This window comes from Papaver somniferum, chromosome 1 (assembly GCF_003573695.1).
Source record: "Papaver somniferum cultivar HN1 chromosome 1, ASM357369v1, whole genome shotgun sequence".
Taxonomy (NCBI): Eukaryota; Viridiplantae; Streptophyta; class Magnoliopsida; order Ranunculales; family Papaveraceae; genus Papaver; species Papaver somniferum.
In genome coordinates this window covers 234,757,719-234,883,344 of record NC_039358.1, presented here as the reverse complement: position 1 = coordinate 234,883,344, position 125,626 = coordinate 234,757,719, and the positions used below count along the sequence as shown (strand labels likewise).

The window sequence follows — 125,626 nt, the reverse complement described above, 5'->3', positions numbered from 1 at the left end:
TTCTGAGTGGCAGAATATTTTTTTGTTTCATGTTATAATGGTCATCCCAGTAAGAGAATTTGAGTAAAAAAAACAAGAGAAAATGTTGAACCAACCATTTTGTGTAAATGCGTATATATGATTGAAGAATTGTATAAACAAGAGAATTTGTTCTTCTTGGTCTCCAGAGGTGTATAAAATGGTAGTTGGCCCGCATGTTCTTTATATAGGCACCCATACGAGTGCTGGTAATTTTATATAATGGGCGTCTTCATATTAATGTTAAACTAGTCAATGGTAACGTGGTGTAGTTTATATCCCAAAAATTGGGTCAAACAGAAACCCTAACGCAGCCGGGTACCAACTGCTCGTCAGTAAAAGCGGCCATCATGATCGAACAAAAAGGATTACTTATTCTGGAAAAGAAGATCTTGGAGTTGGATGGAAGTGAGTACGAAGTTGTAAGAGAAAGAAAGATTGTCAGTCTTAACTGGGATGGTGCGTAAAGAAAAGTCAGGTGTTCAATGATATGCGTGGAGATCCGTGTACATGTATCACAGAAAGTGGGAATGGCTCTGCAGCAACAGTAAAACAAGCAGCACTCCCTAAGCATCGAGCGTTTTTTTCCTTAGCATTGGCAACAAAAACCAACCAGCAAGGTATGGTGTATACTTGGCTATCCGGCTAACCACTGCGCTAGTGCATTGGTGCGCATTGCGTTGCACAGGAGGAGGCTAACCTCTCTGGCCGGCCGGCCAAGACCAGGGAAGGGTACCCACCTTTGGCCGCCTGTGCTGGCATTGGTGCGCATTGCTTTGGGCATGGCCTGGCTCAGGCTTAGCCTTTCTCGAACCAACTCATACCACTGCCGGTTGGTTGATAAGATGGAATCGCCAATTGATTATGTAGTAGACCCTCAAATTTTTAATACCCGATGTGGGATTATCCTTTAATAACACGTGTAATAAACAATGGTATTATTGTATTATATATTGATGACGGGCCTGGATTTGGCCCAATACCGATTCCACCTAGTGTTTAAGGGAGGAGGAGGAGGAGGTTATGGCTGCGCCGCTTGGAGTGGTTGTACACTAATGTGAGATCTAGTCTAGATTAAAAGAAAAGGCAGTTTTATACTCAGATTAAATCTAGTGAACTAGGATTGTTGGACCTTATGTCCTGAGTGTCACTATAGCTTTTGCTAGACCGACTCCTGTCCGGAAACAGTATAATCTCATAGTTCTTGATGCAAGCATTGGGAGAGTTTGAAAGATAACGCATTAAGCGAACTCAAAGAGGCACTATTCATTTGTAATCCTAGTTAGAATTGGATGTTCTTTGCATTAATGGTTTTGTTGTATAAGAAGATATCAGTACGTAGACTCATAACAAAAGGTGAAGCAATCACAGCTGCACATAACATGTGATGCAAGCTATAAACTGTCTATACCGCGAAGCTCTGATATCTGTGTAGTTCTATCTCAAGCCTATGCTAGTGTCTCAACTCTCAATAATAACCATCTGCTGAAGCTTCCAACTGGCAGTCAATCAAACGTCTAGCTAATTCTACAGTATTCCTCGGGTTAAAAATAACAGTAGAAAACAAACCCCAGATTAGTCAATTTCCTCGATTTTGATCTCAACACCAGCTCCATCCTGCTTGTACATCTGCATACGGTTTATAACTGCTGCATCTTCTCGTTAATATCGTCTATGTCTCGTTAATAGCTAAATTGGAACAGATCATGCAAGGCAATATTAATCTTGTTGGATAAGTCAAAACTGCTTGCAAATATAAAGAACGATTTTTTAGGGACCATGGTTTTTTTTTGGGGACCATGGTCTTATTAGGCCAACCTCCCTATACTTATAAGGGGTGTCCCAAAGTTAGGTAAATACTCATTTATCCTTTACTTTAATTTAAATTAAAACTAACTTAATAATTATATAAATCTAATCATATACATCTAATCTAAATGAATTTATTAACCAAAATCAAAATCAAAATCAAAAGAGCAATCGAAAAATTTTTAGTTTTGAAAAAAAGTTTATTCTCTTCTTCTTCTCTCTTTCCTTGACGTTCCTCGTTCGATTGAAAAACCCATCAATCTTGTTAATTCGTTTTTGGATAGGAAAATTGAGTAGAAATCATCAAAATATGGTTTAAATGGATGTTAAAGTGACATGTTCGGTTAAGAATAGTTTTGAAAAAACTAGTTTTGTAACCGAACATTCTGAAACCAAGAACACGAAGAACACTTCGGTTATCACGAATTTAATTTTTCATAACCGAACTCCGAGTTCGGTTGGTTCGCAAAAAATTCTAAAACTAGTTAGTAACCGAACTCTACCCATAATACCAAAAAAAAAAAAAAAAAAACAATGTAACCGAACTGTGTTATTTTTCCTATTATGTTGAGTTATGATATAACCGAACTTTACCTACCTTGTTCGGTTGGTTCGCAAAAATTTCTAAACTATCTAGTAACCGAACTCTACTTATATTCCAAAAAGATATTTTTTTTCCAATGTAACCGAACTGTGTTATTTTGCCTACTATATTGAGTTTCAATTTAACCGAACTTGTTCCAATATGTTTGGTTTGTTCGCAAAAATCTTGACAAACCGAACTCTTCACTAATTGCATACATGTGGAGTTCGGTTAGATATGTTGTTGGGTTAAAGTTTGAGAACCAACCGAACATTACTCTGTAAGTCCTATAAACAAAGTTTGGTAACCTGCGTGTATGGAAAAGGTAACCGAACAACTAAAAACCTCCATTAAAGAACGAGTTCGGTAACCTGCGTATATGGAAAAGGTAACCGAACTACACTTTCAGATGAGTTCGGTAACCTGTTCTTCACATAAGGTAACCGAACAAGCCCAAATCTACCTTAAAAATTTACATTTTTTGAAAATTTGGAGCAATTCAACCAACATTATCGAAATTTGAAACATACCTGGGTACCCAAATACTCTTCCTTCGGTTGTGGTTGGTAAAATCCTTTGTTTTTCATGTTTTCCTTCTTCATTTTCTCCAACTTTAATCTCTCAATAATTCTGCTTCTTTTTAAAAAAAAATCATCTGATTTTTTAATCTCATTAATTATCTTTAACTTAATCATTTTACTAATCACTACACTAACTATTGTTAACACTAACTAACACTAACTAATCATTACCAAAAAATTAATCAAGAGCGTAATTTAGGTATTAATATAAATATCTAGATAAGTGGTGACCTAGAATTACTTCTAATGTCTTTACCCAAAATAAAACCATGGTCCCCAAAATAACCATGGTCCCCAAAAAACAGTTCATATTAAACAAGTCAGGCCCAATACGGATTCTTCAATGAGGCCGACTTGTTGATTTGAAGAAGTAGAAAATGGCATTAAACAACGGCGGATTTTTTCAGCTTGAGCCTTGAAGTAATCTTGAGGTTAAGTTAAGTGTATTAATTAGTCCCACATTGGACGACGCAATTTAGAGTATGTTGTATCTGTTCTCCTATGATTGCGATATTGATCGCCAATTGATAATGGATTGGATGCTCATTCTAATAGTCCTACATGGGCTATCAGCCATTTGCTTTCAGCATTATGGTCACTGCTGTGTCAGTGGTAGCAACTTAAAAACAGATTGCATCCTCAAAATAATTACATGATTATGTCATTTCATGTAAAGCGCATCTTAATTAATACTAGGGTCATTTACACATATGTCCCAGTTTCTTAAGTTGTTTACAAAATAATCCCGTTTTTTTCAAAACTTACAAATTAATCCCGTTACAAAGATTTCCATCCAGTTACAAGTTAACTGGTGTTAACTGACATGTGGCAGATTTAGGATGACCTGAGATGCCCAATATACCCTTCAGTTAAACTTGTTTCCTCATTTCTTCAGGAGGATCTCATCGACAAACTTTGTCTTCTTCACCTGTTAAAATCCAGATAGAAAAACCATAAAATCGTAAAAATAGAGCAAGGCAAGCTAACGACACTAACACTACCATTTATTGATAACATTGAATCAAATATCCAATACTCAAAACATCCAAAAACAATATCTATGGAAGATAGCTAATATCCAAACAAAGTAAAAGCTAATCTAAAACATAACCAAATAAACAGAGCAAATGCATGAAGTTTTATAGGTCTCACTTGAAAGAAAACAAAAGACATCCTAGCCAAAACTAGTTTCAAGTAAATCTTCTTGGCTTCTTCGTTGCAGGCATAGAACCACCAGCACTTCCAGCTTGTGATGATGATTGGGATTGAAATGCCAGTCCGCCTTCTTCAGATGTAGACCCATTTCTCTTTGTATTAGAGCCAATTGCACCACCAGGACAAGTTGTCTTGTTGTGACCAGGCAGCTTGCATTTGCTGCAGCACCTGACTTTCTTCTCGAATAGGGTCTCATTATAGGCCTTCCTTCTGTTCTTCCTAGGCCGGCCCGGTTTCCTAATGAGCAATGGAGGAACAATAATTGTTCTTGGCTGTATAAGAGAATAACAAAGGAAGTTAATATTGCATAATACTAAAAATGATTACTTACCCGCCGCAAAAATTAAACATCCTAAATATCTACACTATATATGTTACTGCAGGGTCTGGAATCCGGCTTCCAAACACTAAAATCCATTAAGTAGCTAGGTACAGGGTTCATACAAGAACTGAGAAGAATTGAGTTCAGATATTTCACAGAGTACTTTGAATTCATGTATCACAATTGTACTTTTAAGTAGATACACACGGATATTTAAGGTAAACCTAATAATGTAATGTAAAAGGTTGTCTAAGTTCATAGTGCAAACATAAATCAGATCCAATTAAGGACAAGTAAACATGAATAGTTGAGAGTTAGGAAAAAACCTCATCCCAGTCCTCAGGCCCTTCCAATGGCACCATATCAGGGGAATAGGTGGTCCTATAGTTATCCACTGAGTAATATCTGGCACAATACCTATAAAAATGCACACAAGAAAAACAAACAGGTTTAACATTTCAGATATTGGTAATAAAGAAATAATCATAGATAAAATTACATGTGTTCTGCACACTTACTCAACCCAATTGGGCCTGATTTGCTGCAGAGCACAGACTGCGTGTTGACAGGGGAAACCCCTCAGCTGCCATTGGATGCAGCTGCAAGTATGTTTCTCAAGGTCAACAGTGAATATTGTATTATGTATGCTTGTGACTTCATAAAGCTTTCCAGCAACCGCTCCTTCTACCTTATATTCCCCTGTTTTCTTAAACATCTTCTTCAATAATTTTTTGGCAGTAGGAACCAAATCCCCAGAATCCCATCCAACACAAGCATTTCTTCTCTTGTAAAACAGCCCCATCACTAGCTGTCCATACATCAAAACTAGCTTGCAGATAGGTTTCTCCCTAATGTTGGTTATCATGTTATTGAAACTTTCAGAAAAGTTGTTACTCAAGTGTTCACAAGCGCTCTTGTGGTCAAAAAAGGCCCTGCACCAGCTTTTAGGATCCTCGCCCATCAAATACTGACAAGCACTAACATTCTCTGACATCATACTATCCATGTGTGCCTACAGTTGAAACATATTTAGTGTTACAAGAATTTTACTTTCTAAGAATAAAAAATGTCACTCATTTCATTTACGGACTAAAACAAACCTGAAAGTGTTTAGGCTTATAAGCTCTAGCAGCATTCCAAAATAGTGTGTGTACTTTAGATCCCTTGTAGTGCATTTTGAAGTTTGCATACATGTGCCTGCCATGAATATAGAACATACTTTATGTATTTTGTAACAATAAAATGATCAGGTTGGAGGTTAGTTTGTAACCTGAAGCAGAACCTATGTGGTGAAGTAGGGAACAACTTTTGGACAGCGTCTCTCAAACCCTTCTGTCTATCAGATATGAAGTTGATTGGCTCAACGGGATGATCAGCCAATCTATGCTTGAGATTATTCAAGAACAAGAACCAGTTCTCCGCACACTCGTTTCTACAAACCATGATACCCAAAGGAACCAATCCATTCTGCCCATCAAGAGCAGTGGCAGATAGTAGACAACCACCATACTTTCCCTTCAGGTGACAACCATCCAGCCCAACCACATTTCTACAACCATTTATAAAACCCCTCATTGGGGCATCAAAAGATATAGTCACAGATTCAAATCGATTGTCTCTGCACGAAGAAACAAGGAAAGTTTTAAAACTAGAACTCAAACTAATCAATTTTACGAACAATTAAAGAAATAATATTACCTTCCGTAAGTGAAAGTAGCAATTGATCCGGGATTAGTCCTTTTGATCATTTCACACAGACTTGGTATGAGTCTAAAACTCTCATCAAAGCTTCCGTTTATCCTCTCCAACACATTGTTTCTAGCCTTCCATGCAACGTGATACGGGATCAAGGTGTTGTGGCTTGTCCAAAACTCGGCAGCAATCTCAGAAGGTTTAGGTACATTCTTTACATGTGACTCCCTTAGCTTGTTAATCACATGTTGAGCTACAAATTCTGGATTTGCACATGAATTCCTCCCATAAGGATCCCCAATACAAGTGTGGTGCAAGTGAAAATCTCTTATGCTCCAAGTCGCCTCACCAGGGATCCTCCTTGCAGATATATACCACGGACATAGAATGGGCTCTCCAAAGCCTTTACACACACGCCTTGATTCTAATATTATCACTCTTACTAAACCTGCATTCTGTCCTAGTAGATACATATTTCTGAGATGTCTCTTAAAAGCGGTCTTGTCTGGAAATTCCATCCCCTCATCAATTCTGTCATCAACTACAACTTGTATTTCATTTTCTGGTTCAGGGAATAACTCATTATCCACTGAATCAGCAGCAACAAGGAAATCTTCAAAATCACTGTCATCAAACCAATGTTGCCCATTATCAACCACTCTAACTTCATGATTAGGTAATGGCCTACCAACCATTTCAGGACCATAATGATCTTCCGATCCATTAGCAATTTCCTTCCCTTTACCATTTTCAATCTCAAAATCAATCAGTGGTTCCTTAACTTCTTTGAAAACTTCAAGTCATGACAATCAACAAGGAAAAAGTAATTAACACATTGGGTATCATTATATATTTGTAAAACCAATTTTAAAAGAGAACCAACACTACCTTCAACTTCATCATCCGTCTCCAACAACCGGTCATAATGATCATCTACATGTTCAGAGGCATATACAAATACACATTAATATCAAATTGTAAACATAACATAATCGATGAATTCTAAAATTTCAAAATATGAACATTACCTTCATCGTCTTCCTCACTATCCTTACCAGCACTGCTTTTCATACTAAAATTGTGTAAAAACTCCTTCCAATCAGCATCATCTTCACCCTCACTGTATATGAGTGGTTGGCTCCATGGTTGGTCTTCCGGGTGACAATCATCTGCATTAAGATTCTGAAGGTGCAACACTGATTCCTTAGTCGCATTGACAGCTTCTTCAACAACATCTACTTTATTCGCGGCTGATTTCCAGAATTCAGTACCTAGTGAATCATCATCTAGATTCACAATTACCTGACTGCTAGCCTGTGTCGGCTCCTCAACATGGTTCTCAAAATCCAGAACCATCTTAGTTAAACTAACACCAACCGTCCTCTTAGCTTTTTCAATCAGCCTTGGGCTTTTCCTGGGAGATAAAGTTGCCGTTGGACCTTTATGAGGTGTTGAATCCCTGTTACAAATAGAAGATTATTATCACTAAAATATATTCATCATATGCTACAAAAAAAACCTAGTTTATGGCATGGTTTACACACAACAAATATGATCCCTTACACAATAGGGGCTAACTATCAACTAATAGAGAAAACATCATCTTTCACTAGCATAATAAGACAAATCACCTGTCATTTTCTTTGTCCTGTCTCCAAGTATTTGCAACCATATGTCCAGAATTAGGTCTCATGTAACTGCAAGAGAACAAAATAATAAGTCACTAGTATTCAAAATAAGTTATAACAGATTTGCACTAGAAAATTCACACACAAATGCCAAAGAACTCTCATAAACGGATACATACATGATCAGTAGACTTTCTAAAATCTCTGTGTGCATCAGCCAATTATTTCAAGACACACAACAAAAAGAAAGATTCGATTCAGGAACTCATTAATCAAGTGACAGATATCCCTTCCTCTATAAGCATACGAATCTCGGAATATAACTTCTCAATCAAAATCATTTCTTTGAACCTTTCCGAAAATAAGACGATTCTTTAAAGAGTATTTTGGACCAAACTACTAAAACCACAGTACACATACAACAAACAGGATATGCACATGGCACTCATAGAAGTGTAACCAGAATTCTCTTATATCAATGTAAGATTTCAACTCTTATGACTCTTATATACAAACATAATTGACTGTATGAAATTGAATTTCTTTTTTCTATGAAAAACCAATTCATTAAACGACAACCCTTGCAAGAGGATCATCTTATCTGTATACATGCTTTTTTGGAGAATGGAAAAATGGGTTATCACACCATTTACAAAAGAAGTAGATAATTTTTTTTTTATCAAGCACAACTTCTAGACATGATCACATTTCTGCATCCTCTGAATTTTAGTTTTAATTCAAAATCTCATACTAAGCCACAGAGGCATATTATCCATACAAAACCACCAAAGTACCATTAATAGACCAATTCAGTAACAAAATTCATGTAATGTTCATCAACAGAACACTTATCATTCCTAAACTACTGTAAAGATCTAATTGTGATTATCCCTAAATCGAAAACCCTAATTTGAAGTCGATTGAAAAGCCTTAAATTGAAAAAATTGAAAACCCTAATTTGAACCATAAGAAATCCCTAAATCGAAAACCAAAAATTCATAATAACAAAGATGAAAAGCATAGTTAGCTAATGAAAATATACCTTTAGTATATGCAGCAGAGTTCTTGTCAGTAACTCTTCATCAACCATTATCTCCTTCCCCATTTCTTCAAAATACAGAAATCACTCGCCTAAAATTACTTAGGTTTCTCAAAAACTTCACTCTTATCAACTGGTTTACAGATAGAAACAAACTTAGACCTTGATTCTTATATACCCATAGAGTAACAAAATACTGAGAAAAACCCTAACTAATTTCTGGTGTGAAATATCTTGATAAGGATACATTAGATGCAGTTGTTTGGGATATATCCTAAATTCATGCACGTAATCTTCCCAAACCATATCTTTCTCACCACTCTCCCGCCATCTTCTCTAACAACGAAATCTACATCTGATACTAACCTATTCGATGGAGTTGAAACGAAGAAGAAAGGCTATATGCGTCTTTTCCCATTACAAGATATTAACACTTGGACTAACACGTGGATTTTCAATTGACAGCTCAACTAGGTCCCACTTATCAAACAATTTTGGCTGTTTACTTTAAACGGCAGGATAGTTTTAATAGTGTAGAAAAAAACGGGGCAAGAATGTGTATCGGCCCATATCTTTGGGATAGAAATGACTAATTCCCTTAATACTACTAGTGTCTTTTCCGTGCGTTGCACGGGATCATATTAATATTTGTTAGACGGCAACCAACCAAAACAAATTTACAAACATGTTTAATGTAATCTTTTGAATAAACGAAGGGAACAAAAGAAATATTCATTCTTTCTCTGTTTGATACTAATCTTCATATAATGTGTTCATAAATTAACATGTTTTGGCACTAAATTGTTTTCTTTGACGTGTTCCAATCTGCTTCAGCATTAAGATCTACAAAAGCGAATGTTGCAGTCCTTCACCTTTAGATGGATTGGATGCCTAAAGAATAATTAGTTAAGTTTGGTAATATTTTTATTTTTGACTGGATACTTATTAAGTCTTCCACGCAAACTCATCAACTTCAGTTATTCCACCAAATAATTTCAAATAACGGACTTAACTTTGAATAGAAAGCAATGTCACCTGTTTGATGCGCAACATAAATTTAGCCTGCACCAGGCTAAACTTTGAAAAAAACTACAATAATGGGTACATATAACAGCATACAAAAGTATTTAACATATTTTGTTGTTACTGATATTTTTTTAATTTTAAAAAAACTTTCTCAATTTGCATCAACACTTTGGTACTCGTGTTTGGATCTCCCTATGAAACCATATTTTTCAACATCTATATGTTAATTGTGCATGTTGCTGCATTTCTAATAAGTCATTTTTCCAACTACATGGTCCTTATAAATTTTTTGCATCGGAGAATTTATAAGTTCATTTAGAAAATGACACTAATGTGTCTCAAGAAAACAATTTTTAATCATATTAGATTTTCCACCTTAGTATCCTAAACAAAGTTGCGACCCTTGTTTTAATAGAACAAACCTTTCATCACCAAGTCGGTGACCTAGTTCTGACTTTTCTGATGCTCACGTTGAATTATGGCCTTTTTTATCACGCCGAATCCTCTTTCTTCTCTCATGCTCTTGGTACTACTAATATATCAATCACAGTCCAATATTATCCACAGTGAATTCGATTCATAATGTTAGGAACTCTTTATATACATCCACAATAATGAATGGAACAAAGGATAATTAAATACATGCACATAGTATGGCATCCTCCACCATAACATTTACCTAATATCTAGAAGTCATAACTTGAAGAGATATCCTAGACAATGTAGAGCTAAGGATTGTCAAATATTGAATTCAATGAAATTACATAGCCAATAAAATACGACTTAGGTATTCCAACAAACAGGAGCTTGTTTTGAAATGTTCCTAGTTCTTTAAATTCTTCTCTTCCTTTCAAAAGTAACTTCCCTTGATCTTCCAAGAGACAGTTAGTTAGCAGCTTCTAAGAAATGTATTCGATACAAAAGAGATAATGTTGACAACGTAATCCAACAAGTTAATGAAGAGATCGTGGAAGAGATGAGCAGTCAAGAACATAATCAAGGTGGAGAAGATGAACTAGCTCAAGGAGGAGGAAATGAGGGTGGCGATGATGAGGGTGAAAAAGATGAGGAAGGCAGAGACAGGGATGGAGATAAGTATGATGATGAATCAGAGGAGGGCTCGGATGAAGAGGAAGAAGAAGAGGAACAAGCAGACATAGTGGTAAACAGACCTAGAAATACGCCTAAAAAGCCTTGTGCTAAATATTCGTACATTCCTCATAAGGATTTGTGTTTTCCGTCAAAGAATCCAACATATGGTACTCCAAGAGATGGCGGGGAGGTATTGATGGGCTACAAAAACTCATGGGCTGCCAAGATCTTTGCAACAAAGGTACGGTTCAATCTTAACCGTCAAGATTTAGATTTCTCAGTCATTTTATTATATTTTGACATATATTGTTCTTTTCTATATATTAGTATATAAGATATGATGTTGTTTTTTTGACATATATTGCGAACCAACCGAACATAACACTGCATCTCAGAACTTCCATTAATGTGGAGTTCGGTAACCTGCGTGTTGGATAAAGTAACCGGACTACATCTTCAAATGAGTTCGGTTACTTATTCATCTCACAAGGCAACCGAACTACACCTTCAGAACAGTTCGGTTACATGTTCTTCATATAAAGTAACCGAATTGTGCAAAATCCAGTTCAAAGATTTACATTTTTGGGGAAGTTTTTACCAATTCAACATACATTATCTAAGTTTGGAGCATACCTGTTCACCCAAATACTCTTCCTCCGACTGTGGTTGATAAAATCCATCATTTCATCTTGAGTTTCATTTTGGGGAAGAATACAATCACCATCTAAGAAATAAGCCAAATCCGGATCATTTTGAAGATTAACAAATATTCTAGGAGAGGATGGAGATGAAGAATCAGATGAGTTTTTCATCACTTGAATACTCAAAGGGGGTGAATTGGAATTTTTTTTTTATTTTCCATGTTTTTCTCCTTCATCTTCTCTAACTCTACTCTCACAATAATTCTACTCAACTAATAAACTCATCTTTTAATTTAATCTCACTAATTGTTTTTAACTAAATCATTTCACTAATCATAACCTAAATTAATTAAGAGGGTAAATTAGATATTAAATAAATAACTAGATATGGATGACCTAGAATTACTCCTAATGTCTTTACCCAAATAAAATCATGGTCCCCAAAAAAACCATGGTCCCCAAAAAAATCGTTCCTCAAACACGTTGTGATCTGATTTTTCATATGAATGTGTAACCCAAGCCCAAATGTCTACACCTTTTTATTTATGCATCTCTTGTTTGGTTGTTTGCCACTTCGCCTGCAATTTGTTATGCAAATGCGCAATCACAAAGAGTTGAGTCAGCCATTCCGTAACTTGGCTGACTCAGACCACCAAGGGTTTACCATCATGTTTTTTTGGGTCTAACTCATCATAATCTGATTTGTCTAATTGAGCTGAAATTACCGGTCTCATCTGAACTAACTCAATGTGTTTGTTTTTTTGAGTCAGATCTGATTCAATTGACTCAAGAATATAGTAAGTGATTTGGTTCCAAGAGTCGGAGAATTTTATTCCTGAATCAAATGGGTCCTAGTTAAAAATAATGTTCGAGTAAGCTCGTGAGTCAGATCTGACTCAAACTGAAAAACTAAGTGTCCGATATCTGACTCGTTTCGAGCCACGACCGAGTTGGCAAAAAAAACAAACACCTATCGAGAAAAATTATAAAACCGTTCGTGGCATGCAAACCCCTACGTTACGAACCAAACGAATACTTCAAACTTTAGGAACCAAACGTTGTGTCTCAAACTGAAGAAGCACAATTTTTAAACTTGAGAAATCAAACGTTGTGTCCTAAACTGAACAAGCACATATCTTTTGTTTTTTTCTTTTTTCTCACCGAGAGTCGCTCCTCTTGGCAAGAGACATATCCAAGAGTCACAATAGTGGTTATAAAATGAGCCAAACCCCACACAACACCAATTCCACACCCTTAGCCTTACATCACATCAGTCGACCCATTATCCATATTCCATACATCACTTCACTTCATCCATATCTCAATCCCATCTGCTAGCATAATGGCTGATAATGTCACCGCGGAGGATATAAAAAACTTCTATTCAGATGCAAGAGTGCTATATAGAAGGCTAGTTGTGGACAATGCTCGGGAACTTGTTGTATGCATGGAGGCTATAGCATTATGGATTTTTCTCGAAGGAATGGGGTTCGCGAATCTAGTCAAGAAGCTTCTGAGGACCCATGATAAGGTTGTTAACATGATCATGGATGAAGCTTCTCTCTGCTTTGGATGGCTTGAATCAATTACACCGCCTTTACCGTCAGCTAATGTGTCCGATATGCCATTAACCCAGGAATTAATGGGGGGCAAACCCATAAACTCTGCATTGGTATACAGGAACAGGATGGATGTCTTGAGCAAAGTGAATGCGACCGTGTCCGAATCATTTGCTATCGCATTTGATGACATCATCCGAGAGGTGTCTGGGATGAGCTTTGCGGAATTGAACGTTCAGCCTCTACTGCCGGATCAGCATGATGCCCGTTCGTTTCCATATCACTACCCACAACAAGCACCATGTGTTGTTGGAAAGCCGTTATATGGTTTGAAGAGTACCGATGGTGTCGACATCGCAGTGTATCCGGTCTTCACACCTTCATCGTTGATGTTTTATGGTGGTTCTGCATCTTCCGCACCAATGAATATTCCAAACCACACACCGCTCGCTAAGGAAGAATATATTCCAGAAATCAAACGCGGTATATCTTTACGTTTTACCGGGAAAATCGGTTCAACAAAGGGAACTGGAAAATTATCTAGAGAGGTAATCTTATTCAACAATTAACTACTGTTAAAATTTGTGTATATTATGTGTCATCTTAGTCACCAAATTAATTAATTCACTTCACATTGCAGATCGTTTGGAGACCGGTGTATCGAGAAAGTCACAATGCAGCAAGTTCCCGAAAATGAGAAGCCACTGTGGGCATCGGTTGTTTTCTGCTCTGAGATCCCAGTCCTCGCAATCATGCAAGGGAGAGAAACTGCTCCCATGAGCATAAATGGGAAGAAAGTTTGGGCTGGCAAAGAATGGATGTGATCCAAGAGAGGGATACAATGTTATTTGCTTAATATTTTGAAAATTTGAAACCATAAGAAACCATAAACTCATCCAAATATATGTTGATAGCTGATAGAGATTCAGCTACCTCCACAATAACAGAAAAAGAAAAAAAAAGAACTAAAGACTTTTTAGCTCATCTGCAGAGACAGTGTTTACCAAATAACAAATAATAGAATCACTTGGTGGAAAGTTTCTTGCTCGCATCTTGCGAAGAAATTGCAATGCCTTAACAGTCTCTTTTCCTCTGAGAAAACAATTGATGATGGTATCATATGTTCTAGAATTTGGAAAACAACCTTCCTCTTTCATTTCAATGATTAGTTTGTCAGCCTCCAAGAACATCTTATTAGAAAACAGCCCTCCGATCATTGTGTTATATGTTACACACAGATCTTTCTTTAGGAATCTCTTTTTCGAAATCTCATTGAACAGTTTCCTTGCATCTGCCAACCTGCCAGCCTGACACAAACCATGAATAAGAATGTTGTACATGTCAATATCAACTAAGATACCAGGTCTCTCCAAGGATTCAAATAATTTTATTGCCTCCTCCAATTCTCTATTCTTGACGAGAGCATTTAACATTACTCCCTCCGTTCTACTTTACTTTTTTGTTCCAAAATAGATGATAGTTTTAGTATTTTACCCAAATTCTCTCTAATTTATCATTGCTTTGGAATCAACACATAAATAATTACTCCAATTTTTAAATATTTTTCATAGAGGATATACATTCAAATCTCTAAGCATTTCAGAGAAAAGAACCAAAGCTTCGTCAACTAAACCTCCTTTGCAATATGCGTCTATAATCACAGAATACGAGACAACATCAGGTCTGCAGTTCCATTTCACCATCTTGTTTTTAAGCTGAAGAGCACCATTTGTTGGAAACAATATTAATTAATTGTTTTTTTAAGGTTTTTAACTAAATAAATTTAATTTTGTTTTCTTTGTGAATGAAACTTATTAGTCCCACATTGTAGAGTTTCCGTTTTGTTTAGTAGTTTTAAGAGACTATATAAACCTTTTAGTCCCACATCGGGAAGTTCCTCTTCTTAAGTTGTTTTTGTCAATTATATAAACAAATTCACTACTTTTGTAAATCTATGGGAAAGGGGTTGCTCTATATTTTAGAGGGATCTCTAAAAGGAAAATATTTTATAGCGTTTCTTAAGCGTTCGCAATTTTTCTTAACGGTTTTTTCGGAATTTCCAAGCTCAAGTTTGAGCATCTACTACAGAGTTGCCAAGCTCAAGTTTGAGCATCTACTACATATGCTAGTAGTAGGTGTAGTAGGGTGTTTTATCCTGGAGATATCCGTCCTGTGAGGGTTATAATATCACTCTTGAGTGTAGCCGGGCGCCAATGTCTTAAGGGCAACGTGTTGAACACGTGACACACTCTGTTTTTCAAAGTTTTGCCTTGTTGTTGTTGCGGGGATTTGGGGAGCTCGTATGTTTCATCAAATAGATCACTTCCACTATAAATGAGCTAAGTATCAGTAACTTTTGCTTATTTGATTTTTTCCTTGTTTTTGATTATTGCACCCAACAATCTTAAGACATTAGAGTTTGTAATAATCTTGGACGTTAGTTATGGAGTGAAAAACAAAAAACGATTTTTTGGTCAGCTATAGAGTTTCGAATTTATCTCTCAACCTAGAAGGAACTTCGTTGAACCCTTTCGACACAATGTAGTGGACATCCTGATAGTTACCCACGTAAAATATCAGATTTTTTGGAGTTGTAAAAGTATTTGTTTGATATTTTACAAAACAGAGAAACGTTCCTGAAAAATTTTGACGGGCAGAAATTTGTTGTTAACTAAAGTAGTTTTTATGAGTTAACCATGAGTTTTTTGATATGGTGGTTCAAACGAAGTTTGTAGATCTAGATGTTATCTTCAAAACTCATATTTTATTTTTCTATTCGGAACTAAGGTTTGTGAAATGTGGTGTATTAGGTGATTGGGAAATTACCGTGTCTGTGGTCAAAGTATAAACGAAGAAATTGGAAAGGGACATGGATACCAGGAGCCTGTGGATGAACACAAGTCTTCCAAAGCTGACAAAGGCGAGAACATCAAACAATTCTAAGCGTAGTCTTCAGAAGAAAGGTATGTTTCGTAAAACTGAATCTGGCATTACTTTAATTAAGGGTGATTGTTATGTTTGTAAAATTCCTGGCCACGCGGAAATAAATGTAGACAACATAGAAACCTTAATAAGAAGAAAGTTAAAGCTAATTTAGTTGAAACAAACTAGAACAAGTTTAGTGGCATGATGTCAGAAGTTATTTTAGTAACCAATGTGAGAGACCAGTTGGTGGACTCTGGAGCCACCGAGAATGTTTATTGAAACAGAGACTTGTTCACCTCCTATTAGAGGATAGGGGATGTCAAGAAACTCTTTTTGAGTAACCCATCTGCAACAGAGGTTGCATAAAAGGAAAAGGTCGAGTAGAAGTTCATATCTGTAATATTCTCACATTGAATGAAGTTTTCATGTTCCGAGCATATGAAAGAATCTTGTATCTTGTTCTGTTATAGATGGTTAAAGATTTAAAATTTTAATTGAATCTGGAAAACTTTTTGTAACTAGGCACTGATTTTTTAGGCAAGAGTTATAAGACTTTGGGTCTATATAAGCTTAACTGAAAAACTAATGATGTGAACATAGTTGATTCTTGTGCTTTCTTTGTGTGATTTATTGTTTTACGTGGTAGACTTGGAACCGTAAACTTATAAGTCAATACTGAACTGGCTATCATAGGCTGCGTACCCAAATTTAGTTTGGATTTTGAACACAAAAGTGAAATCTGTGAAGAATGAAAATATGCTATAAAACCTTCTAGCACAAATGTTCATAGTAATTCTAAGCCTTTAGAATTAATTCAGTTAGGCCTAGTTGACATGAGTTCAACCCAAAACCACTGTGGTAAAAGATGGTTTATAACTTTCGTAGATGATTCTACGAGGTACTATCTTGTATACTTTCTTAGGGATAAGGATGATGCCTTAGAAGCCTTAAGATGTATAAACTTGAAGTTGAAAACCGATTAGAGGCCTTGAACATAACAACTATATCCTTAAGAAGATGATAATTGTCATGTTGATTAGTTCAGGATTATCTGCGGCCTTGTGGGGGGAGGCAGTCCTCTTAGCTAGTATATCCTGAATAGGGTACCCTTTTAAGGATCAGATGAAACTCCATATGCTTTATGGAAAGATAGAAAACCTTCTTATGCATACGTCAAAGTGTGGGGGTGTTTGACTAAGATTGTCATTCCTCTTCCTAAAAGAACAAGATAGAAACCAAAAATGTCGATTGTGTCTTTATATAGAGTATGCTGAGTATACTTCTACATATAGATTTTTGGTTGCGTGTTCTTATTTTTTCTTACTTTGGTGTAAATTTTATTGCGGAATCTAGGGATGTTGAGTTCTTTGAACATGTTTATTCTTAATCATGTACCTCACTAGAGATGTGTTGTTGATCCCCTAGATTTATTTTCAAATAGTCAGAACTTATCTTAAAGGAAGATGAAGTTAAGGTTGAGCCTAAGAGAAGTAAAACAATTAGATTTGAGAATTCTTATGAAACCGACTTCATAACTTTCCTAGCTTAGTCTGAGCCCCATACTTGTAAAGAAATCTTGATATCTACTGAAACCCCATTCTGGTAAGAAGCTTTATTTAGTGAAATGGACTTAGTCCGTCGGAACCAGACTTGGGAGCTTGCTAGTTTTCCTCTAGGGAGTAAGACCATGAGATGTAAATGAGTCTTTAAGAGGAAACATTAGATATATGAAACTGTGGAAAAATATTAGGCTAAGTTGGTAGCTAAAGTCTATAAACTAAAAGAAGGCGTAAATTTCCTTGATTCTTATTCACTTGTGACGAGAATTACTTATGTTGAGATGCTAATTGATATTGCTGCCATAAGCAACTTGGAGATACATCTGATGGATGTTAAGACAGCTTTCCTAAAACCGTGAATTAGATAAAAAAAAAATTTACATAGACCAACCTGAGGACTTTGTAGTGAAAGGTTATGAAGACAAAGTTTGTAAGTTGAACAAATCTTTGTATGGTTTATAAAATAAGCACGTAAACAGTGACATGGAAAATTTTGATCATGTGATAATGTGTAGTGGATTTAAGTTAATGAATCTGACAAGTATATTTACAAGTAACTTGTTAAGGATGCCTGTGTGACTGTATGCTTGTATGTTGATGATATGCTTATACTTGATACAAACATAGATGTGATTAATTCCACTAAAAACATACAATGAATGAGAACGTTGACTTGAAAGACTTAGGCCCTTTTGATGTAATCTTAGAGATGAGGATTAGAAGATAATCAAACATTTATAGTCTTATTCATTCTCGTTATGTTGAATTTGTGCTTAAGAGATACAATCAATCTGATTGTAAGCCTGCTTTTACTCCATACGATTCTTCTTGTAGACTCAAGAAAAATAAGGGTAATGGAGTATCTTAACTTGAATACTCAAGAGTTATGGTATGCCTGATGAATTTAATGAACTGTAAGAGTCCAGACATTGCCTATATTGTGAGTAAGTTAAGTAGATATACTTGTAGTCCATAGCAAGAGCATTCAAATGCACTAAAGAGAGTATTATGGTACCTAAAATACTCTATTACCTTTTATTTGATTTATGAAAGGTATCTTGTTGTCCTTGAGGGACTTTGTGATGAAAAATGGATAGTTGACTCAGAGGAGTATAAGTCTACGAGTGGATATGTTTTCACTCTAGCATGAGGGTTTGTTTTTGGAAGATTTCCAAACAAACATATATTGATCAGTTCATTATGGAATCTGAGAGTATTGCGTTAGATAAATCACGAGAGGGGGCCGAGTGTCTAAGATGCTTTTTAGAAGACATTCCTCTCTGGCATAGGGTTGTGCCAGCTATATCTATACATTGTGTTGGCCAAGATATAATAGCTAAAGTTAAAAATAACTAATCTCAATCGGCGTTATTTCCATTGATTGGATAAAGTCCAAGGAGAATATCGCGCAACCTTTGACGAAAGGTTTATCCAAAGAGATGGTTAAAAATTCATCGAGGGTGATGGGACTTAAGCTCATAAATTAACTTGCCATGAAGGATACTCAACTTTGCTGACTGGAGATCTCAAGATCAAGTTTTCGAATGAGACAACTAATTGGTGGTGGGTAAAGGTAAACACTATCATAGAATTTCATTATCTGTCCCTTCCCTATGATGTAGACGTGATAGTGTGACTGCATGTGAAGGATGACTTTTAAAAAGTCTTAATGAGTTATATAGTTTCAATTTAAGATTGAAGTGGGGTGTAGCAGCAACACTCTTGATGGAAACTCACCTATCTGAATGAGGAAGTGGGGCCGCTTCCTATGAGAATATAAGCTTTGATTATCTAGAACATTCTGAGAAACATGATATGTCCAGGGCCAAATTGGACAAAACGGCACGAGCTTGGCAGCACCCTTGGAGATATCATCCGTGGTTGTTATCGCGAATTACATCAAACGCTAGCAGTTCAAGACATAGTTCACTGTCTCTAGCAAGTAATTCCGATAATATCTCACTAAGCAAAGGTTCAAGACCTCATGGACACCTATGCCTAAAATGGTATTTCCTGCGCTTTTTTATGTGATTTTCATTTTAATGGTTTTGGTATTACTGGAACTTAGGACCTAAGGATCACTAAGGGTTCACTAGTTCATGCTTTTTGACTTTGGTGAAAGGAACCTTTAGTCTCACATGTGAGGAACTAAAGATGAAAGCTCTCTATACTATATGATTTTTGCAATCCATAGTATGACCCTGGGGTCAACACACTGTTGTGTAAGGGAGAGGACGTAGAAAGGACTAGTATGTTTCAACACTTGCACGATCCGTATATCTGTTCAGTATGTTTGGGTCGTGAGATTGGGATGTTGATTTACCAAGATCTATCTGTACTTTCATGTTTTATTGAGGTTTTCATTCATGTGGGGGATTGTTGGAAACAATATTAATTAATTGTTGTTTTAAGGTTTTTAACTAAATAAATTTAATTTTGTTTTCTTTGTGAATGAAACTTATTAGTCCCACATTGTGTAGTTTCTGTTTTTTTAGTAGTTTTAAGAGACTATATAAACCTTTTAGTCCCACATCGGGCAGTTCCTCTTCTTAAGTTGTTTTTGTCAATTATATAAACAAATTCACTACTTTTGTAAAATCTATGGGAAAGGGGTTGCTCTATATTTTAGAGGGACCCCAAAGGAAAAATATTTTATAGCGTTTCTTAAGCGTTCGCGATTTTCCTTAACGGTTTTTACGGAGTTGCCAAGCTCAAGTTTGAGCATCTACTACATATGCTAGTAGTAGGTGTAGTAGGGTGTTTTATCCTGGAGATATCCGTCCTGTGAGGGTTATAGCATCACTCTTGAGTGTAGCCGGACGCTAATGTCTTAATGGCAACGTGTTTAACACGTGACTCACTCTGTTTTTCCAAAGTTTTGCCTTGTTGCTGTTGCGTGGATTTGGGGAGCTCGTCTGTTTCATCAAATAGATCACTTCCACTATAAAGGAGCTAAGTATCAATAATTTTTGCTTATTTGATTTTTTCCTTGTTTTTGATTATTGAACCCAACACCATCCACTTCACCAGTTGTGCAAATCCCATGTATTAGAATATTACATGTGAAAACATCAGGTTGAATACCTGTCTGAGTCATTTTACCAAAAACTTCAAAGGCTTGTTCAATCTTATCTTGAAGACACAACCCTTTAATCAGTGTATTGAAAGTGACTATATCAGGATTATAACCTCTCTTTAATATCTCTCCAAGCAAACAAAACCCATGATCAACTTTTCCCGATTGACAACAGCAATTAATCAAAATGTTGAATGTAAATATGTTAGGGTTTACTCCAACAAAAGTCATTTTCTTATACAACAAAATGATATCCGAATAACACTGGATCTTAGTTGCGGACACTTGCAAATATTCAGTAAAAAACAGTGGCTCTCCTATTATCATAAACAAACATAAAGAAATACTTGCTTCATTTAAAGATAAAAGTGTAAATGCTTTATATTATTCCTCATCTTATACCACAAGTTATATATTGTACGAATGTGCCTCAAATGCAACAATCAAGCAATGTATAACTCTTTTTGCTTTCAAGGCAAGATTGTATCCTTATTCCAGTACATTTTGATTGATTCAAGTATATTCAGACTACACAGAAGAAGAAAAGAATCACGTCATAATGTACTTTATTCCTTACCTGTCAATTAAATAATGTATATGCTGTTTACATTCCGCCTTCATAATCTTTCACATTTTCTTATGTACTTGTTGTCTTCTTTCTCAAAGATGTTGTTATTTCGCTAGACACCTCTTCAACTCTTCATACTCGCATAATCACTATATGTGTCATATATATCCTGTCAAAGTTGTTGTTCTTTAGCTGTCAATCTAGAGATAAAATTCCTCTCATTCATTTCTTTCAATTCTTTCTCAAGCTAGACAGCTAGTTCTAAACTTCTAATCGAAACTCTCGACCACAATCTATTTTTCTCATTCTCCTCTAGGTAGTAGGAACTATGTCTTGGTGGAAGGATCCTGAGTTGTTTTTGAGTTATGTTACAGGTGAGCCTCGTTTATATAGGCTTAAGAAAAAATTAGGCAGCCCTTTTCCATTTAAAGAGTTCACTTACGAAGGGAGTATAACAAATCAGAATTATCTCTCTTTGATTGACAACTCTTTTCCATGGAGTAAGAGCGATTTTGAAGCTTTGGGGGACTTTCTGTTCAGAAATGACATTAGAGTAAATTGTCAGGGTTTGGTGGTTACCATAACCTATCCTCGAGATAAAACTTTCAAGCCCAACCTGGTCGAGTGTGTTTATTTCTGGTCACATGATGTAGTAAACCTGACTAACTATGGTCTACCTCTTCGACCAGCTCCATTTCGGGATGTTCAGTACATGGGAGATCAAGGTTCTGCTCCAGTGGAATCCAGTCCTAAGGAAGACAAATTAGCGAAAGATTTGGCTGCATGTATCAAAGCACGAGATAAAGAGAAGTCGGAGAAACAAGCTTTGGAGAAAATCGTTTCTAGCCTAAAAGCCGCCAATGCCACTCTTAATGACGAAGTACAGCGAGAGAAGGATGACAAGATCTCACTTATCAATAGTCTGGATAAAGAAAAGATTGAAAAGCAAGCTCTATCAGAAAGCATTAATGTCCTAGAAGCAAATAATGCCGCTCTCATTGATGAAGTCAAAAGGGAAAAGGATGATAAGGTCGTCCTTATGAATGACTTGAATCGAGAAAATATAGAAAAACAAGCACTAGAGAAAAGAGTATGTGATTTAGAAGCCAAGAATACTACTCTGAATGATGATTTGCAAAGGCAAAACGATGATTTGGATCGGGAAAAAGCTGAGAAACAAGGTCTGGAAAAAAACAACTCCGACTTAGAAGCAACAATATCCAGACTCAAAGAAGAAGTCACAAATGAAAAAGATGACAAGAGCGCTCTAGTGAATGAACTGGGTCGGGAACAGGTTGAGAAGCAAGGTCTACAAAAAAGAGTTGAAGACTTAGAAGCTACAATTTCAACTCTAATAGATAAACTACAAAAAGAAAAGATTGCTAAAATTTGTCTCCTCAATGATTTGGAACGAGAAAAGGTTGAGAGACAAGCTCTGGTAAATAACACTTCCGGCTCGGAATCAAGAAAATGTGTTCGTGGAGCTGCAGTGAAGAAGAAGAACAACGGTAAGACGACATCTTTTATCAATGGTAGAGATCATCAGGACGAGGCCGACAACATTACCGACTTGAAGGCAAAGGATGAGGGGCATGATGCATTAGATAAAAACATTTCAGACTTATACTGGAAAATCTCCATACTCAAAGATAAAGTGAAAAAAGAGAAAGATGATAAGATATCTCTTATGAATGATCTAAACCGAGAAAAGATTGAGAAACAAGTTATGGAGAAGAGCATTTGTGATTTAGAAATGAGAAATTCTGCTCTCAAAGAAAAACTCAAAAAGGAAAAAGATGATAAAATCTCTCTTATCAATGATTTGGATCGAGAAAAGGTAACGAAACAAGTTTTGGAAAAAATGATTTCTGACTTGGAATCCAAAATCTCTTGCATCAAAGATAAAGTGAAAAAAGAGAAAAATGATAAGATTTCTGTTATCAATGAGTTAAATCGAGAGAAGGCTGAGAAGCAAGCTCTAGAGAAAAGCATTTCTGACTTGGAGTCGAGAAATTCCATCCTCAAAGATAAAGTAAAGCAGGAGAAAGGATATAGTATCGCTCTTATGAATGGGCTGGATCGAGAAAATGCTGTAAAACAAGCTTTAGAGAAAATTATTTCGGATTTAGAATCGAAAAACTCTACTAAAAGAAGTTCCGAGCAGTTTGATGAACGAGAAGAAGAAACCTTTGCATGACTTACGAGCTGTCTGCATCATTAATTTGGATATGCATGCTTGTATTAATTATGTTATGAATCACACTAATTAAGCCTTTCAATCAGAATCTAATAATAATCGACAGAAGAAATAAGAAGAGATTTGTAGAATTTGTTTACGTGGGACAACTCCCTTCATAAACTAATATTAATTATGTGATTTATTTTCTAGTGTTCCATGTCAAAGTTGATGATCTCAAGATTAACGTTAATGCTGAATTATGTCGTCAAATATATGTTGCCTTCCATGAACTGCTGCCACCGTTCCTTTACGTAGGAGGTTTTTTCAACTATGAATTATTTCATACAATACTGTCATGAACACAATAAACACATCCTTCCCCATTGCGGTCCATTCCTCAAGAAACCATTGCACGATAGGATTTTGTTTATTATGACCTTATTAGCAAGTAATTAATGTATAGAATCCTAATAGGAATAGGTTGAATGGACTAATTCTAACTCTTATCTAACTCGGATATGTTTATCCCTATAAATAAACCCCTAAGCCCATCCTCCGATCATATCATTCTTAATCACTTTGAATTTTCTTGTCTTTCGTCTCTAGCTAGCTATTCTTTTTATTGTTCTATAATAATCTCAGATAAAATTCTCTCAAGATAAAAAACATGTCGAAGTCATCATCGTCAGAGATTGTGTGTTTTGGTGAGATGTTAATTGATTTCGTGCCAAACGAATCCGGTGTATCACTAGCTGAATCAGCTGGTTTTCTCAAGGCTCCCGGTGGTGCTCCTGCCAATGTTGCTTGCGCTATTACTAAGCTTGGTGGTTCTTCTGCTTTCATTGGCAAGTTTGGAGAAGATGAATTTGGACATATGTTGGTTGATGTGTTGAAAGAGAATGGGGTGAACAGCGAAGGTGTTTGCTTTGATAAGGACGCGAGAACAGCACTTGCTTTTGTAACATTGAAAAAAGATGGTGAAAGGGAGTTCATGTTCTACAGAAACCCGAGCGCTGACATGATGCTGAAAGATTCTGATCTTAACATGGGTTTGATCAAACAAGCTAAAATCTTTCACTATGGTTCTATTAGCTTGATCACCGAACCATGTCGATCCGCACACATGGCTGCCATGAAAGCTGCGAGGGAGGCTGGTGCTTTACTTTCTTATGATCCTAATGTAAGGGAACCACTCTGGCCTTCTGCTGAAGCTTGTCGTGAGGGTATCAAGAGCATATGGTCTAGCGCTGATGTTATCAAGGTCAGCGACGACGAGGTAGAATTCCTAACCCAAGGAGATGCGGCAGATGAGAAGAACGTTTTGTCACTCTGGTACGAGGGTTTGAAATTGCTGTTAGTAACTGATGGGGAGAAAGGGTGCAGATACTTCACAAAGCACTTCAGGGGAGCCGTGGAAGGATTCTCGGTAAACACCGTGGATACCACAGGAGCTGGTGATGCTTTTGTTGGTTCATTACTTTGCTCTGCTGCAAAAGATTCTTCAATTCTGGAAGACGAAAGTAAACTGAGAGAAGCTCTAAGAATGGCTAATGCTTGTGGCGCAATCTGTACAACTAGGAAAGGAGCCATTCCAGCACTCCCAGACAATGCTGCTGCACAGAAGCTCATCTCGGGTTCCCCCTAGATGACGAATTCCCTTTTGTTTGACTTTTGATAACCTAGCTCATTCTTTATACGTTGTTTTTAACATTCAGTTTTTCCATACAATTAATTGTTATCTACTTATCTGGTTTACTTCGGGAGAATGTCTATTAACTCTGTTCTATGAGCGATAATTATGATATGTTACACCACTTTATGTTCCATTCTTTTTTCCAGTTTAAATTCTTTTTCCACTTTGTGTTACGTACATTAATCTTTACCTAGACCGACGGTCTTTTATCTGGAGCAAAAATTCCGAAAGAGAATCCAATGGGAATCGTATGTTATCCCCAACGTAGTTAGAAGAACGAGAAGAAGAAGCCTTTGCATGACTAATGACTTACGAGCTGACTGTATCATTAATTTGGATATGCATGTTTGTATTAATTATGTAATCTCCTTTTCGTTACTGTTGTGAAGTAAACTTGGGTTTATACATGAAAATCATAAGAGATATTCAAAACGAAGCACATTACACCTTTCGATCAGAGTTTAATAAATAATCGACAGAAAAAAGTCTGAACAGTTATGTGATTTATTTTCTAGTGTTCCAAGTCTAAGTAAAGTTGATGCGGAAGATTAGAACTGAATTATGTCGTCAAACGTTGCCTCCCATGAACTGCTGATACCTTTCCTTCACGTAGGAGGTTTTTTCAACTATGTCCCAACAAGACCCTTGTGGCGGGCATAAGCGATGAACAGTACGCAAAAGTTTGCACACACGTAAGGCGTGGATCGATGATGATGTTGTACGTACAGCATAATGGTTTTTGAACTTTGTGGTGAAATGAGGCTGATGAGCATAAAAAATGACTGCATAGATTCTGTCATATATGGAATGCGTATTGTTCTAGGTATTGAAATTATTCCTATTCAGTGAATCCCCCGCAAATACCATTATTTTTCCTCTCATTCGCTCTGAGAAATCACTTGCATTTAACCTGCAAAAATCAACAAGTTTTTAGATCGTTTTGCGCGCTCTAAAAAATTTGCAAGACTTAAAATAAAGTTACCTTAAGATATTGCAACCATTGGGTTTCCATTGCAATTTCAAGTAACCATCATCTGGTCTGTTATTTAGATGACAACCCAATAAATGGACAAGCACCAGGAGGATAATATGGTTCCCTAGCTTCTTCCTTTAGTACCCATTGACCATTAAATATATCGCATTCTTGCTCTTCATCCCTAGTACCATTGTAGTTCCCAAGCTTCAAATTAGTAGTACTAGTTGTTACGTTTTTCGGGTTCCCATCCAGTGAATCTTCTTCTCGAACCATTGATGATCTCCAACTTCATGAAGACTGAAGTCCTACAAAAAAACATCAACACTCTGTAAAAACAAAAATGCCTATCAAAAGCAATTTCTTGTTTATAATGTAGGCACCAAATGTGTGCTGGTATTATATTATTAGGGTGCCTTCATAAAGTTAAAGTACCAGAAAACTAAAGTTTGATGTTTCGATAGAAGAAGAAGGAAAGAAAGGATGAGAAAGTGTTGCTCTGGGCATAAGAAAGTGTTGCTGCTTACGAGTAGAGTCTTCTCAAATTATCGGCATGTCCATAATTATTATGGTACTAATAATAATAGAATATCACAACTTGAGCGTTTCGTGAGGGATGAGTGTAAATCAGGAAGGATCAAGAAGCTTGGTGATGGTTTGAAATACTTTGATCAATTGATTCTAGAAAGGCCTTTACCATCTACAAGTACATTTAATCATGTATTAGGATCATTATCCAAAATCAAGTGTCATTCAGATGTCATTTTGTTATATAAGAAGATGATTTTGGTTGGGATAAAACCTGATGTTTCTACAATCAACACTGTCATTAATTGCTGTTGTAAACTAGGCCAAATGAATCATGGGTTTTGTTTACTTGGAGAGATTACTAAGAGAGGTTATCATCCGGATACAATCACTTTCAATACACTGATTAAGGGGTTGTGCTCAGAAGAAAAGATTGATTTTGCTTTTGAAGTGTTTGGTAAAATGACTGACACAGGTATTCAACCTACTGCAGTTACATGTAACTATTATACATGGGCTGTGTAGAACTGGTGAAGTGGGTCTTGCTCTTCGGTTGAAAAACGACATGTCGAGATGGAAATGCAGACCAGATGTCGTGTCGTATATTGTGATTATAGATACTCTTTGCAAAGGAGATTTAGTTGATGAAGCTTTGGTTCTCTTCTCTGAAATGCTTGGAGATTTTTATGTTGTGCCGGATGTTGTTGTTTACAATTCTTTGATCAAAGGTCTTTGCAATTCAGGCCGCTTGACTGAAGCAAGGAGAATCTTTGATGAGATGGTTGGTAAAGGAATCTCAGGAAATATGGCAACCTATAAGGGTATGATTCACGGTTTTTGCCTACATGGTCGTTGGAAAGAAGCAACAAGATATTTTGATGAAATGATGGATCGAGAGATCTTACCTGATACAATAACCTTTAACATATTAATAGATTCTCATTGTAAAGATGGGATGACGGAGGATGCTTGGGGGTTATTTGAATTGATGGACAAGTTAAACATACAACCTAATCAGATTACTTATAGTTCAATGATGAATGGTCTGTGTTTGGCAGGTCGGTTGCAAGATGCAGTGAAGCTTTTTGACTCGATGGTCCACAGGGGCCTAGACCCAAATGAGTTCAACTACAATGTGTTAATTGATGGGTATTGCAAGACTCGAAAGCTGGATGAAGCTGTGCAGCTATTTAAGAAAATGAAACAAAATGGATTGCAAGTAACAACTGTTGTTTATACTACATTGTTGCGGGGACTATACCGTGATGGAAGATTTGAAACAGCGCAGAGTTTGTTTAATGAGATGCAATCTTGTGGTCAAAATCCAAATAAATTTACATATAGTACGGTGTTAAATGGACTATGCAAGAATGGAAAGATTGGGGAAGCAATAGTATTATTTGAGTCCATGAAAACTACTGGTATCTTACCTGATATTTACATGTATGCTATTCTTATACATGGTTTTTGTCAAGCTGGCAAGTTGGAAGATGCAAGAAAACTGTTTAATAAGATTCCAAAAGAAGGATTAGTTCCTAATGTAATAACATATAACACAATGATGGATAGCCTCTTTCATAACAGGATGTTCTTGGAGGCTGAAAGATTAATCAGTGAAATGGAAGAGAAAGGTTGTTTACCAAATTCGAGAACCTATGATATCCTCATTAAGGGTTTTCTTAAACGAAATGATACTCAGAAGGCTCTGCAATATCTATGCAAGATGCGTGAAAGAAAATTTATGCCAAGTGATTCTGTTGTTTCATTGTTAGTAAACACTTTCTCAACCGATAAAATTAAAAGTCTGGAGGTATTGCAGTGAGACATTGTAATTTACTAGGGTAACAATTTCCAGTAGAGTGTCAACATATTTGGATTAGTATACAGTTTCTCTTAAGTTTTCGTCAATCTTTCTCTGCTTTATCAAGCTCATTCTAACTCTTGACTATGTTCTTTAATAATGGTGTGACAAAAGAAAAACAGTGGTGGAGCGATCTATATTTGGCTTTTAAATTCTTGTTTAGAAAATTTTCGGGTGGCAGTGTAAAGTTCCAGGATTCTTCACTTGAAGGCTATATGGTCCAATATATGCAGCATGTTTGAAAGATAACGCATTAAGCATGTGCGCGGATTCCTAACTCAAACTCTAACTTACATTTCATTTGTAAGCCTAGTTAGAATCGGATGTTCTTTGCAGTTTGTGGTTTTGTTTGTCTGAAAAAGATCTATAGTACCATGAGTAGTTAATGGTTTTGGTAGTCTGATGGATGAGTCAAGTGATTATCTTGATTCAGAGCAACGTATTGTTGCCTCCATGTAAAGAAGACTGTTTCTATTGTTGAGCATGATTTTATAAAGACGAGTTCTTGCCTATCACTATACTACCAATATGCTTAGTCTTTGTTGACAGGGAGGGATGGACCAGTTCTAGCATGTAAGTTGCACTTCTAGCATGTGAAAGGATCATGCTATTCATGTTTCATACATTTTTTTCTGAGTGGCAGAATATTTTTTTGTTTCATGTTATAATGGTCATCCCAGTAAGAGAATTTGAGTAAAAAAAACAAGAGAAAAGTTGAACCAACCATTTTGTGTAAATGCGTATATATGATTGAAGAATTGTATAAACAAGAGAATTTGTTCTTCTTGGTCTCCAGAGGTGTATAAAATGGTAGTTGGCCCGCATGTTCTTTATATAGGCACCCATACGAGTGCTGGTAATTTTATATAATGGGCGTCTTCATATTAATGTTAAACTAGTCAATGGTAACGTGGTGTAGTTTATATCCCAAAAATTGGGTCAAACAGAAACCCTAACGCAGCCGGGTACCAACTGCTCGTCAGTAAAAGCGGCCATCATGATCGAACAAAAAGGATTACTTATTCTGGAAAAGAAGATCTTGGAGTTGGATGGAAGTGAGTACGAAGTTGTAAGAGAAAGAAAGATTGTCAGTCTTAACTGGGATGGTGCGTGAAGAAAAGTCAGGTGTTCAATGATATGCGTGGAGATCCGTGTACATGTATCACAGAAAGTGGGAATGGCTCTGCAGCAACAGTAAAACAAGCCACTCCTAAGCATCGAGCGTTTTTTTCCTTGCATTGGCAACAAAAACCAACCAGCAAGGTATGGTGTATACTTGGCTATCCGGCTAACCACTGCGCTAGTGCATTGGTGCGCATTGCGTTGCACAGGAGGAGGCTAACCTCTCTGGCCGGCCGGCCAAGACCAGGGGGAAGGGTACCCACCTTTGGCCGCCTGTGCTGGCATTGGTGCGGATTGCTTTGGGCATGGCCTAGCTCAGGCTTAGCCTTTCTCGAACCAACTCATACCACTGCCGGTTGGTTGATAAGATGGAATCGCCAATTGATTATGTAGTAGACCCTCAAATTTTTAATACCCGATGTGGGATTATCCTTTAATAAGACGTGTAATAAACAATGGTATTATTGTAATATATATTGATGACGGGCCTGGATTTGGCCCAATACCGATTCCACCTAGTGTTTAAGGGAGGAGGAGGTTATGGCTGCGCCGCTTGGAGTGGTTGTACACTAATGTGAGATCTAGTCTAGATGAAAAGAAAAGGCAGTTTTATACTCGGATTAAATCTAGTGAACTAGGATTGTTGGACCTTATGTCCTGAGTGTCACTATAGCTTTTGCTAGACCGACTCCTGTCCGGAAACAGTATAATCTCATAGTTCTTGATGCAAGCATTGGGAGAGTTTGAAAGATAACGCATTAAGCGAACTCAAAGAGGCACTATTCATTTGTAATCCTAGTTAGAATTGGATGTTCTTTGCATTAATGGTTTTGTTGTATAAGAAGATATCAGTACGTAGACTCATAACGAAAGGTGAAGCAATCACAGCTGCACATAACATGTGATCCAAGCTATAAACTGTCTATACCGCGAAGCTCTGATATCTGTGTAGTTCTATCTCAAGCCTATGCTAGTGTCTCAACTCTCAATAATAACCATCTGCTGAAGCTTCCAACTGGCAGTCAATCAAACGTCTAGCTAATTCTACAGTATTCCTCGGGTTAAAAATAACAGTAGAAAACAAACCCCAGATTAGTCAATTTCCTCGATTTTGATCTCAACACCAGCTCCATCCTGCTTGTACATCTGCATACGGTTTATAACTGCTGCATCTTCTCGTTAATATCGTCTATGTCTCGTTAATAGCTGAATTGGAACAGATCATGCAAGGCAATATTAATCTTGTTGGATAAGTCAAAACTGCTTGCAAATATTAAAGAACGATTTTTTAGGGATCATGGTTTTTTTTTGGGGACCATGGTCTTATTAGGCCAACCTCCCTATACTTATAAGGGGTGTCCCAAAGTTAGGTAAATACCCATTTATACTTTACTTTAATTTAAATTAAAACTAACTTAATAACTATATAAATCTAATCATATACATCTAATCTAAATGAATTTATTAACCAAAATCAAAATCAAAATCAAAAGAGCAATCGAAAAATTTTTAGTTTTGGAAAAAAGTTTATTCTCTTCTTCTTCTCTCTTTCCTTGACGTTCCTCGTTCGATTGAAAAACCCATCAATCTTTTTAATTCGTTCTTGGATAGGAAAATTGAGTAGAAATCATCAAAATATGGTTTAAATGGATGTTAAAGTGGCATGTTCGGTTAAGAATAGTTTTGAAAAAACTAGTTTTGTAACCGAACATTCTGAAACCAAGAACACGAAGAACACTTCGGTTATCACGAATTTAATTTTTCATAACCGAACTCCGAGTTCGGTTGGTTCGCAAAAAATTCTAAAACTAGTTAGTAACCGAACTCTACCCATAATACCAAAAAAAAAAAAAAAAAATGTAACCGAACTGTGTTATTTTTCCTACAATGTTGAGTTATGATATAACCGAACTTTACCTACCTTGTTCGGTTGGTTCGCAAAAATTTCTAAACTATCTACTAACCGAACTCTACTTATATTCCAAAAAGATATTTTTTTTTTTTCAATGTAACCGAACTGTGTTATTTTGCCTACTATGTTGAGTTTCAATTTAACCGAACTTGTTCCAATATGTTTGGTTTGTTCGCAAAAATCTTGACAAACCGAACTCTTCACTAATTGCATGCATGTGGAGTTCGGTTAGATATGTTGTTGGGTTAAAGTTTGAGAACCAACCGAACATTACTCTGTAAGTCCTATAAACAAAGTTTGGTAACCTGCGTGTATGGAAAAGGTAACCGAACAACTAAAAACCTCCATTAAAGAACGAGTTCGGTAACCTGTGTATATGGAAAAGGTAACCGAACTACACTTTCAGATGAGTTCGGTAACCTGTTCTTCACATAAGGTAACCGAACAAGCCCAAATCTACCTTAAAAATTTACATTTTTTTGAAAATTTGGAGCAATTCAACCAACATTATCGAAGTTTGAAACATACCTGGGTACCCAAATACTCTTCCTTCGGTTGTGGTTGGTAAAATCCTTTGTTTTTCATGTTTTCCTTCTTCATTTTCTCCAACTTTAATCTCTCAATAATTCTGCTTCTTTTTAAAAAAAAATCATCTGATTTTTTAATCTCATTAATTATCTTTAACTTAATCATTTTACTAATCACTACACTAACTATTGTTAACACTAACTAACACTAACTAATCATTATCAAAAAATTAATCAAGAACGTAATTTAGGTATTAATATAAATATCTAGATAAGGGATGACCTAGAATTACTTCTAATGTCTTTACCCAAAATAAAACCGTGGTCCCCAAAATAACCATGGTCCCCAAAAAACCGTTCATATTAAACAAGTCAGGCTCAATACGGATTCTTCAATGGCATTAAACAACGGCGGATTTTTCAGCTTGAGCCTTGAAGTAATCTTGAGGTTAAGTTAAGTGTATTAATTAGTCCCACATTGGACGACGCAATTTTGAGTATGTTGTATCTGTTCTCCTATGATTGCGATATTGATCGCCAATTGACAATGGATTGGATGCTCATTCTAATAGTCCTACATGGGCTATCAGCCATTTACTTTCAGCATTATGGTCACTGATGTGGCAGTGGTAGCAACTTAAAAACAGATTGCATCCTCAAAATAATTACATGATTATGTCATATTCATGTAAAGCGCATCTTAATTAATACTATTAGTGTCTTTTCCGTGCGTTGCACGGGATCATATTAACATTTGTTAGACGGCAACCAACCAAAACAAATTTACAAACCTGTTTAATGTAATCTTTTGAATAAACGATAAACGAAGGGAACAAAAGAAATATTCATTCTTTCTCTCTTTGATACTAATCTTCATATAATGTGTTCATAAATTAACATGTTTTGGCACTAAATTGTTTTCTTTGACGTGTTCCAATCTGCTTCAGCATTAAGACCTACAAAAGCGAATGTTGCAGTCCTTCACCTTCAGATGGATTGGATGCCTAAAGAAAAATTAGTTAAGTTTGGTAATATTTTTATTTTTGACTGGATACTTATTAAGTCTTCCACGCAAACTCATCAACTTCAGTTATTCCACCAAATAATTTCAAATAACGGACTTAACTTTGAATAGAAAGCAATGTCACCTGTTTGATGCGCAACATAAATTTAGCCTGCACCACGCTAAACTTAGAAAAAAAACTACGATAATGGGTACATATAACAGCATACAAAAGTATTTAACATATTTTGTTGTTACTGATATTTTTTTAATTTTAAGAAAACTTTCTCAATTTGCATCAACACTTTGGTACTCGTGTTTGGATCTCCCTATGAAACCATATTTTTCAACATCTATATGTTAATCGTGCATGTTGCTGCATTTCTAATAAGTCATTTTTCCAACTACATGGTCCTTATAAATTTTTGCATCGGAGAATCTTATAAGTTCATTTAGAAAATGACACTAATGTGTCTCAAGAAAACAATTTTTAATCATATTAGATTTTCCACCTTAGTATCCTAAACAAAGTTGCGACCCTTGTTTTAATAGAACAAACCTTTCTATCACCAAGTCCGGTGACCTAGTTCTGACTTTTCTGATGCTCGCGTTGAATTATGGCCTTTTTTTATCACGCCGAATCGTCTTTCTTCTCTCATGCTCTTGGTACTACTAATATATCAATCACAGTCCAATATTAACCACAGTGAATTCGATTCATAATGTTAGGAACTCTTTATATACATCCACAATAATGAATGGAACAAAGGATAATTAAATACATGCACATAGTATGGCATCCTCCACCATAACATTTACCTAATATCTAGAAGTCATAACTTGAAGAGATATCCTAGACAATGTAGAGCTAAGAATTGTCAAATATTGAATTCAATGAAATTACATAGCCAATAAAATACGACTTAGGTATTCTAACAAACAGGAGCTTGTGTTGAAATTTTCCTAGTTCTTTAAATTCTTCTCTTCCTTTCAAAAGTAACTTCCCTTGATCTTCCAAGAGACAGTTAGTTAGCAGCTTCTAAGAAATGTATTCGATACAAAAGAGGAAGTGATTCTTATAATTACTAACTATATGTCTAAATCAGATGGCATTGCTTACACCATAAAAACTTTATTCGATCTACTACCGAGACAGGCTATTCTCCGTCACTACTCGTACAAATTGCATGTATTTTTAGGTTACAACTTATTTTCCCTCAGTCGACACGGATCAAACTTTCATTTTTTTTTTAAATGTATGTTACTGGTATCTATTACCCATCAAACGAAATCATACCCAATTTTAATCTTTTTGGCAGCAACTATATAGAGCATATAATACTCATTCTCTAGTTTACTTTAAAAGATGCATTTGAAAGAAAATGCTATACCTACATTAGACCTCGTTCATCCAATATGACTTAAACTTTTTCCTTAATTTCAAATAACCTTCAACACAGCTAAGTAGTAATGAGTGTCGTATCTTATTAACAGAGCTCATCATCGTTGCTAAAGGATAGCTACTTCTACTTGACATAAGTAAAGCATAAGAAAGAACCAAAAATTCAAAATAGTCGGGAATGACTTCTATACACATGATAATAAGGGATCAAAAATAGAGTAAGAACTAAGAACACTAACACCAGTAAATGCGATAAAAGGCTGAGGTACTATTTCTTAGAAAATAACCTGATCAAGGATTTTTGGACCCTCTTTCTCCCGTCCAGACAATTTCAGCGTCTTTTTTCAAAACATATTTGTACCTTAAATACAAACTCGCCACAATAATATCAGTAAATAGATACTCCATGAGTAAGCAAAAAAAATCTAATTAGTGGTCGAAAGTTTAGCAGACCGGATCAAGAGAAATTGTTGTAAGTCCTACTCCTTTCAAGAGCCTTTGAGATACGTGTCTTTCAGTTCTTCTCATTGCCATGGTTTTGACTTATCTTATTTCTTATTTTTCTGCGTTCTTTGCAGAAGGAAAAAAAATATCTGAGCCAGAAAATATGGAGTAACATTCATTAAGTGATGAATAATATGAAGAAACACAAAATCCCAAATCAAAATAGAAGGGAACGGAAGGAAAGAGAATTAGGGCTTGTATATTGCAGGAAAGGGTAGGTTGTATATCTTACCTTTTAACAAAGTGGCTTCCAAATCTGCCATTTAGAATCAAGGAACGGTTAATCTTGATAAAACAATCCAAATCTTCCATTTAGATAACAATCCAAAAAAAATCACAATCCATCAAGTACAGGGAACTTTAAAAAAAATAACAAAGCATATGAGAAAACGTGCTCAAGTTATGAACATTAAATCTACCATACCATTTCAAAAAACGTGATCAAGTAACTACAAATCCTGTAAGAACACGTAATATATGATCAACAACGCAAAGCGAAAAAAGAAACCCAAGTTTGGATCTATAAACAACCTTGGCTGATAGATGCATTGGGAGTTGGCGTTTGTCTCTGATTCTTTTTATGCGCAAATAGCGATTATGAGAGGCTTCATCTGTTGTTAACGATGGCGTTGGAGAAGGTTGTATATCTCGGTGTTCTTTTACCATTTTTCTTTAGAGTTTTAGTAGGGTTTAGGGTTTTAGTAAGGTTTACCACGTTATAGAGATGTAGTATATTTGGAATTATGAGAGAATAGTGGAGGGAAGGGAGGAGTAATAGGTTATGTTTTGTATTATCGTAGATTGGTGGCCCTTGATTTCTATTGGTAGGGGGCCAGGAACTCTAGAATTCAAGTTGTTGGCCTAACTTTCAATGTGAGGCCGGTATTTCGGTCTCAAATTATATATACAATGGTGTTTGAGATGTCCCATCTATGACTACACTCCTCGCACAATGGAGTTTTTACGTTAAAATTGACAAAAGTGTCAATAGTGTAGCACAGATAAGGGTAACAAGAATAGGTTTAAGTTCCGTCAGAAACTTAATAGAAAACTGATTCCAGGATCAAGATTCTAAGGTAAAAGATTAATAAACAAACTTGATAATAATATTGATAATAAGATGTGTCTTGTAAACAAGAGTTCCATCCTTTATATAGACTTGCATGAACTGATTAAAGGAAAAAGTTTGACGAAAATTAGAAAAGGAAATACTTGCGAAGCAAACTAACTTAAACTGACGTAAGGGGTCAACAGTCATAGTTGATCCAAAAGCATGAGGTCAACTGTTACAGTTGATACAAAAGAAAAGGATCAACAACCATTGTTAATACAGAGAAAGATGTACTACATCAGTTAAGCTATATGCGCTAACCACCAGGTTGATTAACAAAAAGATAAACACCTACAGCTTAACTATTAACCAAGTCTAAAAATTAAAAAGCAGAATCATAAAAAGGAAAATATTTCAAAATTGCTAAGACAAGAACTCAAGCGTATCAACAGTAGAAACCAAACCCCAGATTAGTCAATTTCCTCGATTTTGATTTCAACACCAGCTCCAACCTGCTAATTGTGCATCTGAAGGATAGGATTGCATACAATTTCTGCTGCATCTTCTACAATTAAAAAATCTACAGTTGCTTATCTAAGAAGGATCCAATAGTAAAATTTCCCCCGACCATCTCCCTGCACATAGATTCAACTAAGGATTATAACATCTGCTTAGTCGAATCCTAAGGAGAATGATGCATCATATCCACACAAGCAAAAATTGGAAGAACCACCTGTACTTGCCAGTCTGGCAAAGTATCAACTATCAAGTGTTCTAATTTGGGGAAGAAGTAGATGCAGGAAAATCACAAGTCACAGATTGGCATAAATTTGAGCTGTTTTCCAAGCAGTGACCAAGTAGATAAATGAAAAGATGGGTAAAAGGCGAACACGCAATTCTGCAAAATCACACCTTTATGACTATGGGCATCAACACTCAAGTGTCGTATACATGCAGTTTGAAGCTGCATTTGCATACAACTTACAAACAGGACCACAAATCAAAAGAACAAAAAAGAACAGAACCAGATTTCACAATGAGTATGAGCCATGCAGCAATACAAAAAAACTTACAAACAGACTGCATCCCCGAAATAATTGCACGATTTGGTCATATTCACGTAAGCACATCTTACAATAGTTAGAGGTGAACATATGAACATATGCATATCTATGCAGGCAAAAATTGGAAGAGACAGACAGTATCTGTGCTGTGCTTGCAAATCTGGCAGTGTATCAATCAAGTCACAGATTGGCATAAAACTGAGATGAATACCAAACAAAATTTCTAAAGATGAATACAAGGCGAAGAAGCAATTCTGGGTTTTGCGACTATGAGCATCAACATTCAAGTGTCATATTTGACTTGGAAATAAAGAAATCCAACGAACCACACTAGAGATCACAACAGACTAGAATCCCTATTACATGCAGTTTGAGTTGACAAAAACAGCACAGCCATGTATGCTAAGACTAAATGGACCACCAGCTGATTAACAAAAGATAAACACCCATAGCCTAACTATTATATTACCCAAGTCTAAAAATTATAAAGTAGAATCACAAAACAGGAAAAGATTGGTGAGACAAGAACCTGAGAGAACCAACAGTAGAAAGTGGAAAACAAACCCCAGATTAGTTGACTTCCTCGATTTTGATTTTAACACCAGCTCCACTCTGCTTGTGCCTCTTATTCAGGATAGGATTGCATACATTCTCTAACTGCATCATCTTCTCGTTTATATCATCAATGTCACCTACTTCATTGCTATCCAACCATTTATGGCGTCATTGATTGCATCTTCAATCTTCCACTTTATGTATGGTGCTAGGTTCCCTCCAATATCATTGATCCTGTTCTTCATGTCATGTGTAAATTCCTCGAAAGAGTTCCTTGCTTTCACCTTCTTCTTGTGTTCTAAATCTTCTGCATTGTATCTGTCTGCCTCTCAGACTAGCCTTTCAATTTCATCCTTAGAAAACCTACCTTTGATGTTCGTAACTGTAATCATATTCTTGCTCCCTGATGTTTCTTCTTTAGCAAACACAGTCAATATACCGTCTGCATCAATATCAAAGCGCCCTGTGATCTTAGGATAACCGCGAGGTGCTGGAGGAATTCCTTCCAACAGAAATTTACCCAGCAAGTTATTGAAACTGGTTATAGTTCTCTCACCCTCGTAAACTTTAACCATCACTTCAGCTTGGTTGTCACTTCTGGTAGAGTACAGTTTTTCCATCGTGGTGGGAATCGGGGTGTTCCTTGGGATGATAATATCCATAAAACCTCCAGTTGTCTCAACACCAAGAGAAAGAGGAGTTACATCCACCACCACCAAGTCCAGCACCTTCTCGTTACCTTCGCCACTCAAAATGGCAGCTTGCACTGCGGCACCATAAGCCACAGCCTCGTCATGGTTGATGCTTTTGCAGAGTTCCTTCCCATTAAAGAAATCTTTCAATAGAGACTGAACCTTAGGGATTCTAGTTGACCCACCAATGAGGACAACATCATCAATATCGCTCTTGTTCATCTTAGCATCTGCCAAACATTTCTCAACAGGTTCCAAACATTTCAGAAACAAGTCCATGTTCAACTCTTCAAATTTAGCACGAGTGATGGATGTAAGAAAATCAATTCCTTGGTATGAAGAATCAATATGAATGGTTGTCTTTACATTTGATGTGAGGTTCCTCTTTGCCCTCTCACATGATGTTCTCAACCTCCTATGATCCCTTGGGTTCCCACTAATATCCATCTCATGCTTCCTCTTAAACTCTGCTACAAAATGACTTACCATCCTATTATCAAAATCCTCTCCACCAAGATGGGTATCTCCAGCTGTAGCCTTAACTTCAAAGTTACCTTGTTCAATGGTAAGTACAGAAACATCAAAAGTACCACCACCAAGATCAAAGATAAGAACATTCTGAGCACCACCAACATTTGTTGCCCTCTTATCAAGACCATAAGCAATTGCAGCCTCTGTTGGTTCACTGATAATTCGCATTACCTTAAGGCCAGCGATGGTACCAGCATCTCTAGTAGCATGACGCTGAGAATCATTGTAGCCTTAGGATTCAGAGCTTCTTGATTCTTAGCAGCCTCACCAACCATACGCTCAGTGTCATCAAAAGCAACATAAGAAGGAGTAGTCCTATTTCCTTGATCATTAGCAATAATCTCAATTCGATCATGTTGCCATACACCAACACATGAATATGTTGTCCCTAGATCTATTCCAACTGCTCTTCCGGCCATTAAAATGTGAATACCACACAAACCGAGTTAATAATACTTCTGAACTCACTAATTTACAGATGTTTAAATCCCTTAGATGAGTTAAATGGAAGAACAGATAGAGAGGTTTTGGAGAGAGGGTTTTGGATGAGAGAGTGAAGAAGATCTGGAACTTTATTAGTGAGTTCAAATTTTAGAGTGAGAGCGAGGAAAGCAACAGTGTTTTCAAACCCATATAAATATCTAAAGATGGGGATGGAAAAGTCAGTTCTATCCTCTAAATTTCTTGATGTAGGCACTTGTATATATCCTTGTTTGATTGGGGCCATGACATTTTATTTGCACCCCAAAATGTTCAGGGGCGTATTAATCCGATCGTGAATATACTGTTTTATCCTTGAATATTTTATTTTTTTTCAAATGAGGACCCTAACTAACGATCCTAACTAATGACAGTTTAAAGTCGTCATATACATAATTAAAACAATAACGACTCTTCTAAAATGCCGTCAGCGAATTGATTAAGTATATGACGATTCTAAACTGTCGTACATTTCCGCCATTAAGATGAAGATAACGACTCTTTTTAGAGACTAACGATTGTTTATAACGACACTTCTAAAACATTAACGACTGTTTACAGTCGTCAGATACATAACTAAAACAATAAAAACTCTTCCAAAGGATCGTCAGGGAATTGATTATGTTTATGACGGCTCAAAACTGTTGTACATTTCCGCCATTAATGAATCTTCGACAGTTTAGAATCGTCACTGAAACAATCGAAAAATTAACGACTGTTTAGGGTCGTCACTGAAAATTTTCAATACCATGAGACTTTTCATACAGCTCTGGGCAGAAAAAAAAATCAGACACAAAATTGCAGACAAAAAATCTGGAAAAAAAAGAATTAAACTCTAATTAAATCATATTATCTCTAATTAATTAAGATTATCACTAATTATTTAGGGACATTTTAGCCATTTAGAAAATATTTTTTTAAGGGGTGACCCAAATTAGAATTGGGTGACATTTTTTGTCCTCTAGTGCAAGGCCCCCAATTAAAATGTTTGGCCCCCAATTAAGCTAGGGTATATATGTTTGCTGGTAGACTACTCCATGTGAACACTAGGCACTGCCTTTTGTGTGGAAATTTGCACCCGGTGAGAATGATTTTTCATCTTCTCAAATCACATTTTATTAACAAAAATAATTGAAGGCGGCAGAGCAATCCTTTCCGGCTGTTAGGAGCTGGTAACAACGATAAACGGAGGGAGGGTTTTAGAGACATGGAAATGTATCTCCATTTGCTTAAACTCAGAGAGGCACTATTAACTTGAATTTCTCAACAGGATGTTCTATGGAGTTGATGGTTTTGTTGTCTGAAAAACAATCTAGAATAATGCTCCTCTCAATCAATTCCTGCAAGTAATCTTATCATCCGGGATTTATTTATCCAACGGTAAAATTTCCCCTGACCATCTCCAAATAGATTCAACCAAGGATTGTAACATCTGCTTGGTCAAATCCTAGCATAGGAAAATGATGCAACATATCTATACAGGCAACAAATAGGAAGAGACACCTGTGCTGGCAAGTCTGGCAGAGCATCAAGTGTTCGATATCTGTGTAGTTATATCTCAAGCCTGCATACTTGCAAAATTAAAACCAAAATATGCTTGTCTCAAAAACTACAACTAATATCTATATCAGTATATATAATATGCTACTTTTTGTATTGCTGAGTTCTGATGGACCTAGATTGTTTACCCAGTTAAAAGGATTTAAAGGCTTCTAAGACCAGATGTTATGTATATGTGTTGATCCCCACCTCATAACCTAGGCGAGAACCATGTCTTACCACATTTCAAACATTCCAACTGATAGCCGGCAGCACGTCCTGGTCTGAGGATGTTGCTGTGCAGACCCACTTTCTTCTCACTGCATCTTGGGCACGGAATATCCGCCGTATCCATATGTTGCTCCTCTGGTTCTTCTTTGGCTGCTTTCTCTTCTGCTGACAGACATCCTTTCCTTAACTCCTCTGCTGTCATCTCCACAACTGCCGAAGCTTCCAACTCGCCATCAATCAAACGTCTAGCCAAATCTACAGTACTCTTCAGGTTAAAACGCAACTGTCGCATTTTTTGCTGATACTTAGCCAAATTCTCACCTCGAGTTCTAAAACAGGCCTTCTCTAGAGCAACTAACGCTGACATAACAACCTTAGGATGGTGATCTCTGGATGCTTTGTAGGCAGTACAGTTTATTTCCTCGAAAAGCAGTCCCAAGCATTTATCTCTCACATCATCTCCTGTAAGTGCCTTGGCCAAAATTGCATCAATATCATAAGCATCCTCCTCTACAGGTATATGTGGTTGATTTTCCTCCACCTCCTCCTCCATAATCTCAGCTTCCTCCAAAGAATATTCGGCTTTCTCCTCTTTCATCTCCATGTCATATCCCAACAGTTGTTGAGTTTTCAGCAGATGATGATCAATTTCAACTTGTTTATGCTTCTCAAAATCCCTATCGGTTATCCACCATAGTACTTGTTCCTCATGATCATAAACCCTTAGTACAATGAAGCCAGGATGCTGTGTACGAACAGGAACTTTGTCCACCGAGGGAACAAAATGCACTTTACAAGGGTGCATCAAACACACACTGGGAATCTCTTGTTGGTGAAAACTGTAGAACAGCTCCCTATCATCATACCGTTGCCACATTCTACCATATCTATCTGCCACATCCTCCGGTCTATACAAATACTGGCACATAACCATCAATTCCCCATCACTGTCTTCTGTTATATGCTTGATAATTGCAATTTTAGGCTTTTCATTTTCACCATCTGGAGCTATAAAAGTAGGATCACCAACGTCGAAGCTAAACTTCTTATTCTTAAACGAGTTGCAGTAAGATTTCCCTGAAGTCATCTCTGAAGTTGACATCTTCAATAGTAAGTTGTCTTAGTCGCTACACAAGTTGCAATCCTTCCCCTGTGAAAAGATTTTAAATGTCAGGCACATTCATTCTCCAATACCAGTCCTAAATTCATCAATGCCCACAACAAATACTAGCAAATCAGCAAAACAATCTGAAGGGCTATTTCGCGACTGATCAACCCAAAGATTTTCTCCATGGTACAAACAAATTAAGCCTATCAACTCATACACACTATTCATGCTGGGAAATTGCCTCCACGTTAACATACAGGTCTATGACTATGGCAACTCTTTTCTTACACATTCCTATAACATACACACTAATTTCCCATTTGAGATTCTAATTGATTTGTTAGCATGCCGTACCCAGTCTTTACCTAATTATCACATACTCAAAATCATAATAGTTAAATCAAAATTAGGGAAACTTAAACAAAATAAACACTGATCGGATTTCCTTGAAATTAGTCTGCTTCTCTTCAATCAATAGAAAATTACACCCAACACAAACAAAATTTGAACAAAAAATTAACACAAAATTAGACCTAGGAACAGAGAAATGCAAGGAGAAATTAACAAACAAAATTAAACCTAAAACAAACAAAATTAGAAGAACAAATCAATACAAAATTAGACCTAAAATTTAAGATTTCTGTATCTTCCAGAACAAAAGGGGGAAAATGGCCATTACATTAAATTAGCACTGTAATTATGCTTAATCTATGTACAGATAACAGTTAGAAAAATTCAATAAATCAAGGAAAAACAAACAAGGGTTTGCCACTATCTCTTGAGAAAAGAGCAGAGAGCTAGAAAAATTAGTACCTAATATAATCTTGGTCTGTGACTGATGATGATGAGTGCTTCTTAGTAACAAGCAAAAGAAAAAGGAAAAAAACAGAGAGTGAGAATGAGGGCTTAAATGGTAAGAGAAGTTGGAGAATGTAGTAGAATATGAAAAGGGCAGAAGAAAAAAAATGAAGTTTACATTTTCTGAGAATGAGGAATTTGAAACAACTTGAAAAATGGGTTTTGAAAACGAATGAGGTGTGAAGAAGATAAGACTGAGAAGAAAATAAAGTAAGTTTTGAGTGGAGAATTAGTGAATGAAACGGACTGGCAGGTAAAAAACAAATGACAGGCATTCGTAGAAACTGTTGGTTTTGCAGAGGAAGCTTGGCAGAGAAGATATATAGCTAGAAGAGGAAAAGAGTCAATGGCGGTGGTGGGTCGTTTTTGACGTGACAGGACAGGGCCACGTGATTTTGTTTTGATATGCAGCAGAGCTGATAGAGGTGACTGGTGAGGTGCTAGTGCTACCTTCAAACACTAGACTGTGATGGTCTGTCTATACACCACCACCTAAGAAAGCTCGTGGAACTATATCAATTGACATGTTTGGTATAACTACAAGTTTGGGTTAATTTTCATGGTCAAATCTAAAATTAGTTTACCTCACTAAAATTATATTTATATTTATTTATTGTTCCAAAGAAATCATTTTAAAAATGTGAATTCCTCACTAAATTGATTTATTTATCGTTTCAAAGAAATTATTTTAAAATTAAGAATGTGTTTGGATGTCAGGAGCAAAAGGTAATTTCGGAAATTATAAGTAAATAATGATTGCTTTACGAGTGACGGAGTCAAAGTTTATTGTTCCGGGGATCAAAATCAACGAGACCTACATTTTCAGTTTCCTCCTACCCAATTTGCCCCCATAAAATGGCTGAAATTACTAGAATACTAAGCATATTTACAGTGAAGTTTCAAAACAAGTGGGGTCCGTAGACCCCATTTGTCTCACTGTGCCTCTGTCCCTGTGCTTTACTGAAAGTATTATTATCATTTTATTTTTAGAAGTCGTTTCAAAGTAGTATGTTTATATAATTTTTTTGACAGAATCCTCGTGATATAGGCAGAGGTATTTGAATCATTTTGATTCGATGTGCAACACATTACGGATAATAGAGAAGAGTCATTGCCCGGACAATAAAACTTTGATGGGTCAACAGAAAACTCGGAACTCGGATAAACTGATTTTTAAAGTCATTGTTTTAGGTGCCCCTGATTCATTGTGTTATGTGTATTTGTGGTAAAAGCAATGTAGAACAGCTAGGAATCACCTAATTTTTAGAGTCATTAGTATAAATAGTTTATCTCACTAATTATTTTCTATCTCAAGTAATCATTTTAAAGTTGAGAAGTGGATAGGAGCCAGAAACATTTTCGTTTTTTCCTTCTCAAAGGTATACGTCGATTATGTGAACCAAAATAATTAAAAACATGCTTCGTAAAAAGTAAATTTTTCTTATTTTTAAAAATCATTTTCAAATTATATTCACAGCTAAGCAAAGCTCGTGGAACCAGTAATATGTTTGGTATAACCGTGATTTGAACTAATTCCTAGAGTCCCAGCTAAAAAATAAGTTAACACTAAGATGTAGAAGGTGTTGGATTTTAAAAGCAAAATTTAATATAGCTTGCTTCGTTTCGAAGTAGATTTTTTTTTCTTTTTTTTTAGAAGTCATTTCAAAGTAATATTTTCGGATAATTGTTTTGACAAGTTCCGCATGATATAAGATATTTTTGAATCTCTTTGATTTGATGGACACATCTTACGAATACTAGAGAATAGTCACTACCCAAACACCAGAGCTTCGATAAATCTACCAAGAAATATGATTGAAGGAAAATCCAAGGATACGTACATTTCCCAAAGTGTATTTTAGGAGCCACCGGTTTAGTGGTTCCGGGAATCCATGATAAAAATAATATATCATCGAACAAGTCAGGGCCACCTTATTTTTAGGGATATCAGTAAAGTGTAAAGATAATTTCCAAATAATCAAAATTAAGAGGGTGGTCAGATGTTAGAAATAAGTTTACTTTTTCCTCCCATAAGTAAAATTCAATTCCGGGACCAAAATAATCAAAACTTACTTTACAGAGAAAAAAAAAATGCTTGTAGAAGTCATTTCCATATTATATTCTCAAACTATTATTTGGTTTTTTGACTTTAATTTGTCCAAAGGTAACTCCTTAAAATGGTTCCAAATGTAAGCAATTTCCATTCATAAGTTTTGAAGCAAAATTAGGATTTTAACTTTTAGCTTATAATATTCAGACATTTTTTAACTTGGTAACTTTTTTAGCTTCTTAAATTCCAAATAGTCTCTAACATAATTTCTAACTTTTCTAATTAAGTCGTACGGTTAATTTTGTTTCCAGAAATCACTTCCAAAGTAACATCAAACTATTATTTGGCTTTTCGATTTTAATTAGGTCCAAAAATAACTTTTAAATGATTCTAGTAGGCAAATTCAAATCAAAAAGTCCGAAGCTAAAATATGATTTTAACTTTTTAGCTTCTAAAATTCCAGACAGCTTCCAAGCACACCTACCTAGAGAATTTACCGTGGACTCTATTCAACCCTAGGAGCAAAGACGTGTCGAGCATTTACCATATTCAGACTATTCAGACTGACATCCATCCTAGTCCAACAGCTGCTTCAGTGTACTCTCTGAGTCAGTCCAATCCATCCTTGGCGCTTCTTCTTTCAAAAGCAATTTTTTTTCCTCTTCGCCTTCTCTCTTCCTCCTCCTACCCGTTTCCCAGAGCGAAAAACCCTCTTTCTTCTTCATCTTCCTCTTTTCTCACCATGGAGAACAATCCAGCTGCAAGTCCGTACAACCTATAACCCCAATTAGAGTTTTGTTTCACACTTGTTTTCTCTTTCATTTTTATGGTTGGAGTACTAATCCGTCTGTCTGGTTGTTTATTTGCAGCTAAGATGTTCCTCAATGCTGCTCAGGTTGGTGAACTCAAACTCCTCAAACGTAAGCACTTGAATTTTTCATTTATTTCCATAGTTTCTCCTCTTTTATTCTCCTTTGAGAAAGGGTCACTGAATCTACATTCTGTTTTATGTTTGCAGCCGAATTTGGTTTTCCATGATACATTTACTCCACTTCACGCATCTATTCATTCCCAATCCTGGCAGTGCGTGGAGCTATTACTGAAGGTAGAAATATTTTTCGACATTCTTGTTAGAATTTGTTAACATCTATTTAGACTAGTATTGAATGATTCGGACTATTACTTGTCAAATTATGTACAGTTTCTGTAAACTCTATCCTATTCTATCCATGCAGATTAAGTATCTTTTCTTGATTTCAGATGTAAATTAGTGAAATTTCCATGTTCCTCTTGGTTTCATTTCTTTTGAATGGGTTCTTAGCGAGTAGTGACGGTGTTTTTATCATACATGTATATCTAAGGATTCTTTGGTGTTGTGTTTGTTGGGTTCCTCAGTATGTTTCCTAAAGCATTTTTGGGTTTGTAAATATGCCCTATATAACTTGTTCTTGTAAATATTTTTGTCATCTGTGTAGGCAGGTGCTGATCCAAATGGTGCACCAGATGGAATAAAAGCTCTTCCACTTGCTGCGGGGGTAACAAAATTATCAAGCTGCTTGTTGATGCTGGTGCAGATCCAAATGTTAAAAACATAGTTAGCTGATTTTACTTTTGGTCTCTCTTCATTTGCCTAGATTATTTCTTCCTTGTTCTAGAAGTGCAACTTACTTGATCCTCTCTTTAGTATTCTATTGTGTTTTCTTAATATAAAAAGAAGTGGTGATTTGCTATGAGATGATTTTTTGGATTTTAAAAGTAGACTTTTTATGGAAGGTGAAATAAGAATGCGTACACCTTCCAAGGATTAATTAGTGATTTCTAAGCATTCATAAAATCAAATGCAATACAAATTGGATCATTTGAGAATTGCAGGGAACGTCTACATTTATACTAGAAGTGTAGGTCTCTCAATTCATGATCTAGGAACGTAATAGGGTACAAGCCTATATTTCCATCCTGTTCCTTATATGCTTATTTCAAAATTTTGAATCAAATTTTAGAACAGTGGCTTCTTTTGTGCCTCAACCACACTGTTTTACACAAGAAAAAGAGCATCTTTGTTCCTCAAGAATCAGTGTCACCTATGCTTATCCTATAAGCAACTTAATTGTGCATCTTAGTTGATTTTTTTAAAGTTGTTGCATAGTGTAATTTGTATCCAGAGGCACTTGTTTCTCGTATGGTTTAGTTAGGATGGGAAACCACTAACGTTCACAATTTCCACGTTATCTTTGCATATTCCCAAATGTGGAAATTGATCTTAAAGTTTTGTCGGTTCTTAGTCTCTATCTTTCAACCTGTCTTGTGTGTTTTTTTCTCCCATTGATGGGTTGATCGATCTAGTGATTTGCTTTTCAGGCCCTCAGCATAAAACCTGGTGATGCAGCTGTGCTATCCAACAGGAGTTTGTGCTATGTGTACTTAAACAAAGGAAATCTTGCTTTTGAAGATGCTACACTATGCTTGTTGGAAAAACCAGACTGGCCTAAGGCGTTTTTTAGGGCGGGCGCAGCACTCAAATTGCTGAATGTAAATATTCGTCAATTTTCATATTTGTCAATTGTTCCTTGTCGGTTTATTTTCTTCTCTTCTTTTTTTACTGAAATCCTTTTGTATAAGTATTGCTCCAGAGGCTTGATGAGGCAGCAGTTGCCTTTTCCGATGGCTTGAAACTGGATTCTGAAAATCGAGAGCTTCAAGATGCATTAAGGTTAGGTACCATTATACTTATTACCTTCTGCCTTTTCATTTACTACTTGTAGTATTCCTGCTTAGCAAGTTTACCATTTGCGTCGGAACCTTCCTTGATTGGAGAGAAACATTGAACTGCTAGATGTTGATTACATGACCAATAACCATCAACACAGTGGAGGTTGATTGGGGTTCCTTTCGTACTTTGTTGTTAATGTATATTATGTAGCAACACAGAACCATGACAGTTGGTTCTTATGATTTGTTTCTCATATTGTTTGACTATTTCTAATTCTATTTCACATTCTTGTTTCTTACAGGGAGGTAACTTTTGACAAATTGAAGGCCATCAGTGTCCCACTTTAGATAGCAAGGCTGTTAATTCCGAAACCTTTTTCTGGTGGAAGTTTTTTTTGTAACGTTATGTATAAAGTTCAAAACTTGTTAAAGTAGCTCTGAAAGTATCAGGTCTTATGAAGCATCCGGCTAGTCTTTTTTTGCTGGGGAGGTTTCTTATTTTGCTGTGAAGTTCTCCTTTCTTATTATGCTCTACTATTTGAAAGCTTTAAAATGCAAATTTGTAGATTGGTTAGCCTGCTCTGGGCTTTTCTAGTATGAAAAGCTAATTACGGAACTTGAGCTTTGGAATGATCCTCTGGATTTAGTTCCATAGACGAATGCACAAGGTTTATAAATAAGAGGAAGGAATATCTAATACAATAGCCCTTGCATCATTCTCACAGGTTGATTTTTTCCCTTGCCTGCATCTCTAATTGCCTTGCCTGAGTCTCTAATTGCTTGGCTGTCTTTTTTTCGGGCCTTTTTTGTTTGAAACTGCGTGTTGGATTCTAGAGGAAATGTAGTTTCAGTTCATAATATTACCAACGTCACTCTCACAATTGATATCTCAAAGCACGGCTCCAAAGGAACTTGTGGAAATTGAACTATTGTCCTTACCTATGATGGACTTTATAAATATCCTTATCACACAATCTATCCCTCTCCTTGGACAAGCCCATCAGGGGCCCAATAACAAATTAAGGACTTTCAAATGAATCCTGATTTTGGGAATACTGAAATCTTACTAGGCATACTGCATAAAGACAAAAAAAGGTTGTGAAATAGCAAAATCAGATTACCTCTTAACCCAAAAAAAATTTAATGGCAAATCTGCCCTTTACGTATTAGTGTTAGTAATATAAATTAATGATTAAATATTTTGTTTAGTGATTAAGATAATTTTCAGAATTATAAAGGTTGTTTAGATGATTTTTTGGATCATGGTTCGGCAAAACAGGTTGAGGTTCGGCTCACATCTATGAGCCGAATCTACCAATTGATGAACGGTTCGGCTCACTGAATCTGTTTACTGCATGCACCGAACCTATAATTTTCAATTCCAACCCTTTTGCTAGACACTAGTTCGGCTTATATGAAAGTTTTCATAGTAAGCCGAACAACATCCTGAATAGCTCGGAAAAAAAATAATTACTGGTTCGGCTTATATTTCGAAAATCGTATGAGCCGAACATCAATTTGTTATTTTTTGGGTTAAAATACTGTTATTGGTTCGGCATATATTGAGAATATTGTAATAGCCGAACCTCGTAAATGTGCTAGGTTCGGCACATATTATGATTATCGAATACGCCGAACCTCTATGCATCTCTATCTGTGACTAGGTTCGACTTGAAATTTCATGTCGAACTGTAGATATGCACTTACAGGAAGCTTTTGTGAAGAACAGTTCGGCTAAAAACGCAACTCAATTTTGAGCCGAACCCAACACTGTAACCGTGATTTAATCGATGAAAAACAGCAAATAGGAGATTGGGTTTGTAAAACTTGCTTTCTTATCCTCATTTCCGGAGTTGAAGATGCAGTTGGTTCAATTTCTGGTTCAATTGGTGGTTGATTTTCAGTTTCTACACCTTCATCTTCAATTGGTTCTTCTTCTTCAATTGATGGATTAGAAGACGATTTGGTTTGCCTAGTCCCTGCTTTTCTTTGTACGAGTCATTATGTGGTTGAGTTTAATCGACGATCAAATTTTTACGGATCGATAATTAATCACGATGATGAATTTTTTTTCGCAGGAGGGGGAAGAGTTCGGCTAGAGGAGGAGGAAGAAGAAGAGATGGTAAGGGAAACTGATTTTGATTTTTTAGAAAACTGATTTTAGATTTTTGTATTAAGGGTATATAGGTAATTGAACTACCCATAGGGTACCTATAAGGTCACCCAAGATGTGACTATTGTTTTGTATGCCTAGAAAGATTTAGGTATGCCCAAAATCAGGGTTCTTCCAAATATACCTCTTGTATATATTTCAACAATAACAAATCAAATCAAAATTCGTTTATTAGCGGAAATTAAAAACCGAAGGAGAGAGAGATCCAACTGAATCTTAGCTCGTGAAATTTTTCTTCGAAGTTTTCCATTTCAATCTACGATTCGGAGGTTGAAATTCATCTTCTCCTCCTTCTTCTTCATCATTCGTGCAGCAAGATTCATCAACGAATCGGAGATTTTAGCTCTGTTTAACTGAAATTTCCATTGACAACAGAATTCACTGGATCTGTCTTTCTGAAACAAATTGGTACTGTTGATGTTTATTTGAAGATTCATATAGTTGTTTTTGATGATTGCATGTTCGTTTCATTCATATTTATGTACATTTTTTGTTTTTTTGTTATTAATGCAGAGATCGTGATTTATGTGGGAAGATTGATTTCGTGATTATTCCGTTAGATAGATTGGTTGATATTCATATAGTTTGATGTCGAGATCCTTATTCTTCTATTAAACAGGTATTTTTTAATTTTTGATTTGTTAGTTACACTTTCTTTTTCTTAAATCTGCTCATCAACTTAGGTTTTTATGCTGAAATGTTGAAGAATCTTGTTTGTGATGAAATTTAGACACTACTGATTATGTTTTGATGAAATTTAGATATTATTTTGGATCAACCTTGACTGTTGATACAAAAAATAAGATGATTTTTAGTTTATTTTGGATCAACTGTTGTTGTTGATCCAAATTTCTGAACACAAAATGTTTGTATTTTGTGTTTTTATTTTGCAGGTAATCATGATGCATTCATTCTTGTTGATAATTTAACTTTTCTTTATGTTTCTCACATTCTACATTGAATTTAACTTTCACGAGGGGGCATAGCCCCCGAGTGAGGTGCGACGTAATACTATATGTAGCTTAGGGTAGTTTAGACTGCTTCTTCTTGGTTTGCATTGAAATTCATGCTTTAACTACCTCTTATTTGGTCAAATATGATATTTTTGCACAGATTTATTGGATCAACTGTGATTGATTACAAATATTTATTGGATCAACTGTGACTGTTGATCCAAAACTATGATTGCTTACACAGATTATTGGATCAACTGTGATTGTTGATCAAAAAATGTTATTGTTGATTCATATTTATTGGATCAAGTGTGATTGTTGATACAAAACTGTGATTCTTGATCCATATTTATTGGATCAACTGTGACTGTTGATCCAAAACTATGATTGCTTACACATATTTATTGGATCAACTGTGATTGTTGATTCATATTTATTGGATCAAGTATGATTGTTGATACAAAACTGTGATTCTTGATCCATATTTATTGGATCGACTGTGACTGTTGATTCTATATTTTCTGAATACCACCATTTGTTTATTTTTTATTGCAGGCTAAAGATGGTTGTTGCATAGTTCAAATTTTGCAATCAGACCATCTCGCATCCTATTTCAGGATCAATTACTGTAAAGGAGATGATAAGTGTGGTGAAACAAAAGTGGCCTTATGTTCCTTAAGACCTCATTCTTTTGGTTACACTGTAGAAGGGATCTCAAATGTTATCAATCATGATTTGGATTTGAGTTTTTTCATTAACTATGCACATCACAAGAGATTGACTTGGTGAAGTTTGAAATCCAGTTAAGGACCTGTGTTGATTCTATTTCTTCATCATCTTCTTCTGCTCCTGCTCCTGCTTCTTCGTCATCATCAAGTTGTATTTCAAGCGATGAGATAGTTGAATTGGAAGACGTCACTGATGATGTGTGTTTGATCAAAAAGGTCCCGAAGAAGTCTGATGCTCGGGTCAACATCTTAACTGGAGTAGGGCAGTTGTTTGAAGATGGTATTAAAGAAGTGATAGGCACATTTATGTGTCTTATATAATCTCAATTGTATATTATTGGTGCTCGAATTTATATTTATTATGGCTTTTTATGTCCCTGTAGGTGTTTTAGAAGAATAAGGATTTGCAGCGAAATTGGCTGAAAATGCGGCGTTTGGACCTCCGTTGATAGAGTGCCGGAAGCGCCCCAGAAGTGTACCGGAAGTACCCCAGAAATGCCCCGGAGGAACCCCGAAAAAAGTGCGGAAAATGCCCCAGAGGACACTTGCTATACGGACCCTTGATTTTGGATAAGGGGTAACCTAATTACTAAGGGGTGACCCATTTCCAGGCAGCTGCTAAAGGGACACCAGGACTGGTTAGGGGGTAACCCATCTTCAACATTTGAAACGTAAAATTTGGCGGGAAACTAGTTCTCACGCCTGGAAGATTTTCGATATAATTGTTTGGGTAGTTTTAAGGAGATTAAAGGGCTGGAAATGTTTGGGATTATTCTATGGACTTATAGGAAGCTAACAGGGGTGAGTTGAAGGGCCAGAAGTGGCTGGAAAATCCGGGAGAGCTAAACAGGGTATACGTGAATATTCTGGGAGATATTCTCGAGAATTTGTTCACAACAGGGACCGGGAATATCTCTGGTGATTGGTTCGGATATATGGAAGTTATTTGAGAATATATCACTACGACGTTGGATTCTATGTTTAGAATATATACAAGGAAATCTCGGTGATTCCTGTGAGAGTAAAGAGAAAATATTCTTGCATTCAACCGAGAGGATTCAGAGTTATGACGGGATATTTTCATCCCTTGTTGGCTATATAAAGAGGTTACGAGACTCATAGAAGGGTTGGAGAGTTTTGGGGGAGAGTTTGGAGTCGAGAGAATCAAAGAACAAAACCATACAGAGAGAAAGTTTCTGCTGGTGCGAGAGAGGAAGAACGGGAAGAACAGACTTGCATCAGCAGTCGTTCTTTGCAAGCGTCTGCGACACTCAGCTGTGGGTCGATTCAACCAGGGAACAGCTTTTCATTTCTGTCGCTCTTGTAACAGCAGTGTGTAACGTTTATATGCGTTGCAAACCCGATTATATTTACATTTTCTCTTGATTGTAAACAACTTTTGAGCATCAATGAATCATTTTGAGAGGTTTTTCATCATGAGTAGCTAAATCCAATCCCAGGGGTGACGGAGGAAGCCGTTCTTTCAAAAGTTATGTGGTAAAATTTATTTAAATTTATTTATGCAACTCTTTTATGATTAATTGCACCGAATAAATATAGAGTAAATGATTTTTATTAATCAATTGTGTTTTCTTGATGGAGTATGCTTAGTAAATTGCTTTTGATACTTCATGCTCGCGATTAACAATGGATGTTTTCAAAATCTAATTTAGGCAATGATTAGAATCACAATTTCCTTTGATTGGAGTTATATGTCTAGAATTGCATGAAAAGAATTGTTATTGAATCACATAAATTTTGGTGGATGGTGGAATCCTGATCCCCAGTAAAAAATCTCTCCCATATTTTGTTAATATTGTGCATATAATTTTATTTATTTAAATCTAAAAAAAAGTTACCTTCACAAGTTCGAGTTTGAACGATACCCCTTACCACTATTACTACAACCACATGAAAAATCTTAAATCAAGAAGTTAAGGATTGTGTTACAAAGTATGAAATAAATAGTGGTCGCAAATACAAAATTGAAGAAGAGTGACCTTGTACGATATACTGTGGAGTGCAAGTTCAAAAAGGAGGAAAATTGTCGCTGGAGGTTTCACGCCTCTCTCCTCGCCAATACAAAAGGTGTATTTCGATGCAAGAGATACATTGGAGAGCATTCATGTAATTTAGCTTGTTCAGACCCATCAAAAGTTAGGATGAGAAAATCGTTTTTGAAGTATATATTGGCAGATGATTTACGAGCATCTAAGAAGAAGAAGACTGCTTCTGATGTTATAGATTTACTCCGAATGGAATATGGAGTTGACCTCACATATAGTCAGGCATACCACGGTTTACAATTCACCAAACAATTTCTTTGGGGTGATGACATCAAGTCTTATTCAGATTTTGTTTGGTATAAAGATGTCATTGAACACTACAATCCTGGAAGCGTCGTGAATTTTGAGTATGATGGTGTGACTCGTCGGTTCAAAAGGTTTTTCGTGGCTTTTGAAGCTTTCATAACTGGTTTCAACAATTACTGCCATCCGATGCTATTTATCGGTTGTACCTTTCTCACTGGGAAGTTCAAAGGTGGTCTTATGGTCGTTTGCGGCAAAACTGGTAACCAAGGTGTGATTTTTAACCTTTTACTTTTTTTCATTTTGTATCCATGAATGTTTAAACTTGTTAGTGAAATGGACTTAGTCCGTCGGAACCAGACTTGGGAGCTTGCTAGTTTTCCTCTAGGGAGTAAGACCATGAGATGTAAATGAGTCTTTAAGAGGAAACATTAGATATATGAAACTGTGGAAAAATATTAGGCTAAGTTGGTAGCTAAAGTCTATAAACTACAAGAAGGCGTAAATTTCCTTGATTCTTATTCACTTGTGACGAGAATTACTTATGTTGAGATGCTAATTGATATTGCTGCCATAAGCAACTTGGAGATACATCTGATGGATGTTAAGACAGCTTTCCTAAAACCGTGAATTAGATAAAAAAAAAAATTTACATAGACAAACCTGAGGACTTTGTAGTGAAAGGTTATGAAGACAAAGTTTGTAAGTTGAACAAATCTTTGTATGGTTTATAAAATAAGCAGGTAAACAGTGACATGGAAAATTTTGATCATGTGATAATGTGTAGTGGATTTAAGTTAATGAATCTGACAAGTATATTTACAAGTAACTTGTTAAGGATGCCTGTGTGATTGTATGCTTGTATGTTGATGATATGCTTATACTTGATACAAACATAGATGTGATTAATTCCACTAAAAACGTACAATGAATGAGAACGTTGACTTGAAAGACTTAGGCCCTTTTGATGTAATCTTAGGGATGAGGATTAGAAGATAATCAAACATTTATAGTCTTATTCATTCTCGTTATGTTGAATTTGTGCTTAAGAGATACAATCAATCTGATTGTAAGCCTGCTTTTACTCCATACGATTCTTCTTGTAGACTCAAGAAAAATAAGGGTAATGGAGTATCTTAACTTGAATACTCAAGAGTTATGGTATGCCTGATGAATTTAATGAACTGTAAGAGTCCAGACATTGCCTATATTGTGAGTAAGTTAAGTAGATATACTTGTAGTCCATAGCAAGAGCATTCAAATGCACTAAATAGAGTATTATGGTACCTAAAATACTCTATTACCTTTTATTTGATTTATGAAAGGTATCTTGTTGTCCTTGAGGGACTTTGTGATGAAAAATGGATAGTTGACTCAGAGGAGTATAAGTCTACGAGTGGATATGTTTTCACTCTAGCATGAGGGTTTGTTTTTGGAAGATTTCCAAACAAACATATATTGATAAGTTCATTATGGAATCTGAGAGTATTGCGTTAGATAAATCACGAGAGGGGGCCGAGTGTCTAAGATGCTTTTTAGAAGACATTCCTCTCTGGCATAGGGTTGTGCCAGCTATATCTATACATTGTGTTAGCCAAGATATAATAGCTAAAGATAAAAATAACTAATCTCAATCGGCGTTATTTCCATTGATTGGATAAGGTCCAAGGAGAATATCGCGCAACCTTTGACGAAAGGTTTATCCAAAGAGATGGTTAAAAATTCATCGAGGGTGATGGGACTAAAGCTCATAAATTATCTTGCCATGAAGGATACTCAACTTTGCTGACTGGAGATCTCAAGATCAAGTTTTCGAATGAGACAACTAATTGGTGGTGGGTAAAGGTAAACACTATCATAGAATTTCATTATCTGTCCCTTCCCTATGATGTAGACGTGATAGTGTGACTGCATGTGAAGGATGACTTTTAAGAAGTCTTAATGAGTTATATAGTTTCAATTTAAGATTGAAGTGGGGTGTAGCAGCAACACTCTTGATGGAAACTCACCTATGAGAATATAATCGTTGATTATCTAGAACATTCTGAGAAACATGATATGTCCAGGGCCAAATTGGAAAAAACGGCACGAGCTTGGCAGCACCCTTGGAGATATCATCCGTGGTTGTTATCGAGAATTACATCAAACGCTAGCAGTTCAATACATAGTTCACTGTCTCTAGCAATTAATTCCGGTAATATCTCACTAAGCAAAGGTTCAAGACCTCATGGACACCTATGCCTAAAATGGTATTTCCTGCGCTTTTTTATGTGATTTTCGTTTTAATGGTTTTGGTATTACTGGAACTTAGGACCTAAGGGTCACTAAGGGTTCACTAGTTCATGCTTTTTGACTTTGGTGAAAGGAACCTTTAGTCTCACATGTGAGGAACTAAAGATGAAAGCTCTCTATACTATATGATTTTTGCAATCCATAGTATGACCCTGGGGTCAACACACTGTTGTGTAAGGGAGAGGACGTAGAAAGGACTAGTATGTTTCAACACTTGCACGATCCGTATATCTGTTCAGTATGTTTGGGTCGTGAGATTGGGATGTTGATTTACCAAGATCTATCTGTACTTTCATGTTTTATTGAGGTTTTCATTCATGTGGGGGATTGTTGGAAACAATATTAATTAATTGTTGTTTTAAGGTTTTTAACTAAATAAATTTAATTTTGTTTTCTTTGTGAATGAAACTTATTAGTCCCACATTGTGTAGTTTCTGTTTTTTTAGTAGTTTTAAGAGACTATATAAACCTTTTAGTCCCACATCGGGCAGTTCCTCTTCTTAAGTTGTTTTTGTCAATTATATAAACAAATTCACTACTTTTGTAAAATCTATGGGAAAGGGGTTGCTCTATTTTAGAGGGACCCCAAAGGAAAAATATTTTATAGCGTTTCTTAAGCGTTCGCGATTTTCCTTAACGGTTTTTACGGAGTTGCCAAGCTCAAGTTTGAGCATCTACTACATATGCTAATAGTGTAGTAGTAGGGTGTTTTATCCTGGAGATATCCGTCCTGTGAGGGTTATAGCATCACTCTTGAGTGTAGCCGGACGCTAATGTCTTAATGGCAACGTGTTTAACACGTGACTCACTCTGTTTTTCCAAAGTTTTGCCTTGTTGCTGTTGGGGATTTGGGGAGCTCGTCTGTTTCATCAAATAGATCACTTCCACTATAAAGGAGCTAAGTATCAATAATTTTTGCTTATTTGATTTTTTCCTTGTTTTTGATTATTGAACCCAACACCATCCACTTCACCAGTTGTGCAAATCCCATGTATTAGAATATTACATGTGAAAACATCAGGTTGAATACCTGTCTGAGTCATTTTACCAAAAACTTCAAAGGCTTGTTCAATCTTATCTTGAAGACACAACCCTTTAATCAGTGTATTGAAAGTGACTATATCAGGATTATAACCTCTCTTTAATATCTCTCCAAGCAAACAAAACCCATGATCAACTTTTCCCGATTGACAACAGCAATTAATCAAAATGTTGAATGTAAATATGTTAGGGTTTACTCCAACAAAAGTCATTTTCTTATACAACAAAATGATATCCGAATAACACTGGATCTTAGTTGCGGACACTTGCAAATATTCAGTAAAAAACAGTGGCTCTCCTATTATCATAAACAAACATAAAGAAATACTTGCTTCATTTAAAGATAAAAGTGTAAATGCTTTATATTATTCCTCATCTTATACCACAAGTTATATATTGTACGAATGTGCCTCAAATGCAACAATCAAGCAATGTATAACTCTTTTTGCTTTCAAGGCAAGATTGTATCCTTATTCCAGTACATTTTGATTGATTCAAGTATATTCAGACTACACAGAAGAAGAAAGAATCACGTCATAATGTACTTTATTCCTTACCTGTCAATTAAATAATGTATATGCTGTTTACATTCCGCCTTCATAATCTTTCACATTTTCTTATGTACTTGTTGTCTTCTTTCTCAAAGATGTTGTTATTTCGCTAGACACCTCTTCAACTCTTCATACTCGCATAATCACTATATGTGTCATATATATCCTGTCAAAGTTGTTGTTCTTTAGCTGTCAATCTAGAGATAAAATTCCTCTCATTCATTTCTTTCAATTCTTTCTCAAGCTAGACAGCTAGTTCTAAACTTCTAATCGAAACTCTCGACCACAATCTATTTTTCTCATTCTCCTCTAGGTAGTAGGAACTATGTCTTGGTGGAAGGATCCTGAGTTGTTTTTGAGTTATGTTACAGGTGAGCCTCGTTTATATAGGCTTAAGAAAAAATTAGGCAGCCCTTTTCCATTTAAAGAGTTCACTTACGAAGGGAGTATAACAAATCAGAATTATCTCTCTTTGATTGACAACTCTTTTCCATGGAGTAAGAGCGATTTTGAAGCTTTGGGGGACTTTCTGTTCAGAAATGACATTAGAGTAAATTGTCAGGGTTTGGTGGTTACCATAACCTATCCTCGAGATAAAACTTTCAAGCCCAACCTGGTCGAGTGTGTTTATTTCTGGTCACATGATGTAGTAAACCTGACTAACTATGGTCTACCTCTTCGACCAGCTCCATTTCGGGATGTTGTCAGTACATGGGAGATCAAGGTTCTGCTCCAGTGGAATCCAGTCCTAAGGAAGACAAATTAGCGAAAGATTTGGCTGCATGTATCAAAGCACGAGATAAAGAGAAGTCGGAGAAACAAGCTTTGGAGAAAATCGTTTCTAGCCTAAAAGCCGCCAATGCCACTCTTAATGACGAAGTACAGCGAGAGAAGGATGACAAGATCTCACTTATCAATAGTCTGGATAAAGAAAAGATTGAAAAGCAAGCTCTATCAGAAAGCATTAATGTCCTAGAAGCAAATAATGCCGCTCTCATTGATGAAGTCAAAAGGGAAAAGGATGATAAGGTCGTCCTTATGAATGACTTGAATCGAGAAAATATAGAAAAACAAGCACTAGAGAAAAGAGTATGTGATTTAGAAGCCAAGAATACTACTCTGAATGATGATTTGCAAAGGCAAAACGATGATTTGGATCGGGAAAAAGCTGAGAAACAAGGTCTGGAAAAAAACAACTCCGACTTAGAAGCAACAATATCCAGACTCAAAGAAGAAGTCACAAATGAAAAAGATGACAAGAGCGCTCTAGTGAATGAACTGGGTCGGGAACAGGTTGAGAAGCAAGGTCTACAAAAAAGAGTTGAAGACTTAGAAGCTACAATTTCAACTCTAATAGATAAACTACAAAAAGAAAAGATTGCTAAAATTTGTCTCCTCAATGATTTGGAACGAGAAAAGGTTGAGAGACAAGCTCTGGTAAATAACACTTCCGGCTCGGAATCAAGAAAATGTGTTCGTGGAGCTGCAGTGAAGAAGAAGAACAACGGTAAGACGACATCTTTTATCAATGGTAGAGATCATCAGGACGAGGCCGACAACATTACCGACTTGAAGGCAAAGGATGAGGGGCATGATGCATTAGATAAAAACATTTCAGACTTATACTGGAAAATCTCCATACTCAAAGATAAAGTGAAAAAAGAGAAAGATGATAAGATATCTCTTATGAATGATCTAAACCGAGAAAAGATTGAGAAACAAGTTATGGAGAAGAGCATTTGTGATTTAGAAATGAGAAATTCTGCTCTCAAAGAAAAACTCAAAAAGGAAAAAGATGATAAAATCTCTCTTATCAATGATTTGGATCGAGAAAAGGTAACGAAACAAGTTTTGGAAAAAATGATTTCTGACTTGGAATCCAAAATCTCTTGCATCAAAGATAAAGTGAAAAAAGAGAAAAATGATAAGATTTCTGTTATCAATGAGTTAAATCGAGAGAAGGCTGAGAAGCAAGCTCTAGAGAAAAGCATTTCTGACTTGGAGTCGAGAAATTCCATCCTCAAAGATAAAGTAAAGCAGGAGAAAGGATATAGTATCGCTCTTATGAATGGGCTGGATCGAGAAAATGCTGTAAAACAAGCTTTAGAGAAAATTATTTCGGATTTAGAATCGAAAAACTCTACTAAAAGAAGTTCCGAGCAGTTTGATGAACGAGAAGAAGAAACCTTTGCATGACTTACGAGCTGTCTGCATCATTAATTTGGATATGCATGCTTGTATTAATTATGTTATGAATCACACTAATTAAGCCTTTCAATCAGAATCTAATAATAATCGACAGAAGAAATAAGAAGAGATTTGTAGAATTTGTTTACGTGGGACAACTCCCTTCATAAACTAATATTAATTATGTGATTTTTTCTAGTGTTCCATGTCAAAGTTGATGATCTCAAGATTAACGTTAATGCTGAATTATGTCGTCAAATATATGTTGCCTTCCATGAACTGCTGCCACCGTTCCTTTACGTAGGAGGTTTTTTCAACTATGAATTATTTCATACAATACTGTCATGAACACAATAAACACATCCTTCCCCATTGCGGTCCATTCCTCAAGAAACCATTGCACGATAGGATTTTGTTTATTATGACCTTATTAGCAAGTAATTAATGTATAGAATCCTAATAGGAATAGGTTGAATGGACTAATTCTAACTCTTATCTAACTCGGATATGTTTATCCCTATAAATAAACCCCTAAGCCCATCCTCCGATCATATCATTCTTAATCACTTTGAATTTTCTTGTCTTTCGTCTCTAGCTAGCTATTTTTATTGTTCTATAATAATCTCAGATAAAATTCTCTCAAGATAAAAAACATGTCGAAGTCATCATCGTCAGAGATTGTGTGTTTTGGTGAGATGTTAATTGATTTCGTGCCAAACGAATCCGGTGTATCACTAGCTGAATCAGCTGGTTTTCTCAAGGCTCCCGGTGGTGCTCCTGCCAATGTTGCTTGCGCTATTACTAAGCTTGGTGGTTCTTCTGCTTTCATTGGCAAGTTTGGAGAAGATGAATTTGGACATATGTTGGTTGATGTGTTGAAAGAGAATGGGGTGAACAGCGAAGGTGTTTGCTTTGATAAGGACGCGAGAACAGCACTTGCTTTTGTAACATTGAAAAAAGATGGTGAAAGGGAGTTCATGTTCTACAGAAACCCGAGCGCTGACATGATGCTGAAAGATTCTGATCTTAACATGGGTTTGATCAAACAAGCTAAAATCTTTCACTATGGTTCTATTAGCTTGATCACCGAACCATGTCGATCCGCACACATGGCTGCCATGAAAGCTGCGAGGGAGGCTGGTGCTTTACTTTCTTATGATCCTAATGTAAGGGAACCACTCTGGCCTTCTGCTGAAGCTTGTCGTGAGGGTATCAAGAGCATATGGTCTAGCGCTGATGTTATCAAGGTCAGCGACGACGAGGTAGAATTCCTAACCCAAGGAGATGCGGCGATGGCAGATGAGAAGAACGTTTTGTCACTCTGGTACGAGGGTTTGAAATTGCTGTTAGTAACTGATGGGGAGAAAGGGTGCAGATACTTCACAAAGCACTTCAGGGGAGCCGTGGAAGGATTCTCGGTAAACACCGTGGATACCACAGGAGCTGGTGATGCTTTTGTTGGTTCATTACTTTGCTCTGCTGCAAAAGATTCTTCAATTCTGGAAGACGAAAGTAAACTGAGAGAAGCTCTAAGAATGGCTAATGCTTGTGGCGCAATCTGTACAACTAGGAAAGGAGCCATTCCAGCACTCCCAGACAATGCTGCTGCACAGAAGCTCATCTCGGGTTCCCCCTAGATGACGAATTCCCTTTTGTTTGACTTTTGATAACCTAGCTCATTCTTTATACGTTGTTTTTAACATTCAGTTTTTCCATACAATTAATTGTTATCTACTTATCTGGTTTACTTCGGGAGAATGTCTATTAACTCTGTTCTATGAGCGATAATTATGATATGTTACACCACTTTATGTTCCATTCTTTTTTCCAGTTTAAATTCTTTTTCCACTTTGTGTTACGTACATTAATCTTTACCTAGACCGACGGTCTTTTATCTGGAGCAAAAATTCCGAAAGAGAATCCAATGGGAATCGTATGTTATCCCCAACGTAGTTAGAAGAACGAGAAGAAGAAGCCTTTGCATGACTAATGACTTACGAGCTGACTGTATCATTAATTTGGATATGCATGTTTGTATTAATTATGTAATCTCCTTTTCGTTACTGTTGTGAAGTAAACTTGGGTTTATACATGAAAATCATAAGAGATATTCAAAACGAAGCACATTACACCTTTCGATCAGAGTTTAATAAATAATCGACAGAAAAAAGTCTGAACAGTTATGTGATTTATTTTCTAGTGTTCCAAGTCTAAGTAAAGTTGATGCGGAAGATTAGAACTGAATTATGTCGTCAAACGTTGCCTCCCATGAACTGCTGATACCTTTCCTTCACGTAGGAGGTTTTTTCAACTATGTCCCAACAAGACCCTTGTGGCGGGCATAAGCGATGAACAGTACGCAAAAGTTTGCACACACGTAAGGCGTGGATCGATGATGATGTTGTACGTACAGCATAATGGTTTTTGAACTTTGTGGTGAAATGAGGCTGATGAGCATAAAAAATGACTGCATAGATTCTGTCATATATGGAATGCGTATTGTTCTAGGTATTGAAATTATTCCTATTCAGTGAATCCCCCGCAAATACCATTATTTTTCCTCTCATTCGCTCTGAGAAATCACTTGCATTTAACCTGCAAAAATCAACAAGTTTTTAGATCGTTTTGCGCGCTCTAAAAAATTTGCAAGACTTAAAATAAAGTTACCTTAAGATATTGCAACCATTGGGTTTCCATTGCAATTTCAAGTAACCATCATCTGGTCTGTTATTTAGATGACAACCCAATAAATGGACAAGCACCAGGAGGATAATATGGTTCCCTAGCTTCTTCCTTTAGTACCCATTGACCATTAAATATATCGCATTCTTGCTCTTCATCCCTAGTACCATTGTAGTTCCCAAGCTTCAAATTAGTAGTACTAGTTGTTACGTTTTTCGGGTTCCCATCCAGTGAATCTTCTTCTCGAACCATTGATGATCTCCAACTTCATGAAGACTGAAGTCCTACAAAAAAACATCAACACTCTGTAAAAACAAAAATGCCTATCAAAAGCAATTTCTTGTTTATAATGTAGGCACCAAATGTGTGCTGGTATTATATTATTAGGGTGCCTTCATAAAGTTAAAGTACCAGAAAACTAAAGTTTGATGTTTCGATAGAAGAAGAAGGAAAGAAAGGATGAGAAAGTGTTGCTCTGGGCATAAGAAAGTGTTGCTGCTTACGAGTAGAGTCTTCTCAAATTATCGGCATGTCCATAATTATTATGGTACTAATAATAATAGAATATCACAACTTGAGCGTTTCGTGAGGGATGAGTGTAAATCAGGAAGGATCAAGAAGCTTGGTGATGGTTTGAAATACTTTGATCAATTGATTCTAGAAAGGCCTTTACCATCTACAAGTACATTTAATCATGTATTAGGATCATTATCCAAAATCAAGTGTCATTCAGATGTCATTTTGTTATATAAGAAGATGATTTTGGTTGGGATAAAACCTGATGTTTCTACAATCAACACTGTCATTAATTGCTGTTGTAAACTAGGCCAAATGAATCATGGGTTTTGTTTACTTGGAGAGATTACTAAGAGAGGTTATCATCCGGATACAATCACTTTCAATACACTGATTAAGGGGTTGTGCTCAGAAGAAAAGATTGATTTTGCTTTTGAAGTGTTTGGTAAAATGACTGACACAGGTATTCAACCTACTGCAGTTACATGTAATACTATTATACATGGGCTGTGTAGAACTGGTGAAGTGGGTCTTGCTCTTCGGTTGAAAAACGACATGTCGAGATGGAAATGCAGACCAGATGTCGTGTCGTATATTGTGATTATAGATACTCTTTGCAAAGGAGATTTAGTTGATGAAGCTTTGGTTCTCTTCTCTGAAATGCTTGGAGATTTTTATGTTGTGCCGGATGTTGTTGTTTACAATTCTTTGATCAAAGGTCTTTGCAATTCAGGCCGCTTGACTGAAGCAAGGAGAATCTTTGATGAGATGGTTGGTAAAGGAATCTCAGGAAATATGGCAACCTATAAGGGTATGATTCACGGTTTTTGCCTACATGGTCGTTGGAAAGAAGCAACAAGATATTTTGATGAAATGATGGATCGAGAGATCTTACCTGATACAATAACCTTTAACATATTAATAGATTCTCATTGTAAAGATGGGATGACGGAGGATGCTTGGGGGTTATTTGAATTGATGGACAAGTTAAACATACAACCTAATCAGATTACTTATAGTTCAATGATGAATGGTCTGTGTTTGGCAGGTCGGTTGCAAGATGCAGTGAAGCTTTTTGACTCGATGGTCCACAGGGGCCTAGACCCAAATGAGTTCAACTACAATGTGTTAATTGATGGGTATTGCAAGAATCGGAAGCTGGATGAAGCTGTGCAGCTATTTAAGAAAATGAAACAAAATGGATTGCAAGTAACAACTGTTGTTTATACTACATTGTTGCGGGGACTATACCGTGATGGAAGATTTGAAACAGCGCAGAGTTTGTTTAATGAGATGCAATCTTGTGGTCAAAATCCAAATAAATTTACATATAGTACGGTGTTAAATGGACTATGCAAGAATGGAAAGATTGGGGAAGCAATAGTATTATTTGAGTCCATGAAAACTACTGGTATCTTACCTGATATTTACATGTATGCTATTCTTATACATGGTTTTTGTCAAGCTGGCAAGTTGGAAGATGCAAGAAAACTGTTTAATAAGATTCCAAAAGAAGGATTAGTTCCTAATGTAATAACATATAACACAATGATGGATAGCCTCTTTCATAACAGGATGTTCTTGGAGGCTGAAAGATTAATTAGTGAAATGGAAGAGAAAGGTTGTTTACCAAATTCGAGAACCTATGATATCCTCATTAAGGGTTTTCTTAAACGAAATGATACTCAGAAGGCTCTGCAATATCTATGCAAGATGCGTGAAAGAAAATTTATGCCAAGTGATTCTGTTGTTTCATTGTTAGTAAACACTTTCTCAACCGATAAAATTAAAAGTCTGGAGGTATTGCAGTGAGACATTGTAATTTACTAGGGTAACAATTTCCAGTAGAGTGTCAACATATTTGGATTAGTATACAGTTTCTCTTAAGTTTTCGTCAATCTTTCTCTGCTTTATCAAGCTCATTCTAACTCTTGACTATGTTCTTTAATAATGGCGTTGCCTCCCATGAACTGCTGATACCTTTCCTTCACGTAGGAGGTTTTTTCAACTATGTCCCAACAAGACCCTTGTGGCGGGCATAAGCGATGAACAGTACGCAAAAGTTTGCACACACGTAAGGCGTGGATCGATGATGATGTTGTACGTACAGCATAATGGTTTTTGAACTTTGTGGTGAAATGAGGCTGATGAGCATAAAAAATGACTGCATAGATTCTGTCATATATGGAATGCGTATTGTTCTAGGTATTGAAATTATTCCTATTCAGTGAATACCCCGCAAATACCATTATTTTTCCTCTCATTCGCTCTGAGAAATCACTTGCATTTAACCTGCAAAAATCAACAAGTTTTTAGATCGTTTTGCGCGCTCTAAAAAATTTGCAAGACTTAAAATAAAGTTACCTTAAGATATTGCAACCATTGGGTTGCCATTGCAATTTCAAGTAACCATCATCTGGTCTGTTATTTAGATGACAACCCAATAAATGGACAAGCACCAGGAGGATAATATGGTTCCCTAGCTTCTTCCTTTAGTACCCATTGACCATTAAATATATCGCATTCTTGCTCTTCATCCCTAGTACCATTGTAGTTCCCAAGCTTCAAATTAGTAGTACTAGTTGTTACGTTTTTCGGGTTCCCATCCAGTGAATCTTCTTCTCGAACCATTGATGATCTCCAACTTCATGAAGACTGAAGTCCTACAAAAAAACATCAACACTCTGTAAAAACAAAAATGCCTATCAAAAGCAATTTCTTGTTTATAATGTAGGCACCAAATGTGTGCTGGTATTATATTATTAGGGTGCCTTCATAAAGTTAAAGTACCAGAAAACTAAAGTTTGATGTTTCGATAGAAGAAGAAGGAAAGAAAGGATGAGAAAGTGTTGCTCTGGGCATAAGAAAGTCTTGCTGCTTACGAGTAGAGTCTTCTCAAATTATCGTCATGTCCATAATTATTATGGTACTAATAATAATAGAATATCACTACTTGAGCGTTTCGTGAGGGATGAGTGTAAATCAGGAAGGATCAAGAAGCTTGATGATGGTTTGAAATACTTTGATCAATTGATTCTAGAAAGGCCTTTACCATCTACAAGTACATTTAATCATGTATTAGGATCATTATCCAAAATCAAGTGTCATTCAGATGTCATTTTGTTATATAAGAAGATGATTTTGGTTGGGATAAAACCTGATGTTTCTACAATCAACACTGTCATTAATTGCTGTTGTAAACTAGGCCAAATGAGTCATGGGTTTTGTTTACTTGGAGAGATTACTAAGAGAGGTTATCATCCGGATACAATCACTTTCAATACACTGATTAAGGGATTGTGCTCCGAAGAAAAGATTGATTTTGCTTTTGAAGTGTTTGGTAAAATGACTGACACAGGTATTCAACCTACTGCAGTTACATGTAATACTATTATACATGGGCTGTGTAGAACTGGTGAAGTGGGTCTTGCTCTTCGGTTGAAAAACGACATGTCGAGATGGAAATGCAGACCAGATGTCGTGTCGTATATTGTGATTATAGATACTCTTTGCAAAGGAGATTTAGTTGATGAAGCTTTGGTTCTCTTCTCTGAAATGCTTGGAGATTTTTATGTTGTGCCGGATGTTGTTGTTTACAATTCTTTGATCAAAGGTCTTTGCAATTCAGGCCGCTTGACTGAAGCAAGGAGAATCTTTGATGAGATGGTTGGTAAAGGAATCTCAGGAAATATGGCAACCTATAAGGGTATGATTCACGGTTTTTGCCTACATGGTCGTTGGAAAGAAGCAACAAGATATTTTGATGAAATGATGGATCGAGAGATCTTACCTGATACAATAACCTTTAACATATTAATAGATTCTCATTGTAAAGATGGGATGACGGAGGATGCTTGGGGGTTATTTGAATTGATGGACAAGTTAAACATACAACCTAATCAGATTACTTATAGTTCAATGATGAATGGTCTGTGTTTGGCAGGTCGGTTGCAAGATGCAGTGAAGCTTTTTGACTCGATGGTCCACAGGGGCCTAGACCCAAATGAGTTCAACTACAATGTGTTAATTGATGGGTATTGCAAGAATCGGAAGCTGGATGAAGCTGTGCAGCTATTTAAGAAAATGAAACAAAATGGATTGCAAGTAACAACTGTTGTTTATACTACATTGTTGCGGGGACTATACCGTGATGGAAGATTTGAAACAGCGCAGAGTTTGTTTAATGAGATGCAATCTTGTGGTCAAAATCCAAATAAATTTACATATAGTACGGTGTTAAATGGACTATGCAAGAATGGAAAGATTGGGGAAGCAATAGTATTATTTGAGTCCATGAAAACTACTGGTATCTTACCTGATATTTACATGTATGCTATTCTTATACATGGTTTTTGTCAAGCTGGCAAGTTGGAAGATGCAAGAAAACTGTTTAATAAGATTCCAAAAGAAGGATTAGTTCCTAATGTAATAACATATAACACAATGATGGATAGCCTCTTTCATAACAGGATGTTCTTGGAGGCTGAAAGATTAATCAGTGAAATGGAAGAGAAAGGTTGTTTACCAAATTCGAGAACCTATGATATCCTCATTAAGGGTTTTCTTAAACGAAATGATACTCAGAAGGCTCTGCAATATCTATGCAAGATGCGTGAAAGAAAATTTATGCCAAGTGATTCTGTTGTTTCATTGTTAGTAAACACTTTCTCAACCGATAAAATTAAAAGTCTGGAGGTATTGCAGTGAGACATTGTAATTTACTAGGGTAACAATTTCCAGTAGAGTGTCAACATATTTGGATTAGTATACAGTTTCTCTTAAGTTTTCGTCAATCTTTCTCTGCTTTATCAAGCTCATTCTAACTCTTGACTATGTTCTTTAATAATGGTGTGACAAAAGAAAAACAGTGGTGGACCGATCTATATTTGGCTTTTAAATTCTTGTTTAGAAAATTTTCGGGTGGCAGTGTAAAGTTCCAGGATTCTTCATTGTGAAGGCTATATGGTCCAATATATGCAGCATGTTTGAAAGATAATGCATTAAGCATGTGCGCGGATTCCTAACTCAAACTCTAACTTACATTTCATTTGTAAGCCTAGTTAGAATCGGATGTTCTTTGCAGTTTGTGGTTTTGTTTGTCTGAAAAAGATCTATAGTACCATGAGTAGTTAATGGTTTTGGTAGTCTGATGGATGAGCCAAGTGATTATCTTGATTCAGAGCAACGTATTAATTGTTGCCTCCATGTAAAGAAGACTGTTTCTATTGTTGAGCATGATTTTATAAAGGCGAGTTCTTGCCTATCACTATACTACCAATATGCTTAGTCTTTGTTGACAGGGAGGGATGGACCAGTTCTAGCATGTAAGTTGCACTTCTAGCATGTGAAAGGATCATGCTATTCATGTTTCATACATTTTTTTCTGAGTGGCAGAATATTTTTTTGTTTCATGTTATAATGGTCATCCCAGTAAGAGAATTTGAGTAAAAAAAACAAGAGAAAATGTTGAACCAACCATTTTGTGTAAATGCGTATATATGATTGAAGAATTGTATAAACAAGAGAATTTGTTCTTCTTGGTCTCCAGAGGTGTATAAAATGGTAGTTGGCCCGCATGTTCTTTATATAGGCACCCATACGAGTGCTGGTAATTTTATATAATGGGCGTCTTCATATTAATGTTAAACTAGTCAATGGTAACGTGGTGTAGTTTATATCCTAAAAATTGGGTCAAACAGAAACCCTAACGCAGCCGGGTACCAACTGCTCGTCAGTAAAAGCGGCCATCATGATCGAACAAAAAGGATTACTTATTCTGGAAAAGAAGATCTTGGAGTTGGATGGAAGTGAGTACGAAGTTGTAAGAGAAAGAAAGATTGTCAGTCTTAACTGGGATGGTGCGTGAAGAAAAGTCAGGTGTTCAATGATATGCGTGGAGATCCGTGTACATGTATCACAGAAAGTGGGAATGGCTCTGCAGCAACAGTAAAACAAGCAGCACTCCCTAAGCATCGAGCGTTTTTTTCCTTGCATTGGCAACAAAAACCAACCAGCAAGGTATGGTGTATACTTGGCTATCCGGCTAACCACTGCGCTAGTGCATTGGTGCGCATTGCGTTGCACAGGAGGAGGCTAACCTCTCTGGCCGGCCGGCCAAGACCAGGGGGAAGGGTACCCACCTTTGGCCGCCTGTGCTGGCATTGGTGCGGATTGCTTTGGGCATGGCCTAGCTCAGGCTTAGCCTTTCTCGAACCAACTCATACCACTGCCGGTTGGTTGATAAGATGGAATCGCCAATTGATTATGTAGTAGACCCTCAAATTTTTAATACCCGATGTGGGATTATCCTTTAATAAGACGTGTAATAAACAATGGTATTATTGTAATATATATTGATGACGGGCCTGGATTTGGCCCAATACCGATTCCACCTAGTGTTTAAGGAGGAGGAGGTTATGGCTGCGCCGCTTGGAGTGGTTGTACACTAATGTGAGATCTAGTCTAGATGAAAAGAAAAGGCAGTTTTATACTCGGATTAAATCTAGTGAACTAGGATTGTTGGACCTTATGTCCTGAGTGTCACTATAGCTTTTGCTAGACCGACTCCTGTCCGGAAACAGTATAATCTCATAGTTCTTGATGCAAGCATTGGGAGAGTTTGAAAGATAACGCATTAAGCGAACTCAAAAGGCACTATTCATTTGTAATCCTAGTTAGAATTGGATGTTCTTTGCATTAATGGTTTTGTTGTATAAGAATATCAGTACGTAGACTCATAACGAAAGGTGAAGCAATCACAGCTGCACATAACATGTGATCAAGCTATAAACTGTCTATACCGCGAAGCTCTGATATCTGTGTAGTTCTATCTCAAGCCTATGCTAGTGTCTCAACTCTCAATAATAACCATCTGCTGAAGCTTCCAACTGGCAGTCAATCAAACGTCTAGCTAATTCTACAGTATTCCTCGGGTTAAAAATAACAGTAGAAAACAAACCCCAGATTAGTCAATTTCCTCGATTTTGATCTCAACACCAGCTCCATCCTGCTTGTACATCTGCATACGGTTTATAACTGCTGCATCTTCTCGTTAATATCGTCTATGTCTCGTTAATAGCTGAATTGGAACAGATCATGCAAGGCAATATTAATCTTGTTGGATAAGTCAAAACTGCTTGCAAATATTAAAGAACGATTTTTTAGGGACCATGGTTTTTTTTTGGGGACCATGATCTTATTAGGCCAACCTCCCTATACTTATAAGGGGTGTCCCAAAGTTAGGTAAATACCCATTTATACTTTACTTTAATTTAAATTAAAACTAACTTAATAACTATATAAATCTAATCATATACATCTAATCTAAATGAATTTATTAACCAAAATCAAAATCAAAATCAAAAGAGCAATCGAAAAAATTTTAGTTTTGGAAAAAAGTTTATTCTCTTCTTCTTCTCTCTTTCCTTGACGTTCCTCGTTCGATTGAAAAACCCATCAATCTTTTTAATTCGTTCTTGGATAGGAAAATTGAGTAGAAATCATCAAAATATGGTTTAAATGGATGTTAAAGTGGCATGTTCGGTTAAGAATAGTTTTGAAAAAACTAGTTTTGTAACCGAACATTCTGAAACCAAGAACACGAAGAACACTTCGGTTATCACGAATTTAATTTTTCATAACCGAACTCCGAGTTCGGTTGGTTCGCAAAAAATTCTAAAACTAGTTAGTAACCGAACTCTACCCATAATACCAAAAAAAAAAAAAAATGTAACCGAACTGTGTTATTTTTCCTACAATGTTGAGTTATGATATAACCGAACTTTACCTACCTTGTTCGGTTGGTTCGCAAAAATTTCTAAACTATCTACTAACCGAACTCTACTTATATTCCAAAAAGATATTTTTTTTTCCAATGTAACCGAACTGTGTTATTTTGCCTACTATGTTGAGTTTCAATTTAACCGAACTTGTTCCAATATGTTTGGTTTGTTCGCAAAAATCTTGACAAACCGAACTCTTCACTAATTGCATGCATGTGGAGTTCGGTTAGATATGTTGTTGGGTTAAAGTTTGAGAACCAACCGAACATTACTCTGTAAGTCCTATAAACAAAGTTTGGTAACCTGCGTGTATGGAAAAGGTAACCGAACAACTAAAAACCTCCATTAAAGAACGAGTTCGGTAACCTGCGTATATGGAAAAGGTAACCGAACTACACTTTCAGATGAGTTCGGTAACCTGTTCTTCACATAAGGTAACCGAACAAGCCCAAATCTACCTTAAAAATTTACATTTTTTTGAAAATTTGGAGCAATTCAACCAACATTATCGAAGTTTGAAACATACCTGGGTACCCAAATACTCTTCCTTCGGTTGTGGTTGGTAAAATCCTTTGTTTTTCATGTTTTCCTTCTTCATTTTCTCCAACTTTAATCTCTCAATAATTCTGCTTCTTTTTAAAAAAAATCATCTGATTTTTTAATCTCATTAATTATCTTTAACTTAATCATTTTACTAATCACTACACTAACTATTGTTAACACTAACTAACACTAACTAATCATTATCAAAAAATTAATCAAGAACGTAATTTAGGTATTAATATAAATATCTAGATAAGGGATGACCTAGAATTACTTCTAATGTCTTTACCCAAAATAAAACCGTGGTCCCCAAAATAACCATGGTCCCCAAAAAACCGTTCATATTAAACAAGTCAGGCTCAATACGGATTCTTCAATGGCATTAAACAACGGCGGATTTTTTCAGCTTGAGCCTTGAAGTAATCTTGAGGTTAAGTTAAGTGTATTAATTAGTCCCACATTGGACGACGCAATTTTGAGTATGTTGTATCTGTTCTCCTATGATTGCGATATTGATCGCCAATTGACAATGGATTGGATGCTCATTCTAATAGTCCTACATGGGCTATCAGCCATTTACTTTCAGCATTATGGTCACTGATGTGGCAGTGGTAGCAACTTAAAAACAGATTGCATCCTCAAAATAATTACATGATTATGTCATATTCATGTAAAGCGCATCTTAATTAATACTATTAGTGTCTTTTCCGTGCGTTGCACGGGATCATATTAACATTTGTTAGACGGCAACCAACCAAAACAAATTTACAAACCTGTTTAATGTAATCTTTTGAATAAACGATAAACGAAGGGAACAAAAGAAATATTCATTCTTTCTCTCTTTGATACTAATCTTCATATAATGTGTTCATAAATTAACATGTTTTGGCACTAAATTGTTTTCTTTGACGTGTTCCAATCTGCTTCAGCATTAAGACCTACAAAAGCGAATGTTGCAGTCCTTCACCTTCAGATGGATTGGATGCCTAAAGAAAAATTAGTTAAGTTTGGTAATATTTTTATTTTTGACTGGATACTTATTAAGTCTTCCACGCAAACTCATCAACTTCAGTTATTCCACCAAATAATTTCAAATAACGGACTTAACTTTGAATAGAAAGCAATGTCACCTGTTTGATGCGCAACATAAATTTAGCCTGCACCACGCTAAACTTAGAAAAAAAACTACGATAATGGGTACATATAACAGCATACAAAAGTATTTAACATATTTTGTTGTTACTGATATTTTTTTAATTTTAAGAAAACTTTCTCAATTTGCATCAACACTTTGGTACTCGTGTTTGGATCTCCCTATGAAACCATATTTTTCAACATCTATATGTTAATCGTGCATGTTGCTGCATTTCTAATAAGTCATTTTTCCAACTACATGGTCCTTATAAATTTTTGCATCGGAGAATCTTATAAGTTCATTTAGAAAATGACACTAATGTGTCTCAAGAAAACAATTTTTAATCATATTAGATTTTCCACCTTAGTATCCTAAACAAAGTTGCGACCCTTGTTTTAATAGAACAAACCTTTCTATCACCAAGTCCGGTGACCTAGTTCTGACTTTTCTGATGCTCGCATTGAATTATGGCCTTTTTTTATCACGCCGAATCGTCTTTCTTCTCTCATGCTCTTGGTACTACTAATATATCAATCACAGTCCAATATTAACCACAGTGAATTCGATTCATAATGTTAGGAACTCTTTATATACATCCACAATAATGAATGGAACAAAGGATAATTAAATACATGCACATAGTATGGCATCCTCCACCATAACATTTACCTAATATCTAGAAGTCATAACTTGAAGAGATATCCTAGACAATGTAGAGCTAAGAATTGTCAAATATTGAATTCAATGAAATTACATAGCCAATAAAATACGACTTAGGTATTCCAACAAACAGGAGCTTGTGTTGAAATTTTCCTAGTTCTTTAAATTCTTCTCTTCCTTTCAAAAGTAACTTCCCTTGATCTTCCAAGAGACAGTTAGTTAGCAGCTTCTAAGAAATGTATTCGATACAAAAGAGGAAGTGATTCTTATAATTACTAACTATATGTCTAAATCAGATGGCATTGCTTACACCATAAAAACTTTATTCGATCTACTACCGAGACAGGCTATTCTACGTCACTACTCGTACAAATTGCATGTATTTTTAGGTTACAACTTATTTTCCCTCAGTCGACACGGATCAAACTTTCATTTTTTTTTTTAAATGTATGTTACTGGTATCTATTACCCATCAAACGAAATCATACCCAATTTTAATCTTTTTGGCAGCAACTATATAGAGCATATAATACTCATTCTCTAGTTTACTTTAAAAGATGCATTTGAAAGAAAATGCTATACCTACATTAGACCTCATTCATCCAATATGACTTAAACTTTTTCCTTAATTTCAAATAACCTTCAACACAGTTAAGTAGTAATGAGTGTCGTGTCTTATTAACAGAGCTCATCATCGTTGCTAAAGGATAGCTACTTCTACTTGACATAAGTAAAGCACAAGAAAGAACCAAAAATTCAAAATAGTCGGGAATGACTTCTATACACATGATAATAAGGGATCAAAAATAGAGTAAGAACTAAGAACACTAACACCAGTAAATGCGATAAAAGGCTGAGGTACTATTTCTTAGAAAATAACCTGATCAAGGATTTTTGGACCCTCTTTCTCCCGTCCAGACAATTTCAGCGTCTTTTTTCAAAACATATTTGTACCTTAAATACAAACTCGCCACAATAATATCAGTAAATAGATACTCCATGAGTAAGCAAAAAAAATCTAATTAGTGGTCGAAAGTTTAGCAGACCGGATCAAGAGAAATTGTTGTAAGTCCTACTCCTTTCAAGAGCCTTTGAGATACGTGTCTTTCAGTTCTTCTCATTGCCATGGTTTTGACTTATCTTATTTCTTATTTTTCTGCGTTCTTTGCAGAAGGAAAAAAAATATCTGAGCCAGAAAATATGGAGTAACATTCATTAAGTGATGAATAATATGAAGAAACACAAAATCCCAAATCAAAATAGAAGGGAACGGAAGGAAAGAGAATTAGGGCTTGTATATTGCAGGAAAGGGTAGGTTGTATATCTTACCTTTTAACAAAGTGGCTTCCAAATCTGCCATTTAGAATCAAGGAACGGTTAATCTTGATAAAACAATCCAAATCTTCCATTTAGATAACAATCCAAAAAAAATCACAATCCATCAAGTACAGGGAACTTTAAAAAAAATAACAAAGCATATGAGAAAACGTGCTCAAGTTATGAACATTAAATCTACCATACCATTTCAAAAAACGTGATCAAGTAACTACAAATCCTGTAAGAACACGTAATATATGATCAACAACGCAAAGCGAAAAAAGAAACCCAAGTTTGGATCTATAAACAACCTTGGCTGATAGATGCATTGGGAGTTGGCGTTTGTCTCTGATTCTTTTTATGCGCAAATAGCGATTATGAGAGGCTTCATCTGTTGTTAACGATGGCGTTGGAGAAGGTTGTATATCTCGGTGTTCTTTTACCATTTTTCTTTAGAGTTTTAGTAGGGTTTAGGGTTTTAGTAAGGTTTACCACGTTATAGAGATGTAGTATATTTGGAATTATGAGAGAATAGTGGAGGGAAGGGAGGAGTAATAGGTTATGTTTTGTATTATCGTAGATTGGTGGCCCTTGATTTCTATTGGTAGGGGGCCAGGAACTCTAGAATTCAAGTTGTTGGCCTAACTTTCAATGTGAGGCCGGTATTTCGGTCTCAAATTATATATACAATGGTGTTTGAGATGTCCCATCTATGACTACACTCCTCGCACAATGGAGTTTTTACATTAAAATTGACAAAAGTGTCAATAGTGTAGCACAGATAAGGGTAACAAGAATAGGTTTAAGTTCCGTCAGAAACTTAATAGAAAACTGATTCCAGGATCAAGATTCTAAGGTAAAAGATTAATAAACAAACTTGATAATAATATTGATAATAAGATGTGTCTTGTAAACAAGAGTTCCATCCTTTATATAGACTTGCATGAACTGATTAAAGGAAAAAGTTTGACGAAAATTAGAAAAGGAAATACTTGCGAAGCAAACTAACTTAAACTGACGTAAGGGGTCAACAGTCATAGTTGATCCAAAAGCATGAGGTCAACTGTTACAGTTGATACAAAAGAAAAGGATCAACAACCATTGTTAATACAGAGAAAGATGTACTACATCAGTTAAGCTATATGCGCTAACCACCAGGTTGATTAACAAAAAGATAAACACCTACAGCTTAACTATTAACCAAGTCTAAAAATTAAAAAGCAGAATCATAAAAAGGAAAATATTTCAAAATTGCTAAGACAAGAACTCAAGCGTATCAACAGTAGAAACCAAACCCCAGATTAGTCAATTTCCTCGATTTTGATTTCAACACCAGCTCCAACCTGCTAATTGTGCATCTGAAGGATAGGATTGCATACAATTTCTGCTGCATCTTCTACAATTAAAAAATCTACAGTTGCTTATCTAAGAAGGATCCAATAGTAAAATTTCCCCCGACCATCTCCCTGCACATAGATTCAACTAAGGATTATAACATCTGCTTAGTCGAATCCTAAGGAGAATGATGCATCATATCCACACAAGCAAAAATTGGAAGAACCACCTGTACTTGCCAGTCTGGCAAAGTATCAACTATCAAGTGTTCTAATTTGGGGAAGAAGTAGATGCAGGAAAATCACAAGTCACAGATTGGCATAAATTTGAGCTGTTTTCCAAGCAGTGACCAAGTAGATAAATGAAAAGATGGGTAAAAGGCGAACACGCAATTCTGCAAAATCACACCTTTATGACTATGGGCATCAACACTCAAGTGTCGTATACATGCAGTTTGAAGCTGCATTTGCATACAACTTACAAACAGGACCACAAATCAAAAGAACAAAAAAACAGAACCAGATTTCACAATGAGTATGAGCCATGCAGCAATACAAAAAAACTTACAAACAGACTGCGTCCCCGAAATAATTGCACGATTTGGTCATATTCACGTAAGCACATCTTACAATAGTTAGAGGTGAACATATGAACATATGCATATCTATGCAGGCAAAAATTGGAAGAGACAGACAGTATCTGTGCTGTGCTTGCTAAAACTGAGATGAATACCAAACAAAATTTCTAAAGATGAATACAACGACAAAAAGAGAATAAAGGCGAAGAAGCAATTCTGGGTTTTGCGACTATGAGCATCAACATTCAAGTGTCATATTTGACTTGGAAATAAAGAAATCCAACGAACCACACTAGAGATCACAACAGACTAGAATCCCTATTACATGCAGTTTGAGTTGACAAAAACAGCACAGCCATGTATGCTAAGACTAAATGGACCACCAGCTGATTAACAAAAGATAAACACCCATAGCCTAACTATTATATTACCCAAGTCTAAAAATTATAAAGTAGAATCACAAAACAGGAAAAGATTGGTGAGACAAGAACCTGAGAGAACCAACAGTAGAAAGTGGAAAACAAACCCCAGATTAGTTGACTTCCTCGATTTTGATTTAACACCAGCTCCACTCTGCTTGTGCCTCTTATTCAGGATAGGATTGCATACATTCTCTAACTGCATCATCTTCTCGTTTATATCATCAATGTCACCTACTTCATTGCTATCCAACCATTTATGGCGTCATTGATTGCATCTTCAATCTTCCACTTTATGTATGGTGCTAGGTTCCCTCCAATATCATTGATCCTGTTCTTCATGTCATGTGTAAATTCCTCGAAAGAGTTCCTTGCTTTCACCTTCGTCTTGTGTTCTAAATCTTCTGCATTGTATCTGTCTGCCTCTCAGACTAGCCTTTCAATTTCATCCTTAGAAAACCTACCTTTGATGTTCGTAACTGTAATCATATTCTTGCTCCCTGATGTTTCTTCTTTAGCAAACACAGTCAATATACCGTCTGCATCAATATCAAAGCGCCCTGTGATCTTAGGATAACCGCGAGGTGCTGGAGGAATTCCTTCCAACAGAAATTTACCCAGCAAGTTATTGAAACTGGTTATAGTTCTCTCACCCTCGTAAACTTTAACCATCACTTCAGCTTGGTTGTCACTTCTGGTAGAGTACAGTTTTTCCATCGTGGTGGGAATCGGGGTGTTCCTTGGGATGATAATATCCATAAAACCTCCAGTTGTCTCAACACCAAGAGAAAGAGGAGTTACATCCACCACCACCAAGTCCAGCACCTTCTCGTTACCTTCGCCACTCAAAATGGCAGCTTGCACTGCGGCACCATAAGCCACAGCCTCGTCATGGTTGATGCTTTTGCAGAGTTCCTTCCCATTAAAGAAATCTTTCAATAGAGACTGAACCTTAGGGATTCTAGTTGACCCACCAATGAGGACAACATCATCAATATCGCTCTTGTTCATCTTAGCATCTGCCAAACATTTCTCAACAGGTTCCAAACATTTCAGAAACAAGTCCATGTTCAACTCTTCAAATTTAGCACGAGTGATGGATGTAAGAAAATCAATTCCTTGGTATGAAGAATCAATATGAATGGTTGTCTTTACATTTGATGTGAGGTTCCTCTTTGCCCTCTCACATGATGTTCTCAACCTCCTATGATCCCTTGGGTTCCCACTAATATCCATCTCATGCTTCCTCTTAAACTCTGCTACAAAATGACTTACCATCCTATTATCAAAATCCTCTCCACCAAGATGGGTATCTCCAGCTGTAGCCTTAACTTCAAAGTTACCTTGTTCAATGGTAAGTACAGAAACATCAAAAGTACCACCACCAAGATCAAAGATAAGAACATTCTGAGCACCACCAACATTTGTTGCCCTCTTATCAAGACCATAAGCAATTGCAGCCTCTGTTGGTTCACTGATAATTCGCATTACCTTAAGGCCAGCGATGGTACCAGCATCTCTAGTAGCATGACGCTGAGAATCATTGTAGCCTTAGGATTCAGAGCTTCTTGATTCTTAGCAGCCTCACCAACCATACGCTCAGTGTCATCAAAAGCAACATAAGAAGGAGTAGTCCTATTTCCTTGATCATTAGCAATAATCTCAATTCGATCATGTTGCCATACACCAACACATGAATATGTTGTCCCTAGATCTATTCCAACTGCTCTTCCGGCCATTAAAATGTGAATACCACACAAACCGAGTTAATAATACTTCTGAACTCACTAATTTACAGATGTTTAAATCCCTTAGATGAGTTAAATGGAAGAACAGATAGAGAGGTTTTGGAGAGAGGGTTTTGGATGAGAGAGTGAAGAAGATCTGGAACTTTATTAGTGAGTTCAAATTTTAGAGTGAGAGCGAGGAAAGCAACAGTGTTTTCAAACCCATATAAATATCTAAAGATGGGGATGGAAAAGTCAGTTCTATCCTCTAAATTTCTTGATGTAGGCACTTGTATATATCCTTGTTTGATTGGGGCCATGACATTTTATTTGCACCCCAAAATGTTCAGGGGCGTATTAATCCGATCGTGAATATATTGTTTTATCCTTGAATATTTTATTTTTTTTCAAATGAGGACCCTAACTAACGATCCTAACTAATGACAGTTTAAAGTCGTCATATACATAATTAAAACAATAACGATTCTTCCAAAATGCCGTCAGCGAATTGATTAAGTATATGACGATTCTAAACTGTCGTACATTTCCGCCATTAAGATGAAGATAACGACTCTTTTTAGAGACTAACGATTGTTTATAACGACACTTCTAAAACATTAACGACTGTTTACAGTCGTCAGATACATAACTAAAACAATAAAAACTCTTCCAAAGGATCGTCAGGGAATTGATTATGTTTATGACGGCTCAAAACTGTTGTACATTTCCGCCATTAATGAATCTTCGACAGTTTAGAATCGTCACTGAAACAATCGAAAAATTAACGACTGTTTAGGGTCGTCACTGAAAATTTTCAATACCATGAGACTTTTCATACAGCTTTGGGCAGAAAAAAAAATCAGACACAAAATTGCAGACAAAAAATCTGGAAAAAAAAGAATTAAACTCTAATTAAATCATATTATCTCTAATTAATTAAGATTATCACTAATTATTTAGGGACATTTTAGCCATTTAGAAAATATTTTTTTAAGGGGTGACCCAAATTAGAATTGGGTGACATTTTTTGTCCTCTAGTGCAAGGCCCCCAATTAAAATGTTTGGCCCCCAATTAAGCTAGGGTATATATGTTTGCTGGTAGACTACTCCATGTGAACACTAGGCACTGCCTTTTGTGTGGAAATTTGCACCCGGTGAGAATGATTTTTCATCTTCTCAAATCACATTTTATTAACAAAAATAATTGAAGGCGGCAGAGCAATCCTTTCCGGCTGTTAGGAGCTGGTAACAACGATAAACGGAGGGAGGGTTTTAGAGACATGGAAATGTATCTCCATTTGCTTAAACTCAGAGAGGCACTATTAACTTGAATTTCTCAACAGGATGTTCTTTGGAGTTGATGGTTTTGTTGTCTGAAAAACAATCTAGAATAATGCTCCTCTCAATCAATTCCTGCAAGTAATCTTATCATCCGGGATTTATTTATCCAACGGTAAAATTTCCCCTGACCATCTCCAAATAGATTCAACCAAGGATTGTAACATCTGCTTGGTCAAATCCTAGCATAGGAAAATGATGCAACATATCTATACAGGCAACAAATAGGAAGAGACACCTGTGCTGGCAAGTCTGGCAGAGCATCAAGTGTTCGATATCTGTGTAGTTATATCTCAAGCCTGCATACTTGCAAAATTAAAACCAAAATATGCTTGTCTCAAAAACTACAACTAATATCTATATCAGTATATATAATATGCTACTTTTTGTATTGCTGAGTTCTGATGGACCTAGATTGTTTACCCAGTTAAAAGGATTTAAAGGCTTCTAAGACCAGATGTTATGTATATGTGTTGATCCCCACCTCATAACCTAGGCGAGAACCATGTCTTACCACATTTCAAACATTCCAACTGATAGCCGGCAGCACGTCCTGGTCTGAGGATGTTGCTGTGCAGACCCACTTTCTTCTCACTGCATCTTGGGCACGGAATATCCGCCGTATCCATATGTTGCTCCTCTGGTTCTTCTTTGGCTGCTTTCTCTTCTGCTGACAGACATCCTTTCCTTAACTCCTCTGCTGTCATCTCCACAACTGCCGAAGCTTCCAACTCGCCATCAATCAAACGTCTAGCCAATTCTACAGTACTCTTCAGGTTAAAACGCAACTGTCGCATTTTTTGCTGATACTTGGCCAAATTCTCACCTCGAGTTCTAAAACAGGCCTTCTCTAGAGCAACTAACGCTGACATAACAACCTTAGGATGGTGATCTCTGGATGCTCTGTAGGCAGTACAGTTTATTTCCTCGAAAAGCAGTCCCAAGCATTTATCTCTCACATCATCTCCTGTAAGTGCCTTGGCCAAAATTGCATCAATATCATAAGCATCCTCCTCTACAGGTATATGTGGTTGATTTTCCTCCACCTCCTCCTCCATAATCTCAGCTTCCTCCAAAGAATATTCGGCTTTCTCCTCTTTCATCTCCATGTCATATCCCAACAGTTGTTGAGTTTTCAGCAGATGATGATCAATTTCAACTTGTTTATGCTTCTCAAAATCCCTATCGGTTATCCACCATAGTACTTGTTCCTCATGATCATAAACCCTTAGTACAATGAAGCCAGGATGCTGTGTACGAACAGGAACTTTGTCCACCGAGGGAACAAAATGCACTTTACAAGGGTGCATCAAACACACACTGGGAATCTCTTGTTGGTGAAAACTGTAGAACAGCTCCCTATCATCATACCGTTGCCACATTCTACCATATCTATCTGCCACATCCTCCGGTCTATACAAATACTGGCACATAACCATCAATTCCCCATCACTGTCTTCTGTTATATGCTTGATAATTGCAATTTTAGGCTTTTCATTTACACCATCTGGAGCTATAAAAGTAGGATCACCAACGTCGAAGCTAAACTTCTTATTCTTAAACGAGTTGCAGTAAGATTTCCCTGAACTCATCTCTGAAGTTGACATCTTCAATAGTAAGTTGTCTTAGTCGCTACACAAGTTGCAATCCTTCCCCTGTGAAAAGATTTTAAATGTCAGACACATTCATTCTCCAATACCAGTCCTAAATTCATCAATGCCCACAACAAATACTAGCAAATCAGCAAAACAATCTGAAGGGCTGTTTCGCATTTTTGGCGACTGATCAACCCAAAGATTTTCTCCATGGTACAAACAAATTAAGCCTATCAACTCATACACACTATTCATGCTGGGAAATTGCCTCCAAGTTAACATACAGGTCTATGACTATGGCAACTCTTTTCTTACACATTCCTATAACATACACACTAATTTCCCATTTGAGATTCTAATTGATTTGTTAGCATGCCGTACCCAGTCTTTACCTAATTATCACATACTCAGAATCATAATAGTTAAATCAAAATTAGGGAAACTTAAACAAAATAAACACTGATCGGATTTCCTTGAAATTAGTCTGCTTCTCTTCAATCAATAGAAAATTACACCCAACACAAACAAAATTTGAACAAAAAATTAACACAAAATTAGACCTAGGAACAGAGAAATGCAAGGAGAAATTAACAAACAAAATTAAACCTAAAACAAACAAAATTAGAAGAACAAATCAATACAAAATTAGACCTAAAAGTTAAGATTTATGTATCTTCCAGAACAAAAGGGGGAAAATGGCCATTACATTAAATTAGCACTGTAATTATGCTTAATCTATGTACAGATAACAGTTAGAAAAATTCAATAAACAAAGAGATCAAGGAAAAACAAACAAGGGTTTGCCACTATCTCTTGAGAAAAGAGCAGAGAGCTAGAAAAATTAGTACCTAATATAATCTTGGTCTGTGACTGATGATGACGAGTGCTTCTTAGTAACAAGCAAAAGAAAAAGAAAAAAAACAGAGAGTGAGAATGAGGGCTGAAATGGTGAGAGAAGTTGGAGAATGTAGTAGAATATGAAAAGGGCAGAAAAAAAAAATGAAGTTTACATTTTCTGAGAATGTGGAATTTGAAACAACTTGAAAAATGGGTTTTGAAAACGAATGAGGTGTGAAGAAGATAAGACTGAGAAGAAAATAAAGTAAGTTTTGAGTGGAGAATTAGTGAATGAAACAGACTGGCGGGTAAAAAACAAATGATAGGTATTCGTAGAAACTGTTGGTTTTGCAGAGGAAGCTTGGCAGAGAAGATATATAGCTAGAAAAGGAAAAGAGTCAATGGCGGTGGTGGGACAGGACAGGGCCACGTGATTTTGTTTTGATATGCAGCAGAGCTGATAGAGGTGACTGGTGAGGTGCTAGTGCTACCTTCGAACACTAGACTCTGATGGTCTGTCTATACACCACCACCTAAGAAAGCTCGTGGAACTATATCAATTGACATGTTTGGTATAACTACAAGTTTGGGTTAATTTTCATGGTCAAATCTAAAATTAGTTTACCTCACTAAAATTATATTTATTTATTTACTGTTCCAAAGAAATCATTTTAAAAATGTGAATTCCTCACTAAATTGATTTATTTATCGTTTCAAAGAAATTATTTTAAATTGGGAGTGCGTTTGGATTGAAGCAAAAGGTAATTTCGGAAATCATGAGTAAATAATGATTGCTTTACGAGTGACGGAGTCAAAGTCTATTGTTTCAGGGGTCAAAATCAACGAGACCTACATTTTCAGTTTCCTCCTACCCAATTCGCCCCCACAAAATGGCTGAAATTACTAGAATACTAACCATATTTGCGGTGAAGTTTCAAAACAAGTGGGGTCCTTAGACCCCATTTGTCTCACCGTGCCTCCGTCCCTGTGCTTTACTCAAACTATTATTATCATTTTATTTTTAGAAGTCGTTTCAAAGTAGTATGTTTATGTAATTCTTTTTGACAGAATCCTCGTGATATAGGCAGAGGTATTTGAATCATTTTGATTCGATGTGCAACACATTACGGATAATAGAGAAAAGCCATTGCCCGGACAATAAAACTTTGATGGGTCAACAGAAAACTCGGAACTCGGATAAACTGATTTTTAGAGTCATTGTTTCAGATGCCCCTGATTCATTGTTTATGTGAATTTGTGGTAAAAGAAATGTAGAACATCTAGGAATCACCTAATTTTTAGAGTCATTAGTAAAAATAATTTATCTCACTAATTATTTTCTATCTCAAGTAATCATTTTAAAGTTGAGAAGTGGATAGGAACCAGAAACATTTTCGTTTTTTCCTTCTCAAAGGTATAAGTCGATTATGTGAACCAAAATAATAAAAACATGCTTCGTAAAAAGTAGATTTTTTTTATTTTTAGAAATCATTTTCAAATTATATTCACAGTCAAGCAAAGCTCATGGAACCAGTAATATGTTTGGTGTAACCGTGATTTGAACTAATTCCTAGAGTCCCAGCTAAAAAATAAGTTACCACTAAGATGTAGAAGGTGTTGGATTTTAAAAGCAAAAGTTAAATATAGCATGCTTCGTTTCGAAGTAGATCTTTTTTTTTGCTTTTAGAAGTCATTTCAAAGTAATATTTTCGGATAATTGTTTTGACAAGTTCCGCATGATATAAGATATTTTTGAATCTCTTTGATTTGATGCACACATACTTACGAATACAAGAGAATAGTCACTACCCAGACACCAGAGCTTCGATAAATCTACCAAGAAATATGATTGAAGGAAAATTCAAGGGTACGTACATTTCTCAAAGTGTATTTTAGGAGCCACCGGTTTAGTGGTTTCGGGAATCCATGAAAAAAAAAATATATCATCGAACAAGTCAGGGCCACCTTATTTTTAGGGACATCAGTAAAGTGTAAAGATAATTTCCAAATAATCAAAATTAAGAGGGTGGTCAGATGTCAGAAATAAGTTTACTTTTTCCTCCCATAAATAAAATTCAATTCCGGGATCAAAATAATCAAAACTTACTTTACAGAGAAAAAAAATGTTTGTAGAAGTCATTTCCATATTATATTCTCAAACTATTATTTGGTTTTTTGACTTTAATTTGTCCAAAGGTAACTTTTTAAAATGGTTCCAAATGTAAGCAATTTCAATTCATAAGTTTTGAAGCAAAATTAGGATTTTAACTTTTAGCTTATAATATTCAGACATTTTTTAACTTGATAACTTTTTAGCTTCTTAAATTCCAAATAGTCTCTAACATAATTTCTAACTTTTCTAATTAAGTCGTACGGTTAATTTTGTTTCCAGAAATCACTTCCAAAGTAAATATCAAACTATTATTTGGCTTTTCGATTTTAATTAGGTCCAAAAATAACTTTTAAATGGTTCTAGTAGGCAAATTCAAATCAAAAAGTCCGAAGCTAAAATATGATTTTAACTTTTTAGCTTCTAAAATTCCAAACAGCTTCCAAGCACACCTACCTAGAGAATTTACCGTGGACTCTATTCAACCCTAGGAGCCAAGACGTGTCGAGCATTTACCATATTCAGACTATTCAGACTGACATCCATCCTAGTCCAACAGCTGCTTCAGTGTACTCTCTGAGTCAGTCCAATCCATCCTTGGCGCTTCTTCTTTCAAAAGCAATTTTTTTTCCTCTTCGCCTTCTCTCTTCCTCCTCCTACCCGTTTCCCAGAGCGAAAAACCCTCTTTCTTCTTCATCTTCCTCTTTTCTCACCATGGAGAACAATCCAGCTGCAAGTCCGTACAACCTATAACCCCAATTAGAGTTTTGTTTCACACTTGTTTTGTCTTTCATTTTTATGGTTGGAGTACTAATCCGTCTGTCTGGTTGTTTATTTGCAGCTAAGATGTTCCTCAATGCTGCTCAGGTTGGTGAACTCAAAATCCTCAAACGTAATCACTTGGATTTTTCATTTCGTATGTGTTTTTGAGGATCTTTTGTTAGATTTTTGTTGATGATTTATTATTTATTTTTTTAAATCAGACTTTGCATTAGCACTAGATCGGTTACATGGAGATGGAATAGCAGCAGTAATTGGGAATACTAAAGATGGAGAAGGAAGGAGAGCTGTTCATTTTGCTGCTTCTGGAGGGAGTGTTGAAGTTCTCAAGTACTTGATTCAAGAGATGGGAGTTGATATTGAAGTCAGAGATGGAAGAGGTATGATTACAATTGGGGGTGTTTTTAGATTTCTTACTTCTAAATTTTGTGCTTCAATTTGTTTATCTCTGTGTTAGGACTACTTTGAATTGTAAATTGTTGTTTTTGGGTTGATGTATTGTGTCATGTTTATGGGTTTTCTAGAATTGTTATTACAATCTTAAGGCTAATGATCTTCAACATATGCTGGATCCTTCAAGGAATTTCCCCTGCTATGTAGAGCCATAACTATTAGTGCAAGTTTTAGGCAATTTTCATCAGAAAACATCAGTTTCAATGGCACCTGACGAGTATTAACATGATACTGGAATGTATAGCAGTCAAACCCAGTATTCACAAACTACAATCTGTAGAAGTCGGTACAAAAAATTACAAAATGTAAGGACACACAAAAATCAAGGTTTAAGAATTGAGAATCGAATAACATATAACTTAATGGCTGTTTACTGATTCAAAAGTTTTGGGTATGAAAACCGTAGTTTCATTTGTACAGCCACTAAAGCTCAATTGGGACTGTGATACTTTAAGATACTATGTCCTTATTTCCAATTAACCGTCCAAAATGATTCTGATCTACACACAGTACCATCAAATAATTCACTTTTAAGCACAAGCTTACAGGGCAATGTTGGCTACATTGCAAGTGGGTTAATGTTCCATGTCAAAAATGAGATGGGGTATTTTCAATTAAATAGTAGGTCTATGGCTAACACTTGGCTGAGTGAGTAATGTTTTTAAACAGTAAGATGATGGCTATGTCAGTATATGACTACATTCTTTTCGTAATGGCTTTGGAGCTGAACAACTAATTGAGGTTAATGTTCCATGTCAAAAATGAGATGGGGTATTTTCAATTAAATAGTAGGTCTATGGCTAACACTTGGCTGAGTGAGTAATGTTTTTAAACAGTAAGGTGATGGCTATGTCAGTATATGACTACATTCTTTTCGTAATGGCTTTGGAGCTGAACAACTAATTGAGGTTAATGTTTGATATTGTTAAAAATTGTGAAGTACGAGTGTTTGTAATTATACTCTTTGTGGTGGTGTGTGTCGCAGGTGAAACTCCCCTATCCTTGGCAGCTATAAAAGGGCGCTCGGCTGCTCTGGAATATCTTCTTGAAATTGGTGCAAGTCCTGAAATGGTTGATGATTTTAATTGTAGTCCTTTGCATCATGCCGCTGTGAAAGGTAGGTTGAGTTCCAACTGATTTGGTAACTTTCCAAATGTGTTATTCAGACATTACGAGTAGCTTAAATGAGGACCTGATGTTTCTTCGTGTTGCAGGGCATAATAATGTGATACCCTTGTTGCTTTCAAAAGGTATTAATGTGGATATTACGAATGATTTTGGCTCACCGCTACAGTATGCTGCCACTGCTGGCAAACACAATACTGTTAAACTTCTTCTGGATCATGGTGCCAATGTGAGTATTAGCTTTTATTCATCAACATGTGTGGCTATCAGCTATTTGTTTTACTCAAGAAATTTCTAAATGTTAACCTAAACTGCATCCCGATTAGATGTGAACTGCTTGATCATGACTCACTGTTAAATTTCGAAGAATTATTTTTAAAGCTAGATCCTATGTACATGGTTGATTGTGCAGTAAGCTCTTTTAAATAAAAGATTACTTTTCCTATCATTGTGTAGTTGAATCTGTGCCTAATGTTGCTTTATAAGGTTTTTCTTTTCAAACTTACTAGTCGGAATGTTAATTTGATCATAATACACCTCCTCTCTGTCGTACATATTTGTTCATGGAAATGATATGGTATCATAAGATCATTCCTTTTATTTCCATAGTTTCTCCTCTTTTATTCTCCTTTGAGAAAGGGTCACTGAATCTACATTCTGTTTTATGTTTGCAGCCGAATTTGGTTTTCCATGATACATTTACTCCACTTCACGCATCTATTCATTCCCAATCCTGGCAGTGCGTGGAGCTATTACTCAAGGTAGAAATATTTTTCGACATTCTTGTTAGAATTTGTTAACATCTATTTAGACTAGTATTGAATGATTCGGACTATTACTTGTCAAATTATGTACAGTTTCTGTAAACTCTATCCTATTCTATCCATGCAGATTAAGTATCTTTTCTTGATTTCAGATGTAAATTAGTGAAATTTCCATGTTCCTCTTGGTTTCATTTCTTTTGAATGGGTTCTTAGCGAGTAGTGACGGTGTTTTTATCATACATGTATATCTAAGGATTCTTTGGTGTTGTGTTTGTTGGGTTCCTCAGTATGTTTCCTAAAGCATTTTTGGGTTTGTAAATATGCCCTATATAACTTGTTCTTGTAAATATTTTTGTCATCTGTGTAGGCAGGTGCTGATCCAAATGGTGCACCAGATGGAATAAAAGCTCTTCCACTTGCTGCGGGGGTAACAAAATTATCAAGCTGCTTGTTGATGCTGGTGCAGATCCAAATGTTAAAAACATAGTTAGCTGATTTTACTTTTGGTCTCTCTTCATTTGCCTAGATTATTTCTTCCTTGTTCTAGAAGTGCAACTTACTTGATCCTCTCTTTAGTATTCTATTGTGTTTTCTTAATATAAAAAGAAGTGGTGATTTGCTATGAGATGATTTTTTGGATTTTAAAAGTAGACTTTTTCTTGTCACAGCGCGGACTAAAGCCAATTGAACTCGCAGCTGTTATCAGTAATCGTGAAGGTGTTGAGATTCTTTTTCCTGTGACTTCTCCTATTCCATTATATGATGAGTGGAGCATAAATGGAATAATGAGTAGTGGCTTACCATTTTAGCACTAAAATGGCTTCAGTATCTTTACAATGGCTAACTGTAAATCATTTGTTACTAAATGTTCTGGACCGATATTAGGTTTGTAGTTTTTGACTTCTGTTGGCATTCAGCAGTTTCCAACTTTCATGCAGTGGAAGCTCATAATTGTGCAGTCTGTAGAAAGTTTTCAAGTAAATTTATTGTGTTACATCTTCATTACTGACAGATGAATCGTAAATCAACGGAGTATTTTCTTGAGGTAAAATTAAGGGGAACAAATGCATTCCAGAGGAAGGAGTATTGGCTGGCAGTATATTGGTACTCAAAGGTACCTTTTTCTTAACTGCAAATACTCTAAAGTTAAACTTTTGGATGAATTTTACTTTAATTGATAGCTTTTTTATGGAAGGTGAAATAAGAATGCGTCCTTCCAAGGATTAATTAGTGATTTCTAAGCATTCATAAAATCAAATGCAATACAAATTGGATCATTTGAGAATTGCAGGGAACGTCTACATTTATACTAGAAGTGTAGGTCTCTCAAATCATGATCTAGGAACGTAATAGGGTACAAGCCTATATTTCCATCCTGTTCCTTATATGCTTATTTCAAAATTTTGAATCAAATTTTAGAACAGTGGCTTCTTTTGTGCCTCAACCACACTGTTTTACACAAGAAAAAGAGCATCTTTGTTCCTCTAGAATCAGTGTCACCTATGCTTATCCTATAAGCAACTTAATTGTGCATCTTAGTTGATTTTTTAAAGTTGTTGCATAGTGTAATTTGTATCCAGAGGCACTTGTTTCTCGTATGGTTTAGTTAGGATGGGAAACCACTAACGTTCACAATTTCCACGTTATCTTTGCATATTCCCAAATGTGGAAATTCATCTTAAAGTTTTGTCGGTTCTTAGTCTCTATCTTTCAACCTGTCTTGTGTGTTTTTTTCTCCCATTGATGGGTTGATCGATCTAGTGATTTGCTTTTCAGGCCCTCAGCATAAAACCTGGTGATGCAGCTGTGCTATCCAACAGGAGTTTGTGCTATGTGTACTTAAACAAAGGAAATCTTGCTTTTGAAGATGCTACACTATGCTTGTTGGAAAAACCAGACTGGCCTAAGGCGTTTTTTAGGGCGGGCGTAGCACTCAAATTGCTGAATGTAAATATTCGTCAATTTTCATATTTGTCAATTGTTCCTTGTCGGTTTATTTTCTTCTCTTCTTTTTTTACTGAATTCCTTATGTATAATTATTGCTGCAGAGGCTTGATGAGGCAGCAGTTGCCTTTTCCGATGGCTTGAAACTGGATTCTGAAAATCGAGAGCTTCAAGATGCATTAAGGTTAGGTACCATTATACTTATTACCAGTTCTGCCTTTTCATTTACTACTTGTAGTATTCCTGCTTAGCAAGTTTACCATTTGCGTCGGAACCTTCCTTGATTGGAGAGAAACATTGAACTGCTAGATGTTGATTACATGGCCAATAACCATCAACACAGTGGAGGTTGATTGGGGTTCCTTTCGTACTTTGTTGTTAATGTATATTATGTAGCAACACAGAACCATGACAGTTGGTTCTTATGATTTGTTTCTCATATTGTTTGACTATTTCTAATTCTATTTCACATTCTTGTTTCTTACAGGGAGGTAACTTTTGACAGATTGAAGGCCATCAGTGTCCCACTTTAGATGGCAAGGCTGTTAATTCCGAAACCTTTTTCTGGTGGAAGTTTTTTTTGTAACGTTATGTATAAAGTTCAAAACTTGTTAAAGTAGCTCTGAAAGTATCAGGTCTTATGAAGCATTCGGCTAGTCTTTTTTTGCTGGGGAGGTTTCTTATTTTGCTGTGAAGTTCTCCTTTCTTATTATGCTCTACTATTTGAAAGCTTTAAAATGCAAATTTGTAGATTGGTTAGCCTGCTCTGGGCTTTTCTAGTATGAAAAGCTAATTACGGAACTTGAGCTTTGGAATGATCCTCTGGATTTAGTTCCATAGACGAATGCACAAGGTTTATAAATAAGAGGAAGGAATATCTAATACAATAGTCCTTGCATGATTCTCACAGGTTGATTTTTTCCCTTGCCTGCATCTCTAATTGCCTTGCCTGAGTCTCTAATTGCTTGGCTGTCTTTTTTTCGGGCCTTTTTTGTTTGAAACTGCGTGTTGGATTCTAGAGGAAATGTAGTTTCAGTTCATAATATTACCAACGTCACTCTCACAATTGATATCTCAAAGCACGGCTCCAAAGGAACTTGTGGAAATTGAACTATTGTCCTTACCTATGATGGACTTTATAAATATCCTTATCACACAATCTATCCCTCTCCTTGGACAAGCCCATCAGGGGCCCAATAACAAATTAAGGACTTTCAAATGAATCCTGATTTTGGAAATACTGAAATCTTACTAGGCATACTGCATAAAGACAAAAAAAGGTTGTGAAATAGCAAAATCAGATTACCTCTTAACCCAAAAAAAATTTAATGGCAAATCTGCCCTTTACGTATTAGTGTTAGTAATATAAATTAATGATTAAATATTTTGTTTAGTGATTAAGATAATTTTCAGAATTATAAAGGTTGTTTAGATGATTTTTTGGATCATGGTTCGGCAAAACAGGTTGAGGTTCGGCTCACATCTATGAGCCGAATCTACCAATTGATGAACGGTTCGGCTCACTGAATCTGTTTACTGCATGCACCGAACCTATAATTTTCAATTCCAACCCTTTTGCTAGACACTAGTTCGGCTTATATGAAAGTTTTCATAGTAAGCCGAACAACATCCTGAATAGCTCGGAAAAAAAATAATTACTGGTTCGGCTTATATTTCGAAAATCGTATGAGCCGAACATCAATTTGTTATTTTTTGGGTTAAAATACTGTTATTGGTTCGGCATATATTGAGAATATCGTAATAGCCGAACCTCGTAAATGTGCTAGGTTCGGCACATATTATGATTATCGAATACGCCGAACCTCTATGCATCTCTATCTGTGACTAGGTTCGACTTGAAATTTCATGTCGAACTGTAGATATGCACTTACAGGAAGCTTTTGTGAAGAACAGTTCGGCTAAAAACGCAACTCAATTTTGAGCCGAACCCAACACTGTAACCGTGATTTAATCGATGAAAAACAGCAAATAGGAGATTGGGTTTGTAAAACTTGCTTTCTTATCCTCATTTCCGGAGTTGAAGATGCAGTTGGTTCAATTTCTGGTTCAATTGGTGGTTGATTTTCAGTTTCTACACCTTCATCTTCAATTGGTTCTTCTTCTTCAATTGATGGATTAGAAGACGATTTGGTTTGCCTAGTCCCTGCTTTTCTTTGTACGAGTCATTATGTGGTTGAGTTTAATCGACGATCAAATTTTTACGGATCGACAATTAATCACGATGATGAATTTTTTTTTCGCAGGAGGGGGAAGAGTTCGGCTAGAGGAGGAGGAAGAAGAAGAGATGGTAAGGGAAACTGATTTTGATTTTTTAGAAAACTGATTTTAGATTTTTGTATTAAGGGTATATAGGTAATTGAACTACCCATAGGGTACCTATAAGGTCACCCAAGATGTGACTATTGTTTTGTATGCCTAGAAAGATTTAGGTATGCCCAAAATCAGGGTTCTTCCAAATATACCTCTTGTATATATTTCAACAATAACAAATCAAATCAAAATTCGTTTATTAGCGGAAATTAAAAACCGAAGGAGAGAGAGATCCAACTGAATCTTAGCTCGTGAAATTTTTCTTCGAAGTTTTCAATTTCAATCTACGATTCGGAGGTTGAAATTCATCTTCTCCTCCTTCTTCTTCATCATTCGTGCAGCAAGATTCATCAACGAATCGGAGATTTTAGCTCTGTTTAACTGAAATTTCCATTGACAACAGAATTCACTGGATCTGTCTTTCTGAAACAAATTGGTACTGTTGATGTTTATTTGAAGATTCATATAGTTGTTTTTGATGATTGCATGTTCGTTTCATTCATATTTATGTACATTTTTTGTTTTTTTGTTATTAATGCAGAGATCGTGATTTATGTGGGAAGATTGATTTCGTGATTATTCCGTTAGATAGATTGGTTGATATTCATATAGTTTGATGTCGAGATCCTTATTCTTCTATTAAACAGGTATTTTTTAATTTTTGATTTGTTAGTTACACTTTCTTTTTCTTAAATCTGCTCATCAACTTAGGTTTTTATGCTGAAATGTTGAAGAATCTTGTTTGTGATGAAATTTAGACACTACTGATTATGTTTTTGATGAAATTTAGATATTATTTTGGATCAACCTTGACTGTTGATACAAAAAATAAGATGATTTTTAGTTTATTTTGGATCAACTGTTGTTGTTGATCCAAATTTCTGAACACAAAATGTTTGTATTTTGTGTTTTTATTTTGCAGGTAATCATGATGCATTCATTCTTGTTGATAATTTAGCTTTTCTTTATGTTTCTCACATTCTACATTGAATTTAACTTTCACGAGGGGGCATAGCCCCCGAGTGAGGTGCGACGTAATACTATATGTAGCTTAGGGTAGTTTAGACTGCTTTCTTCTTTGTTTGCATTGAAATTCATGCTTTAACTACCTCTTATTTGGTCAAATATGATATTTTTGCACAGATTTATTGGATCAACTGTGATTGATTACAAATATTTATTGGATCAACTGTGACTGTTGATCCAAAACTATGATTGCTTACACAGATTATTGGATCAACTGTGATTGTTGATCAAAAAATGTTATTGTTGATTCATATTTATTGGATCAAGTGTGATTGTTGATACAAAACTGTGATTCTTGATCCATATTTATTGGATCAACTGTGACTGTTGATCCAAAACTATGATTGCTTACACATATTTATTGGATCAACTGTGATTGTTGATTCATATTTATTGGATCAAGTATGATTGTTGATACAAAACTGTGATTCTTGATCCATATTTATTGGATCGACTGTGACTGTTGATTCTATATTTTCTGAATACCACCATTTGTTTATTTTTTATTGCAGGCTAAAGATGGTTGTTGCATAGTTCAAATTTTGCAATCAGACCATCTCGCATCCTATTTCAGGATCAATTACTGTAAAGGAGATGATAAGTGTGGTGAAACAAAAGTGGCCTTATGTTCCTTAAGACCTCATTCTTTTTGGTTACACTGTAGAAGGGATCTCAAATGTTATCAATCATGATTTGGATTTGAGTTTTTTCATTAACTACTGCACATCACAAGAGATTGACTTGGTGAAGTTTGAAATCCAGTTAAGGACCTGTGTTGATTCTATTTCTTCATCATCTTCTTCTGCTCCTGCTCCTGCTTCTTCGTCATCATCAAGTTGTATTTCAAGCGATGAGATAGTTGAATTGGAAGACGTCACTGATGATGTGTGTTTGATCAAAAAGGTCCCGAAGAAGTCTGATGCTCGGGTCAACATCTTAACTGGAGTAGGGCAGTTGTTTGAAGATGGTATTAAAGAAGTGATAGGCACATTTATGTGTCTTATATAATCTCAATTGTATATATTATTGGTGCTCGAATTTATATTTATTATGGCTTTTTATGTCCCTGTAGGTGTTTTTAGAAGAATAAGGATTTGCAGCGAAATTGGCTGAAAATGCGGCGTTTGGACCTCCGTTGATAGAGTGCCGGAAGCGCCCCAGAAGTGTACCGGAAGTACCCCAGAAATGCCCCGGAGGAACCCCGAAAAAAGTGCGGAAAATGCCCCAGAGGACACTTGCTATACGGACCCTTGATTTTGGATAAGGGGTAACCTAATTACTAAGGGGTGACCCATTTCCAGGCAGCTGCTAAAGGGACACCAGGACTGGTTAGGGGGTAACCCATCTTCAACATTTGAAACGTAAAATTTGGCGGGAAACTAGTTCTCACGCCTGGAAGATTTTCGATATAATTGTTTGGGTAGTTTTAAGGAGATTAAAGGGCTGGAAATGTTTGGGATTATTCTATGGACTTATAGGAAGCTAACAGGGGTGAGTTGAAGGGCCAGAAGTGGCTGGAAAATCCGGGAGAGCTAAACAGGGTATACGTGAATATTCTGGGAGATATTCTCGAGAATTTGTTCACAACAGGGACCGGGAATATCTCTGGTGATTGGTTCGGATATATGGAAGTTATTTGAGAATATATTCACTACGACGTTGGATTCTATGTTTAGAATATATACAAGGAAATCTCGGTGATTCCTGTGAGAGTAAAGAGAAAATATTCTTGCATTCAACCGAGAGGATTCAGAGTTATGACGGGATATTTTCATCCCTTGTTGGCTATATAAAGAGGTTACGAGACTCATAGAAGGGTTGGAGAGTTTTGGGGGAGAGTTTGGAGTCGAGAGAATCAAAGAACAAAAACATACAGAGAGAAAGTTTCTGCTGGTGCGAGAGAGGAAGAACGGGAAGAACAGACTTGCATCAGCAGTCGTTCTTTGCAAGCGTCTGCGACACTCAGCTGTGGGTCGATTCAACCAGGGAACAGCTTTTCATTTCTGTCGCTCTTGTAACAGCAGTGTGTAACGTTTATATGCGTTGCAAACCCGATTATATTTACATTTTCTCTTGATTGTAAACAACTTTTGAGCATCAATGAATCATTTTGAGAGGTTTTTCATCATGAGTAGCTAAATCCAATCCCAGGGGTGACGGAGGAAGCCGTTCTTTCAAAAGTTATGTGGTAAAATTTATTTAAATTTATTTATGCAACTCTTTTATGATTAATTGCACCGAATAAATATAGAGTAAATGATTTTTATTAATCAATTGTGTTTTCTCTTGATGGAGTATGCTTAGTAAATTGCTTTTGATACTTCATGCTCGCGATTAACAATGGATGTTTTCAAAATCTAATTTAGGCAATGATTAGAATCACAATTTCCTTTGATTGGAGTTATATTGTCTAGAATTGCATGAAAAGAATTGTTATTGAATCACATAAATTTTGGTGGATGGTGGAATCCTGATCCCCAGTAAAAAATCTCTCCCATATTTTGTTAATATTGTGCATATAATTTTATTTATTTAAATCTAAAAAAAAAGTTACCTTCACAAGTTCGAGTTTGAACGATACCCCTTACCACTATTACTACAACCACATGAAAAATCTTAAATCAAGAAGTTAAGGATTGTGTTACAAAGTATGAAATAAATAGTGGTCGCAAATACAAAATTGAAGAAGAGTGACCTTGTACGATATACTGTGGAGTGCAAGTTCAAAAAGGAGGAAAATTGTCGCTGGAGGTTTCACGCCTCTCTCCTCGCCAATACAAAAGGTGTATTTCGATGCAAGAGATACATTGGAGAGCATTCATGTAATTTAGCTTGTTCAGACCCATCAAAAGTTAGGATGAGAAAATCGTTTTTGAAGTATATATTGGCAGATGATTTACGAGCATCTAAGAAGAAGAAGACTGCTTCTGATGTTATAGATTTACTCCGAATGGAATATGGAGTTGACCTCACATATAGTCAGGCATACCACGGTTTACAATTCACCAAACAATTTCTTTGGGGTGATGACATCAAGTCTTATTCAGATTTTGTTTGGTATAAAGATGTCATTGAACACTACAATCCTGGAAGCGTCGTGAATTTTGAGTATGATGGTGTGACTCGTCGGTTCAAAAGGTTTTTCGTGGCTTTTGAAGCTTTCATAACTGGTTTCAACAATTACTGCCATCCGATGCTATTTATCGGTTGTACCTTTCTCACTGGGAAGTTCAAAGGTGGTCTTATGGTCGTTTGCGGCAAAACTGGTAACCAAGGTGTGATTTTTAACCTTTTACTTTTTTTCATTTTGTATCCATGAATGTTTAAACTTGTTACTGTTGATCCATTATTATGCATTCATTTTCTTGATAAATGTAGCTTTCATTTTAGGTTTCTCACATTCTACATTTGAATTTAACTTTCACGAGGGGGCGTAGCCCCCGAGTGAGGTGCGACGTAATACTATATGTAGCTTAGGGTGGTTTAGTCTGCTTTCTTTTTTGTTTGCATTGAAATTCATGCTTTAACTACTTATTATTTGGTCAAATGTGATTGTTGATCCATATTTATTGGATCAACTGTGACTATTGATCCAAAACTATCGAATCAACTGTGATTGTTGATCCATATTTATTGGATCAACTGTGACAGTTGATCCAAAACTATTGGATCAACTGTGATTATTGATCCATATTAATTGGATCAACTGTGACTGTTGATCCAAAACTATGATTGCTTACACAGATTTATTGGATCAACTGTGATTGTTGATCCAAAAATGTGATTGTTGGTTCATATTTATTGGATCAATTGTGATTGTTGATACAAAACTGTGATTCTTGATCCATATTTATTGGATCAACTGTGACTGTTGATCCAAAATATGATTTCTTACACATATTTTATTGGATCAACTGTGATTGTTGATCCAACTAAAATGGATCAACTTCCACTGTTGATCCAACTGAAATAGATCAACTTTGTTTGTTGACACTAGTTACTGGTCACTTATTTTTGTTTTTTTGGTTTTTGTAGAGATTTATCCAGTTGCATTTGGAATTGTAGAAAGTGAAAATTGTGAGAGTTGGCAATGGTTCTTAACGATTTTGAAGGGTATTATTCGTGAAGATCGTCCATGACCATCATATCAGATGGTGGAATCGGCTTTTTGAAGCATGTACCTGAAGTCTTCCCAAATGCTTTCCATTCATTCTGTTTGTACCATATGAAAGGAAATATTCATGTTCCAAAGGGCAGGAGTAGACAAACTGCAGTCAAGTTATTCGAAGAGTGCTACACTGCATTAACAAAGGAAAATTTTTATGCTGCTGCGAAGAGTATGAGTAATCTAAATTTGAACTCAGTGGTTGCTTGGATGATGAAGATTCCATTCGAGAATTGGGCTGCTCATGCATTTCTAGGATAAAGGTGGGGTGAGAACACATTTAATATTGCTGAGAGTTTTAACAACGTCACTAAGCACGATAAGCCGCTTCCAGCACTTGAGCTTGTTGATTTTATTCGTGCTAAGGTAATGGAGCAGAATTACAAGAGGTTAGTGGAGTCTAACAAGTGGACTACAAGGCTCACTCCTCGTATGCAAGCGAGGTTTAACAAGAGGATAAACGACTGCCGTTCATACAAGTTTCGGAGAGAAAGTAAGAAGGTATTTGAGATCATTTCTCCAATAGGGAAGCATACTGTTGACTTGGATTCTAGAACTTGCAGCTGCAAATGGTGGCAAAAACATAGCTTTCCTTGCACTCATGCAATGAAAGAAATGTTGCAGCTTGGAAATGATGAACCGTACAACTACATTATCCCTTACTATATTTCTGACTACCATAGAAGGGTGTACTCTCGACCCATATATCCTATTCCTGACTCTGAGAAGCCACCTGGAATTAATAAAAAGGGGTATATTTTTCCTCCCACTGGTGGTAGAGAACAAGCTGGAAGACCTAAAGGTGTTAGGTACAGGGGTTCTCGTGAAAAGGTGCGCAAGAAGAGGAAGTGTGGCCAGTGTGGGATGCTGACCTTTCACAACCGCCGAACATGTCACAGAGATCCTTTGGCTCCTCGTGCACCAACGTTTCGCAAGGAGTCTCATTTCAGGATTATCAACTTCTTGAAGAGGATGTTGTTATGAAGTTTTTGTGGTGTCTTCGTATTCTGAACAAACTTGTTTTAGGTTTCTTACCAGTTTGGTGTTTCTTTTTTCTTTTTTGGTTTGCACTTGTTATTTTTTTTAATGACATATATTCTTATTTGTTGTTATGAATTTTATTCTTTTGTTTCTTAAGTATATGTCAGTTGACAGGTTCCAGGTTTATTGATTTTACAGGTTGTTGACACTATTGTGTGGAAATATTGTTCCTGGGTTCCAACTTATTTTGGATCAACAATGGTTGTTTATCCGACTTATTTTGGATCAACAATGGTTGTTGACACACAAAACAAACAAAAAAATTGCATGGTCCTATCTGTATTTGCTAGTAAAACTCCTCAAGCATACATACCTGTAACATTCATTCATAATCAGACCAACTTAATTCCAATGGTTGTTGATCCAACATAATTGGATCAACAATGGTTGTTGACACACAAAACAAACAAAGAAATTGCATGGCTCTATCTGTATTTGCTAGTAAACTCCTCAAGCTATACATACCTGTAACATTCATCCATAATCAGACAACAATACATCCAAAATAATTCATTCATAATGGTTCATAATAATTCAATCAGACCTACAATAAGATTTAATTACTAAGATAAGTATTTTTAAAACTACAGTTAGATTTTCTTTACAGATCATGAACAAACTATGGCATCAAGCTCACTCTAATGGTTCGGCTACTGGTTCAACTGAGTCTTGCAATTTGATTATTTCTTGAATAAAGTCAGTAGCTGAATCAGAAAGTTTTTCCTGTTTCTTCCATGAGCCAAATTCTGCCAATATTCTTGCGGCAATCTTCACTCTCTTCTTGTTCAACTTCTCATCTAAGTTAGTGATTTCAGATACGTGTTCACAGTTTCCACGCTTTACCAAATTCTTCATGTACATGCAAGTGTGCAATGCACAGTCGCATCTGTCTTGTGCTGGTATAGTGTCATGTGAAAAGCTTGTCTCAATATCACCACCTGTCTCTGGATCTCTGTGGTCCATTTCATTTAGCCATTTAGTCATTTGTACTATCATCACAAGATATTGCCAATTGTAAGCCGGGTTGCTCCTTGCAGAGTTGTACACTATCCATTTTCCTTTTACCAACGCCAGCACCAACCAATGGTATCCAACACCGTCCTTATCAGTCAAGCACATTGGTACAATGAGGTATGTGTCTTCAACATTCCCTGTGTGACTGTTCCTCATCTTTTCCGGAATCCCACATCTCTCTACCTTAGCCATATTTTTCGAGGCTATTGCGATCCCCAATAACGGCTATATCAATATTTTCTCAAATATATTAGTTTGCCATGTTATGGATCATCTATGTTATAAACAAAAGATACATTATCAACAAAAAAAATGCAACTATGATATTGTAACCAGAGAACAACATAAAATGAACAACATATCGTATTTGCTAGTAAACTCCTCAAGCTATACATACCTGTAACATTCATTCATAATCAGACTAACTTAATTGGATCAAAAGTAGTTGTTTATCCAACTTAATTGGATCAACAATGCTTGTTGATCCAACCTATCCGGATCAAGAATGGTTGTTGACACACAAAACAAACAAAAAAGTTTCATGGTCCTATCTGTATTTGCTAGTAAAACTCCTCAAGCATACATACCTGTAACATTCATTCATAATTAGGCTAACTTAATTGGATCAACAATAGTTGTTTATCCAACTTAATTGGATCAACAATGCTTGTTGATCCAACCTATCTGGATCAAGAATGGTTGTTGACATAGAAAACAAAAATAAAATTTGCATGGTCCTATCTGTATTTGCTAGTAAACTCCTCAAGCTATACATACTTGTACCATTCATTCATAATCAGACCCAAAAAAATACCTACAAACACACAAAATGCCATAATAAGGACGAAAATAAGTACTAACAATACGAAACATAAAGGACAATTTAGACACATAAATGTGTCTATCATTAACTTAGAATTTAACTAGGGAACAACATATTGTAACCAGTAAATTTCATGTGCCTATCATTCTCAGATCTACATAAATTTCAACTACCGTTGTACACAGATAAAATCACCAAGATTATTACGACAATTCAATAGACAACCAATTGGACGATGCATTTGAACAAACCAAGATTTATATGTTACTTACATAATCATTTGTTGAGAGAATAATGTGGTTCCTGTATTCTGGTTTATCCAGCGAATCCATCTTTGATTTCAGCATGTTGATGTAGTAGTCAACAATCTCACCGTGAATGTTTTGATTATTCAGTAGACATCGTATGTGCTTCCCATTGATGATTACTTCAAAATCATGATTGCAGAAATAAAAACTGTAAGCTTTCTCGCTGCATTTTCAACAAAAAAAGAAAGAAAACAAATGAATATCTTATTAAAAAGAACTAGCATAACCCAAAAAAAAAAACTATGTGATCTGAGGTGAAGTACATACCATTCAGTTGCATTCTTAAAGAATGGATCAATGACTTCTTTTTCGCTGTCATTGCATTTTTTCCACAATTTTAGTTTTGTTGGCTTCATCAGGTTTTTGGGTTCCGCTCGTGTGAGGTCAATTTGACTGTCGAAGTCAATTATTTCTATTTGCTTCTCTTCTTGCTTCTTTTTTCCTTTTCCACCTTTCCTTTGTCCCCTTTTACGCTTAGCAGGAGGTGTTTGACTTCGAAGTTTATACGTCTTTCTCTTTGGCCTTTCTCCCTTCTTCACCCGTTTCACAAGAGAACTGACCTGCTGTTTTTCTGATGCTTTTGTATCATCGGATTGTTCCTCTGATTCGTTTCCTCTTCAGTTTTCTCCTCAACTGCATCCAAATTAAAAAATTGCTTCAACCCTGCGCGTATTGCAGCTCCTGATGAATTGTCAACCTCTTCAGCTTGCTCTTCAACCTCTTGTGTTTCTTGTGTTGCCTTACGATCTACCTCACTCATTATTACACTGAAACTCGGTGTGGTACCTGTATGCACATACCCAGAAATTTCATCAGGTTTTATTGTTGAAAGTGGAGGAGTGTCAAACACAACCACTTCCATTTGTATGTCGTCATTCTTCTTCTCAACAGATGGACTCTTCTCTTCCATTTGTTTGTCACCTTTCTCTTCTACTATCCCAGCAGATATTGCAATGTTTTCGACCACCGAATCGATCTCTGCAACGTTTTCGACCACAGTATTGAGCTCTAAGTCATCAGCTTTCTTTAGTTCTCTTGCTGCATGAAATCCTTTCTTCCAACTCTCCTCAGATTTGCTACTTGTTGGAATACTTAATTCCACTTTCAAAACCCTTCTGAAAAAACTTATCTTGAGTTTCAAAAGTGTCTTGAGTTCCGAAAGTACTTTGAGTTCCATCTTCAGTTCCCAAATGAATCGTTCATTTCTTGAGTGTCTTCATTGTTCACAGCCACAAAATCTTCGACTTCCATGTTTACTCTCATTTCATTCCCATATTTGGTTGATCATTCACCGTAGAGTTCATTTCATCTTGATTTCCTTTTCCATATGATTCTCCTTGTTGTTTCTGTGTGAACAAATCTTCCAATTCCAAACCTTCAAATTCCTTTCCTGTATACACTGGTTTATTTTTACTCAGTGATTCTTGAAAAATCCTTTCCTCTTGCTGTCATTCCTTTATGTTCTTGTCAATATCAGCAAGTCGCTCCGGTTCTCCAGCTTGCAACTCTAGTTTGTCCTTGTTCCTCTCATACAGCTCTCTCAAGAATATCGTGTTGTGGACAAACATTTTAATTTGAGCCTTGTCCATGTAATGCATCCCATGCTTGTCACAATCAAGAAACATGTTTTCTTCCTATAGTTCCTTTATCTTCTGCCTCTCTTCTTCCAGTTCTCTTGCAGGTGTCGATAGGTCAATTAAATAGTTCTCCTCAGCAGACAATGGATCAGCAAAGTCTTGATGAAACTGCGAAGCATGATCAACACAAATCAAAATAGTGTAGACACTAAAACTTGATCAACATTGGTTGTTGATCCCATTCACATGGATCAACTTCCATTGTTCATCCACAAAAAAGTGATAATTGGAGGAAATCAAAATAGTGTAGACACTAAAACTGGATCAACATTGGTTGTTGATCCCTTTAACATGGATCAACTTCCATTGTTGATCCACAAAAAACTGACACTAAAACTGGATCAACATTGGATGTTGATCCCATTCACATGGATCAACTTCCATTGTTGATCCCAAAAAAATGGGACATTTGTAGTAGTAAAGATAAACATAGTAAAAAAAAATTACCGTATCGTCGAACCAAGACATATCGATTGCCTTTTTCATTTTGTTTCCAAAATCACTTACAAGCTTCTTGCACAATGTGTGTTGGTTCCATCGTAGGAATCTCGAAGTTGCATTTTCAAAACTCTCCCTTTTTTCGATGTACTTTTTTGTATGTTCGCAGAACGAACACTGCATAATATAAACAACAAGGTTAGTTTTATCTAATTGTATGCATTTCACTCTCTACAACATTTTACTTTCGCAAAATTAACGTTTTCTCTTACCACTAGGAGAGTTGTGCAGCCAGCGATAGTTAATTGGTCCGCTTTCTTTTTCTCCAAGTTTGAAATCAAATGTTCCACCACGTGATCCGGCCATGACACTTTGTCCATCAGTAAGATATGAGGCAACAATTTATTTGGGAAGCTTGTCATTCCAGCATTTGGAATAAGAAAATTGCACATAACCACATAGCGAAAAGTCTCACAAAATGCTCAGGATCGGACTCAAGTTCTATTGCCATTTTCAGTTTGGTTACAATTTCATTCTTCATTATGGGATCTGGACAATATGCTGGTCTATCTGGTCTGAACTTTTTATTTAAGAATTCGTTGTAGTTAAGTCCTTTCTTCGGTTGCAGTTGATGCTTCAATTCTTCACTCTCTATCAGTCTTCTCATCTTGAATATCAAAGCGAAATCTCTTGCTTCTAGAGAGTACTCTTCGGATTCTCCTATTTTGAACTTTCTGGTTTCTTTATTAAATGACCCATCAGCAACTTCATTGCAAGATTAATCTTCTTCAACCAGTTACAACTCATAATTTTACTTATGTCTATTACGTAGAATGGGCTGATTAAGTCCCAGAAAGGAGATGCCTTAAGTGCTCGTACAAGCATCAGTTTCTGCTCATCATTTTCACCTTCTACTTCAAACAGTTTGCACAGAAAATTCCCCATTTCAACCAATGGTTGGAGACCTGCTTTGATTCTCTTTTCTTTGGCTCTTGACTTTCCTGCATACATGAAACTCAAATCATTTTCGTTTTCATTTTTGACAATAATCTTTCATTTTCTCACATTCTACCCATAATATATTTTCACGAGGGGGCGTAGCCCCCGAGTGAGGTACGACGCATAAATATGTGTAATCACAGTTCATGCTTTAACTATCTCTTATTGGATCAAATGTGATATTTTACACAGATTTATTGGATCAACTGTGAGTGTTGATCCAATAAATATGTGATTAATTACACATATTATTTCATTAAAGAGTCAATGTTTACACATATTATTTCATTAAAGAGTCAATGTTTTTAGCTTTGAGCTCTGGCTCTGGTTTGCTCTCCTCTTCGTCCGATTCTTGATTCTCTTCATCTAAGTTTTGTTGCTCTTCTTCATCGGATTCTGATTACGATTCTTCTGATTCTTCCTCAACTACCTTCTTGTTTTTCAGCTTTTGTTGTGGTTTTGCTTTCGGCCTTGACCCGCCTACATACATGAAGCTCAATCATTTTGTTTTCAATATTTCAAACAACATAGTTAGATATACCAGCACACATATTATTTTGTTATATCATTTTGCTTTCGGCCTGTTGTTGTAAAAAATATTACAATGTATTTTTTTACCTTTTACGACTTTCTTCGATTTTCCCTTTTCTGCTACTTTTTCAGATTTATCTTTCTCTTCGTCCGACTCTTGATCATCTGATTCTTCTTGCCCTTCTTCTTCTTCGGATTCTGATTTCGATTCTTCTTGTTCTTTCTCAATTACCTTCTTGCTTTGCACCTTTTGTTGTGGCTTTGCTTTCACCCTTGACCCGCCTGCATACATGAAGCTCAATCATTCACATTTTGTTTTCGATATTTTAAACAACATTGTTATATATATCATGAAAAATATTACAATCTATGTTTTTACCTTTGACAACTTTCTTCGGTTTACATTTTTCTGCTTCTTTTTCAGATTCATATTCCTCTTCTTCCGACTCTCGACCATCTGATTCTTCTTGCCCTTCTTCTTCTTCGGATTCTGATTCTGATTGTTCTGGTTCTTCCTCAGCTTTCTTCTTTTGTTTCACCTTTCGTTGTTGTTCTTCATTTGTATTCTTGTTCTTCCTATTTCTTGTTGGCTCTTCTTCAATTTTCTTCTTGGTCTTCACATTTTGTTTTGGTTCTTTAGCTTGCTTAATCTCTTGCGTGCCCTTAATCTCTTGATTCTTCTTTAATATCCTTAGTGATATCCTATGCATTATGTTTTCTCAACCTGAGTTCAACAATTATTATAGTTAGCATTTCAGTTTTATGGATCAACTACTCTTGTTTATCCCCTAAATTGGATCTAATTATACTGTTGATCCCTTTTTTATTTGGATCAACTACTGTTCTTGATACAAAAATATCTAAAAATCCTTCAGAAACAAATTAACAGTAGAAAAAATTTGCATACAATGGATCAACTTATATTGTTTATCCTATTTTTATTTGGATCAACTGCAGTTGTTTATCCCCTAAATTGGATCAACTTCTATTGTTGATCCCTTTTATTTGGATCAACTACTGTTGTTGATACAAAAAATTCTAAAAATCCTTCAGAAACACATCAACAGTAAAACAAATTTGCATACCATGGATCAACTTGTACTGTTAATCCAATTTTTATTTTGGATCAATTGCTGTTGTTTATCCTCAAAATGGGATCAACTTCCACTGTTGATCCAATTTTTATTTGGATCAACTACTGTTGTTGATCCCTTAACTTGAAGAAAAATATCTAAATCAACCAAACATTCAGAATCACATTTTTCAAACATTTACTAGTTGAACAAATTTGCATCTGAGCAAAATAATACCAAAAGTTTGAAGAAAAATATCAACATAACTAGCAAACATTTAAAATCTCCAAATTATGCTTGTTTTAGTCACATAAAAAATACTCAGATTTGACGAGAAATCATTTCCTTCCAACACTAACCAAAACTCAAAACTAACTAAACAAGACCAAAATCAAACTTAATCAGTAAATCACAGTGTACTAATCTGCCAAATATTAACATATAATCATTACATTAACAAAATCAAGACCAAAACATACATGCATCAATTAAATCTGACATCAGAAAATTAGGTTTTACCTGTTCAATTTTGCAATCTTCAAATCGTTCAATTAGGCTTTTGATGATGGAACGTTGATGATGAAACGTTGATGATGAAACGAAAGTGAAATCGGTTATGTTTTCTGATGAAACCTAATTTATACGGTTGATTTTCATTTTCAGTTTTTCTTCAGTTTCTTTTGTAGATCGTGGTCTGTTGATTATCGGAGAGAGAAGATAACGGCTAGTAATCAATTCTCTGCAACGGATATTTGATTAATACTCAGTTTTTCAGTTCCAGGTGCAGGTTGATTTTCGAGAGTGAGTGGGTGTGAGAGTAAATGATGGGAACGATAGAAACTGAAAATGAATTGAATGTGTCCGATCTAGTATAATGTGGAATATATAGGGGGGGATTTTAGTAACCTAATAAATCCGAATTTTAATTCTTAAAATTGGTAGGGATATATTTATTATGGGGAAGGATATATTTGTTGGGTTCTAAAAGTAGGGACATATAAATAATGTACCCAAAGAACTTTGTGTTACAGCTCCAAAAGAGTATTTCTCTCTCCAACTTCAACTCCAACTCCATTCTCCGAACCTAGATATTCTTCATCCCTACTAGTGATTAGATCCCTTAGATGCATTAGTTCCCCAGCTTAGTTTCTTAGTTTAGATCCTTTAGTATCTTCCCAATTATGTCTTCTAAAGAACGTTTTATCACCATCGATCGAAAGTTCTTTAGAATAGCATGTAGTACTATCACACCTTATTCAAACATCACCCTCACATAATTTCATTCAAATGGAAAGTTGAATGGAATATTATCCTTTAGATTAGCAGCAGATTTGCAAAAACTTTTTCATGAAGCAGCAAAGAATGGAGACTTAGGCAAGATGGTATGGAAGCATGAAGATAACCAAACATGGTTTTCTGCAACTAAACTCCATAATGTACATGGATATTATCTTCATATCACACTTTCCAGGCCAAATCCCAAAGCTTACCCAATCTCTTTCTATGTTCCTGCTGGTAATCGATTTGAAGGATGGTTTAAGATGGCTTCTGCAATGGAAGACATTATCAACTTCACCGTTTCTTTATCCACACCCAAACCCCATTCACAGAACCTACCCAAAATTCAACATCCACCAGAAATATTCACTAAACCTTACATGTCCTATGCTTAATCCTTGTTTTCTCAGAACAAGTATACTCATCCCAGGAATTTTCATCCCATAACCAAACCTCCAATCAATCATTCACCATTTGTTTGTAGAAAATATGCAGCTCATTGTGATATCCACACAAATAATTCGAAGTATGGCCAGTTTATACATATTGTTCACGATTCAACTGATATTGGTGAATGGACAAATTCTTTCATCATATCTTCTTCCAAAAGAGTCAGGTCATGGTCGAAGCTAGGGAGAATAATTTGTACTGAGTTACAGATTCAAAAGGCATTTGAATTGTTTCCTATCAACTCCTCACAAGCTATCTTTCATGTAGATGCTGAATTCTCCCAGGCAAATTTGGAATTCAAATTCTCTGCATATAATACCACATATTCTGTGTTTCGATGGCATCATCAAGTTTGGGGTTCAAATGTTGTTCATCAATATGAGTTTAACATCGAAATCTTGGGCGTGCCTTATCAACTGTGGTCCTTAAAACTTATGCATGAAATTGGCAGAATTTATGGTGAATTACTGTTAATTGATCCTGCAACTCTGAAACTCACAAACTTACGGGCTATGCGTATGAAAATCAGAAATCTTAATGGAATAAACTCTATACCTAGAGTCATTAAGCTCTTTTCTAAAAACCAGATGTTTACAGCTCACATCAATATTTCCGGATCATCTCCAAAGTTTGACTGGAGCTTCATTATCACACCTCCAAGGAATACGGCATCTGTTTTGTTAACTACACAAGATTCGGTGGAAAATTTTAAGGTGAAAAAAAGAAAGTTTCTACACAACAACCCTGATACAACTGGCAGGGACATGTCAAGAGTATTATCTTCTGCCCTAAATATGGATATGGAAATATCTTCGGCTGATTTAGTGGATCCTCAAGTTTATTCAAAACCGTCAGTTATAAAAGGAAACTACAAATCACAGCGCAAGTCTAGGAAGAATAGAAGTCGTAAGAAAAGGAAAAAATCCAAATCCAGACGCATCAAACAGGTTTGGCAAAAGGTTATTCACCCAGAATTATCTACTAAATTTGCGGGAGTTACTGCTGTTGAGTCTGCTGATGAGGTGGTTGCAACCGATGAGATGTATGCTGACATGGAAGTCGACGAGGAGTATTCTGTTGATGTGGCTTCCAGCCCTCCTGCATTCAAAATTTCGATCCCTAAATTCTACCAGGAACCTGCAGCATCTTTTCCTTCTACAATCCTAAATTCTCTTGTAGATGAACTTTTAGCTTTTCCTAATCCCTTATCAATTCAGCCCTCATTACCCATCCCCTATCTGCCTGCTCTCAGACATCTTCTTACATATCCAGGGTTCAATCAACCTTACTCCAGAAAAACCTTTCCTACACTTGCAGAAAAAAACCCTGTTAAACTCTATTAAACCACAAAAAACCCTACAATTCAATGCACCAACCTGGATGTTGGCAGAAGTTAATAGGCTCTTTAACCTTGGTGTCAAACTTGGCATTAATTTTCTGACGATGCCTAATCATACTACGAGATTTCTAGTTTCCAAAGTTGCAACGTATAATCCTATTCTTAAGCCGATGCCTATTCTACCTATAAAGAAGCAAATTCTAAAAGACTTCGCAGTACAAAACTTTATTTCTCTTGATGAACAAGATAGTATACCTGTGCATGAAGGAAAACAATATGCTTTACCTCTTTTGGGTCTTGAGGATACGTTCTTGTCAACAGAAACCTCAGACTTGCTTGACTGTTGTGATGATTGCACACCTGTATTTCCTCCTGGATTTGAACCTTCAACAGTTGCAACCTCAGTGGAGATTTGCTCGTCCAATTTTGATGTTGTCAATGAGTCACAGCCAGTAATCCCACTGAAGTTGCGTAATGAACTAAAGCGACTTGGTATTTCAGTCGAGGTCATTGCTTCTCCTCCATCCAGGACACGAAGGTCAGTTACTTCTAAGGGAAAATTTTGTTTATGATGAGTTTAAAAATTCTAACGTGGAATGTTAGAGGTTTAAATTCAAGTAGTAGAAGAACTGTGGTTCATAAATTGTTACAGATGATTCAAGCTCCAATCATTATACTTCAAGAAACCAAGATGACACATTGTACATCTTGGGACATTAGCCAGATATGTGGTTACAAAAATATGGGCTGGACAATGCAGCAGTCTGTAGGAAGCTCTGGTGGGATGCTCATTCTCTGGGACAAAAATATAGTAGATATCAGTGATTCAATAGTGGCAGAGTACACACTATCTGTTCTTTGCATGAACAAACTGGACAAATTTCAGTGGGTACTTACTAGTGTTTATGGACCTAATAATTCAGTTGATAGAAACAACTTTTGGATTGAGCTAGACACGGTTTGTAGATACTGGTCGGATCTTCCTTGGTGTATTGATGGTGATTTTAACACAATAGCCAAGTGTTCTGAAAAAAAGAAATGTAAGAAGATCACAAGAAGTATGAGGAAGTTTAATGAGTTCATTGTTGAACATGATCTTATTGATTTACCTCTCAAGGGCGCGAGATACACTTGGTCAAATGGACAAGCAAATCCGATTATGTGCAGATTGGATAGATTCCTTATTTCCTCATCCTTTGAGCAACACTACCCTCTTGTTACCCAATTAGCCAAAGCCAGACCTACCTCAGACCATATCCCACTCCTTTTAGATATTTCCGACCCTTCTTGGGGACCTAGTCCTTTTAGGTTTGAGATTACGTGGTTCATGGAGAATGGATTCTTACAATTACTCGAAGATTGGTGGCTTTCTTTTTGTTTTGCAGGTATTCCTAGCACTGTGCTCTGGTTGAAGTTACAAGCACTTAAAGAGAAGCTTAAAGTCTGGAACAAAGAGGTTTTTGGACGTACTGATACTCAACTGAAGAATATTCTCTCTGAAATTCAAACTCTGGATGGACTGAGTGAAGATAATATCTTATCTGAGGAAGAGCGGAATGTGCATCTTCAATACAAAGAGTATTTTGAAAAGATTACCAAAATGGAGGATACTGCGTGGAGAATTAAATCAAAGACGAAATGGTTACAGGAAGGTGACAGAAATACTTCTTTCTTCATCGCCAATGCTTCCGCCAGACGTAGATACAACATAATCAGATAATTGTATATCGGAAATGAGTTGGTGTCTGACAGGAACAGGTTGCAAGAACATATAGTAGGTTATTATAAATCTCTTTTTTCTGAGGAAGAAGTCATTCGACCCAGTCTTGATGGGATGGTATTTGATTCCATTACTAATGTAGAAGCCACCATACTAGAGGAGGATTTCACAGAAGAAGAGATTATGCACGCTATTAGAGATTTAGGGAACGATAAAGCACCTGGTCCGGATGGTTTCCCTATTCTCTTCTTTCAGAAATGCTGGCACTTTATCAAGGAAGATATTATGGGACGGTAAATGAATTCTGCACTACAGGTACCATCAATTCTAAACATAACTCTACCTTCATTACTCTTGTGCCTAAAAAAGATCATATCGAAACTATTAAGGATTGTAGACCTATTTGTCTGCTAACTAGTGTTTACAAGATTATTGCAAAAGTTTTATCTACTAGATTGAAGCTTGTTATGGATAAACTGATTTCTCCTGTGCAATGTGCTTATATTGAAGGCAAACAGATTGTTGATGGCACACTTATTGCTAACGAATTAGTTGATTCAAGAATAAGGTCTGAAAATCCGGGAATTATTTGTAAAATTGATCTTGAAAAGGCGTTTGATAGAATTAACTGGAGATATCTAGAGTTTGTCCTTGTTCAAATGGGTTTTAGCAGGAAATGGTGCAATTGGCTAAGATTTTGTTATTCAACTTCATCTTTCTCGGTTCTTATTAATGGGTCTTCATTCGGATATTTCACTAGTTCAAGAGGTGTTAGACAAGGCTGCCCGGTTTCTCCTCTTTTATTCATCATTGCTATGGAAGGTTTCTCTAGATTTATGGATAGAGCCCATAATCAAGGTCTCTTCAGTGGTTTTTCAGTTTCACCAACTAGTATTGTTGTAAACCATCTTCATTATGCGGATGACACTATCTTCTTTTTAGATGATAAAAGAGAAGAGTTACATAACTTGTTCTCTGCTTTACATTGTTTTGAATTCATAGCAGGTCTTAAGGTAAACGCCTTGAAAACGCGTCTTATTGCTGTCGGGACAGTTCATAACTTGTCCATGTGGGCAGAAGAACTTGGTTGTTCAGTTGACGTCCTTCCTTTTATGTATTTGGGAATGCCCCTAGGAGCAAAATCTGGTTCGATAAGAATTTGGGATCCAATTATTGAAAAGTTTGAGGCTAGAATTTCAGGGTGGAGGCGGATCTCTTTATCGAAGGGGGGAAAATTAGCACTCTTGAAGTGTATTCTTTCTTCTCTGCCAACCTACTATTTTTCTCTTTTCAAAGCTCCAATTTCAGTTATTAAGCTTCTTGAAAAGAAAATGCGGAATTTTCTATGGGAATTTAAAGAATGAGCAAAGCTTTCTCATTTAGTTAATTGGGATATTGTGCGTGCAACAAAGGAAAGAGGAGGTTTGGGCGTGTGTAATCTAAATCTTATGAATTTAGCATTGTTAGCTAAATGGTGTTGGCGTTATGGCGTGGAAAAAAACAATCTTTGGTATAAGATCATAACGGACAAGTATGGAAATGATTATTCCTATTGGATACCGGGTAAAGTTCAACATTCTTATGGAGTGTCTTGTTGGAAAGCTATTGTTGCTTCTTCTTGTCACATTAGTGAGAATTCGACCATTTTCTTCCATTCAGGAGCAAATATTTCTTTCTGGAATGATTGCTGGACTGGTCAGCAACCTTTATCAATTGCTTATCCTAATCTTTTTAAGTTGTCCAGGAACAAAAATGCTCACATTGCAGATATGATTTCTTATGAGGGAAACTGGAAGTTTGACTTCAGGAGGGTACTTACAAATGTTGAATCTCAAGAGTATGCTGTTTTACTTACTGTCATTGGAGACATTCCGCCTCCCCGTGATGGCCTGTCAGACACTCGAAGGTGGAAGCTTCATCCCTCAGGTATTTTTACTGTCAAGTCGTTATATTCACATCTGGTGGAAACTAATGGAATCCCAAACTTCCCCTATCATTTCATTTGGCAACCTGAAATACCTCCAAAAATAAGTTTCTTGTTATGGTGTGTGATTCACGGCAAGTTGAATACGATAGATAGACTTCATCAAAAAGGTATGAATATCGATAACAATTGTGCTTTATGTGGTGGTGGAGAGGAATCACAGGATCATCTTTTTCTACATTGTAAAGTTGCATATAAAATTTGGTGTCAAATAACACCAAGTACAGGTTGGAGTTGGGTTGTACCGGGTTCAATGAGGAGTTTGGCAGAGACTTGGCATTCATACTTTTATAATATCTATATTTGGAAGCTTATCCCAGCGGCAATCGTCAATTCGATTTGGAGAGAAAGAAATTGTAGGAGGTCCGAAGAAAAATACATCTTCAAAACAGATGATGACCTTATATATGAAATCAAAACTTCTATCCTTTTATGGGTTGCGGCTGCGGGACACAGGGTTCACTTAAACTTCTCAAATACTTTGTTATCTAATTGCCAAGCCATTTTTGTGTAATTTAGTTTCTGTTTTCTTTGTTCGTTTTTTCTACCTCTGGTAGACCTCTTTGTACATTCCTTCTTTCAATAATATCTCCTTTTCGATCAAAAAAAAAAATTTGTGTTACAGCTCCTAGTTTTCACCGAGGTGTAACTAGGTCAGTACAACACGCCTACCTGATCGCATCCTTCACGTGTATTTTCTGCACCATCAGTTTTTCTAGAGAGTCACATTCATCGGGATAGGTTTCTAGGATGGGAACAAACTAGAAAAGAATGGCAGGGGCCGGTCGGAGAGCCAGTTTGAAGCATGCCATTGCACATCTAGCATAGCTGGGTTCCAATCCCCATTTAAACATTTAACCCCGCAATGCACCAATTGGTGACTTGAACACCCATTCCTCAAAAATTTACCATGCGTCTCAAGTGCATCCCTTCTTGGGACTCCACTCCCCTGCCAATTTATTTCCCTGCACCACGCGCTGCTACATTTTATAATTAAATTTAAAGCAATGATAACCAACATGGGTACAATTTGCATTATTGCTAATAAAAATGTCAGTTTACTAGAGATGTACCGAATCTCATATAAGACTTATTATTTATTTGTTTTCCTTATATGAAATTTGGTATCCACTCCACTAGTACCCCTATTAGCAACCTTGAGAATTTGTATCCCACCGTCGTATCCTTACCTGAAGGGTTAGTGTTTCAATATGGAAACCATTGTTTAACTGAGCTAGGATAGACTTGGATTTTTATCATAAACCTTGTTTGTTCGGATATGACTCATGATCTTAAGTCGGGACATAATTTTTCGTTTGGATATTAGTTGGATCTGATTTCTGACTCACTTTAGGTAAGATGTCTGATATTTGTTTTATCATATTTTGATTTCTGACCCGACTCATATATAACTCGAATAGAGCTGGCAAACAATCCCAAAACCCGCGGGTTCGCCCGGCCCGTTACGTAAAAACCCGCACCCGGTTTGGCTGGTTTCTAAACAAGCCGGGTTAGGGTTGGGAAAATGTCGGCTTGTGAAGAAACGGGTATACCCGTCCCGGACCGCAAACCCGCCTATGCTTATGACGTGTGTCCCCTCCCATGAGTCCCATCTATACGTGTCTTTTAGGTATAAAAGGATAAAACAATAGCTTAATCTTATCTTTTCTTCTTTTCTTTCTTCTTTTTCTCCGTCTGCACTCTGCACTGCAGCCAGCGGCCATCGCCTGATCCTGAAATATCTTCACTGGACTTTCCCTCTCGCGATTGCTGCTGTTACGCTCTCCATTTTTCTAATACTGCAAGCTGAATCCTAGATGGTACGCGAATCACTCCATTAAAACGTAGGTTAATTTTCTTTGACTGAATATCTTGTTATTTTGATGAATGATTGATTATTGCTAATATAATCTGTTGATGTTTTATTTATGTGATTCTTCTTGTACTGGGACTATGTGAATCTTTTAGTATTAGTACTTTTTACAAGAGAATAACGTATTCAGGCACATAAGGTGTTCGTAATATTGCCTCTTTCAATCCAGCAGCATTCCAGCTATACATTTTCAATATATTTTCTCAATCTTTCCACAAAAAGAAAAAAAAAAGGTTTTTTTACTTGGATTTTTTATGTTGTTTGTTTCATATTTGTATCATTACTCATTAGTATTCTTTACAGATATTTAGGGGATTTGTTTGTTAGATGCAACTTGCAAGAATGATACTTGTTTCTGTTTGTAATAAATGTTAAACTTGTTGAATTTTGAATCTGGCACTTAGAGTGAATTGGATACTAGCAAATTAGGGGTGCAGAAGCATTGGTATTTGGTGATTTTCAATTATCTCTAATTAGTCACTCTCTCTGATGTGTTTAGCTCTAATTTTGTGCTATTTTTTTAGGTTACTTTCAAATACATGTACTGTAATAGTTTTGTTGGAATTTCTTTACATGTATATTGTACCTTGTTACTTGTAATTTGCAAATGAGATGTTTTTCTTATATTTTTTGTTTATGCATTTTTCACGTTTCTGAATGACTCTTTGACCTGTTCTTTGTGGCTCCATCCATTCCAGTATGTCAAGTGTACAAGAACAAGAGTTACAAGACCATTATAATGATGTTATGAGTAGTGATGGTGAGGATGATGATGTTGAGATGCTAGATTCTGTGAATGAGGATCCAACTGTTGGTTGTGCACCTGCCTGTCCTGCACCAGTTTCACGTGGAAAGAAAAATAAACTTAGATCCCAAGTTTGGGAATTTTTTAAACTCGTTAAATATAAAGATGGAACAAAGAAGGGAGTGTGCAAGGCTTGTAATGTATGATATAAATATGAAAGCCAAAAAGGTGGAACCTCATCCATGAAAAGGCATAAGTGCCCTAACCGCGTACGCAAAGTTGATCAGATGAAATTACGAGATCTGTTTTCAGCATTACTCATTGCAAAAAATGTTCCATTTGCTTTGGTGGAGTGGAAAGAATTTAGGAATATATGTACTTATTTAAATGAGGATGATAAACCAATATCAAGGAATACTGGGAAAGCCGATGTAGTAAAGAAACATAAAGCACAAAAAGAAGTTATTCGCAACAGATTGAAACTTGCTCCAAGTATGATTCAAAATTTCAAATCCTAATGACCCATATGTTTTGTTTATACTTTTATGTATGAGTAATTGATTAATATGATGTGCTAATGTGTATGACTCACCCTTACAGGTAGGATATGTCTAACATCAGACATGTGGACTTCTGTAACAACTACTGGATATATAAGCTTAACTGCGCACTATCTTGATCAAGATTGGGTGTTGCAAAAGAAGATTCTGAATTTCTGTCCTCTTCCACCACCTCATATAGGTAAAGCACTTACTTTTATTTCTTTATCTTCAATATAAATTCATGTTAACTTTTCTCCTTTCCACTTCTATTCTGTTATAACTTATAAAGTTAGATAATTGTATTGATGTTTATTATATACTCACTGAATGTTTGTTTTATACAAGTGGAATTCAACTTATCTTATGTTAGATAGTTGTATCCTGTATAAGCCAGTTTTCTCTCATTTGAAGTTGGTAGATTCAGACTATGAAGACTGTCCAACTGATGAAGAATGGGAACAAATTGAAGTAGTCACAAAATTTCTCAAGGTGTTTCATGATCTCACAAATATATTTTCTGGTAGTAAGTATCCTACTTCCAATCTGTATTTTGAAAGAATTTGTCAAGTTCAGGTGTTACTAAAGAAAGAAAGCAGAAATGATATTGAATTCATTAGGAACATGGTAAAAGAGATGCAAGCAAAATTTGATAGTTATTATAAGGAGTTGAGTCCTATATTGGCTATGGCAGTTGTGTTAGATCCTAGATCGAAAATGAATTTTATGAAATTTACTTACTCCAAGTTGTATCCTGAGGTGAGAGAATTAGAACGTGAAGTTAATAAAGTGCGTAGTAATATGACAACACTTTTTAATGAGTATTACACCTTGTCAAGTTCAAGAGCTTCCAATAGTTGTGCAACTCAGAATTTGGGTATTCAAAATGGTGGGAATTCTGCTGCCGAAGAAGGGAGTGATTTTTTTCAGGTAATTTTAAAGCTTACTTAACTCTAATTCATGTTAGTGGTGCCCAGTTATATTGCGAAGATTTTAGTCTTTTGAATTATTGCTTTTCATCTTAAAAACCTTGTAGTAGAATACTGTTTATCTTTTGAATTACTGTCAACTGTGGATGTAGTATGTGATGGTGTTAGCTTGTTTCTAAGACTTTTAAGACTCATATATTCATAGTTCACTCACTTCTAGGTTGTTTCATGCAGGAATATGTTGCAACACAGGAACGTGGTGGTGATGTACTTACTGACTTGTCAGAGTTAGATGAATATCTTGGCGAGTCGTACAGGGGTTGTCCAAATTCACCACTCGACATCCTAAACTATTGGAAGAACCATGAACAACGATTTCCGGTACTTTCAAGAATGGCAGGGGATATTTTGTCAATTCCTATTTCAACTGTCGCTTCAGAATCTGCATTTAGCATTGGAGGAAGGGTAATTGATCGATTTCGCAGTTCCTTATTACCTGAAAATGATGAGGCGTTGATAACAACTCGTGATTGGGAATATGGAATTGGTAAGCAAATCAGTAATATTTTTTTTAGTTGAATGTCTAAATCTTATATATAACATTGGTTGTTTTTATCCATGTAGGAAAAGAAGATATGGATGAGAACAATGGGATTATTGAAGAAGATGTATTAGGATTTGAACCTGATGCAGTGGAGGATGGAGCAGTGGAGGATGTGGAGGAGGTAAGTTCTTATGTGTCTAATTAGTATGCGTACTTCTTCAATATAAAGCGGGGTAATTATGCAAATTCCATGTTTTTGACTCGAATCTTTTCTTTTTTTGGTTTTTTTTTTCTTGAAATTACAGATTCATATTGAATAGTTGGAGCAACCCCAAAATGGGATTTTTCCTATATCAGAAATTTTGAGATTTTTTCAATATATATATTCGGTAGTGAGTGTACTTCCGAATACTGTGTGTCTACTTAAATATATTCGGGAGCCAAAAAATTCACTAAACTACCGATTATTACCAGTTTGTATCCAGGAAGATATGGCCAACAATATTCGGCCGATAACCATCAAATATTTGTCCCGAATACTGTCGATGTTCTTGATAAATGAAGAACACGAATACATTCGGAAGTAAATAAGCATGAATATCGTCCGAATCTGGATAAATAACCGAAAACCCTAGAAAAGTTTTTTCTCGATTCGTCGAATTAAAGCGAAATAAACCCCAAAAATGATAGATTCTTACCTAATTGGGGCCATTTGAAGTTGACGAAGTGTTTGACTATCGGAATCGCAACCACCGACTACATCGACGGGTACTTCTTCTTCGCGTTCTTCGCGTTCTTCTTCATTTGCAGAAACAATTTCTTTATTTCTTTCTAAAATCCCAATCTTTGGATCGATACCCCGAGCAACGTTTTTGGTTCTAGGTCTGTGGGTTTCATTTCCCTTATCCATTGTTTTATAAACAAATCGACGATGTTTTGATTTTACGATTCGCGGCGATGTTTCGGTTGAAAACAAGAATGAGGGAAAGTTTTTTTTTCTTCCACAATCGGAAGATAATATGAAACTGGAAGAAGAAGAGTTGAAATGAGTAGAATTTTTTTTGATTTGGTTTTTATACAGTTTTACCAGAAGGGCATTTATGTAACTTCAATATCATATAGGGTACCCCTTAACTAGAGTCTTTGGCTGGGTATAAATTGATGGCCCCTAAATCCTTTCGGGTGGCCCCTAAAAACGCGAGGTTATTTATCACTTACCAGTGTCTCCAAATATTGCATAGAAAAGAGATTGGAGATGTTTTTTTGGACAGTTAACACTTTTTTTGATTAACCACACAATGTATATTTTGTGCAGGAAGTGGTTATTAATATCTTTATTGTCGCACTTGGTGATACAAATTACAAACAATGGTATTGCTACAGTCTCGGAGGTTTTTTTTCTTTGTTGAAAATATCATCATGAACTGATGAAGTACTGTAACTAAAGTAATAAACTACTAATGACTAGTATTTGTGTTCCTTTAATCCTTTAAATGCAAAAGTAGTTTAGTTTTGCAATTTTGAGTTTTTGAATCGGAATATCAAATGAATTAGATGAAATGATGAATGTTAAGTTAAGTACTTAGGTTAGGAAGCAGATTTAGATAGCCTGAATGTGGCCGGAAATAGCCCAGAAATCGATTTCTGGCGAGTTGACTCAACAAAAACCAGCTAACCCGTGAGCCTCCGTGAACCCGCAAGCTTTACCCGGGACGGGTGCGGGTTGGAGAAATGACCACCCGTGAAGAATTTCAACCCGCAAGCTTAGGCTTGTATTAACCCGTAACCCACGGGTTGGTCACAAGCCAGCCCCGGCTCGCCCGTTTGCCAGCTCTAAACTCGAAGCTATTTGAATTAGGTACTATTTTATACGTGACTCATTAGACACATATCTGATTTTGTTCAAAAGTTTAGTTTACCTATTGGATGTGGTTATTTTCTATTCTGATGCACTGAGTTAGATTCGTGTGTTATATATTCTTGCCCAGAATCCATCCTTAAGTAAAAGTCGTGAAGACCCTTCACCGAACAACGTCAGGTATTTACCACAAAATTTAATTGACTAGGTTGAGACCTATTCAGACTCACACCAAAACTCCCAACCGCTTCAACTAGAAGTAAATTTAAAAGGGTATCCAAAGATTCTTGTGTTTGGATACCATAGGCACTTCTGCTTTTGCTTATCCACAAAAAAAAGTTAATTCTGAAAGTCAGAAACAAAACAATCTCGCTTTACAAAAAGTATCTTTGCTTCTAAAACGTCATCCTAAATTTGTGTTGGCAAACTAACTTATAATTTTTCAATATATTTTCATAGTGTATCTAAATAACCTTTTACTTAAGGTTGAAACTTCATTAATTAGTACTCGATTATTCAATAATTTTCCATAAACAATATAAAATTCTTTGATCCAGCTAAATTTAGAAAAGCTAAATTTTAACTCGCTAAATTAATAATTCTGCGCATTAATAGGATTCCAACTGTATTAACCTAATTCCTAATTTTTCAACTTACTTAAGTCCAAAAATCAGTTTTGCCAGTGTATGTAAAGTTCAAACACCCCCTAGCAACTTGCAAGTAACCTAGCATTATGTTGAGACTTTATTTACTTTTACCGATTCAACCCTGTAAGTAGATGAAGTGTCGCGCATGTACCAAGGACTGAAAATGCGGGGGTCTAACAACCTCACCCAATATTTCAATTAGCAATCTGTATGGACTACTCTAATATACTTTTAAGAGAACCAACTAGATAGTCAGATTCAATCTTAATAAAAAGTATATATCAAGGAGTTAATATCTCTATCTCTTGATTTGAATCTTACTCAAGCAATCTACAAGTCTCGATTAAATACAAGAGAGATAAACTTGGATGGTACCAATGTCCAATATCCAAGGATCAATCAATTTCCAATCAACAACCAAAGGTTGGATTTCACAATTGATCGATACAAACGCACAACCTGTGATATTTCAATTATATAACAAAATATAATGCGGAATAGAAATAACACAGACACCAGAAATTTTATTAACGAGGAAACCGCAAATGCAGAAAAACCCCGGGACCTAGTCCAGATTGAATACCACATTGTATTAAGCCACTACAGACACTATCCTACTACAAACTAACTTCGGTATGGACTGTAGTTGAACCCTAATCAATCTCACACTGATTCAAGGTACAGTTGCGCTCCTTACGTCTCTGATCCCAGCAGGGTACTACGCCCTTGATTCCCTTAGTTGATCTCACCCACAACCAAGAGTTGCTACGACCCAAAGTCGAAGACTTTAATAAACAAATCAGTATCACACAGAAAAGTCTAAAAGGATAGATAAATTTGTCTCCCACAGATAAACCTAAAAGTTTTGTTCTGTCTTTTGATAAAAATCAAGGTGAACAAGAACCAATTGATAAACCGGACTTATATTCCCGAAGAACAGCCTAGTATTATCAATCACCTCACAATAATCTAAATCGTATGGTAGCGAAACTAGATATTGCGGAATCACAAACGATGAGACGAAGATGTTTGTGATTTCTTTTTATCTTTCCCTATCGGAGATATAATCTCAAGTCAATTATTCAATTGAACTCGTATGACAGAAAATGGCAATATCAGATCGCTCAACTACAAGAGAAGTAGTTTCGTCTGCTTTACAATCCGAATGAAGTCTTTCAGTCGTTAATCGACATGGTCTCGAGAAGAAACCTACGATTAAAGGAGAATCGACTCTAGAAAACCAACTAGTATCACATAGGAGGTGTGGGATTAGTTTTGCACAGTTGTTAGACGTCTCCTTATATAGTTTTCAAATCAGGGTTTGCAATCTAAGTTACCTTGGTAACAAAGCATTCAATAATCACCGTTAGATGAAAAACCTGATTTATCGAAGCTAATATCTTTCAACCGTTAGATCAAAACTTAGCTTGTCACACACAAGTGAAAGGTATTCATTTAGGTTTGAGTAACCGTACATAAATGTGTACATTGGTTGGTTCACAAATTGTTGACCAATGGTTAGCCATATGAGTGCTTTTGTATTAACCGTATTCATCTTTCTCATAACTAGTTCCAATGACTCATAAGAACTAGTTCAAGAGTTGTTCAATTGCTTAGGTCTTTATACATAGACACAATTGAAACAAAATAGATTTGATTCATTTGGATCAATTCATGATAAATATACCCACGGTTTGCAAAGATTGCGTTCCTTATAAATTATTGTTTTAAGTTCATGAACTACCGATTTGAGAAATAACTAGCTTGGGTACGCATACCTTAGCTGCCGGATTTTGAGTTGGTTTTAGTTTTCAAACTCAGCAGACTTTTTCGGGTGAAAAAGTTCCGCCAGTACGCGTACCTAAGGTGACTGGTTTTTTAGTTCGTAAACTTCAAACTCAGCAGAGTTTCACGGACGCAAATTTCCGCCAGTACGCGTACGGACACGCGTACCCAACCTGTCTCCTTCACCAATTCTGCATGCACACATATGCACGCACTTGGTTTCCGACACATGGATTTATACACTAATGTGCGAACACACTATATGCTTACATCCATAGGTGGTTACATATTCTCAACTCTACATTTCAATCATTAAAACATTCTTTTATAATGTTATAACAGTCGTTAGATATAAAGAATCGACTATCGTCATCAAAGCTATTTTCAAGATTGAAACGTCATCATGACTTTCATCACGGGTAAAGATGAAGATGGTTAAAGCAAAAGCTTACCAACACGTATTTCGAGAAAAAGATAGGCGAGTAAACTCGGCTCGAAATAGCAAATGTGAATGTATGAAAACTATCATACTTATACGACTTTTGTCTCAAGAGTAGGAGATAAAGTAGATAGACTTTTGAGTGACAAGATGAGTTCAAGTCTCCACATACCTTTTGGTCGGATGAAGTTCCACTGGTTCCTTGAGTAGTTCTTCGTCTTTTGAAGATAATCGACCTGGAGTCTGGAGCTCAACTATTCCTAACTATCCTAGACCGAGACTTAGTCATAAGTATACTAGAAATCAAGACATAAGTTTTGATCATTAATATTGACAAACATGCTTGAGATAGAAACGCATGCGAGTTCGACCGAGCAATGCTCTAACAATCTCCCCCTTTGTCAATTTTAGTGATAAAACTATCAATACATATGGATTACAAAATAAATAAAACTTTGTAGATTCTCGTCCACATGCTTGATCTCCTTGGTGCTTCAATATTACTTGAAAACTTCGCTTTTTCCAAGTACTCCCATGATTCCATAGATGTTCAATTCATCATCATAGTTTTTGAAGTTCCGTAGCCATAACAATGAGAAAACAAAAGCTCTCGATCATTGTTATACAGTGTCATAGTATTATTACACAGCATCAAAGTTCTCATATCACAACTTCGACAACAATACTATGGTGATATGTATCACTCCCCCTTAGTCAATACTTTCGTCTCAACATGAAAACCACTCCCCCATACCTAATGACCCTTAAAGCACGTAAATCATATGTATTTGTAGTGTGAACTACACATTAATTCTCCCCCTTTTGGTCAATAAAATTGGCAAAGGTACGAAAACGGGATCCTAATGAAATTTCTATGAAGACGCTTCAAGACCAAAGAAAAGTACATATCAACTTGTTTAGATGCAATCGTAAAGCCGAGGCTAAATGCATTCATCAAGAAGTTTATAAAGATATAAGATAACCCCTAAATAATTCCACAACCGCACTCCCCACAAAGATATGGAAATTAAGCGCAAGTTCAAAAGAACTCTCCCCCATTTGATGTCATTCCCAAGAGAACAACAAGGGCGACCTTACTTTTACAAGAAAAGAAGGATTTTATTGGACACCAAAAAACCATAAAGAAATGATTTTCTATATCCAAAATTCTCAATTAAACTAACCACAAGAGAAACCATGATTAATTTAATCGGAATACACAACCAAAATAACCACAAACGAAACTATGATTAATCTAGTTGGAAATGCTCGACATAAGAGAGCTTACGAAGCTATGACTAAGTTCACCATAAAAGAATGATTAACTCAATCGTCTTATGCTCAACACAAGAAAAACTTATGGAGCATTGCATTATACACATAAAATATGGATCAGGGAATGATCAATACTGCGGCATATACAAGATTCGTTCTATTTTCCATCACTATTTGTATAATGACATACAATAGACAATCCTTGTAAACAAAAGATTTTAACCTATCTTCCATCAATAATTGACATAATAGGCTTAACTTTTGTTTGTCAAAAGTTCATCGATCTTGTATCAATACTTGCATATCGACATATAAAGAGATAACTTTTGACAAGGTTTATATGTACTTCTCATGGAACCATCATATGTAGCAATTTTAATTGAAAGATAAATCATTCAAGGCTAAACATAAGAGTTGTTACAAACATAGAAACAACAGTAGTTCGACATAAGAAGTTTAACAGATAACAACAAATATATTAGATATCAATCACTCCACCATAATTATCTCTAGCAATTTCATAAAACTTTTCAATCAGATATGGATTTTCTTCTCAACATATTCCAACTGCTCTTTCATGCAGTCAACTTCATCTTGTAGGCGAGCAATTTCAGCATTAGTGGCAGCAAAGGTACTTGCTGGAGTGTTGGTTGAAGATTGTAACCTCTTCTTGATGTTGGCCTTCTCAAAACTTTCGGACCACCACTCCAGTTCCAAAAGGAGTAATGTTGAAGTGACTGCAGATCCTTGAGTTAAGACAAGGAAACCCTGGAGTTTTCTTCGGAGTCTGTTTCACACTTATCACGTGATTAACAATAAGTCCACAGAAGTCAATATCTTTCTCTTCAACAATATAACAGATAAATTCAGCAAGAGACTTGGACCAAAGATTGTTATCCATGGTGCTTGGCATCATGTTAGCTACAATAAGTTTTGCAGCAACCTTGAGAAACAAACCGACCCCTCCAACAAACATCTTACCATCTCTTCGAGAAACATCTCTATCAAAGAGACGACTTGACATCACTTGTGAAGTCAATATTTCATTCTCAGGAGGGGGAAACCGAACATTTCCCATACGAGATATATTCAGCAGGTAAGCAATAACATATCGATCCATAGTAAAGATAGTACCACCTACCATATTTTTGAACATGTAATTGGCAGGGTCTGGATCATGGATATTGGCATAAAATTGTACAGTCATCTCAACACGGGAAGTTCCTATAGGTTTATGGATAATATCCCAGGAATTTTTTTTGAAAAAATTAGATAAACCAGGTACCTCAATTTCTGACTCATCATAATATCTTTCAAAGATTGGTGTCTTAATATTATACTCCAAATAGAGTACTCGAACCGTAGGGTTAACAAACCTAGCACCATTACTGGGATCGAGGAAAGACTCATCCCTCGTATGACCACTAGAACTCCCAGAATGACTAATTCTTCTACGTGCCATAATTGATGATAAGATACAAAGTAAGAGTATGGAAACTTACTTGGTTTTCGAACTGTTCCTAATGGTATCTCACTACTTGATTATCTCATGCAAAAAACTGTTCTAGACCCAGCGTACACGAGCTTCCCCTGAAATCAACTTGACGAACCAATTTTGATTTGGTTCAAAAATGAGAAGTTGATGAAGTAAGGTATGAGAACTGTTTGGGTTTCTCGTGTGTTTATGAACTTAGAAGAAGGAAGAGAAGATAGATAGAACTGAAGAGAATATTTTTTTTTTATGTGTTATAGGAACCAACTTGCCACGCTTGGAAAAGAGATTCGTTCGTGAAGCGGTTTTTGGGTTTGCCGTATGCGAACCGCACATGTGCAGTAAGGACTCGTTTGGTACAAACAAAGAGCACTAGCTCAACAATATTTGTTCCGAGTGTCTTGCACATCATAACAACAAGAGAGAGTTTATTTCCAACTGCTCTTACATCTTGCAGTATTGGAGAAACCCCAAAGAAATGTTTCTCTAGGTTTTTCAAAGAACATCCAGAAGGCACAATAGGTGTTGTGTTTCTGATTTCTTATTTCAACCTTATGAGAATCAATTTATGCGGATGATATTTAGAATTGAAAAGATAAACTCTTTTGAAGACAAGAGGCATCCTTGCTTTATAAATAGTAACATTATCTGGAGAAAAGGTGTCAGGATTTGAACATTGAAAAAATTCAACATTTGAGGTGATGTGCTCAGATAGCTGAGATTTAAACTTCTTTCGTGAATCGTTCAGTTTGTTAAAACTGGTAGGATTACACAGAGAGGGAGTATTACACTCACTGATTAATAAATCGATTTCAACCTCAACATGAGTATTATTCATCATGACTCGATTTAGTCTGACAAGAGACTCTTGTCCATTATGGAGAAATGAATCAACATCAGAAGATAGACTCTCAAGTTTCTTTCCACATCCTGAAAACGCTTCAAGGGATTTTAAACCTGGTAGAGGTTTAGACAACATTTCTTCTACAGACATGAATAAATCAGTCATGAAAGAAAATTATGCAATCCCTGGATCTGGTGGCGCATTTATTGAGATAACACTAATGTCCATAGAGTCAGATCGCTACAAACACAGACTTTTGAGGTCTTGAACCTGTTTTCCTGCTCTGATACCAATTGAAAACGCGGGGGTCTAACAACCTCACCAATATTTCGATTAGAAATCTATATGGACTAACTCTAATATACTTTTAGGAGACTCAACTAGACAGTCAGACTCAATCTTAATAAAAAGTATATATCAAGGAGTTAATATCTCTATCTCTTGATTTGAATCTTACTCAAGCAATCTGTAAGTCTCGATTAAATACAAGAGAGATAAACTTGGATGGTACCAATGTCCAATATCCAAGGATCAATCAATTTCCAATCAACAACCAAAGGTTGGATTTCACAATTGATCGATACAAACGCACAACCTGTGATATTTCAATTATATAACAAAATATAATGCGGAATAGAAATAACACAGACACCAGAAATTTTATTAACGAGGAAACCGCAAATGCAGAAAAACCCCGGGACCTAGTCCAGATTGAATACCAC

The 125,626-nt window shown here is 36.1% G+C and overlaps 8 protein-coding genes and 1 pseudogene across 8 annotated transcripts; 5 read left to right on the top strand and 4 right to left on the bottom strand.

Moving 5' to 3' along the window:
* Positions 1-4,181: 4,181 nt before the first annotated feature.
* LOC113272862 lies at positions 4,182-9,218 on the bottom strand. The gene is made up of 10 exons (XM_026522657.1): positions 9,205-9,218; positions 7,852-7,917; positions 7,249-7,679; positions 7,109-7,153; positions 6,227-7,013; positions 5,799-6,146; positions 5,629-5,725; positions 5,047-5,540; positions 4,855-4,945; positions 4,182-4,478 (listed from the first exon to the last, which is right to left on the bottom strand). The coding sequence occupies exons 1-10, from the start codon at positions 9,216-9,218 to the stop codon at positions 4,182-4,184; spliced, it is 2,670 nt and encodes an 889-aa protein (XP_026378442.1).
* A 12,443-nt stretch (positions 9,219-21,661) lies between these two features.
* On the top strand, positions 21,662-23,530 carry LOC113272855 (calponin homology domain-containing protein DDB_G0272472-like). Its single transcript, XM_026522652.1, has one exon. The coding sequence runs from the start codon at positions 21,662-21,664 to the stop codon at positions 23,528-23,530; it is 1,869 nt and encodes a 622-aa protein (XP_026378437.1).
* Positions 23,531-24,170: 640 nt separating this feature from the next.
* LOC113272849 (fructokinase-2-like) lies at positions 24,171-25,157 on the top strand. Its single transcript, XM_026522644.1, has one exon. It carries the CDS (start codon positions 24,180-24,182, stop codon positions 25,155-25,157), a length of 978 nt encoding a protein of 325 aa, XP_026378429.1. The 5' UTR covers positions 24,171-24,179.
* A 2,090-nt stretch (positions 25,158-27,247) lies between these two features.
* On the top strand, positions 27,248-28,624 carry LOC113319464 (pentatricopeptide repeat-containing protein At1g63130, mitochondrial-like). The gene has a single exon (XM_026567715.1). It carries the CDS (start codon positions 27,272-27,274, stop codon positions 28,526-28,528), a length of 1,257 nt encoding a protein of 418 aa, XP_026423500.1. The 5' UTR covers positions 27,248-27,271; the 3' UTR covers positions 28,529-28,624.
* A 9,098-nt stretch (positions 28,625-37,722) lies between these two features.
* LOC113272842 lies at positions 37,723-39,349 on the bottom strand (annotated as a pseudogene).
* A 1,398-nt stretch (positions 39,350-40,747) lies between these two features.
* LOC113319473 lies at positions 40,748-43,396 on the bottom strand. The gene is made up of 2 exons (XM_026567726.1): positions 43,102-43,396; positions 40,748-42,330 (listed from the first exon to the last, which is right to left on the bottom strand). The coding sequence occupies exon 2, from the start codon at positions 42,280-42,282 to the stop codon at positions 41,161-41,163; it is 1,122 nt and encodes a 373-aa protein (XP_026423511.1). The 5' UTR covers positions 42,283-42,330; positions 43,102-43,396; the 3' UTR covers positions 40,748-41,160.
* Positions 43,397-45,878: 2,482 nt separating this feature from the next.
* On the top strand, positions 45,879-88,403 carry LOC113319489 (26S proteasome non-ATPase regulatory subunit 10-like). The gene is made up of 7 exons (XM_026567744.1): positions 45,879-45,960; positions 46,066-46,116; positions 85,695-85,871; positions 86,930-87,061; positions 87,159-87,298; positions 87,744-87,830; positions 88,201-88,403. Exons 1-7 carry the CDS (start codon positions 45,939-45,941, stop codon positions 88,318-88,320), a joined length of 729 nt encoding a protein of 242 aa, XP_026423529.1. The 5' UTR covers positions 45,879-45,938; the 3' UTR covers positions 88,321-88,403.
* On the top strand, positions 60,784-61,776 carry LOC113324562 (fructokinase-2-like). The gene has a single exon (XM_026572876.1). It carries the CDS (start codon positions 60,793-60,795, stop codon positions 61,774-61,776), a length of 984 nt encoding a protein of 327 aa, XP_026428661.1. The 5' UTR covers positions 60,784-60,792.
* On the bottom strand, positions 80,242-82,865 carry LOC113319482. The gene is made up of 2 exons (XM_026567735.1): positions 82,613-82,865; positions 80,242-81,824 (listed from the first exon to the last, which is right to left on the bottom strand). Exon 2 carries the CDS (start codon positions 81,774-81,776, stop codon positions 80,655-80,657), a length of 1,122 nt encoding a protein of 373 aa, XP_026423520.1. The 5' UTR covers positions 81,777-81,824; positions 82,613-82,865; the 3' UTR covers positions 80,242-80,654.
* Positions 88,404-125,626: the final 37,223 nt, after the last annotated feature.

Coding starts and splice junctions, on each gene's coding strand:
- LOC113272862 (XM_026522657.1), bottom strand. Junction 7,014..7,108: donor GACGGATGATGAAGTTGAAG/GTAGTGTTGGTT, acceptor CATGACTTGAAG/TTTTCAAAGAAGTTAAGGAA. Junction 5,541..5,628: donor ATAAGCCTAAACACTTTCAG/GTTTGTTTTAGT, acceptor TTTCAACTGTAG/GCACACATGGATAGTATGAT.
- LOC113272855 (XM_026522652.1), top strand. CDS start 21,662: ATGTCTTGGTGGAAGGATCCTGAGTTGTTTTTGAGTTATGTTACAGGT.
- LOC113272849 (XM_026522644.1), top strand. CDS start 24,180: ATGTCGAAGTCATCATCGTCAGAGATTGTGTGTTTTGGTGAGATGTTA.
- LOC113319464 (XM_026567715.1), top strand. CDS start 27,272: ATGTCGAGATGGAAATGCAGACCAGATGTCGTGTCGTATATTGTGATT.
- LOC113319473 (XM_026567726.1), bottom strand. CDS start 42,282: ATGTCAACTTCAGAGATGACTTCAGGGAAATCTTACTGCAACTCGTTT.
- LOC113319489 (XM_026567744.1), top strand. CDS start 45,939: ATGGAGAACAATCCAGCTGCAA. Junction 45,961..46,065: donor GGAGAACAATCCAGCTGCAA/GTCCGTACAACC, acceptor GTTTATTTGCAG/CTAAGATGTTCCTCAATGCT. Junction 87,062..87,158: donor GCATCATGCCGCTGTGAAAG/GTAGGTTGAGTT, acceptor TTCGTGTTGCAG/GGCATAATAATGTGATACCC.
- LOC113324562 (XM_026572876.1), top strand. CDS start 60,793: ATGTCGAAGTCATCATCGTCAGAGATTGTGTGTTTTGGTGAGATGTTA.
- LOC113319482 (XM_026567735.1), bottom strand. CDS start 81,776: ATGTCAACTTCAGAGATGAGTTCAGGGAAATCTTACTGCAACTCGTTT.